Genomic DNA, 115,443 nt, shown 5'->3' with positions numbered 1-115,443 from the left:
TGTAAGCATGTTGTCATGAATAAAGCATTTTCGAACACGTTTTATAATGTTATTTTTTACATTCCTTGTCGGTTGTTTCAATGAGGAAATTGCCTGTTCCGAGTCTGTTCGCCATCAAACATGTCCCTAACAGTTTCATAAACATCATTTGTATGCAAAAGATATGCCTTCGTTCAGTATTGTAATCTCATCATCGAGGCAGTCAGGGTTACGGCCTAGAACTTCATATCGTGGCCACAAACATCCTTATCAAACTACCGTACTCCCTCTATTAGAAGACAGACCATCTATTACTTTCGCGAGAACCGTTGACTCGGCGTGTAATGGAGACCTGGCTTGTATTAGAGACCCAGCGTGTAATAGTGGAAATATCGATACGTTAAACAGTATGGGTGATCGATCGGCAGTCATTTTTTTATGAATCGATATGTAGGCTATCGATGTATTCCTACGCACGTTTCATGTGAAAAGAACTAATATATAACAAAAGTGTTTCCGTAGAAAAGGAAACTTGTTTTTAACCAATCAGAATCAAGCATTCTTCAATATCAAGGAAGAACGAACAAGCGAATCAGCATAAAGCAAAAAAAGTTATTCTCAGTGTGTTTGTTTTTTAACGCCGCACTCAGCAATATTCCAACTAATTGACAGCCGTCTGTAAATAATCGAGTCTGGACCAGACAATCCAGTGACTGAGATCATGAGCACCAATCTACGCAACTGGGATGCGATGACATGCATCAACCACGTCAGTGAGTCACCCAACGATAACTAGATTCTGGTACGACTCAACTCTGCACAGCGAAGGTAGTCGCTTTAGATTCCGGGCCGCCATGCCCTCATCTTTAATAAAAAATCTCCCGATTAAGCGACGGTCGGGTAGCCTAGTGGTTAAAGCGTTCGCTCGTCACGCCGAAGACCCGGGTTCGATTCATCACATTGGTACAATGGTGAAGCCCATTTCTGGTGTCCCCCGCCGTGATATTGCTGGAATAGTGCTAAAACAGACGCAACATTGCACAGTGAATCGCGGCGCCTTAGACGACTGGGCTACCCGTGGCCCCTTCAAGGATAAACTTTAGTGGTATATTGGTGACAACGTGGCTATTGTTTGTCCTGTGCTTTCTTTGCCATGTGGATGTTAATGACCTGACGCAGGTTTGGGGTTTTCCAGTGGTTGGGTAGGTTGTGTATGAGGCGCCAATAGCATGTTTACGTATCTCTCAAGCATTTCATCGCTTCGGAACCAGCTTTCATATGAGGATCGCTAAGCATCCCTGATTCCCGGCCTAGCCCATCTTGGGAGCATGACCACTGCCGCCACTGGAGTGAGTGAGTGAGTGAGTGAGTGAGTGAGTGAGTTTGGTTTTACGCCGCTTTTAGCAATATTCCAGCAATATCACGGCGGGGGACACCAGAAATGGGCTTCACACATTGTACCCATGTCGGGAATCGAACCCGGGTCTTCGGCGTGACGAGCGAACGGTCGCCACTTGATGAATATATATTATTATTATCACTGACTTTTGCTATCACCACTGTATTTTTGGTATTTGATACTGACCACTGCCTTCATATTTGCTGCCATTGAATAATGTACTACCACCCTATTGTGTACTGCCATTGTAATTGCTGTGCAGTAATTTGTATTGATTTGTAAACCTAAACTGGGTGGCAAAAGAAAGTTTAGGTCTAGTTCCATGATCGATAAAAAAATAACGAGAAGAGGTTTTGTTGTGAATTATAATATAATCTAGGGAGGGGTAACAAGTGATTGATCAACCACAGTTTGAATGAAATTGTGCAATCACAGGTAATGTAGGCTCAAGGTAAACAATGGTGGGGTAAGAAATTTCATTTTCAAAAGTTATCTGAAATGTCACCAAAACATTGTCAGACACACTACATGTTCATTGTCGACACAGTTGCCTTCAATAGCGTGTATGACGTCCAGCTGCCTCAATGCATGCTGTGATACGCCGCCTCATCGATGACGTCAGTCTTCTGATGACGTGGACTGGAATCCGTTGCCACTCGTCTCTCAGGGCCTGCTGCAATTCTTGTCTGTTGACGGGAGGTTGATGGCGTGCTCTAATCAAGATGGTCCCACAGATGTTCAATAGGATTCATATCGGATGAGTGGGCAGGCCAGGGCAAAACGTCAACGTTCTGCGGGTTTAGAAAGTTCCGAGTCAGTCTTGCAGTATGGGGCCTGGCATTGTCGTGTTGAAACAATGTCCCCTACTATTGGTTTTGTATGAAAGGGAGCACAACTGGCTGCAACACTTGGTCTCTGTACTGCACAACGTTCAGGTTTCCCTGTATAATCACCAAGTCAGTCTTCTGATCTCCGCAAATACCGCCCCACACCATGACACCTCCCCCGCCGAATGGATGGACCTCTCGAATACACGCCGGAGCCAAACGTTCCCCTCGGCGTCGATAAACTCGTTCTCTGCCGTCATTTGGAAACAAGACTTTCATAAGTAAACAGCACTCGACGCCAATTTCTCACTTGCCAGCGTCGAACCTGCCTCGCCCATCGCAGTCTCAGGCGTCGATGTTAAGCAGTCAGTACCATTCCTCGAAAAGGACGATACGCTCGGATTCCAGCAGCACGAAGTCGTCGTAGTACTGTGCGTTGGCTAATGGGATGTCCCAACGCTGTTGCTGCTGCCGCCGTTACGAATCTGTTTCGCAGGTGTCTGACTGTCTTCCAGTGGTGTTGTCACTCGGGGTCGTCCGGTTCTAGGCCTGCCCGGTGTCCTCCCTGTCTGCCTGTACCGTTCAATCTGCTTGGCTACTGTCAATGGTGTACAACCAAACCTTCTGGCAATTTGGACCTGTGTTGCGCCCATTTCGGCCATACCGATGGCTCTCTCTCTCTCTCTCTCTCTCTCTCTCTCTCTCTCTCTCTCTCTCTCTGTGACAGTCGTGGCATTTCTTTTGTGTGCTTTCATCACGTGTGGTTATACCCTGCAGACGAAACTGATGCAGGTCTTAGGCCTTTAAAAACCTGAGTGAAAACCACGTGCAGTGATCGGGTGGATGAATTACCAAGGTTCCTAATCAGGGCGAATCGGATTCGAACTCAGTTAGGATACTCGTAATATCATAGGAGTATAGGATAATTCAGTAAGAAATAATATAATGTACTAGTTATGAAATTATACAACAATGGTGTATATCTTGTTATACAGCATATAGTACAAACATATATATATTTAATGAGAGTGTTCTTTTAACATGATATAATTAGATTTTCGTTGTGTTCATGGAAATTCCTGCATTCTGATTAGCTGAATTGGTCACGTGTTATTGCATTTATTTCCAAATGAATGTGAAGAATTAAGCCACGCCCACCGCGGCGCACTACTTTTATTACTGCGGTATGTCGGGGAATCCCAATATTACAGTCGATGAAATTCCATTTCTGCTCACGTGTATCGTCATGCACGGGACATTTAGCGACTTTCATGCATATTCATTGTCCAAACAACCCTTTGAAACCGAAGGCCGAGAATGAATGAAACAGCAAACGTGCAGGCTCGCTCGCCTGTTTTTTTCCCGCTCGCCTCGGTTCAACTTTCATGTCTTCGGGTTTCATTTCTAACTAGCATTTCTCCAACTGTGTTTTACCGTAATCAGGAAAGTAATGTTTGAATCACGCAGTAAATGACCATGTTATTCGAAACAGCCGGACATATTTCTTCCGGTTCGTTACAGTCTGACTGTTGCAGTTCTTTTCGCCTCTTGCCTTAATTGACAGGTCCAATGAACATTGTTTTAATCCCACTCTCCGTTGATTGGCTACTGACTGTGTAGGCGTTTCAAGTTATGTGCATAAATTAAACGATCACCTGATTCAAGTCACGCCACTATATGTATTACTACACCTGGAATGTTTATCAATGTCGTCATTTTTGTCTGTTTTGATATCGAAAAACCGATGTTCGGATTCATACAGTTTGGACATCGGGTCTTCGATTCATACCTCAATGAACCGAAAAATATACACAGTCAATCCTTAAGTGAATAAACTTCAATCCATAAAAGCAGAATCGTTACATCGAAACATTGGCACAAGGATACTGGGAGTTAAAATGAGATCATTGTCATTGTTAAAACACATGTGTAGCAACAGATTGTAAGTCACTGCAAAGTCATAAATCACCGGGTGTTGAGTATTGAGTATGTCAACTTCACGAATCAATGCAGGCCACAACACGTCGCCGAACCGACAAACGCCTGATGACGTCGATGTCATGTAACGATGAGACATCGCTCCTGGTCCTGTGGGCTGACTGACTGACGGAACTGGTGGCTCTCTGACTTGCCTGTCAAAATGGTCCCAAAAATGTCCGAAGGGGTTCGTGTCAGTTGTATGTACAGGCAGGCTATGGCAAAACGTCAACATGTTGTAGAGGAAGTCCCGTGTCAGCCTTGTAGTATGGTGTCTAGCGTTATCACGCTGAAAGACTGTACCACGTGGCACGTGATAAATGGCAGGACAACGTAACCGGGTAGTGAATTGGTCTTCAGCAACCCATGCTTGCCGTGAGGGGTGTTCACCTTGACACTGTTTCCTATCGACGTCCAAACTAGCAATAGCAGTACACAATAGAGTAGACTCGTGAAGATCCGGGGTAGAATTGGTCTTCAGCAACCCATGCTTGCCGTAAAAGGTGACTATGCTTGTCGTTAAAGGCGACTAACGGGATCGGGTGGTCTGGCACGCTGTCTTGGTTGATGCATGTCATCGATCCCAATTGCGTGGATCGATGCTCATGATATTAATCACTGGATTGTCTGGTCCAGACTCGATTATTTACAGACCGCTGTCATATAGCTGGAATATTGCTGAGTGCGGCGTTAAACAAGAAACCAAAACACAATATAGTAGAAAAAAATACAATTGCAATGGTAATAGCAATAAAGTCTGTGATAAGTCATTGAAAGTCACCTAGCAGCATCAGTGGTCAAACTAGCAAAATAGGCCTAGGCTAGATAATCATGTTGAAAAGGCGATCTTCACACGAGCGCTGGTCTTGATGTAATGTTAGATGAGAGAGGCACGTTTTTGCCCACTGATATAGTCTAAATACCTTTAAGAAGGTGTCATACCATGCTCGATTAATCTACAGCTGTTCTAGAAGATTTCACATTAGACTTGATCGCAAACGCACCAACATATAGTAACTTCCACACCGCTGCATCTGTTAGATAGTGATACATTCCTGACAACTTATCATCGTTAAAATACAATGTTATGAACTTCCACTCAAACTTAACAGAAACAATGTAATACAAATAAATCATTGTTGCACAATAAATTACATTGATACATAGCAACACACGCTACCGACCCTCAGCTCGAAACTGGCAGTACCTGCTCTCATCAGAAAGGATTCGTCCCCAGTCTTGCATCTGCCAACGTTGAACCCGCCTGGCCCAAATCAACCTGTTATAAACGTGATGTAGCGTCAACGTCATTCCACGGCGGGCGGAATGTTCCCATAATCGCCGTGACACTGTCTGTCGACTGACACGATGTCCGTGTGTTGTCGATGCCGTTGCTGTCGCGGGGATGGAGCAGTTTCGGAGATGACGTCCACGCATGTGTGACGCGGTGTGACGCGGTTTCTCCTTGACCTGTCTGTTGTCTTTACCCTCGTCGCATCAACTACGTTACACGCTGCATGGCTCCCTCCTCTGCCACACCAACGGCTCTCCCTCTCTAGATTTGATCCGTTGAGTTTTTTGGCTTTTTCAACAGTATAAAGCCAAATTACATTTTTCAAGTCATTTCTCGGTCAAATTTGTTTTCGATAATGTTCGGTTTAGAGACCAGCGCCGACTGTTGCCATGTTTAGATGTGGTTCCCTCCCCTTTGCAGGAGAGCCCGGCCGTTATAGTAGACCACCAACTCTTTTAAATGAGACCCGTGGAGATCACGGTTAGAAGAGGTCTTCAGCAAACCATTTTTGCCGTAGAAGGCGACTATGTTTGTCGCAAGAAGCGACTAACGAGATCGTTTGGTCAGGATCGCTTACTTGGTGATGCTTATCATCGTATTCCAATTGCGTGGATCAATACTCATGATGCCAATCACCTGATGGTATTGTTCAGACTCGATTATTTACAGAACGCCGTCATATAGCTGGAATATTGCTGAGTGCGGCGTTAAACAACAAACAAACAAACAAACTCTGGATTGCTGTTACACCTTTGATTACCGTGGTGTCAGCAGCTTCTTGCACGAGTTTTGCACGTGCATTTCGTTCTACGAGTGCAGACGACCTTTCCGCAAAATGCACGTTTTTCAGTCAACTTTAAACCTCCCTCCTCACACTTTCATCGAATATAATTGGTTGTGTTTGTGCCACGTATTTCCCCACGATTTTCTTTTATGTTTTACTTTATGAAGTAATTACACAAAACACGAAAAACTTTGACAGGAGAGATTTTCGAAATTGTTTACGAACCTATTAGTGATCATTGATAATGACGCGTCAGATAGACACTACGGTAAATTTATAGTTACGACTACCGTCGTACCCGTAGTCGAGATGAAAGCACCGGTAACAGACATTTTTGGGGAAGGTTTCCGGAAGGTATCCGGGCCGGATTCAAAGTAGGAAGGTATCCGGAGGGTTTCCGTAAAATGGAAGCCTGCACCTTTTAGCTGTGGCTTTGATGTGCCCGTGTATCCGTCGTCGAGAAGAACGCCCGCTCTCTGCTGTACCCGGGAGACTGTACCAGCGGGAGGAGGCAAGGTAATGATTAGGGCCGGGAACTTGTGTTGGAGGCTAATTTCTCAGCACAACGTTACATTGACGAAGTGACACGACAACGCAAGATAACATACAGCACGTATCGTCCACCACTCTCTGCAGGTCAACAACATTAACGGTTTGCCTCGCCCCGCTTGCTCTCCGGACATGTTGCTAGTTGAACACCACTGGGACCAGCTTGATTGTCAGATTAAAACCCGGCCTAACCCGCCTTTAAACCGACGTGACAAAAATGATGTCCGAAGCCATTCCCTATTTTGACTTGTTTCATATATTTATATGCTTTTTTCAGGTGAACATTTGACTTGCCTTTGCGTGTGTTTATGACGGGTACCACTGGTGGGGCAGATATGCTCTCCTTTTCGCGAACATCTGGTATCATCACCGTCTGACAGTGATTCATAAACACATGCTCATGATATACTCGGATTCGTACAGTCGACTCTGCTTTATGCACAGCTTTCTGTTGGATGGGGAAAGGGTTGTTCGCTTTAATTATACTGGCACTCAGTGAAGAATGGCACCGAGTGACGTATTCCGACCTCCACCGAGCTCTGCGGGTGTGTCTAATAGCAAATAGGGGAATGCGGTCATCTCAATACCATCCATCAGAGAGACGTTTATCTCGACCATATGTTTTCGCTGCCAGTACGTTATAACTGTGTATCATTGCTGTCTGTTGGACATGTTATGATTGCAAACACTACAGAATATCATCTTGGGCTGTTTTTCTTTAGCCTGATATGTGGTGAGGCATTGTTTTCTTTTGGTCGTCAGTGTAGCTATATGCCGGATGATGACATACGGAGAACTATGATGATAAAAATTATGAAGATTACAAAGAACGTTTCTCGAAATGGCACGATACATGTACAGTGAGTGAGTGAGGGTGGGAGGGAGGTTTTACGCCGGCGGGGGACACCACAAATTGGCTTCACACGTTGTACCCATGTCGGGAATCGAACCCGGGTCTTCGGCGTGACGAGCGAACGCTTTAACCACTAGGCTACCCGACTGGCCCCGTAAAATGAAAAGAAAGCCCAACACATGAACAGAGAAAAGAAGGCCCGACACATGAACTGAGGAAAGAAGGCCCGAGACATGAACAGAGAAAAGAAGGTCCGATACATGAACAGTGAAAAGAAGGCCCGACACATGAACAGTGAAAAGAAGGCCAAAACATGAACAGTGAAAAGAAGGCCCGACACATGAACTGAGAAAGGAAGGCTCGACACATGAACTGAGAAAGGAAGGCTCGACACATTAACAGAGAAAAGAAGGCCAAAACATGAACAGAGAAAAGAAGGCCCGACACATGAACAGAGAAAAGAAGGCCCGACACATGAACTGAGGACAGAAGGCCCGACACATGGACTGAGGACAGAAGGCCCGACACATGAACTGAGGACAGAAGGCCCGACACATGAACTGAGAAAAGAAGGCCCGACACATGGACTGAGAAAAGAAGGTCCGACATATGAACAGAGAAAAGAAGGCCCGACACATGAACTGAGAAAAGAAGGCCCGACACATGAACTGAGAAAAGAAGGCCCGACACATGGACTGAGGACAGAAGGCCCGACACATGGACTGAGGACAGAAGGCCCGACACATGAACTGAGAAAAGAAGGCCAAAACATGAACAGTGAAAAGAAGGCCCGACACATGAACTGAGAAAGGAAGGCCCGACACATGAACTGAGAAAGGAAGGCTCGACACATGAACTGAGAAAGGAAGGCTCGACACATTAACAGAGAAAAGAAGGCCAAAACATGAACAGAGAAAAGAAGGTCCGACACATGAACAGAGAAAAGAAGGCCCGACACATGAACTGAGAAAAGAAGGTCCGATAGAAGGCCCGACACATGAACTGAGAAAAGAAGGCCCGACACATGGACTGAGGACAGAAGGCCCGACACATGGACTGAGAAAAGAAGGTCCGACACATGAACAGAGAAAAGAAGGCCGACACATGAACTGAGAAAAGAAGGCCCGACACATGGACTGAGGACAGAAGGCCCGACACATGAACTGAGGACAGAAGGCCCGACACATGAACTGAGAAAAGAAGGCCCGACACATGGACTGAGAAAAGAAGGTCCGACATATGAACAGAGAAAAGAAGGCCCGACACATGAACTGAGAAAAGAAGGCCCGACACATGAACTGAGAAAAGAAGGCCCGACACATGGACTGAGGACAGAAGGCCCGACACATGGACTGAGGACAGAAGGCCCGACACATGAACTGAGAAAAGAAGGCCTGACACATCAACTGAGGACAGAAGGCCCGACACATGGACTGAGAAAAGAAGGCCCGACACATGAACTGAGAAAAGAAGGCCCGACACATGGACTGAGGACAGAAGGCCCGACACATGGACTGAGGACAGAAGGCCCGACACATGAACAGTGAAAAGAAGGCCCGACACATGAACTGAGAAAGGAAGGCTCGACACATGAACAGAGAAAAGAAGGCCCGACACATGAACAGTGAAAAGAAGACCCGACACATGAACTGAGGACAGAAGGCCCGAAACATGGACTAAGGACAGAAGGCCCGACACATGAACAGTAAAAAGAAGGCCCGACACATGAACTGAGAAAGGAAGGTTCGACCGATGAACAGAGAAAAGAAGGTCCGACACATGAACAGTAAAAAGGAGGCCCGACACATTAACAGAGAAAAGAAGGCCCGACACATGAACTGGGGACAGAAGGCCCGACACATGGACTGAGAAAGGAAGGCTCGACCCATTAAGAGAGAAAAGAAGGCCGAAACATGAATTGAGAAAAGAATGTCCGACACATGTACAGCGAAGATATTGTGTGTAAGCTTAAGTCACGTAACTATGGTGCAATTACAAACAACTAATCATCGTATTTTGGACAGTTGAAGGTCAAGGCTGTAGGAGTACACACGTTGTGGGTAGTATATGGCGGCAACATATTTACGCCTGACCATTTATATATTGAAGTGTTTATGTATCAGCTGATGAATAAATAACCAGATTTACCATTTCTTCAATATGCCGTGCCCCAACATTTGTATTCGGACAATGGCATGAAGGTTGATAAAGGTCGCGACCACACTGCACGCCGGTGTTATTGACGACTAATTACTCTTGTGTGGTGTGAGAGGAAGGCGGCGGTCTCGCTATGGCGGATCGATGATATGGTGATATGTCGTACTTCCTTCACACGAGACTTTGATAAGGCCAACATACATCTTCTCACATCAGCCAATAATGGCTAATACGACACATCAATCATAACCTTTATGGAGGAGGGGGAACGTGACCACTAGCAGTATGGACAATTAGCAGGGACATAGTGTATGCCGAGTTCAACTGGTCGTATTCATTTATCACGACATGAGGCCAATACAAACTAATTGTTAGATTTTTATCTAAACAAACTATTCAAGACATCGGTGTCCATTCCTTGTCGACATTTGTGATTCTCGTGAAGCATGGATGTTTCGTTGGACTATGTAGAGTGTTACGCGTCGATTCAAAAATTGATACAATATGTTAACCCAGAAATCTGTACGCAAAACAACTTAGTGTGAAACCAAGAAAACAAGCAACAAATGTTATTCTGTCAACAAATGTATGACAAAATTCACTAAATTTACAAATCACTACAAATTACTGCACAGTAATAGAGTGGTAGTGATATTCAGTGACAATATATAATATACTGGCAGTGGTCAGTATCAAATGCACAAAAGGCAGTACTGTAGTGATAGCAAATGTCAGTGATAATAGTATATTCAAGATTCCGAGATGGGCAAGGTAAGGAATCAGGGATGATGAGCGATCCTCATATGAAAGTTGGTTCAGTTGTCATGAAAATGCGTGAGGGATACGTAAAGACGCTATTGTCCTCTTATATACAATATACTCAACCACTAGAAAGTTTCACACAGTGCCCTCACCAGGAATTTTAAAGAACTTTCCATAAAGACTAGATCTGCAGGCGGTGTACCGGACCGGAAGTTTACACACCAATCTAGCATCGAAATATAGTAACTTCCTGACGACTGATCACAGTCCAAATGCAATGAGCGTCTGCCGAATCTCAATAGAAACAATGCAACACAGCTAAAATACCTGTTAAACAATAAAATGCACTCAGTCTGCCATATATCGATAGCAAGTAATGAAATCAGGCAACCCCCGACGAGAAGATGTCTGCCTCAAGATTCTTGGGGCGGGAGAATGATGTGAACTGGTGTGTGTTTTAGTGGTAGTGGGGCCGGCAGGGATGAACATCTAATCATTAATTCGAAACAAATCGATGCTTGAATATATATGCATTAGGCCTTTTCCAAATAGCGATTTTACGCCTAACACTATCTGCGATAATAGCATATTTACTTGTTTACTATTTAAAGCTATATTCCAGCTTTATGACGACAGTCTGTAAATAATCGAATCCGGACCAAACAATGCAATGATTGACATCATGAGCATCCATCCACGCAGTTGGGATACGATGACATGCATCAATCAAGTCAGCGAGCCTGATCACCCGATCGCGTTACTCGCCTCTTACGAGAAGCATGGGCTGTTGTAGACCTATTCTTCACGGGTCTGTCTGCGATAAAGAATAGGAGTTACTCAAATCACTTTATGGAACGTGGGCCCTGCATATAGCAGCATGTCACCTGAACGAGGCGGTAGTAATTGTGCACAACGAATCTTCGTTAATCTGGATCAAGCCGTCCTTAGTACAATCGACCAGATTAACGAATTTCCCGATAAACAAATCAACGTTACTGAGATATGTACTTTACATATATACTTTTAATAAAAAGTAGGGGGTACTCAGAAATCACTTAAACTTCCCAAAATTGTAAATATTTCTAGTAATAGTTGTATGATAATAATGAACGAATTGGGGACACATTTCAACCGATAGTGAAGTATGCCAGAAGATGTTATGATCTTAAAGGACGCTAGGGGTAAGATGGGAAATTTAAAAATTTCAACGATTTTTTATCAGGATGGCGTAATGCCAGCACGATTTGTCAAATGTTCTTTCACTCGACGAGGCATACTGCGTATGGGTCTCCCAACGGAGTCCAAGGAGTCTCGCCCATTCCTCTTACAGCGCCTGGCCAAGTTCACCTGGCCGGCGGCCTATGACGTTAACGCACACGTCTCCCTATCAAGGAGGAAAGTTCGGGGCTCACTGCTGGCCATGACATTCTATGGTTGTTGTGCTGCTGGAGGTGGGCATTGATGATTCGTGCATTGGGAGAACGAGCGTTGTCGTCCTGAAAGACAAAACGTCGGCCCACACGCCTTAGAAATGAGAGAGCAAAGAGTCTCAGTATGTTGGTATCGTACTGCAGAGTGACCCTTCCTTCGACAACAAGTAGCGGGGTTTGCCACTGTACGCTGACTTCTGCCAGTTTCCAGCATGCCAACATTCCGCAGACGCTCGACACGTGAAGGTCCGGGGTCGAATAGGTCTTCAGCAACCCATGCTTGCCGTAAAAGGCGACTATGCTTGTCGTAAGAGGCGATTAACGGGATCGGGTGGTTGATGCATGTCATCGATCCCAATTGTGTGGATCGATGCTCATGATATCAATCACTGTATTTACTGGATTGTCGAGACTCGATTATTTACAGAACGCCGTCATATAGCTGGAATATTGCTCAGTGCGACGTTAACCAACCAACCAACCGCGCGTTGCAGACGCCGCATCGCTTGTTTTAAACACAAACAATGAATGCAATCAAGTTAATTACAACTGTAAGATAAACAGAATCAATAAGATTGACAGAAAGAATGGTTCACAGAGTTAACGCGAGCGTCCTTGAACGTGTCATATCTGGAATGACACAGGAAATACACACGAGTGTGGCGCTAGTGCGTGCGGCACGTGCAAACTATAGGATGTGTTTTGGTGTTATGTATTACAGAGATAAACGTTCTTGCATGTTTGTCGTCGACACTCATCTTTGTTCTAATACTTTTCGCTGGTCCTATCAGGTGGACGTGTGTTGAAGAATGATTTACCACAATCGAATTGAGCTACCATAAAGTTGTCTCGGCAATGTCGTTCTTCCCACGCCATCTATCGGTCAACACGCTACACAAGCCCAGCGCCTGGCACCAAGGGTGTTCACACAACGTCTCTATCCACTCAGCTGGTGCTTGACGTCTTCTCGGCTACTCCACAGCGTCGGCAAACACAACACTGGCGATATGGTCATCTCCGCAGTCATGAAACATGCATTGTTCTTTCCATGTGTGGAAATATATTGAAATATTAATGGAAAATCATGATATCTTTAGGAATGGTTTCAAGTTTTTGTTGGTGAGTATACTAATACGATTACCTGTATTGATTAATTTATTTTGACTTTATTATGCAAGTGCTTATTTTAGCTGATCGTATTTAATCGGCAAGAATTTCTGAAGGACTTAGAATTAAAAAAAAGTTCAAAGAATGCAGACCGCAAAATTTCGAAAAAGAATCTAGATTTTCTACGCAAAAACAAAAAGCGGACCAGCTAATCCATGCATATTTAAAACTCTGGTACAAGCATCGAGTGGGTTCAAAGCTTCATTGGTCATAAATATCGTTAATAAATTTTTTTCGTTATTGTTTGCAGAGAATGGCGAAAATTCATATACACTTTTAAAAGTCCTTCTCGATTTCAAAGCGTAGTTAATTTTAACAGAATACCTCCACAGCCGCGGGCAGTATTGCACATAACCATCCATGTTTAGTTAGAGACCAAATTGAAATGATAGATTTGTTAGGTCCATTTTTCTGTTTGTTTTATATGCATGTTTGTATCAAATCTTCTATATTCTCAATAGATTTCTTGTCTGTGTGTGTATCCAAGGGTGAGATAATATTCACATCAGCTCCATGTGGTTTCAAGATAGTCAAGGAAATTAATATGAATTTACTATTGTCATTCCATGCACTGTAAAATGGTTTCGGGTACATTTTACTGTCATGGTCATTCCAGTAATGAATCTACAAACGGTAAACAAAGTATCGCAAGTGTAATGAGTGAGTGAGTGGGTTGGGTTTTACGCCGCTTTTAACAGCATTCCAGTTATATCACGGCGTGTCAGCTTAATGTGGGAGAACAGCCCGAAGTGATGCAGGTCCTAGACGTTTACCACTTCGAACCCACAATCATAGGTTTCTGGCGTGCCCAAGGGACGCAACTCTGCACAGCAAAACCGCGGCGCCTTAGACGACTGGTCCACCCGTGCCCCCGCAAGTGTAGGGATGTAACCTGAGACAGTAAAGTCCATGGGCATACGAATCTCCAAGTTGGGCCAGTGAACTGACAGACTAGTTACATAATCGCGACCCGTGAAGGTCCGGGTTAGAATAGGTCTTCAGCAACCCATGCTTGCCGTAAAAGATGACTATGCTTGTTGTAAAAGGCGACTAACGGGATCGGGTGAGGCTCGCTGTCCTGGTTGATGCCCGTCATCGATCCCAATTGCGTGGATCAATGCTCATGATGTCAATCATTGGATTGTCTCGTCCAGACTCGATTATGTACAGGCCGCCGTCAGATAGCTGGAATATTGCTGAGTGCGGCGTTAAACAACAAACAAACAGACAACAACATAATCGCATAATTATGTATTCACCTACATTTTGGTTATAAACAAATGTCACGACACAGCAATACATTGTGTAGTATACACACATATGGCCATAGCTCTGCGTGTTCATACTTACATACCTACGGGGGCGGTCAGGTAGCCTCGTGGTTAAAGCATTTGCTCGTCACGCCGAAGAACCGGGTTCGATTCCCCACATGGGTACAATGTGTGAAGCCCACTTCTGGTGTCCCCCGCCGTGATATTGCTGGAATATTGCTAAAAGCTGCGTAAAACCAAACTCACTCACTACATACTTACGTATACTACTCAAAAGAAGTTAAAGAACACCAATTCTTTTGCTTTTCCATAGTCAATCTGTCATGGCACGACAGATTAACTGTAGTAGTATAAAAAAAATCGGGTGTTCTTTCACTTCTTTTGAGTAGTATATGTATTGTTAATGAGTTACATTGCTTTCCAGTAATACGTTTGGCGCTGGCCAAGCACTAAAGTTAACAGAGTATAGGTTTCACCGAGGAATATGCTTCTGGAATATAGGACAGTTGTATGTCTAATTCTTCTGAATTTATTGCAGATTCTCTTCTCGCCGATCGCCGTTTGTGGTACGTGTTGCAACACTGTTATATGCATAGACTAAACCTTTTATTGTCGATTGATAGCCTTCATTTATGAAAATAGATATTGAATATATGATATGAGTTGAAATGTTTTCTTAGTAGTTTGAAGACCCATGGTCTGTCAGCTCTTTGTGATCGATCAAAAAAGGTGATACATTTCCATTCCGGTGTAATTAATTTATTACAGTGGTATTTCCTAATTTCTAAATTTCCGAGAACGATGCTTACATTACCGTGCTATTCTTAGCGTCTCTGGTTTGTCCGCACACAAATCCTGACTGGCATTTACAAAACTGGTGCCGTGTGCAGAAAGGAATTCCAATGTGACGTTGATTGGTCACGTGTTACTTTAAGTCTTCCAGCCGTGTGGTAAAGCAGGGGCAACGCATGCATGTTTGGGGTTTTGATGGTTTGACAACACAGGACAATGTTTTCTTAAGCACATAGACATTTATATATTTCTAGTATATAGGATTAACACAAGGTGAGAATAATTCAGTAAAACAATTTTAAACACAACAACAAATATATTTGTCGTTTTCTTAACAAAAAAAACATAGTATGAGAAAACTGCCCTCATCTCAAAACGACATATATAAACTACATTTTATGCGTAAAATCCTTTGAACCAGATTCTCAAATAAGTGTTCAGATATAGAAGAAACGGTAAGAGTTAGATTCTATAGAGTCTTAGGAACAACGATTCGATGTGCCCAATAGAGTGATGAATAGATAAGTGACAAAATATTGGTTACCCAATGAAAAATGTAATAACCAAATTAAATAGAAACCTTCGAGTAAAAACTCAATTGCTCAAAAAGTTATTTGGAGCTCTAAATGGTTTCTCAGTACCATTCTATTGCTCCTGGCTTTTCCCTGGTCGTAAATATCTAAATCTGTATCACTTCGGATGTTCCCCCTAAGGCAATGATTTCATGTCACTCACTCACTCACTCACCCAAACAAAGGGCGTCCTGTGGTCCCGTGTACACGTCACCCACAAGGTAAGGTGAAGCACCGTTTCGTCGGGGAGAGTAGGTGGGTGGGCGACGGCGTACGGCAGCTTGACTCCTGGGAGTTTCTAGATTCAGCCCTGCCCCACACTGAACCACGTGTTGTACACGTGACAGTCCGGGATACCACGGTAATGTTATCTTCCTAGCAACCAAGCTTGGATTGTATACCCCTCAGGGAGCTGAGATTGAAAAGAAATCGAGTGAGCACTGATCCATTGACCGGAATAATTGTCATGTAAAGGCGCTATTTTATTATGATGATGATGTTGATGATTATTATTATTAGTAGTAGTAGTAGTAGTAGTAGTAGTAGTAATAGTAGTAGCAGTGGTAGTAGCAGTAGTAGCAATAGTAGTACTAGTAGTACTAGTAGTAGTATAATAATAAAACAGATGCTGTAATCGCCATGTGTGTTTGTGCAGTGTAAGGAGCAGTAGTAGTAGTAGTAGTAGTAGTAGTAGTAGTAGTAGTAGTAGTAGTAGTAGTAGCAATAGAAGTAGCAATAGTACTACTAGTGGTAGTATCAGCAGTAGTAGTAGCAGTAGTTGTAGTAGTAGTGGTAGTATTAGTATTAGTAGTAGGTGTAGTAGTACTACTACTAGTAGTAGTAGTAGTAGTAAAAGTAGCAGTGGTAATAGGAGTAGTAGCAATAGTAGCAGTAGTAGTAGTAGTAGAAGCAGTAGTAGTAGTAGTAATAGTACTAGCAGTGGTAGGAATAGTAGCAGTAGCAGTAGTAGCAGTAGTGGTAGCAGTAGTAGTAGCAGTAGCAGTAGTAGTAGCAGTAGTAATAGTAGTAGCAGTACTATTAGTAGTAGTAGTAGTAATTGTAGTAGTATTAGTAGCAGTAGTAATAGTAGCAGTAGCAGTAGTAGCAGTAGCAGCAATAGTAGTAGTAGCAGTAGCAGTAGTAGCAGTAGTAGTAGTAGTAGTAGTAGCAGTAGCAGTAGTAGTAGCAGTGGTAGTAGTAGTAATAGTAGTAGTAGTAGATGTTGTAATCGCCATGTGTGTTTGTGCAGGGTTATGCCGTGACACAGACGCCAGATGCTACCCCGCCGTGGGGGACCAGGGCTGGTACGCGGAGTGGTGCGACGGAACCCACTCCTTCGTCATCAACGGTTGTCCTTACATGTGTGCCCTATGCAGTGAGTCTTTGCCTTGACGTACATGATTGGCCGGTAATAGATATTTAATAGTAAAAAAAATCATTGTACTAGTCCGACTATAATGCCGATTTAAAAGTGCTAGCCCACTGATACCACGTCGCAGTTTAACATGAATACCCTACTCAGACACAGTATACTGACTCCAAGCCGACCAGTCCATGTCTAAGCCCCTTAATACCGAGAGTCAGGCAGGGTAACAACAAGTACCCTTTTTACGTCTGTTTGGTATAACACAACCGGGGATTGAACCCCGGACCTTCCTCTCTGTGGGCGGACGCTCTGCCACTAAACCACGGAGGCGATCTGTATCTTAAAGATAATATTGATATACATTCATGAGTTGCGTAAAATCTACATGCCAATCCCGCTTCCGATATATGTACGCACAAAAAACATCTTGTGCGGTTTCCAGGCTATATCTGAACTGCAGGTAACATAATTCCCCTGGGTGGCGAGGATGTAACTACTTTACCTGGTGTCCTTTTCCAGAGCACGAGCTGTACACAGAAGCTAATCTCTACTTCCCGTTCGATGAGATCAAGGCTGGAACAGTAAGTAACTGAGATCCTGTCATGCCTCTTGTGATTAGTCTGTTTCTGGTTTCCATTCACGTCATGTTCGGCCCTGACATGTAGTCACGGTAGAATACAGTATATATTAGTCACGGAAGCATGTTTAGTCACGGTAGAATACAGTATATATTAGTCACGGAAGCATGTTTAAGTCACGGTGGAATACACAATGTTTTCGTGACGGTAGCATGAAGTGAATTTTACTCACGGTAGCATACAATTTATTTTAGTCATGGTAGCATAACCGAACATTGAGAATAATTATGATTGTACGGTACTTGTTCCAGAAAGCTCTCTCAGCGCTAAGCAGATCTAACATAGGCCTATGACAGTCGTAGCGCTAAGGTAGCCATGGACTATAAAGTCTTACAGATTGACCACCCGTCAAGTCGGCAGTTCCAGGTGGCTTCACAAACTGGTGATGCCCATTGAACATGACACACTTTACGTGGCAAACAGCTGTATATCTCTCAGGGATGAGAATTACACTTATTGTACAAACACGGGGATTCGAACCCGGGCCTTCGGCAAGACGACCGAAAGCTTTAACCACGCGGCTACCCGACCACCTCTAAGCAGCTGAGGCGATATTCATTAAGTATAAGGGTATTGCTGCAGCCCATGACGGGGACTTTGTAATTGTGTGAATGAATTTAGTTTTCAGAGAGTCAAACAAAGGGCCTCCGGCAAACGGAAGTGGTCAGTGAGCACGTGACCGTTGACCCTAGTGGGCGGTCAGGCGGGATGCTGTCCATCAATTCTTCTGAATGCCTGGACATTGGCTCGTTCGCTGGTGAGACACTCCTTTATGTTAAAAAAATAAGATTATTTGTTTTTTGTTTTTTTTGTAAATCGGTTACATCGTACTTTCGTCAAGGAGTCACTGTTACCTCTTTAATCTGGACAGTCATCCCTCCCATTGAAGTCGTCCAGAATAACACATTAACCAACCACGGGTATTTTGTAAATCTTGTATATAAATGTGTTGCAACATTATCACCCAGAATGCAGGGTCCGGACTATCGGGGTTTGAAGGTACAGGGTAACCCGTTTTATCTTTGATTAGAGTGAGCATATTTCAGTAATATCATGGCGGAGGACACCAGAAATGGGCTTCACACATTGTACCCCTATCGGGAATCGAACCCGGGTCCTCGGCGTGACGAGCGAACGGTTAAACCACTAGGCTACCCGACCGCCCCTCTTTGATTAGACAGATGTTCCAAACAAAATTCGTCCGGACAGCTGGGGTTTCCCATCGTATTGGGTCCATAGTATCGAGGTTTCACTGTATATTGCAAACGTATTTTAAACTTTAATGTCTCATATACATGAAAAATTGACTTCTTGTATTCGTGGAAATACAAACTCTATGTTTTCCCTGGGAATAGATAAAATGTATCTAAAAAACATGTTATGTAGGGACCGACTGTCAGATATTCTGGCAAGTCAGGGCAGGGGTGTAGGGTGTGGTTAAGATGCGGTTTTTGTGAACAACTTTATTTGTTCCAGAAAAAAATGGAAAGAAAAAAACTGTTCTCAAGTGTTACCCCCAAACATACAAACATATATTGTTGGCAGGATAGACTTGCATCCTTTATATCTCCGGGACTCGCATTTCGGTAAATCTACTCTAAAACCTAGGTCCATTCCTTTACATCACATGATTTTTATCGACATTTTACCGACCAATCAACCGTCGAGATAGGGAACCATGTGAAGGAACGGGAGGAATTGCCACCGACGGCTTTAATGTCCAAGAAGTCATCCTTTCAATCAAACAGATTAATGAGGCCACCTTTTGCGTGTCTGTCAGTTATTCAATGTTGAATTACTCACAAACTGTATTTTAAGCAATAGGACTGGCCGCCATCTTGTTGATATTACCAACCCAACATTGAGGCTTGTTTGTAACTCGCATTCTGATTGGTCCTTTAGACATTGGCAGCTGAAAAGGGTGAATAATTTGAGAACCACGTGGGCTAGTGTTGGTTTACAGAAATGCGAGCTCTTGGGGTACAGAGGATAGGCAGACTGGATGTCATTAGAGAATCTGCACTCCTCTTAAGAAACAAATACACCCCACATCCACCCCGAATGGGTGCCTCATGCCTCATTGTTCTACAAGGGACGTGCGTGAGCGACCCAGGGCTCTGCTTATCAGGAGTGACGTATGGCTTCTTCTTCAACATGCTGCGCGCGCCGGACTCTGACATAACCATCCTTACTTCCGGTGAGTAACTGTTTTTTTCTTGAGAAAATGTAAAATATGTTAATTAAAGCATTGATATCGTGTCAGTAGGTATATGAGGTGAGGTGAGGTGAGGTGAGGTGAGGTGAGGTGAGGTGAGGTGAAATGGGGTTTAACTTCGCGTCCAGGATTATTGCACTCATATTGCACTCAGAGACGTGCATGCTCGTGTGTGGCTGCTTGTACTAGTCCAGACTGATGCCGATTTATAGTGCTAGCCCCTTGAGATACCATGTCGCAGTTTAACATGAATACCCCACTCAGACACAGTATACTGACTTCGAGCCGGCCAGTCCTTGTTTAAGCCCTTTAATGCCGAGCGCCAGACAGGGTAACAACAAGTACCATCTTTTAACCCCGGACCTTCCGCTCTCCAGGCGGACACTCTGCCACTAGACCACGGAGGCGGTCGTAGGTATAGGACAAAGAATGGGTTCCCGGTTGCCTTCATAGTTTTCACAGTGTCACACTGCCGAGTCCATGTTGTCGGACTTTCATTTTTGTGGAAGCCTCGGTGGCTGAGTGGGTTAGATGGCTGATTTTGCGTGCTGGCGACTAGGTGCCTCACTCTGGCAGTGTGGGTTCGAATCCCAGGTGGGACTTAACCTAAAAGTACTAGAATCTGTACTTTACTAAGAAAATGTTATTCCAAACATAATATTTGTTACATCTGACCTCTGTCAGTTTTGTCATTAACAGTGGAAACAGTACATACTTCTCTACATGTTTCCATGGTTCGCTTTCCTTGGGCGGTGGGTATATTTATGATACCAAGCCCTTGACATCCAAGCCCGGAAGTTGCTGTTCGTAGGTCAGGTCGCTCTTCTGTTTCGTTGACACCAGCAGATCCGTGATTGTAGGTGCGTCAGTTTCACCATTTAATGTTGAACTCTATCTTCATGTCAATCCAAGGGGCACATGGACCGTCTCGGGGGGTGTACTTCGGCTACAACGCGTCAAGCAGCGAGTTCCAGATGACGCTGAAGACTTCCACAGCCGTATACAGCGTACAGATTCCTGAACACAACATAAACCTTACCCGGACTCTGCTAGTGCACCTCGCTTTCACCTGGAGCCCATCTTCAGGTAGGTGGACATTCGCTGACCCTTACCTGGACACAGCAGATAGGTGGACATTCGCTGACCCTTACCTGGACACAGCAGATAGGTGGACATTCGCTGACCCTTACCTGGACACAGCAGATAGGTGGACATTCGTTGACCCTTACCTGGACACAGCAGATAGGTGGACATTTGCTGACCCTTACCTGGACACAGCAGAAAGGTGGACATTCGCTGACCCTTACCTGGACACAGCAGATAGGTGGACATTCGCTGACCCTTACCTGGACACAGCAGATAGGTGGACATTCGCTGACCTTCACCTGGACACTGCGGGTGCATCTCGTGTAGTTGAAATAATAATAGCAGAGGAAGTCCCTGCAGTTGAATTTGATTATTGCAATATATCTATTTGTCGAGTAATGAACAAACTATTCATTCTACTGTTTACCGGACGTGATCAATATTTTGTTCCTAGACTCCCAACACTTCTGCCTAAGAAGTAAGCGTAATTTGACTCTGTTTCAGATGTTAAGGTGTATGTTGATGGAGATGCTGTGAAGTTCGCCTCGGCAGTGAACCAGCCGACAATAAGCGACTCCTACAACAAGCTCATGATTGGCTGCAAGGAGTTAGGGTACAGCTTAGGAGTGAGTGAGTGAGTGATTGAATTGCGTTTAACGCCGCTTTTAACAGTATTCCAGTTATATCACGGCGTGTCAGCTTAATGTGGGAGGAAAGCCCGAAGTGATGCAGGTCTCGGAGGTTTATCACTTCGGTGAAACCCACGAGCACGGTCATGGTACTGACAAACCTGGAAACATAATCTGGGATTCGAACCCACAATCATAGGTTTCTGGCGTGCCCAAGGGACGCAACTCTGCACAGCGAATCGTGGCGCCTTAGACGACTTGGCCACCCGTGCCCCCTACAGATTAGGAACATGACTGACTACATACAGTATGGATCTCAGCAAATCAAAGCACAGCTGAAGGGTCTTGTAAAATACGATGTCATCATTTGATTATGTGTAGTACTTTTTTATATCGGACAATTACCACCCAATCATTCCTCGTTTATCCATTTTTATTTTACCTCCATTCCAGTAGGATAAGTACCCTGGGTAAAGTCCCCGAATATAAGGTCCCAAAGGTCGACTCTAGTTGGATAGGTTTTCACATACCTGACCCCCGGTCTGGATTCCGGCATCTTCCCGAGGCAGGGGGCGTTAACTGACTGTAAAACTCCAGTTTCCACCCTTGCCGAACTAGGCTGGAATTTCCAGACTCGATCGTAGCGCCACCAGTGGCTATTACGAGTTATGTCTCTTCTATGTACTTCCTTCTGACCAATCAGATTCCATCTCTCATATCACTTGCATTTGCTTTAAACAAAATGGCGGTGCCCAGTCAAGACGATCTGGTCGATAATCAAGATCTATATTGTATTAAAACGGGTCTTACCCACGAAATGCATTTAATCACTTGAGCACCTTGACTCAAAACGTGAATAAATTTGGAAAATATCTGTCGACGCCCAGTTGACTGTACACATGCTTTGCAAATCCTGCAGTCGACCGAAATAAGCACTTTGTAATGCATGTTGTTTACGAACCGGATGTCTAGTTCGTTACACGATTTTGATTGGACTTTGCACAGACTCGTTAGTCCAGCCAAATTGTAATTCCGGAATTCCAGCCTTGTTCGGCAAGGGTGGAAACTGGATTTTTATGGTCAGTTAACGCCCTTGCCTCGGGAAGATGGGATTCCGGGTACACTAGGTCTTCTAGCTTGTCACAAGTGCCGAAAGATGAGGATGGAATGGCTACAGTGTGTTACCTAGCTGAGTGAATTAACGCGACCCGACGGCGTGGCTTCTTGCTCACGCTTTCAGCCATCGGTTTGACTGGTCCAGATCTGATTGTCGATTGCGGCGTAAAACATCATTCACTTAATACCTCAAATTAGGAAGGCGGCTAGTCTTAAAAGGGGTCTACACTGCAACGGCTCACCCAGAGCGAAGTGCTATTTGCACTGTCACATCCCATACGCGCTATTGATGCATGTCATCGTATCCCAATTGCGTAGATCGATGCTCATGATGTCAGTCACTGGATCGTCTGGTCCAGACTCGATTATTTACAGATCGCCGTCATTTGGCTGGAATATTGCTGACTGCAGCGTTAAACAACAAACAAACAAATCATACGCGCTATCGGTAGATCGCATAGTAATTTCGTTCTCTTTGGCAGTAAGGTGGGAAAGTAAAACCATGGCCCATGTCGGCCGTCGTGTTGGGCGGAACTACAGGGATGATGGTTGGTGGTGATTTGTCTTCCAGTGACAAGTGGGGCGAGTACCTCAAGGTGGATGAGCTGGCGTTGTGGAGGCGGGAGCTGACTGCGATAGAGGTCCGCATGATCAGCCACCCAGGTACAGGGGTCAGAGGTCAGATCCGTCACACGGCATCTTGGACATCATACACTTACACATAAACATTGTCGTATAAGGAATGTCCCCTAACTTATTCCAGCCATTGAACTATGGCTGTCAAGGTAACCTGTAAATTAGGAACAATGAACGATTAGGGCAAAACACGACTAATCGTGCTTCAGGTTGCATGTGTTTTCTTTATTATGCAAATTGTGCGAGTGGCGGGTGCTACCGGTAGAGCAGGACATGCTTATCCTATTTGTCGTACACTTATTTTCAGTGATCCATTCATATAATTTTCACCTTTATTTTGCCTTTTACATCCAGTGGAAACTATTTCGTTAAATAATCGAGAATATTTGGCGGTGACTTTTTAAATTTAACATAATATATGGGTCGGTAGTACATACAAACATACGTTTAGTGTTTGATTAATATCATCATGCGTTCTACTTATTACGAGCTGAAGATAATAAGTGAATTTAGTTTGGTCTTAAAATTTATTTTTCTTTAAAATAAATGGAAACAATTGTTAATGTGGCTGTGTCATCCTCAGCGTGATTATGTCTAGTTTCAGATGTGGACACGAGTACCGGAAGTACGCCGCAGCCTACAACAATGGCCGCCAGTGTACGTAGAACATGTTACCTGTAGATTGCCGTGGAACAATTCCAGTGTCAATCCCTACCGTGCAGATCATTTACTCTCCCGTTTACGCGATATATTGATATATAGACAAGAACGATATTTAGTTAAAATATTTATATTTTAGTAAACGACTTCGACAAGTTTAAACATTGAACAGGATACGGCTCATTGTAACAAATATCCCCTTTAAGAAAGCCAAAGTTTTCCGTAACATTAAAACTTGACATTAATAGTGCCCTTTCTGACCAATATGTAGCATCACGTGACCACCGCCGTCGTGAACACCCCGGACACGTTGTCAGCGTTCCTGGCGTTCAGCAGCAGCGTCAAGGAAACGCTGAACAGTAGCAGCGTGGTGGACGTCAGCAACATCCTCGACAGTCTGTGCACAACGTCGCTCATAGGAACCCTCTCCAACGACGACACCGCACACCTGATCTCGGTAACACTAAGCATACATTTTAATCCTGTCCTACTTTTATTGAATAAATTGTCTGTCTGTCTGTAATCCTGTCCGCATTTACAGAAACCATTATTACGGAGTAAATGTCCTTTGTTTATATGTGAACTTTCCTACAATCCTCATGTAGGTGCATGTAAAGCTAATCATCTTTTAAATACTCTTCTATGCATCTTGAGTTTCATACACATTTAGAGGACATTGGTGGCCCAGTGGTCTAAGGTGTCGCACTTTGCTGTGCAGAGAAAACCTGTGATCGTGGGTTCGAATCCCAGTTCTCGCTGATTTTGCTTCTAGGTTTGCCATCACCATATCCGTACTCTCGGGTTTCACCAATGTGGTAAACGTCTGAGATCTGCATCACTTCGGGCTTTCCTCCCACATCAAACAGACACGCCGTGAAGTAACAGGGACACTGATCAAACACGTTAAACTCAACTCGGTTTTTTCGGAGTGATTATTGCAGGAATGTGTAGCATGTACCACTATTGTTATATTAATACGATAGATGATGAGGAACTTTACCTCCCCGAAATCCTCGACTTTCGCCAACATAATGTTAAAAGCGATCAGCCCTCAACTTCTCCTTTGGACCAGTAGTGCCGTCGTATTAGGTCTATTTTAACCTTAAAATTCCAAATCTCATTTAAATCAGATCTAATTTCTCGCTACCACTAAACAAATATCTGAAGACATCCCATTACAGTTCACATCAGAACGACAATTCGAAAACTTTGATGGACCAAAGACATGACTAACAAGAAGTCGACATTAGCCAATCAGAAATCAGCTTCACGGCACTAGATTTCAAACTGACGAGGGCACGGAAGGTGTCAAGCCGAGTGCGGCGTTGAACAACACACAAACATTTAAATTTACGAGCGCTTCAATCTGCTGAATAATCATCAAAAATAAAGTTACAATACAACTACTGTCACAGGATATACCGAACAATTTATATGTAAACGGCTATCTACAATTAAAGGTATATTGTGATGTACCCTTGATTCCTTATTACAGACCTTTATAAATCCGGGCGATTTTATTGAATTCCAAAATGTCTGCCTCAGAATACTTTCAATACAGACAATGCGCCATCCTCACCCAACACAATGTGCCTCAATACCAGGGTCTCCTTCCACTATACCTCTTTCTCCCATTTTAACAGGCTTAGGCTGAGATTTCTTTGCAGAATAACTCTCAGCATGACATACAATGAAACCTCGTCAATCCGGACGCTAAATGAATCACGTGAACAGAATCATGTTAATTGGTGATATATAAACTTTTCAATCAAGATTTCCGGAATTTGGGGGTTTCCGGATTAAAAGGGTCCGGTCAGACTGCTATGCAGAATAACACCCAGCATGATATACAATTAAACCTCGAGAATCCGGACGCTAAATGAATCATGTGAACAGAATCATGTTAATTGGTGATATATACACTTTTTTTTATCAAGATTGTCCGGAATGTGGGGTTTCCGGATTAACAGAGTCCGATCAAACGAGGTTCCACTGTATTGATATTCAAATGTCTTTGTCTATTGCAGAGCGTCAGCGACATTGTCGACACCCTTCTGCGGCCCGACAACCACGACATCTGGGAACATGTCTCAGAAACTGTATGTCCTTTACGCAATCTTACTATACCCTTTCTTCCCCAATACCCTTTATTCTTCTGGGGCGGTCGGGTAGCCAAGTGGTTAAAGCGTTCGCTCGTCACGCCGAAGACCCGGGTTCGATTCCCGACATGGGTACAATGTGTGAAGCCCATTTCTGGTGTCCCCCGCCGTGATATTGCCGGAATATTGCTAAAAGCGGCGTAAAACCATACTCACTCACTCACTTTATTCCTCTCCAAAGGGGCGGTGGGGTAGCCTAATGGTTAAAGTGTTCGCTCGTAAAGCCGAAGACCCGGATTTGATTCCCAACATGGGTACAATGTGTGAAGACCATTTCTGTGATATTGTTGATATATTGCGTTGGAATATAACAGCGGCGTAAAATAATACACATTCTCTGCTATTCAGCGAACGCCGCACGGAATAAAGGAAAAATGTTTCAGGAATACTTCAAAATATTATTGATCACTTAATATACCCGTGAATACGTACCTTGACAACATATATATATATATATATATATATATATATATATATATATATATATATATATATATATATATATATATATATATATATATATATATTAAATTAACATGATCTAAATATGTGTGTTTATGTGGTTAACAATGTTTTCAAGTATTTTCATTTTTATCAACTGAATGCGCATTATTTATTTCCTTCCGTCTGTCTTTTATCCTGATCCTTTGAAAATATTCAGGAAATGCTAATCTTTTGAAGATAAACACAAACATCTACACACGTTTCTTCATTGCCTCCTTTTCGTGAAATCAGTTATTGTTGAATTTGAAGAAGAATTACATCCGTAGATATATTCTAATGAAACTTTAATTACAATATCAACATATCAAAAAATTGTTTAAAATGTTTTATTTTGGTCTAGAAAATACGCCAATGTCAGCACGAATTAATACAGAAGCTTTGTTTCTGATTAATGTGGTACTTCAATCGTTTCCATACATTAGAAATAGTCGTTCATTCAGTTTGGCCCTCACTCTATGAAGGTTTATACGCCAATGAAATATACAGATGTTCCTCATAGAAATGTTCGGAAACGGAATTTCCGGAATAAGGAAGTTTAACTGTGTTTCTACTAAAAGGACCCCGGGGTGCTACCGTCTCTGGTGCAGTCTGTGGACAATGTCCTGGGGAAGATCACCGACCACCTCCTCGACGGGGACACCGACATCAACATCCAACACAGGAGAGACAACTTCGGTAAGCTTCCACTTGTCCACTATACCACAGTATCCTCTGTAACATGCAAGTTCTCGCTGCCGCTAAACAAAGATCAGAGGACATCCCATTACGGGTCACGTCAGAACGACGTTTCGCGAACTTTGACCGGCCACTGAAATGACTAACAAGAAGTCGACAACAGCCTATAGAAAGCATCTTTTTCTAGCTTTACGGCACTAGTTTCAACCTGGCAACTTCCAATTCAGACTATGCTTGAAAAATATGTTGACGCAGTTCTCGATCAAAATTGTGAAAACTGAACAAACGAACATTCCGGAATGTCTAATACATGGTTGCGATTGTAATTTTGACGGAATCTGTCGCACGGGCCGTAACTGTCGTTCGGAATACCCCGTGTTAACGTTTTCGAGGTTGCATGATTAGAAAACACATTCCGATTGTCACTTTCATGATCTGGTAAGTGACGCTTTGATTGGTCGAATGAAAGGTCGTTCTGACGTGACCCGTAAAGGGATGTCCACATAACCAGATCTTTGTTTCGAATGTTTAGCGATAGCGAGAACTAGGATCTGATTATACACAACTCGGGTCGTGGGATGGAATCCTAGATTCGCTTCCATGATGACCATGAGTGCAGCCGCACCCCCTTGGTCGCCCCCAATGTTCACACATGACGCTAGACACAAATATACACCGTGCATATACATCTGTTCACGTTCTGTTTAACGCCACCTGCTAATGGGCTATCGCGTCATTGGATTGTCTGGTCCATCACTGGATTGTCTGGTCAAGACTCGTTTGTTTGCAGCCGCCGTTGTTTTCGTTTATTTGTTTGTTGTTTAAGGCTGCACTCAGCAATATTCCAGCTATATGACGGCGGTATGTGATTAATAGAGTCTGGACCAGACTATCCAGTGATTGACATCATGAGCATCGATCCAGGAATTTGGGATACGCTGACATGCATCAACCAAGCGAGCCTGACCACCCGATCCCGTTAGTCGCCGCTGTTGTCGGAGTACTGCTGTGCTGTTATAGGAGTACTGCTGTGCTATAGTAGGAGTACTAATGTGCTGTTGTAGGAGTACTGCTGTGCTGTTGTAGGAGTACTGCTGTGCTGTTTTGGGAGTACTGCTGTGCTGATGTAGGAGTACTGCTGTGCTGTTGTAGGAGTACTGCTGTGCTGTTTGGAGTACGGCTGTGCTGTTGTAGGAGTACTGTTGTGCTGTTGTAGGAGTACTGCTGTGCTGTTGTAGGAGTACTACTGTGCTATGTAGGAGCACTGCTGTGCTGTTGTAGGAGCACTGCTGTGCTATTGTGGGAGTACTGCTGTGCTGTTGTGGGAGTACTTCTGTGCTGTTGTAGGAGCACTGCTGTGCTATTGTAGGAGTACTGCTATGCTGTTTTGCGGGTACTGCTGTGCTGTTGTAGGAGTACTGCTGTGCTGTTGTAGGAGCACTGCTGTGCTGTTGTCGGAGCACTGCTGTGCTGTTGTGGGAGTACTGCTGTGCTGTTTTGGGAATACTGCTGTGCTGTTGTGGGAGTACTGCTGTGCTTTTGTGGGAGTACTGCTGTGCTGTTGTAGGAGCACTGCTGTGCTGTTGTAGGAGTACTGCTGTGCTGTTGCAGGAGTACTGCTGTGCTGTTGTCGGAGTCCTGCTGAGCTGTTTTGGGAATACTGCTGTGCTGTTGTGGGAGCACTGCTGTGCTGTTTTGGGAGCACTGCTGTGCTGTTGTGGGAGTACTGCTGTGCTGTTGTAGGAGCACTGCTCTGCTATTGTAGGAGTACTGCAGTGCTGTTGTAGGAGTACTGCTGTGCTGTTGTGGGAATACTGCTGTGCTGTTGTGGGAGCACTGTTGTGCTGTTTTGGGAGTACTACTGTGCTGTTGTGGGAGTACTGTTGTGCTGTTGTAGGAGTACTGCTGTGCTGTTGTCGGAGTACTGCTGAGCTGTTGTGGGAGTACTGCTGTGCTGTTGTAGGAGTATTGCTGTGCTGTTGTGGGAGTACTTCTGTGCTGTTTTGGGAGTACTGCTGTGCGTTTGTCGGAGTACTGCTAGGCTGTTGTGGGAGTACTGCTGTGCTGTTGTGGGAGTACTGCTGTGCTGTTGTAGGAGTACTGCTGTGCTGTTGTGGGAGTACTTCTGTGCTGTTTTGGGAGTACTGCTGTGCTGTTGTGGGAGTACTGCTGTGCTGTGTTAAACACTTACTTTGTTTCTACAACTTGTGTGAGCGACGGTTGCAGCCGGCATGCCTGGACGTGTTTCTCTTTTCGCGATTACCGATGTTCAGTGATCCCTTTACGTTGGAGGTCGGGTAGTCTAGTGGTGAAAGCGTTCGCTCGTCACGCCGAAGACCAGAGTTCGATTCCCGACATGGGTACAATGCGTGAAGCCCATTTCTGGTGACCCCCGGGCGTGATATTGCTGGAATATTGCTAAAGATGGCATGACACCTTACTCACTCACTTCCCACTATCTTTTCACAACTAGTTTGTCTTTTACGCCTAATGGAAACTGTTTCGCCAGATAATCGTTGATGTTTTCATAAAACTTTTGTTCTAACGTCACTTGCCTTCCCCATCAATACTGGCCGCCGTCACGTGACTGTGATACTGGTCCAAACTCCACATCACTCGCTCACATGTCCCTTCACGTACTCATCCCAAATCTTGGTTTGATCCTGGAAGATGTAACAACGTGATAAAAAGTGCCACCCATGCATGTTGCTATGACAACCTGCAACATAGTGGAAAAAAACGGTAGTTAAAAGTCTGAGTATTTAGTTGACATTCTACAAATGTGAAATCCTATTAAAAACATATTTCATATTCGGAAAGCCTTTTATATATCAGCCATTTTATATAATTACAGTAAACTACGGTTAAAACGAACTCAAAGGGACGGCCAATTATAGTTTGTTATAACCGTAGTTCGTTATTAGCATATATATAGCAAATGGCCAGGACCAAAAATTAAATTCGTTATATCCATCGTTTCGTTTTAAGCGTGTTCGTTATAACCGTAGTTTACTGTATTATATACCTTGTCTATATATTCGAGTCGACGTAAATCAAAATAGGTTATGTTGCTTTTAGACAATACAACAAGTATGATTGACGGTTGAGATATAACTTTAGTGAAACATTTACAACAATCGTAGGTATCGGATAACTAAAAAATGACGAACAGCCCATAACACGATTCCTCGTAAGTGAGTGTGTTAACAGTTGACATCCAATGGGCAATGCCTCCGCATATAGCCCCGGTGTTGGCGTGCCTGTGAATTGAGCCCTATAACTTACCTTATGTATATGGCCTATCGACCAATGTACAGAAGTGACAGTTCAATCAGACGTATCGATCTTACAATAGAAGTGACAGTCAACTTAGTCCCATATTTCACCTATGTAAAATGGACTATCGACCACACTATATAAGTGACAGATTTATCGACCACTACATAAAATTGAAAATAACATCAACTGTATTTGAAGAAGTGACAGGAAAACCAACTCCACTGTCTTATCTATAGAAGTGACAGTAAAACCAAGTCCATTGTCTGATCTATAGAAGTGACAGTAAAACCAACTTCATTGTCTTGTCTATAGAAGTGACAGTAAAACCAACTCCACTGTCTGATCTATAGAAGTGACAGTAAAACCAAATCTAGTGTCTGATCTATAGAAGTGACCGTAAAACCAACTCTAGTGTCTGGTCTATAGAAGTGACAGTAAAACCAACTTCATTGTCTGGTCTATAGAAGTGACAGTAAAACCAAGTCCATTGTCTTATCTATAGAAGTGACAGAAAAAACAACTTCATTGTCTGGTCTATAGAAGTGACAGTAAAACCAAGTCCATTGTCTGATCTATAGAAGTGACAGTAAAACCAACTTCATTGTCTGGTCTATAGAAGTGACAGTAAAACCAACTCCACCGTCTGATCTATAGAAGTGACAGTAAAACCAACTCTAGTTTCTGGTCTATAGAAGTGACAGTAAAACCAACTGTAGTGTCTGTTCTATAGAAGTGACAGTAAAACCAACTTCATTGTCTGGTCTATAGAAGTGACAGTAAAACCAACTCCATTGTCTGATCTATAGAAGTGACAGTAAAATCAACTCCATTGTCTTGTCTATAGAAGTGACAGTTAAACCAACTTCATTGTCTGGTCTATAGAAGTGACAGTAAAACCAAGTCCATTGTCTGAACTATAGAAGTGACAGTAAAACCAACTCTAGTGTCTGATCTATAAAAGTGACAGTAAAACCAACTCTAGTGTCTGTTCTATAGAAGTGACAGTAAAACCAACTCTAGTTTCTGGTCTATAGAAGTGACAGTAAAACCAACTCCATTGTCTGATCTATAGAAGTGACAGTAAAACCAACTCCATTGTCTTGTCTATAGAAGTGACAGTTAAACCAACTCCACTGTCTGATCTATAGAAGTGACAGTAAAACCAACTCCACTGTCTGATCTATAGAAGTGACAGTAAAACCAACTCTAGTTTCTGGTCTATAGAAGTGACAGTAAAACCAACTTCATTGTCTGATCTATAGAAGTGACAGTAAAACCAACTCCATTGTCTGATCTATAGAAGTGACAGTAAAACCAACTTCATTGTCTGATCTATAGAAGTGACAGTAAAACCAACTCTATTGTCTTATCTATAGAAGTGACAGTAAAACCAACTTCATTGTCTTATCTATAGAAGTGACAGTAAAACCAACTCTAGTGTCTGATCTATAGACGTGACAGTAAAACCAACTCCATTGTCTGATCTATAGAAGTGACAGTAAAACCAACTCCACCGTCTGATCTATAGAAGTGACAGTAAAACCAACTCTAGTGTCTGATCTATAGAAGTGACCGTAAAACCAACTCTAGTGTCTGGTCTATAGAAGTGACAGTAAAACCAACTTCATTGTCTGGTCTATAGAAGTGACAGTAAAACCAACTCCATTGTCTGATCTATAGAAGTGACAGTAAAACCAACTTCATTGTCTGGTCTATAGAAGTGACAGTAAAACCAAGTCCATTGTCTGATCTATAGAAGTGACAGTAAAACCAACTCCATTGTCTGATCTACAGAAGTGACAGTAAAACCAACTCCACTGTCTGATCTACAGAAGTGACAGTAAAACCAACTCCATTGTCTCATCTATAGAAGTGACAGTAAAACCAACTCCACTGTCTGATCTATAGAAGTGACAGTAAAACCAACTCCATTGTCTCATCTATAGAAGTGACAGTAAAACCAACTGTAGTGTCTGTTCTATAGAAGTGACAGTAAAACCAACTCTAGTGTCTGGTCTATAGAAGTGACAGTAAAACCAACTCTATTGTCTGATCTATAGAAGTGACAGTAAAACCAACTTCATTGTCTTATCTATAGAAGTGACAGTAAAACCAACTCTAGTGTCTGATCTATAGACGTGACAGTAAAACCAACTCCATTGTCTGATCTATAGAAGTGACAGTAAAACCAACTTCATTGTCTTATCTATAGAAGTGACAGTAAAACCAACTCTAGTGTCTGATCTATAGACGTGACAGTAAAACCAACTCCATTGTCTGATCTATAGAAGTGACAGTAAAACCAACTCTATTGTCTGATCTATAGAAGTGACAGTAAAACCAACTCTAGTGTCTGATCTATAGACGTGACAGTAAAACCAACTCCATTGTCTGATCTATAGAAGTTACAGTAAAACCAACTCCATTGTCTGATCTATAGAAGTGACAGTATAACCAAGTCCATTGTCTTATCTATAGAAGTGACAGTAAAACCAACTCCATTGTCTGATCTATAGAAGTGACAGTAAAACCAAGTCCATTGTCTTGTCTATAGAAGTGACAGTAAAACCAACTCCACTGTCTGATCTACAGAAGTGACAGTAAAACCAACTCCATTGTCTGATCTATAGAAGTGACAGTAAAACCAACTCTATTGTCTTATCTATAGAAGTGACAGTAAAACCAACTCCATTGTCTTTTCTTTAGAAGTGACAGTTAAACCAACTTCATTGTCTGATCCATAGAAGTGACAGTAAAACCAAGTCCATTGTCTGATCTATAGAAGTGACAGTAAAACCAACTTCATTGTCTGATCTATAGAAGTGACAGTAAAACCAACTTCATTGTCTGATCTATAGAAGGGACAGTAAAACCAAGTCCATTGTCTGATCTATAGAAGTGACAGTAAAACCAACTCCATTGTGTGATCTATAGAAGTGACAGTAAAACCAACTCTAATGTCGTATTATAGAAGTGTTGGTTTTACTGTCACTTCTAAAGATCGGACAATGGAGTTGGTTCTACTGTCACTGCTATAGATAAGACAAACACACGGAGTGACAGTAAAACCAATCTATCGTCTTATTATAGAAGTGACAGTAAAACCAACTCCATTGTCTGATCTATAGAAGTGACAGTAAAACCAACTCCACTGTCTGATCTATAGAAGTGACAGTAAAACCAAGTCCATTGTCTGATCTATAGAAGTGACAGTAAAACCAACTTCATTGTCTGATCTATAGAAGTGACAGTAAAACCAACTCCACTGTCTGATCTATAGAAGTGACAGTAAAACCAAGTCCATTGTCTGATCTATAGAAGTGACAGTAAAACCAACTCCACCGTCTGATCTATAGAAGTGACAGTAAAACCAAGTCCATGGTCTGATCAATAGAAGTGACAGTAAAACCAACTCCACTGTCTGATCTATAGAAGTGACAGTAAAACCAAGTCCATTGTCTTATCTATAGAAGTGACAGTAAAACCAACTCCATTGTGTGATCTATAGAAGTGAGAGTAAAACCAAGTCCATTGTCTGATCTATAGAAGTGACAGTATTATGAACTATATCGTGTCTGTAGAAATTACAATAAAATCACCTCTATCGTGTTATCTATAGAAGTGCTAGTAAAATCATCTCTATTGTCTCACCCACAGAAGTGACCGTTAAGTCCGCCCTGCAGCCGGTCGAGCGCCTGACCTTCATGTCCGAGGGTTCCATGGTACTGTCCACCCAGGCAGACAGGAACGTCGCGCTCGTCAGCAACGTCTTCAGGGGCATCGGCGAGATCTTCCCCACCGACTTCAACGCTACCTGGGCGGAAAATACGTCAGGGTAGATATTTCTCAGATATGTTACCGATGTTTAGGATATTGCTATTGGCTGTATATTGGGGTACCCCTGGCAATATAATGGGGTGCCACTGGAAGCACAGTTGTGAAAACAGGTGACGAGCATATCGAATTCCCATCACAATTTGTACCCCGTTTTTGTATAGGTAGTTCAATGTGTAGGTCGAACCTACTTCAACGACGGCAAGATTGTTGCATTCCATGAGAGTGTGGCTAAAAATATGTGACGACGGGGCACGAATGGCCCAGTCGTCATTGGCCCCGCAATTCGCTGTGCGTCTCTTGGACACGCCGGAAACGAAATCTCTGTTCGCCTCGATTATGTTCCTTGGTTTGTCAGCATCATACCCGTGCTAGCGGGTTTTACTAAAGTGGTAAAATGTCAGAGACCTGCATCACTTCGGGCAAACACCCACAGTAGGCTGACACGCCGTGATATAACTGGAATAGCGGCGGCGTTAAACTCAACTCACTAACACACTAATAAGTGACGTAATCTAGCAGACAACACATATTTAATGTGTGACTTTCCCCACGGTCTACTGCTAATATCCATTCCAGCTCGAGACGTTGTAATTAGCGCCATGTGAGAAACATCTTCTTTGTGTGATCGGGGTAACCATTGATTGTAAATTCAATGTACTCATTTAACTGTGAGGTCGAATATGAACAAAATTGTGTTTGAAGACCATGAATCAAGTAAGCTGGGGCTGCCATCTTGTGTGAGCAGAGTTTCCCTTTAAAGGGTCACTAGACGATCTAATTGGCGGTTCTAACTCGTTGATTGAAGCCATTACAACACTTCGTAAACCTGGCATCACAAGGAATACTTCGACATTAATGATGGCTCTCAGACGAGCAGTCAACGATTGCTCCAGTTATGTCAAGGCAATGTCTCAAGAAGTCAGTGTCCAACAAGTTACTAGTGAGACTGCAGATAGGCACCAGACCACGGAGTCTTAAAGCCTTTAAGCTAACATGTCGTCAGGTAGCTGTATTTTCAAATCCTTCCCACAAACCTTCTTCGAGAGGCATTTAGAAGTTGATGTGACGTGTCGGTGTAGCTTCTTACAAATTGTTCACGTTGTTAGAATCTACACCGAAACATCTCTCCCAATTTTTATATAGAAATTGTTTATCCATATATCTTATCCTTACTTACTTCGTACCTTAGCTTCGATATTTAAACTTATCAGAGCTACAGATAAGCTGCGTATTTGCATAAAATACCCCCCAAAACTATTTAAAACCCAATTACTTTCAATTAACTTGCGTGCAGAAATGCATGCATTAAATGGAAAACGCAATTGTTTGAAAACGGCGCGCGTAAACACCCAGTGAACCTTTTTATCAGCATGCGTACAGATGAGCTAATTTCCGAAACACAATTACGAGCTAATTTGCTTTCCGAGTCAAGCCTATATTTAGAACCGTTACATTACATCTAAAACACTATTTCATTTTTTTAAATATCAAAATGCTTACTCATTTCGAGAAAAAATCCAATAGAGTGATGAATAGATGAGTGAAAAAAATATTGGTTACCTAGAGAAAAATGTAATAACCAAATTAAAATGGAAACCGAGTAAAAACTCAATTGCTCAAAAGGTTATCTGGAGCTCTGGACTTATCTAAAGTATATGCGTGTTGCACAGCAATAGCTGCGTACTTGACTGTGTCCTTCATTCAATGTTTTCTTCCGATTTCAGTGCCGAAATAAAAATTAGCAACCATATTGTGGGCGTGTCCTTGTATCCTAGCAACACGACAGACCAGAAACAGATCAACTTGACCTTCAGCTTGTCCCAACCACATAATTATACTGTCATCCCAAAATGTGTTTTCCTGGATTTTGGAGACAGGTTGTATATATTTCGTATTCCTTTAAAACAGCATATCATTACTGTTTTCATGTTTACAAATAAACATAAAACAGTATTGTTGACTATACTATAACAACTGGATTATTTGTTTCATAATATTATGATAGTGCAATATATTTTGTTAAATGGATCTTATATCGGTCTGTAATCGTTTAAACTCAAGACGTTAACGTTCATAATACTCACACGTGTGATAATGGCTTGAAGCGCATCGTCGATAGTATGATTTTTGACGTCAGAGTAGTGACGTCAGAATAATGACGTCACAGGACATCGGTATCCCGCTTACCTTATGAACCCGTGTCAGAATGTACACGTTTCCTAAAATCAGTACGGTACAATCAAATTCCTGTGATAATCTCGATAATCATATTTCCAGAGGCCAAGACGATTCCAGATGGTCAGACATTGGATGCAGCACAATTGTCATGGATACTGGAGTTATCTGCTCCTGCAATCATCTGACAAACTTTGCCATATTGATGCAGGTCGTTGCTGTCGAGGTGTGTATGTCGGACACCATGGTGTACTCGGCGTTGAGTGAGTAAGTGAGTTGGGTTTAACGCCGCTTTGATCAATGTTTCAGTTATATCACGGCGAGTCAGCTTGATGTGAGAGGAAAGGACGAAGTTATGCAGGTCTCGGTTGTTTACCACTTTCTGACCACCCGATCCCGTTAGTCGACTCTTAGGACAAGCATAGTCGTCTTTTACGGCAAGCATGGGTTGCTGAAGATCTATTCTACCCCGGATCTTCACGGGTCTAAATTATTGAGATAAAGATTGCGATTGTACGTACGAATATAACTAACACTGATAAAGTATACTACTCAAAGTAAGTTAAAGAACACGCGTTTTTTTCATATGACAAGTTAATCTGTCAGATTTACAATTGTCATGGAAAAAGTAGGCGTTCCTTACCTTATATTGAGGAGTATATAATTGATGTACACTTATACTGGAGGCAGTACATGTTTTAGAATAAATAAAAATAATGATATAAATAAACTGACGGATATTGTTTTTGTCGTTGCTTTTCTGGATCCATGAAGGACCCTTGAAAAGTAGTTTATTTTAAATAAACAATGATATATTTGTTTCTGTTTTGTTTGGTTGTTTATAGTCATATCAGATTGATTACGTTTGCCTATAAAAATTAGCGACAAAACCATTTCTATAATCAGTGTACGATTCCGACAAAACTAACAATCAGTAAAGTGTTTACACAGAGTGTCTTTATTATTAATACGATTTGCTGTCAAATATTTGATTACCAAACTTTACACGCTAATCCTGCACGAGACATATGGTGCATCTCCAGTCATCGGTCTATGACGTCACATGTGATGCGTTCATAAGCGTCGATTCACACTATATGACAAGATAGACACAATTTTTTATGGATAACAACTTCTTTAATACTGCAAAAAGCGACGTTTCGGTATAGATCCTTATACCGTTGTCAAGCAAGACTGATCTATACCGAAACGTCGCTTTTTGCAGTATTAAAGAAGTTGTTATCCATAAAAATTGTGTCTATCTTGTCATCCGCCAACTTCTAAGTAATGCCTCTCAAACAAGTTATGTCTTGCTTGACAACGGTATAAGGATCTATACCGAAACGTTGCTTTTTACAGTATTAAAGAAGTTGTTATCCATAAAAATTGTGTCTATCTTGTCATCCGCCAACTTCTAAGTAATGCCTATCAAACAAGATACCATATATGTTCGTTTGTACATCTAACCAATCTAATATCTCGAGTAATTCGTCATCTATTAACCAACATATATGGTATTATCGTTTCTTTTGTTGGTGAGTATATAAACCACCTTGTTGTTTCAGCTCTCCTCCGTCGACGAGCAGGCGCTGGAGGTGATCACGTTTGTGGGGTGCACGCTGTCACTGCTGGGTGCGATACTCACCGTCCTTACATTCCTGTTTCTCAAGTATGTGCCGCCCCGATGACAGTGGAGACACTCCTTGCCTCCTGACATTAGGCCCCGTCACTATTCCAAGATATCGCGTCAACCTGAAAGTCTCGCACTTACTTGGACATATCAAGCCTGGTTCTCTGCGTGTGCTGCGCTGGCGCTACACAGGAGCGGCAGCGCAGCATACCCAGGGAACCAGGCTGGCGAATAACAAGTAAAACTCGAGATATATTGCAATAACATCGAGAAGTCCGTTCACTGATAAATAACGGTAATTTCGATATAATTAAAGGTCAATTCAAAGTGTATTCACGAAGTGTTACTTACTTATTAGACCAAAAGCTACACTTCATGTTCAAATAAACATCCGTTAAACGAACGGAGCTGACATTGTTGAAACAATAACACACCAATATATGAAACACGCCGATCCCACTCATATGTTTGAGTGAGTGAGTGAGTTTGGTTTTACGCCGCTTTTAGCAGTATTCCAGCAATATCACGGCGGGGAACGCCATAAATGCCATGGGCTTCACACATTGTACCCACGTCGGGAATCGAACCCGGGTCTTCGGCGTGGCAAGCAAATGCTTTAATCACTAGGCTACCCGACCGCCCCCATTTACTATAGAGATACACGACATCACACATATCAATCTTTAAGTAAACGTCATACATCTTTATGACGTCATAGCACAATTGGGTCTCAGAGTCTTCCACTGTGCCCTTTATTGCAGGATCTACACAGACCGAGTTCTCATCCATCTGAATCTGGCAGTGTCCATCATCGGCGCCCAGATCCTGCTGCTGATGGAGGAGGCCATTGACCGGGGAACGGTGAGTCCGCGCACTACATCAGTGAGCCAGGCTGTACCGCCTTTAACGAAACCAATACAGCTGCGGGGGCGAACAATGGGTATTTTGCCAAAGCGTCCAATGCATAATCGCCTAAGTATCAGCATATTGAATATCATTCCTGAATGATTGTGTGGCCTGTCTGGCCAGGAACCATTGTTTACAGCCAAAGCTTCAAACTGACCACCCTTCAAAAAGATTATAAAAAACAATGTATTTTTTATGATGTTCAATTATTTATCCATAAAAAAGATCCAATTTTTTGCTTGTTTCTGTCTTGATTAACGCCGCACTCAGCAATATAGCTCTCCTGCTAAATGAGAGCGGCCTGTAAATAATCAAATCTGGGCCAGACAGTCCAGTGATTGATATTATGAGAACGATCCACGCCGTCGCGGTTCCCAATCCATAACAAAAATATTTCTTACTGGCATAGGTTGCTGGGTACCAGTACATACTGGATAAGGTAGTCTGACTGGCCTGGAAGCTTTGTCATTGCCGTGATACAGCTGGAATATTGCTGACTGCGGCTTAAAACAACATTTATCCTCTCATTTGCATTTATGAGAGTCGACCATTGAAGCAGACTGATGATTGCTGTTTCTGCGTCTGTGAGGGTGACGGTTTTACGTGGCGGCATGCGATCCTGTGCACAGCTCACAAATCAGGTGAAGTTAAGCAACGTCGGTCGTGGAGAGTCCTTTTATGGTTGACCCCGTATCGGCAGCTTGACTCCTGAGAGTTTCTAGGGCTTCGGTCCTGCCCCACACTGAAGCACATGACCCACATGTGGTGTCTCCTTGAGAAAGGGACTTTGTTCGAAATGGCCTCTGTTCACCCAGCAGTAAATGGGTACCCGGTAGGATGGTAATGTGTTTGTTAACCTTCTAGCGCCTCACAGGCGCTTGAGTGGACACTGATCCAGATGTTTCTGCCCCCAGTCTGCGTGTGTGGGGGTGACGGTTCTGCTCTACTACTTCAACATGGCGGTGTTCAGCTGGATGCTGGTGGAGGGGGTGCAGCTGTTCATGCAGATTGTCGTCGTCTTCACCGCCGAGAGCCGGATGAAGGTGTTCTACACTATAGGATGGGGTGTGTTCGCATAGTTCTGCTCACTGTAGCCACGAATCCATGTGTTATCAAGGTCACCAAAACGGGCAAAACTATTCCTCTTAACGACCGATCAAATTTAATCTGATGTTTTTTTAAAATATAAATATAAATCTATACACTGTAGTTGGGGGTGTTTTGGCTGCCACACAAGGACCGGTAGGGAGGCCTGGTGGTTGAAGGTTTCGCTCCTCTCGCCGAATGGTTCAATGTGTGAAGGCCATTTCGGGTGTGCCCCGCCGTGATATTGCTGGAATATTGCATAACGCGGCGTAAAACAACAACCACTCACTTTAATACCTACTCACACACTAATGTGTGGTCACACGTGTCATTCCGAGAAAAGTCGACGTTACGAAAAAGGGCGATAGGTAGCGAAAGACGATACTATTCCACCAGTCCAGACCATTTTACATTTGGCTGAATTCGTTTTATGAAATAAGTAATTTTGTTCGAAGTCAGATCATGTCTAATGAAATCCAAATAAATATTATGTCACGCTTATTGGCAAAAACATAATTCATGTTTTGGACAAAATAGAAGGGTGATTATCTCGAAATCCGTAGAATGACGGCTGGTCGAGAGGCATTAGTATGGAATACTGTAAGGGACATTCTTGCGATCTCGACTTTTGGAATCAAGCTCACTATGCCAAAGTGCCGGAATGCGAGTTGAGGAGAACTCGAGAATAGAAGAAAGAAACTCGACTACTTTTAGAACTAGTTTGGTTTTGTAATAGATGTTCAATCGTCAATACGTCTATAAACTATTAATTTGGGAGTTGAACATGACGCTCATTATTTCCTCCCAAGGGTTGCCGTTCCTGGCAGCCGGTGCGCTTCTCCCGGTGTTCCACGAGAATCTCGGACAGATGGGCGTGTAAGTGAATCGGAAGTTTGCTAAGTACATGTACGACTTACTATTTCACTGACACTATATGTGATAACAAAGTATATGAACATACTTCCCATGTTCTTATTAAGTAATGACACCAAAAAATATGCATTTTTGTTCTTGTCAATTTCCCTCGTAACAACTGTGCCATGCGAACACTTTAAAATTCTAATATGTATCCTTAAGTTTGATTCAGTTTGTTGTTTCCCGAGCAGAGAGGTTTCTAGTCAGAGTGTCCCTTATTCTATTACATGTAACGGCTGTTCGTCTGTGTGCCAGGTGTTGGTTGTCTCCCCTGGATAATTCGATCTGGGCATTCGCTGTGCCTGCAGTCCTTGTTGTCTGTGTAAGTAACTATGGGTGCCACAAAAAGTTCAAATGAATATGGGTGTTACAAAAAGCTAAAATGAAATGTGACATTGACACCAAAAAAAAAAACATAAAAATTAATTTTTCTGTCGAATTTCCTTGCCGTGAAGGGTTGACCTCGAAATCACAACAGTTAACAATATTCGGGATATCACTTGAGAGACATACTCGTTGACAGACAGTGAGTAATGTCACTGCGAAGTTTTCAAAGGAGTGAACTTTGGTATCAGAAGGATTCGCTCACTCAAAGCTCCGAATCTATCCCGACCGCCTCCGTGGTCTAGTGGTAGAGCGTCCGCCCGGAGAGCGGAAGGTCCGGGGTTCGATCCCCGGCCGCGTCATACCAAAAGACGTTGAAAGATGGTACTTGTTACATCATGTTATTCTGATCTCCCAAGGACCGCCTTCGTGGCCTAGTGGTAGAGCGTCCGCCCGGAGAGCGGAAGATTCGGGGTTCGATCACCTGCCGCGTCATACCAAAAGACGTTAAAGAAGGTCCATCATGTTACCCTGTCTGGCTCTCGGTATTAACGGGCTAAAACAAGGACTGGTCGGCTCGGAGTCAGTATACTGTGTCTGAGTCGGGTATTCATGTTAAACTGCGGCATGGTATCTCAGTGAGCTAGCACTATAAATTGGCATCAGTCCGGACTAGTACAAGCAGCCACACAAACACACACACGTACATGCACGTCGCTATATAAGTGCAATAATCTTGGACGCGACGTTAAACCCCATTTCACCTCACCTCACCGAATCTGTCCCGCACACGATGGCTTCAGGCCTATCGGGAAATAATGATGGACAGGGTGGCCCAGTAGTCTAAGGCGCCACAAGTCACTATGAGGTGCGTCCTGTTGGAATGGAAGGATCCCACGATCGTAGGTTCCAATCCAGATTCGCCTTGATTATTTTACAGATTGCAGCAACCTATACCCGTGGTCTGATGTCTGCTTTGCTTTAGGTTTAGTCACACGCTGAAAGATAACTGAAAGCCGGGTCAAACTCACTCATTCATTCATTCATTCATTCATTCATTCACTCACTCACTCACTCACTCACTCATGCCTGGGTCTGTCTGTTGCAGACCAACCTCATCATCCTGATGTTGGTGATGCGGGTCATCCTCAGCCTCAGTGTGGCCATGGAGGAGAACAAGATCCGCAGCATCAAGTAGGTGGGCTCGGAATCTTTCATGGCCCTGTGTGATACATGAAACTGATGCTTTTAGAGGTTTTGTAATTATAATAAATCCCCATTCCATAACTAGGCAGCCGTTTTTTGAATTGATCATTCCACGGGTGTTGTTACTGTTCGACAGAACATCATTGAAATAAATGTTTTGTTGGGAGCCAACAACCTCTGACATACTCACAGATTTGTGATAACACGTCCCGAGGTATAGGACTGTGGTCCTTGCTTTAAGAGGATGCAGAGTTAGGTCCCTTAGCTGTGTGCAAGGATCCGAATCCATTTTTACCTCAATTAGGAATCTAGGTGTGTTCTTTGGTTAAGCCAGAATGATAAGCACGTACGACATATTTCTCAATGTGCAATCCTCCAACAGTGGCGTTTTCTCATCTATTCCAGGACGGCGGTGAAGGCGTCATTGCTGTTGCTGCCGCTGCTGGGCTGCACATGGCTGTTCGGGGTGTTTACCTTCTCCGGGAAGACGGTGGTGTTCCAGTATCTGTTCGCGGCCACAAACTCCCTGCAGGGTCTGCTGCTGTTCATCTGTCACTGCATCTACAACAGTGAGGTAGGTCAAGGTCATATAGTGAGTGAGTGAGTTTTTACGCCGCTTTAAGCTCACCACCCAGGTCATATAGAGACAACAAGGTGTCGCCATAACCTGCGCGCATCACTGGGGCAGTAAAAATAGCCAAGCCATATCAAGGCGTGGGACACCAAAAATGGTCTTTTGGCACCCATATTGGGAATCAAACCCTTCCGTGTGATGAGCTAACACTTTAACCACAAGGCAGCCTCACCACCCTATGTCATTAAGAGACGGAATTATGTCGCCACGACCTGCGCCCATCACTTGGGCAGTGATTCACGGCGGTGACATCAACAATGGGCTTCATATATTGCACACATGTGGAGAGTCAAGTACAGGTCCTCGGCGTGACCAGACACCGCTTTAAAAACAAGACTACGATTCAAATTAAGGGTCGTAAGAAGGATGAACTTGAGATTTGAACCCACCGGATCGATGTAGCTAGACCCGTGAAGATCCGGGGTAGAATAGGTCTTCAGCAACCCATGCTTGCCGTAAAAGGCAACTATGCTTGTCGTAAGAGGCGACTAACGGGATAGGGTGGTCAGGCTTGCTGACTTGGTTGATGCATGTCATCGATCTCAATTGCGTGGATCGATGCTTTTGATGTCAATCACTGGATTGCCTGGTCCCGACTCGATTATTTACAGACCGCCGTCATATAGCTGGAATATTGCTGAGTGCGGCGTTAAACAACAAGCAAACCAAACGTTGTAGCTGACGTGCACGAACTGCGTTACTTTAAACCCTGGGTCAACCACACCCTTAAGGAACACCAGGGTTAGATTCCTCCTCCTGAATAATGTTTGAAGTAATTTTAAGCTCATCACACCGCGATATATCGCTGATATTTTAAAACCATATTCACTCACACAACATGTTATGCAGTTGTCAATCTCATTGTTGGTGGAAGGGTACCGGTGTTTATCATCCTCTTCGTGTCCACATGTTTAGGTCAGAGACGTATTCCTACGCCGCAAATCGTCCTGGGACCTGTCACGACAGTTGAAGACGCACAACAAAGTAGAGCCGATATCCGACATCAGACCATCTTCATTCAAAGCGAGGCCTGCAGTCCAAACAAGACAACCCGGGGACAGGGTCATCACTCCGCCAACGGGGTCATCTGTCGTAGGATCAAACCCGGAAAGTGACACATCAAAAAATGGGCGGAGAAAAAGTAGTCCCGCCCCGATAAGCGTTGAATCAGTCAGTAAATAAAGGTCGCTGTTTTTGAAGGGAGATATATATATGTACCCGATCTTGTACCAGTGAAACTAGTCTAATTATAAAAACACACTTAACGATACAATAACCATTGTGTGGTTTGTGTCTCAGTGCGTAGTCCCACAATGTGGTACTGAGGCAGTAGCTTGTCACGACGAATACATGGGTTCGAATCCCATGAGGGTACAATGTGTGAAAACATACGTGATGCCCTTGTCGTGACATGACTGAAAGCGGCGTAAAACAAAACTCACTGGATAGAGTCATTCGTGACCAACTCGTGTTATTCCGGGACAAACCGAATAGCGACTCGTGCCCTTCTCGTGGGCTTTTTGCGACTAGGTTCCGTCTAACCGCAAACGGGCATATCTAAAAGAATTGACAACTCGTTGCGTAATGATTCTCGTATATTTCCCCCATATGTCGTATATATTCCAGATGGTAATGAAACACAACGGAACTTACAGTATTATACAGTATGATTAAACACATTTAACTGTATCTTGGGTATGTTTATAGATGCAAGACATATGTAAAATCAAAAGTTATTCTTGAGGGATTCTTTGACCGAAGTACTTGAAGTCATACGCGCATTCTGATTTTTAGTCGTATTTTCGCACATAACATTCATCTATAGGGGGACGAGTCTTCTTGCAGGTTACGGGAAGGGGCGAGTGGTGACGAATGTGGATGGAGTGTTGATTACCACCGATGGCTGCCAGAAGTACCAGTCTTTAGCCCCGTTCCACAAATCAATCTGAGCGCAACGACTCTCGTAAACCAGTGTTAAAGTATGGTGGTTACGAACATCTTAGCGCTAAGATGGCTTTGTGGAACGGGGCCCTGGCCTGCTTGTCAGCTATAACTGAACCCTCACTACGTCACGGTGATGCACTGACGGGTCCAGAAGGTGGTGGTCACACTTTACATGTTGTCTTTAGATCAATATATTATGCATACTTTGCCAGGTGGAGATTACTGGTGTATTATTGATGTATTGATTGACACCGAATATACATGAACCTCGACGTTCAGTAATTAACAATTAGCGGGTAATTAACTTGATACATGTTAGAAATCACTTGTGCGTGTTATAATGATGATAATAAACATCACATATAAACATCGATCTCCGTGTCTATTGTGTCGAACTTATATTATATAACATGTCATTATATTGATTCACAGACGGTTCACCATGAGTAATTTTCACAAACATGGACAGGTTATTAATACGAACAGTGAGACGACGGACCGCCGCGTTTGTAGTAATATAATGAGTGAGAGAGGTTTTTTTTAATTTTTATTTTAGAGCCGCTTTCAGGAATAATCAATCAAGAAAATCTTAGACGTTTACTGTTAGTTGAAACCCACGAGCGCGGATATCATGATGAAAACTAAAAACAATCAGAACCAACCGGGATTCAAACTCACGGTCACAGGTTTCTGCCACACCAAAGGGACGCAACTCTGCATAACGAATGGTAGCGCCTCATACGACCGGGCCACGCATTCCCCAGTTGTAACAGAGTGCGTCCCTTTGTATGGGAGCGTTCACTAGCATATTCATGGCAGGGCCAGATGACGGTTTCCTGTAAATGAAGAGCAATTTCCGTGTGTCATCTAAAGCATGTTGGTGATGAGGGCTCATGCATCGCTCTGATCGGGACGCAGCTCGCTGGTCAGTCTTGAGGGTGGTTTATGTTCAGATCTCACCACGCCATCATGAATAATGTCCAACCGTACTCGTCTGTAGGTAACTCGAGTCGCCATGTGCATTTCATGAATCTCATCATGATGACCTATGGGATGGGGTTGTGCTGCATTCAGCAATGTTTCACAATATCGTTCCATTTTAATAAGAGAACTGGGATGTTATGAGTGCATGAACGTTGCTCCATCTCGTAGATGTAACAGCGTGAGTCGGAATGATTCTGACCTCAGGAAAGACTCGCCTCACCCCATTCACGTTCTGTCCGTTCCATCATATCTGTGACAAGGCAATCAGCTTCCATGGTCAATGACCTATAGGTTCACGAAAATAAACGCGTGAATATGGGGCAGGAACTTTACACTTGACTGGGGAGATCAGTCGAGCAGGAAATGTCTCCAGTTCGCAAACACCTGGTGTTATTGCCAATACTTTGCTTGTGGTGACTTACTGTTGTCGGAAGAACTTCACCATTCATTTATACTACTACTACTACTACTACTACTACTACTACTACTACTACTACTACCACTACTACTACTACTACTACTACTACTACTACTACCACTACTACTACTACTACTACTACTACTACTAATAATAATAATGATAATCGTCGGAAGAACTTCACCATTCATTTATACTACTACTACTAGTAATAATAATAATGATGATCAGAACAACAAAATCATCATCATCATCATCAAAGCACACCATCATACATCCGGTCAGTGGATCAGTGTGCACTCGAATTTCATTCTTAGTCCCTGTGAAGGTTAACAGTCATATTACCATCTCATCCTACCTGGTACCCATTCAGTGCTTGATGAACAGAGGCAGCATTGCGAACAAAAACGCTTGCAAAAGGAGACATCAAATGTTACATGTGCACATGTCAGTGTGGGGCAGGAATGAGGCTCCAGAAGCTCGGTGGTCAAGCTTGCCGAACACAGTCACCCATCCTGCTACTCGCCGCCACCAATGCTGCTTACCTTCGCCTGGTTAATGGTTATACAGAAAGAACAAAGTCAAACGGTCACCCATCCAGCTACTCGCCGCCACCAATGCTGCTTACCTTCGCCTGGTTAATGGTTATACAGAAAGAACAAAGTCAAACGGTCAGCCATCCAGCTACTCGCCGCCACCAATGCTGCTTACCTTCGCCGGGTTAATGGTTATACAGAAAAAACAAAGTCAAACGGTCCCCCATCCAGCTACTCGCCGCCACCAATGCTGCTTACCTTCGCCTGGTTAATGGTTACACAGAACCACCTCGGACGAAATACATAAACTCAGTTAATTGACCTAATATAAAGCCTGTGATTATTTTAATCTATAGATTAAACATATCAAACTATATTAGGTGCAATAACGTTAGGGGGGTTCCAACAAGCCGAGACATCTGATTGGCTGAGGTTTGGGGAATACCACTACTTGGGAATTCCTGTTCTATTTTTAGTAACACAAGTCAATACTGTAAATTATTTCGTTTTTTTTTTTTTGCATATGAGTCAATGTTTTACCAACATGGGTGTTTCTGGACCTCTTTTATCGTTTCTTTATTGATATGTATTGTTTATATATTGGTGTAATAGAAGGTAAAACAGGTGTTCAGTCACTTTGAGGTATCGGTCAAGTGAGGTGAAACCGGGTTCACCGTCTAACATTATTGCACTTATAATACGACGTGTATGAACGTGTGTGTGGCTGCTTGTACTAGTCCGGACTGATGCCGATTTTATAGTGCTAGCACACTGACATACCATGCCGCAGTTTAACATGAATACCCCACTCAGACACAGTATACTGACTCCGAGCCGACCAGTCCTTGTTTTAGCCCCTTAATACCGAAAGCCAGACAGGGTAACATGATGGACCATCTCTTAACGTCTTTTGGTATGACGCGGCCGGGAATCGAACCCCGGACCTTCCGCTCTCCGGGTGGACGCTCTACCACTAGGCCACGGAGGCGGTCCTTGGGAGATCGGAATAACATAATGTAGTCCTGTGGACGTGCTGTGCTTATGTGGATAGATATCAGGACCTCGTTCACGAATCTATCTTAGTCTCTGGGGCAGATTCGTAGCGCTAAGATCGTTGTTTTGAACAAGGTCCTTGAGGTGCTGTTGACGTGCTAGTTGAGTACGGGAAACCTTTAAACGATTGGTCCGTGTGACCTGATCATGAAATATCTGTCAGTACCACACCCCATGCTTTATGACCTTCGTCAAAACGTCTACAACGTCAACGATCTGCGCCACTTGAGGCTTTTCTACAACATTGATATGACTGGAACTGGAAACGGGTTTCAAATCCAACTCACTCACTTTCTGAATAATATTTTTATTGCGGATATACTCCCATTGTCAACTATTGTCATATTCACGAACTTTTCGATATATGAGTACAAAACCACAACATTTTCTGTCTCCAATGTCGTAAACAGAGGGCGTAAAGGGAAAATAGTGATGAAAATTATACGAAGGGATCACTGAAAATGACCACCAGGTGTTCGCGGCAAGGGTATTCTGCTCTGCTAGTAGCTCGCGACTCACTCAGTTTTCATTACAAATGTGGGCAAGGTGGTGTGGATGGATGTTATATACGATAAGGTCGTTTCAAGGTTTGGTTTGGTTAATTTAAAAGGATTATACCACAAATAAAGGATTTGATCAACAGGTGTTTTATGAAAATAAAAGATATCTGAAATGTCCACGCATAACTTTCATGCATTTTGAGTGTTTTGTGACATCTCTTCAATTTAAATATGCGACTGATGGTAAGTCACCATGTTACACGTATCGACACGCATGTTGCCATGGTAATGGCCTCTCAATGCCGACAAGACATTCTTGTGTTTAAAAACGCGCGGTCCATATACAATGCCACTGGTTCAATTGATATACAAATGCAAAATGTTTTGCAAAATGTTTGCAAAATCTATGAATATACTGTACTAGTGAGTGAAGATCTGGGTTAGAATTGATCTTCAGTAACCCATGCTTGCCGTAAGAGGCGTCTAACGAGATCGCCGTCATAGAGCTGGACTGTTGCTGAGTACGGCGTTACACAACAAACAAACAACCAAGTTAGAGTATGTCTTTGCACTTTAACCCCTTTGTGCACCAGTATCGTAAAGTGCACCACGGCTGCCTTTCACAAACATTACGGTTGGTTTGTTGGTTGGTTGTTTAACGCCGCACTCAGCTATATGACGGTGTTCTGTAAATAATCGAGTCTGGACCAGACAATCCAGTGATTGATATCATGAGCATCGATTCACGTAAGTGGGATCGATGACATGCATCAACCAAATCAGCAAGCCTGACCACCCGATCCCGTTAGTTGCCTCTTATGACAAGCATAGTCGCCTTTTACAGCAAGCATGGGTTGCCACAAACAATGCGATCTCATTATAACAAGACAGAACCACGGCGGTAGAATTACACGTGGCTATGGAGCCGTATAATATTATGCATAGACATGCGATCAGTGGTTCACATGGCATGTGCATTTCATAAATCGACAACATCCTGATAGTTTCACAGAAGGACCACAGTGTCTTTACGCTGCATTGCAACACAAAGTAACCTCTCCTCGCCTACGCGACACAAGAATCATCTGGAATTCTTCAAATCAATCATTTGGAACCCAAAAAACCAAACCGCTATGATATTGCGCACATTCCCAAAACCTGCATGTCCCTTACTTCACCTTGGAACAAAAATAACGGTCTTAGTTTGGCATTCACTTCCAGGAATAATCAAAGAGCGACTGACGCAAGCACCCAATCAGCATTCAAACAAATGATTGTTCGGGAGAGCCACATCCCCCTATGGCTCGGGGGGTAATTAACCCGAGATTACTTGGTTAGCGGGCAATCAGACGGCAGATGGGGGAGTTTGGAGAGGGATCCCAGAGACTTTCAGGATCAGGCGGAGATTCTACAACGATTCAAGATGCTGTAGAAGAGATGTGCGACAGTGGCAACATGAATGGGAACATTGGAGTTGTTTCGTCATTGCCATGACGCTGAGTACTCTGTATCCGACGCACACATGTACATGAATGTCTTGTATTAGTCTTATGGGGTCTTGTAATATATACATTGGTTTTGAAAAGAATTCTTTTAAGAAAATCAAGTGGTCAAGTAATTCTGAAGTTTATAAAATTATTGTGGATCGTCTTTTCCTGTTTTAGCAATAATTGCCACATTATAGCGTTTATTTAAATATTCCAACAGCTCCAACCTTTGATGCCATTTAAGGTGCAATCGAGAATGCTCTTTCTATGGAGATTTCAAACAGCGTCGTACGACTCTTGCTCAGTAATTGTTTGATCAGCACAACAATACTCAGATTTGTTTGTTTGTTTGTTGTTTGTTGTTTGACGCCGCACTCAGCAATATTCAGCTATAGCCTTAGAAAGGATTTCAAAAAGTTGTATAGTTTTTTGTGGAGGATGTGACAAAAATGACGTCCGATGCAATTTCCTATTTTGATTTGAACCATGTGGGTTTTTTCAGGTGAACATTTCACTTGCCTTTGCATGTATTTGTGATGGGTGTCACAGATGGGACACAATACGCTCACCTTTTCGCGAACACCTGGTATCATCACTATTTGATGGCCATTCATAAACACACACTTACCGTATTCGACGTAATAAGAGCCCACGGCGATATTTGTTAATATATTGGCTAGTGAACAATCCCAATTAGCACCCTTCCGATTGATCAATGTAAAAATTATATTCTGATAAAATATATATGTCGTGTATAATACGTACAGCCTTTTCTTTTGTATCATTTCAGGCTGTCAGCATAAATCACGAAATTTACGATCTTTCACCAAAATTAAATTCTTATAAGAGACCCCTATTTCTAATTTTGAAAGCGCCCTGGGCGCTTATTACGTGGAATTCGGTATTATAGAATCGCAATCGTACAATGGTCTTTGTTTTCAGCAGATATTTCTTCTGATCATGGATATGTTATTTGTCGCTTTTGTTTACATGCGCATAGTTTCGTGCACGCGCGTGCGTGCGTGCGTGCGTGCGTGCGTGCGTGCTTGCGTTCGTTCGTGTGTGTGTGTGTAAGGTCACTGCCACAACGTGATTGGTTTAAGCAACTTTCTACAGATGTTGGTTTGTCAGCTCCATGCCCTTGCTTGTGGCTTTCATTAAGGGGCCACACATCCAGGACCTGCGGCGTTGGGGCTTTGTCTGTTTCCTGCGATATCTCAGTAGGACTGCTGGGTGTGGGAGGAAAACCCTGAGTACAGATGACGGAGTGAAATGACAGCCATAGGATGCACTGAACTTTTAAGCGCACCTGAGAAGTTGTGTTTCCGGTTCCTTATATTATTTATTTTAATCTGTAAATTATTATTTTTATCATTATCAATGTAGAGCTAGGTTACCTGTAGATTTAACAGCGCTAAATTGAATTTGGAACGAAACGCGCAGCGTGAGGTTTCAAATGTTAAATTCAGCTCTCTGTTGTCTCCAAAACGTAAATACGTTCCCTTTGTAGATTTCTATCGTGTTTTCTGCACGAAATGTATTGCGTCCTTTGAATATTGTAGTAACCGCATATGTGCATTTTGTAACCTGTAATTGTAGATAAAATTATTTAAATATGCCTACCGACAATGACTGAAAAAAGTACTATTCTATGAATATTAGTTTCCGCGGTGATACGGCCGTCAAACCAGCTGTTTCAATCAGAGGGTGTGTATTGTGATTTAATAGCCTCTGATTGACCAATCAGAATCGAGTAAATTCCAAATTCATGGTAGAATATTATTTGTTATCTGGGACCTTGCCCCCTCTACACGCAGCCCGCACGGCGAATGGGACTTCGCCCAGGAAGCGCTACCTAGTCAAACCCTCCATGAACTTTTCGAAGAATGTGAAGACTCCCCAACACTGCAGCCTTCTGCATTACCCAGATTGGCAGAAGGGCTGTATTCCTGGCAGCAAACCCGGGTACTCTCCCAATGTCAGTCAACAGATTGGGAGGTACCAAACCTAAGGCACCATGAACAATAGGGAGTCGGACAACTTGGTACTTGGGATGCAAGCGTATTATTATTATTATTATTATTATTATTGTTGTTGTTGTTGTTGTTATTATTATTTGTATTATTACATATGCCATTTCTTGAAACTGATATAATTTATTCTATCTGAAACATTTCGTTAAATTAATCACAGAATAAGCAGACCAAGTTTTCTTGCTTAAAGCAGACAAAACATCTCTCAAGCCCTGCTTTGCACTCGTAAATATATGTGTCTGCAGTCAGGGAGAGGTTGGACATGTAAGTACATGATCCACCTACCATCATGGCCGAGAATATGAAAGGTGTTTTCATGGAATCCACGGCTTCTGTAAACACACGGCAGTAAGTGTACTTTTACAAATCAAATGCAGGTATGCCCACAACCAGTATCAAAGAAGATCATATTTAATTGATTGTAAACATTCCGATTTAGCTTTGTTAATGGATGGTGTGAGATTTCAAAATAAGAGAATAAAGATGCTAAATACGTCTTAAAACACAATCAGAGAAAAACGTGGTCCGACGAAGGATATCGTTCATTGGTAAATAGAAACAGATTTCTAAGACGCTTTTATCACAGATGGTATGTGTTTGATTGATCATCGTGAATTTAAATTGTTCCCCGAACCTTGTAGAAATCAGATAATCAGGAAGCGAGAGGTTGAGTGTTGACACATGTTCATTTTTTTCGTGCGATTAGATTGTTTGTCTTGTACCTAAATATGTAAGGAAACAGAAATAGTCTGTGTCGTGTAGGCCTTCGCCGCATACTGAACATACTTATTCCAGCGTTGAGTCAACCTTTCAACATTAGGTAAGGGAGAGATTTAAAGGTTCATCTGTGTGTGTGTGTGTGTGTGTGTGTGTGTGTGTGTGTGTGTGTGTGTGTGTATGTATGTATGTGTGTATGTGTGTGTATGTGTATGTGTGTGTGTCTGTGTGTGTATGTGTGTGATATAGTGTGTGTGTGTGTGTGTGCGTGCGTGCGTGTGTGCGTGTGTCTGTCTGTGTGTGTATGCGTGTGTATGTGTGTTTGTGTGTGTGTGTCTGTATGTGTATGTGTGTGTGTGTATGTCTGTGATATAGTGTGTGTGTGCGTGCGTGCGTGTGTCTGTGTGTGTGTGTCTGTGTATGTGTGTGTCTGTGTGTGTATGCGTTTGTGTGTGTGTGTGTGTGTGTGTGTGCAAGGAGGGGGGTTGGGGCGTGGGGTGTAACAGGTCTGCACGTTGTACGTTGTATTGGTGTTGTGGTTGCTGTTATTGATTGTGTTGGTATTGTTGATGTTGGTGTTGGTGTTGTTCGTATTGTTGGTGTTGTTGGTAGTGTTGGTTGTGTTGGTTGTGTTGGTAGTGTTGGTTGTGTTGGTAGTGTTGGTAGTGTTGGTAGTGATGATGCTGTTGGTAGTGTTGGTAGTGTTGATGTTGTTGGTTGTGTTGGTAGTGTTGGTAGTGTTGGTTGTGTTGGTAGTGTTGGTTGTGCTGGTAGTGTTGGTAGTGTTGGTTGTGTTGGTAGTGTTGGTTGTGTTGGTTGTGTTGGTAGTGTTGGTTGTGTTGGTAGTGTTGGTTGTGCTGGTAGTGTTGGTAGTGTTGGTTGTGTTGGTAGTGTTGGTTGTGCTGGTAGTGTTGGTAGTGTTGGTTGTGTTGGTAGTGTTGGTTGTGCTGGTAGTGTTGGTAGTGATGATGCTGTTGGTTGTGTTGGTAGTGTTGGTTGTGCTGGTAGTGTTGGTAGTGTTGGTTGTGTTGGTAGTGTTGGTTGTGTTGGTAGTGTTGGTAGTGTTGGTAGTGTTGGTTGTGTTGGTAGTGTTGGTTGTGCTGGTAGTGTTGGTAGTGTTGGTTGTGTTGGTAGTCTTGGTGTTGTTGGTAGTGTTGGTAGTGTTGGTATTGTTGGTAGTGTTGGTAGTGTTGGTAGTGTTGGTAGTGTTGGTTGTGTTGGTAGTGTTGGTAGTGATGATGCTGTTGGTTGTGTTGGTAGTGTTGGTGTTGTTGGTAGTGTTGGTTGTGTTGATAGTGATCATGCTGTTGGTTGTGTTGGTAGTGATAATGCTGTTGGTTGTGTTGGTAGTGTTGGTTGTGTTGGTAGTGTTGGTAGTGATGATGCTGTTGGTTTTGTTGGTAGTGATGATGCTGTTGGTTGTGTTGGTAGTGTTGGTGTTGTTGGTAGTGTTGGTTGTGTCGGTAGTGATGATGCTGTTGGTTGTGTTGGAAGTGATGATGCTGTTGGTTTTGTTGGTAGTGATGATGCTGTTGGTTGTGTTGGTAGTGTTGGTGTTGTTGGTTGTGTTGGAAGTGATGATGCTGTTGGTTTTGTTGGTAGTGATGATGCTGTTGGTTGTGTCGGTAGTGATGATGCTGTTGGTTGTGTTGGAAGTGATGATGCTGTTGGTTTTGTTGGTAGTGATGATGCTGTTGGTTGTGTTTGTAGTGTTGGTGTTGTTGGTTGTGTTGGTAGTGTTGGTAGTGATGATGCTGTTGGTTGTGTTGGTAGTGATAATGCTGTTGATTGTGCTGGTAGTGATGATACTGTTGGTTTTGTTGGTAGTGATGATGCTGTTGGTTGTGTTTGTAGTGTTGGTGTTGTTGGTTGTGTTGGTAGTGTTGGTGTTGTTGGTTGTGTTGGTAGTGTTGGTGTTGTTGGTAGTGTTGGTGTTGTTGGTAGTGTTGGTTGTGTTGGTTGTGTAGATGTTGTTGGTTGTGCCACCCCACCCCCGGATCAGAACAGGTGTCTTACAGGTGTGGCACAAGTTGCAAGTAATACTATGTTACACAATATGTTGGGCTGCTATAATTAGTTTACTCAAGGTGCAAATTGCCACCTCTCAGTTCTAGAGCGATGTGTTAGTTATTTAATATACGTCATGGGGTCGTACATAGGTGGTAATATATGTCCAAGTGTTAGATGTATTGTAAGCGGTTTGCAGGAAAACAAATCCAATTATCAACTAACCGTGTTGATAACAAATGTCAGAACACTACTTTGTTTTTATCTTGTTCACATATATTCTCTAAAACAATACGACAATAGCTAAATCTGTAAATACAACTTCTTACAACTCTCCTGTGTAAAAAACTGTGTTTAGAATGTAAACTCATACAAGACATGTTAAAATCTAAACATGTTTAGGAATGTGTTTAAATCCTAAACAGAATACATATTAGGTGTTTTCTATCTAAACACGTTTAGGGTCTAAACCCATGAAATTTGCTGTCCTCTCACAGCCTCAACACCAACTAAACACAACATCACTATTATTAAACATGTTCAGAATGTACACATTTTTCGTGTTTAAACATGTTTATTTTAAATAAAGTGCATACCATAGGACATTAAGCCCAAAATGGATAAGATGTGTAATATATCTTGAAATCAGATGGCCAATCAGATTCACGGGCACTCGCATAACGCATATACCACCAGGACTTGGTACAATATTGACATATAAATGTAGAAATAAACCAAGCTTAATTGATGGTGAGTAGGGAATTGATATTTGTGACGACAACAGTCTCCGTAGCAAAGATGGTAACATGCAGGACTCCAAATCAAGATGTTGCAGGTTTATATCCCGCCGAAGTTTTACAAGTGTTTTGTTCATTAACGTGTTGTGTCAGTATGAGAAATAGTATTTCTCTCATACAGGAAACGAAAGCTGACAATGAAATTACAACTGATCACTACGACCGAACCTGAACTGTTTTAGGACCCCCCCCCACCCCCACCCCCCTTACTTCTGTATTCCCATTAAATGCTAAAAAACCTATAGAAAGTGCCCCGTCTTAGATTTACCTACAATGAATTTAAAGGGGCGTATACTAGTCTTACCCAAATTTAGATCCTAAACGTGTTTAGCTGTTAAACACAATCCTAAACATGTTTAGACCTAAGCGCGTCATAATTATGGGACAATGAACCTGTCTAGGTTTGTGTTCAGGATCTAATCGCATTTTTTCAGAATTTTCATTGACCCTCTCTGTATAGTTCATCCCCGTTAATCCACACTGTCAATTCAGAATTCTCATCTATCTGATCAGTTCAGTCAGTCAACAAACAACACCACTTTTATTTAATTTAAACGGGTAATTGAATTAATATTATTTTTTTAGATTGGCCTGTCTGGATTAAGGAGGATCCGTTATATGCAGTAATTGATCAGTAAAACGCTCCCTGAGAGAACATACATGTAGCGTGTGAGTTACACGTCGCCCTGGGGGTAATGGGTCCGGTTGTATATATCTTCCTAAATTAGAATAAGTTTTCAAAAATTATCGGGAATAATTTCCAGGTGGTGTAGGTAATGAAATTAATTATACCAAGGACGTAAATTACGTTACGGAAAAATGTCGCAATGTATCATGTTTAATCCCGAATTTTCTCAAAACGTTTTATCGTGATTTTATCATCTTGTGTTTGAATCTAGCACAACACTGTAAAAATGTGTTCAGATACTAAACCAAATTTATAGAATTCAAAAACGTTTCTAGTCCAAATTTTGAAATGTTTACCCCTAAACTTGTTTTGAATTGTGTTTAACAGCTAATCGTGCTTAGGATCTAAATGCGGGAAAGACCAGAAAACACCCATTGATGCCTCCAGCAACATGTATGAACACGACGCGTTTAAAACCTCGGCGGGATACGAACCTGCGACCTCTACCTCCTCCACTCTACCACCTGTGCTACGGAGACTGTTGCCCTCACAGATGTCAGTTGTCTTAGTCACCTCACTAGGTATATTTGTACATTCGTAAGTTAATAGTATACCAAATTCGTTGTAAATTCTGGTGGTTTATGTGTTAAGCTAGTGCCTGTGAAAAGGATCTTCACATCTAATTTCATAAACATCTTATCCTTATTTGACTTATTGCAAAATGATATGCACTTTATTTTAACTTGTTTAAACTCTGAATGTTTTAAACGTGTTTAAATTCTAAACATGTTTAAGTTCTGAACGTGTTTAAATTCTAAACATGTTTAAAATACTAAGCATGTTTAGATTATGGTGATGTTTAGTTTAGGTGGTGTTTATGCTGTGAGACGAAAGTTCGTTTCAAGGGTTTAGATCCTAAGCGTGTTTAGAAAAACACACGAAATGTGTACTCCGTTTTGGATTTAAACACATTCCTAAACATCTTTTCATCGAAACATGTATGTGTTTACATTCTAAACTCGTTTTAACTGTACAGTAACACTGAAAATGCAGTTTGCAGTAACACTGAAAATGCAGTTGTGCAGTAACACTGAAAATGCAGTTTGCAGTAACACTGAAAATGCAGTTTTAAACTTTTAGAACTTTGGTTATTAAACATCTCTGATGAAGGTTGGGAATGTTGCGTTCTTAAGCCGTGTCTGGATCCAGAACCTAGGCTCACTCCGATTAGCATCCTTGGCTTGTAAACACCATGCCCCCTAGTCGTTGGTCTTGTCACCAAGGTAACAACCCTACATGATTTGCTTCAAAATGGGCCTTACAACCACATTAAGCTGCCAAAAAGTCGAATTGAAACCCTGTTTAAGCGTATTAGCCCGAACTCTCTCTCATTCTTACATGCTCAGAGTGAGAGAAGAACGACATTTTCACATATTTAGATCATTAATGATGACGGGAGTTGGGGGGATAAATATATGGGGTTTATTTGGAATGATCTATTTAAGAAAACCAAACCAAGGGAAAATAAAATAAGATATAGCAAACATAGACTCAGTGACATGACTTGCCTGTTGACAACTAGTATTTAAGACAATCGCAGTGTTTTTTCTTCATTATCATCTACTTTAGCAAATGCCTATGACATCTTTCATTTGCTCTGAAATTTCATAATTATCATACCATATCATTTCTATTAAAAGTGGATTTCACAGAGAAAACAGACATGTCTGACTAATTTTCTATTTCTCTTCAACTTCTATCATCGTAACCCCAGAAAGAGTTCCTGTTGAAACACCCCTTCATTTAAACCTTCTCGTCCCACTTGATATGTGATTTTGTGTCTTCGCCCCTCTTCATTTCAGACGTCATTAAGATATATTTGCCGCATCAGGCGTAGGCGATCACGTTGCAGCCCTACGACGCTAAAACGAAGATGAAATAACTGAATCGTATTACATCGGTCACACAGAAGTATCCATGGTGTGGGTGGTGATAGCATAATGATAAAACAGAGGGACAGATGAAATAGCCCCTATTACCATACATCGATAACTCCAGTAAATGTAGCAACCCATCCCGTACGCTTCTGGTAGGGCGGGATCATGTAATATGAAGACGCCAAATCTCATTGGACAAATATTGTGTCACGTGGCCCAAGCATGTGATCAGTGGAGCGTGAGAAATCGCGGCGCGTCATTGAGATAGTGTGTTCTGTTTAACGGTGATTTGTATTCAAAGCAAACTGATGAAATTCTATTGAATGGCAATCTGAGGGAGCAACCCCTTGTTGTAACGTAGGGAACAAAACGCTGACGAGCAGCTCACGGCATTGACGTCACACGCCACCCCCTGGCTTGTTCACAGTCTTGCAGAAATTATAATTTCATGAAAGGTGTATAAATACATAGCACAGCGTCGCTAATTATATTAGCACTCTCGCGGTAGTTTGGTGGTGTTTATAAGCTACAGGTAGCCAACAAAGGTTACCTGCTTCTCTTTACCTGTGAGCTCTCAGTCCAACCGCAACCACGGGGAATTGTGTGGAAATCTGCAAAGTGGCTCTGAAGAGGACCCCTATGTTAGGGCCGCGCCCAATGGACATACGCAAACCGCCGCCCCTCACCCACTACCACGAGGAGAGGGACTTTCCGCCAGAGAAAAGGGATTTATGCAAAAGTGAACTGTATAGAAAAAGACGATGTCAAAATATAATCCCTCCCTCCGACAGCCAGATACGAGCACTCGAGGTAAGTTAAAGTTTGCACTTGTTGGTTGTGATAGGTGTTGTAAGTACTGTTTCTAGAAAATATCAAAACTGTGAAATTATTACGTCTGTTTGCTTCTTGAAACAGACACAATAAATGACGGATCCTCAGTCCTAAAGAAAGTATACACCCATGTTTGATGGTGGCTAAAAATGACACAAACAGGAAATAGTTATTCGATGGTGATGTAATTGATACAAGTGTCGTAGTTGTGTTTTGGAGCTGAACACTGCAGTGTTTCGGCGACTGTTTTCGGCCTAGTAACGTTTTGATAACGTTTGCAATTATTTTATTTTTAATTGTATGCTTTCGTTTGCCCTGCAGTTTAGCAGAGCAGCTATGCTTCGCCGATCATTTGATATCCTGAGGATATCTGGTTTTGCAGTTGTAGCTGAGAACATATCTAATTTCCACGCCAAAGTCACTTTATATATAACTATATATAAATAATTATTCAAATCGCCTACCCAATTAACAAACATGTGTGATTTAAAAGTACCCAATCACTATGTAACTCCTTGAAATTTTATTAAGAAGTAAATGTGAAAGTATTATCCTGACAGCTATGAACGATAATGAGTGGTTGTGGTGAAGTGTTTGACATTAAGTTCATGGATACTATGTTGGGCCAATATTACAACTATAAGCGACAAGAACCGTGTCCTTAATCATAAGAAATCCCTGCTAAAATCAGAGTCAACTGTACGATGCAGGCTATATAATGAACAAGTGTGTGTGAATTACTATCAAATAGTGATGATATGTTCGAAAAGGTGAGCGTAGTCTGACCCACCAGTGGCATCCGTCACAAACACATGCAAAGGCAAATCAATTAATCACCTGAAAAAACAACAACACTGGAAAAAGTCGAAATAGGGAATTGCATTGGACATAATGCGTCAATGATGCGACAAATTTGCAAATATCCTATATATATATGTCTACCAAAGCACGTTCTGAAACCTTTGCTGAGATCTTGGCTGTTTAGTAACCTGATCCAAAAAAAAAACGCTCTTCGAAATCTTCGTCGTTAGGGCATGCTCGATTGTTGCTCAAACGTTTTTTTTTAAAATATAGACACCAAAGTTGGAGCTGCTGGAATATAGCTGGACTTGAAGGGAAAGTTGATTATTGTTAAGTTGACGTCATCCCTCTTGTCATACAGTCCTCAGCATATTTTTGTCACTCTCAATCTTATTGCATAAATCGACATATGAAACTGATGAGGCGGCTTTAATGGTCTCTTTTCCGTCTAGCTCTGGTGGGTGAATGAGTGGACGGGACGTGGCTAGTTGACCGTTATTGAACCAAATCAGATCACCGATATGCCTGAAGCTTAAGTTAGTCTTCTTGGCCACATTGCCTTGTTTTCATTTTGCCAAACCGAGCAGAAATTCCTATTTATATGCATAAAGAAACAGATCAGCTATAAGAGAAGCACAACTGGTGCCCATGGGGATACCTACTTCTTGCCTGATTGCCTTATCCCTAGATTTCGCATAGATGCTGTCAATGAGGAAGCCTAGCATTTCACATATTTAATTGTTGACAAATTGACCTGAACCTGGAGATAGAGATGTAACTATATCTGTGGTCACCACGTTTAGTAACGAAAGCCCAATCGAAAGAAAGTTTTTCCTAAACTTTGTCGGGACAGTGCTGTGCAAAGTTAAAAATCAGTGTTTTTGCCAGAATTGAACTTAATTGTTAAGTATATCGCAAAGAGAACTCCTTGAGTGTTAGCGAACATCAGGAAATAGTGAGTTATGCGTTGTTCGAGGGGAACGCAGGAATGTGTCGATATATACGAGTGTTGGAGCCCTACAGTTTCTTCGTCTTAAACGATAGATCAGGTTAATGGGGTTCGAGTTAACTGGTGTTGCTGAACCATGCTTCAATGTAATAACGTTCAACTAGAATGATGCACTGACAAAACTGAATTTTGTTTCATTAGAGATAATGAAGCCGTTTGATAAATATTTTATCTTACAGGGTTATGCGGGGCTTCGATATGCTCCCGTGTGATATATCCGTAGTCAGTACATGTGACAGCGACAGTATATGTAGCGACCACATTACAAACTACTTATGATACACATTTTTTAAAAGGGAATAAGACATCAAAACCAAACTGTTAATGGGTTATTTTGTCTTTTATAATAATGTATTGTTTTAATAAAATTCCCTAATTTAAAGTTTAAACGTTTTCGGAACTTCATACGATCTACGACACCGTCTTATGAAAGATAATTCAGATATGCTTAAGAAATATTTTCGTATTCTATATTTATTAATTTATTCATTTTAAATGTGTGTTTCTTTTTTTTCTACCCACAGGACAGTCTCCGCAACCTTGATGGCATCAGTAGCCCTTCAGGTATTGGCACGACAACTTCCGTTGTATTTTCTCTGCGCAACCAAATCGGACATCTAGCAAGCGCCCTCCGAATATTCCAGGTAAACTTTCTATGAATGTTATTTTAGTCTTTAAATCAATTTTCTTTCAATACTACCTTTGTTTTGTTCTATCTCTTATGTATTTAAATACAATACAATACTTGCATCATCTTTGTCTATATACTAGTATTATATTCGCGTTAAATATGCTTCACTATCAAAACTGATTTATCTTAATTTCTTGTATCTTTTAGCATTTTGGGTGATACAGTTCTACCAAGTTTAAAAATATTTGTCCACAAGTAGTATTTTGTTGGAATATACAGAATTATTTGTTGGAGAAGAGCTTCGCATCTGAAACGATAGTGAAACTCATCTCCTACTGAAAGTGAATCACAAAGTTGACAAAGTCTATCTTCTCTTGGTATATTCTGTTATCGGCCAGTCTCAACGGGCAAGTCGTGATTTAAATTACGAAATTTTGATATCGGTGTATATATATATATATATACTCCATACTTTCCCTCCACTTTTGTATAAACTGATCCTTAAGTGCATGTTCGACCTTTGAGACTAGCCAATTTTTAGAGCATATGGACAGTTTATGAAATATTTCACTTCGTCCAACATCATTTGGTATCATTTTAACACACACGCATGTGACACAGGTGCTCAACGGGCTGCACATGGGTTGAGCACACGTTGTCCACGCGTGTGCAACGGGTGAGCAGCGCGTTGAAAACGGGTGTGCAACGAGTGACCAACGCGTGCGTCATGAGTGTAACACGGGACCGGGTTTCAGTTGAATAAGACAAATCAATCAAATGAATAGTCAAATAAAACAAAACGATGAGATGTGGATCTTGAGTTAATGAGTGGCCATTGACCTGTGTTCACCAGACCATAAACACATGGCCGGCCGTCTTAATTAGTGTTCGGCTGCTCCACTTGACTGCGGGAACCATTCCACTGGGGTTCAGTCCGGCCATTGTGACTTGCCGACAGTAGTGAATCTAGAACACGCGTTCATTCCTACGGGAACCCCCATATTGTAACAATTGTCGTGGGTTGGTAAATATTCGCAAATAATCAAGTGATTGTGTTTGTGGATTGCGGTTATTTTCGTTTTAATTTTTTGTCAACATGAGTCATTCCAAGTGATCGCAAATATAACGATGTTCGTTCGCCAAATGTATGCTTTAGATGTCATAATTATGATAGCGCAGGGGCGGTTGGGTAGCCTAGTGGTTAAAGCGTTCGCTCCTCACGCCGAAGACCCGGGCTCGTTTCTCCACGTGGGTACAACGTGTGAAGAAAATTTATGGTGTACCCCGCCGTGATATTGCTGGAATATTGCTAAAAGCGGCGTAAAACTATACTCACTATGATAGAGCACTCACCAGTACTGATGCCCTATTGGTACATGCGATTATATGCCCCATTGCCCAGCACCCAACTTTTTGTTTTGTTTCTATAAGAATTTATAAGAGGACGTTTTGTAGGGGGATCTAACATTTACCATTAATTGTAAAAGGATATTGGAATTGAATACAAACTGCTTAGTTGTCTGACTGTAATTTGTGATTTTAACAATCACCGGGTTTGACCATGTAGACAGATTGAGGATCGTGATTTTTACAATTGCCCAATGCGCATACTGAGTATCGCAACTTTGGGAATACCAAAGGTAACAGTGTCTTGTGTCTTATTAGAGGAAATTAGTTGTGAATACGTCTTACCATGAAGATAATATATCTTTAGGATTCTTTGTCCTTTCGTTGTTCTGTTGGTAAATCCGCTCACACTGATGGAAGGAAGTCACTCAACCAGGTCATAGTTCTATATCGGGGTCTTCTCTCCTGCTGATTGGGAGACAGAAAGCAGGAGTCGTCTCTATACTTTACATTTCCACAAAACCATCATGTCATATATACTGGACAATGTCATAAAAATGGTTATGCGCAAGGTTCTGGGTCGTGATGCGACTATTTAATAGAAATGTTGGCGCTTGATGGACACACGACCCACGACATTTCCACTGTATACAGCATGCAGTGATTATGTTTTTAGGCTCGACAGCATCATGCTCGCGGATTTCAGTGATAGGTGAGGCATTGAGTTAAAAAAGATTCGCTTGTTCATTTCATGGAGTAACAAATAGGCAGCAATATAATGAAATAAAAAAAGTCTTTGCATGGGATCGTACCGGGATTTACGTCATGTTGGTATGGGTTTTAAGCCACGAGTGTTTGGCTACAATTGTTCGTCGGAAATATTAGAACCATAGAGGGACGTCATAAGAATTATTTATGTCGGAATATAAAGACTAAGTGGTGAAATAACTGAAACTGAACTGAAATTGAGGTCTTGAATATTAACAACAAAAAAGGACAAATATTTTTCTAAATGCCATTTTGTACCATCGATTATACGAAACACAGTCTATTTTGTATGTTTTGTTTTAAACATATTTATTTCACAACTTGTGAACTGGATTGGTAAACAAGCAAAAACTTATTTGAATACCGCTCCAGAATTAGAATACAATATAATATGACAAAAGTACAGTCAAGGAATACAATTATATACATATTCTTATTATAGAAACTACGTTGTCGGCGCCGTCAGGTCTCATGTTTAGTAGTAATAGTGTACTGCAATATACGGCAAGGAATAGTATTATAAATTTAAGATATTTTTTGTATCGCTTTCAATTCCAGGTGTGATATGCTACAATCGTTTGAATTAATCTAAATGTTACCGTGTAAAAACGTGTTGAAATTTTGTACCTAGTCAAACGTATAGAGATTTATCTTTACACTCAGCGCCTTATGTGTTAATATTCATATATGTTGATGTTGATATGTTGCATAGCGCTTGTAGAAGAAACAAATTAGCCAGAAAAAATAATTAAGCATTAAGAAACCTGACACAGACTTATGATGTTCAATCCGTAATATGTAGGTCTGTTGACTTAACACCCTAATGCACAAGTTCGGGGTTAGAATAGGTCTTCAGCAACCCATGCTTGCCGTAAAAGGCGACTATGCTTATCATAGGAAGCGACTAAAGGGATCGAGTGGTCAGGCTCGCTGACATGGTTGAAGCATGTCATCGTATCCCAATTGCGTGGATCGATGCTCATGATGTCAACCACTGGATTGTCTGGTCCAGACTCGATTATTTTACAGACCGCTGTCATATAGCTAGAACATAGCTGAGTACAGCGTTAAACAACAAACAAACTAAACTAACTATTCTAATCTGTTTAATCTTACCATACTGCAGTAAGCCCCTCCAGACATCAATGATCACATCTAACTTAATAAGCCAATCGTTGATTAAATAATTATCCCCCAAAAAGAGAAAACGCCAAATGAGAACCACGGATAGCTATATATAGCAGAATCTATCGTACGAAAACATGTATTATAGGCAAGGATTGAGGGCTGATACCACGAGTTACCTACACCTAGCAAAAGCAATACACCGATGGCCAGGGCTTACTTGCACCAAGCGATCTTAGCGCTAAGATGATCGTAACTCCCATACTTTAACATAGGCTTACAATATTTGTAGCGCTAAGATCGCTATGTGCAAGTGGGCCCAGGAGTATAACGACACCCACAGGTGAAAGGGTTACACAGCTGAAAGGGTTACACAGGTGAAGGGGATAATGACGGCATCAACCTATTACATAAGTACTTGGTGCACAATGTGTAATTAGGATCCCTGAAAAAAAGGGTAATTTATGTTTTGAGCACATGCAGACGTATTTGCTTTTTACTGAAGGACGGGCACTGTACATTAACATTTTCTTTGACCATTGTGTTTTAGCTTTTTAGTCAACAGTATTTACACGAAGCCACTATAGGATGTCATTTTTAAGGCCTCGTAGGAGTAAAACATCATGAATTTGTTTGAACAACTGTATCACCACCGAAGACATAAACCTTGATTTTAAAGTTTCAGTGGATCAATTTGAAAAACTGTATGATAATAAACCCTGAACGAGATTGTTTGTCTGGAGGATGGTCTGATTGAGATTACATGCCGTGGCTTAAATAAAATATAAAACGTCAACGCCAGAGAATACTCAATCACTATACTATACTATACTATACTATACTATACTATACTATACTATACTATACTATACTATACTATACTATACTATATACACCGCACCGCACCGCACCGCACCGCATCGCACCGCATCGCATCGCATCGCATCGCATCGCATCGCATCGCACCACACCGCATCGCATCGCATCGCTTCGAATCCCATCGCATCGCATCGCATTTACATCACATTTACATCACATTTCATGTGTTGCATGTCATGTGTGTTATGTGTGTTCAACGCGTTGCACACCGGTGTCACGGGCGTGGCGGACGGGTTCCACACGAGTGACCAACAACGTGCACACGGGTTGAGTCACTCGTGGCCCTGCATGCAACAGTAGTGAACGTGATTTACTAAGTTTAAGAAATGAGTAGGCCTTGAGGAAATCGTTATGAAAATTATCAGATGTGTTCATACAAACGAGACTTTGCTCACGCTAAGGCGTGCATGTTTCGAACTTATGCCAACACTGAATATAAAGGCAAGCTGGGATGTGTCAGAACTGAATTTGGAGGTTTTCAAGAAGCGGTTTTCTACTGACTGAACATGTGCACGCCTTCCATCGAAACTGATTCTTTTAGGAGAGATAACAGAGACATGTGGTAAAAAGTCAAACCTCGGCACGGATTTGCTCATAATTAGATTTTTTATTTATTTGAGTAATACCTATGTAATTGACCACGTCAGGCGCCCATATCTTGTAAGTGCAAAGGAAACAACGGTAGTTATCAACCATTTGAACATATCCGATTATTGTCATACCAATACTTGAAAGTCATTTTGGGTCCCAACTACCTCCTCGTGCACCACTGCCTGTTTACCTCGCCATTAATAGTATAAACAAAGATGACCGTCATCTACATCATCTTCACTGTCGTTTTCACTGTCGTCAGGAGAACAATATCAACGTGGTGCACATCGAGTCCCGGAAGTCGCGGCGCGCAGACGCAGAGTACGACATCTACGTGGACCTGGAGACGGACACGATCCGACTGGAGGAACTGGTAAACCGTCTCAAGAGGGAGGTAGCCAACATCACCTTCAACGAGCTCAACATCCCCATGTCGCCCCCACCCAACGCCACCGCACCGTGTAAGTCGGAGTTTGTTGTTTCTAAGTCGTTATTTATCATCTATCATTTATCAACATTTCAATTTGTGTTTATTTTTTTTATCTTATTTCATTTATACTTCTATATTTCTTTACCCACAGTAAAAACAACAACCTTGGATTATTTTCATGTTTGAATGACTTTCAAGACTTTGAATGAACAAAACAACTCTGGGATCTATATTTGAATGATATTTATGTAGTATATTATTTTTTAATTATTTAATTTTTTTATCAAATAATTTTTTTTTTTTTTTTTTAGTTTGATATAACAAACATAACTATAATACAACATTAACGTAACCAGCTGGAAAATTGTATAGGAATGTACTTAAACATGTAACAAGAATAATTGTATTCTAATTGTTCAAAAAAATATATGTACATATTTTCAAAACAACAATGTGCTATTTTACCAACCATTTCTACAAAACGACCAATCAAGATTGGAATCTTTTGTCTGGGATGTTCCTGAAGCAGCTATATTTGTACGTGTAGCTTCTTCCTTTCATGGTGCGCTCAAAGATCTTGACAAACTCTCTTGAATATGCGCAAACAGTTAGATTTACTTGAATCACCAGTCTCCCGTATCTCAACACAGTCAGATCGATCGGCAAACACAGCATGGAACATTAGTCGTCTTCTTAACTTGATATTATTCTGGAGGATTGTTCTGAGATTTTCATCAGACCATACTATCAGTGGCTGGGTAATTAAGTCTTTGTCTCTGGCTGACCGGTGCTTGGTTTCAAGTAGTGCCTGTATGACAACCATCTGGAAGGGTCAACGACTGGAAATATGATATAGTGACGTGTCATTTTAGGCTGTATTTATAAAGAGGGTGTTTGTCCTTAGCTGAGTATTTTAGGTGACATTTGTTGCTTGAGTACAAGACCTGTCACCAGAACACCATACAGACACTAAAGATTTGTAGGGGGCACGGGTGGCCCAGTCGTCTAAGGCGCCGCGATTCGCTGTGCAGAGTTGCGTCACTTGGGCACACCAGAAACCTATGATAGTGGGTTCGAATCCCGATTCGCCTCAATTATGTTTCTAGGTTTGTCAGCACCATACCCGTGCTCGTGGGTTTCACCGAAATGGTAAACGTCTGAGACCTGCATCACTTTGGGCTTCCCTTCCATATAAAGCTGACACGCCGTGATGTAACTGGAATACTGTTCCCGAAATATGAAATGGACAAAATACTTCACTAGATGGAACTAGAACTATATAGGACAACTGTTCCTTAACATCATCAGCATTTTCCTCCCCGCAGCCAGGACGAATTGTTCCTGTACACGGTACATTTGTGCTGTTCGTATTTCTTCGCCCGCCTCCGTGGTGAAATGGACACAGCGTCTGCCATAAGAGCGGAAATTCGGTGATTCGTTCTCCGGCCGCGTCATTCCAAACGAAGTTAAAAGATGGTAGTTGTTGTTACCCTGGCGCTCGTCTGCCACACACGCACGCTCGCACGCACGCACACACACCTGTCTTGAATTTAAAATGTAAGTCAATCGGCAGTATTTCAATCATATCGTGCAACACAAATAGAAGTGAGCTGCGAAACGTGACTCCTATGGCTGTACAATAGGATGGAACACGTACAATAAATGTAGGTGACGATGGATCATCAACGGTGAAGTGTAGGTATCCCACGTTGTGACGTCACAGCGTGAAGTATTGAATATACATGTTCTGGTCTGACTGTTCCAGGTGATATGGATCAGGTGCCATGGTTTCCCCGGGCAATCGGCGACCTGGATATGTGCGCTCACCGGGTGCTGATGTACGGGCTGGAGCTTGATGCCGACCACCCGGTAAGTGAGTGAGTGAGTGAGTGAGTGAGAGAGTGAGTGAGTGTGTATGGTTTTACGCCGCTTTTAGCAATATTCCAGCAATATCACGGCGGGGGACACCAGAAATGGACTTCACACACTGTACCCATGTCGGACTATCGAGATCTGATCTCACTTCAGGGGGCACAAGTGGCCCAGTCGTCTAAGGCGCCACGATTCGCTGTTCAGAGTTGCGTCCCTCGGGCACACCAGAAACCTATGATTGTGGGTTCGAATCCCGGTTCGCCCCAATTATGTTTCTAGGTTTGTCAGCACCATACCCGTGCTAGTGGGATTCACCGAAGTGGTAAACGTCTGAGACCTGCATCACATCGGGCTTTCCCCCACATTAAGCTGACACGCCGCGATATAACTGGAATACTGTTAAAAGTGGCGTTAAACCCAACTCACTCACTCTATCACTTCAGCTGGGAATCTGAATTTCGTTTCAATGAATATTTACTGAGATAAGACGTCAGACACTGCGTACGTTATCTGAAATTGAAGTTATCCTGACGTCATACATCACACTCTCATTTCGCAGGGATTCAAAGATGAAGTGTATCGGAAGAGAAGAATCCTTTTCGCCGAACTCGCGATGCAATACAGCCAGTAAGTTGAAATCAATACTTTGTCTCAAATCTCCACATTACTTTCAGCAAGATAAAACAATGCAAAGAAACTTTTTGTTACGAAGGAGCTTCATCTAACGCCGAAACGATCCCACGCCACAATGGTTATAAAACATGTGTTTGGTTCGTTTTTACGTCCGCCCTGTTGAATGTCATCTTGCATTTAGACATCACAGCAGTGACAACAGCGCTGTTCAGAGGCCATATTTGACGTGGATGTTGAAAGATCATGAATACCATCCTACAGTTCTACAGACAGGGGTGTTTCAAATGGTCGGCCATGACAGTGTGGATTGTAGGGAAATGCTAACACGACTTGGAACATAATTGCCCTTTTCATCCGTCCTGTCATCTATTGGAAACTCTCTCCTCCAACAAAGTTGAGAAGGTCGAAAAGATGGATCTGTTTCCACACAGGCGCCATAGTGATGAGGTCAAACTCCGACACCGCACATGGCGCCGGGATGTACCCGTCAAAATCAATGGCGGGACAGACGACTCATTAAAAGCAATGAATATGTATAGCAGACATCAAGGGGGGCTTAGGTGGCCGTTTGTTCAGGAAATGGTGAAAGTGTTATGTAACATTTATCGATGTTATTTATGTGTAATTAACGCTGGTTGGGCCTTGCTTCGGACGTGACATTGAAGGGGAAGGTCACGTGTTAGATTAGTTACACGTCACTAGGTGGCGCTTGATCGAAAAAGTGTGAAACACTGCTCCATGGGAATGTCGCGGTGCTGATTAGCACTGCAAAGTGTTAATAGCATTGTTGGTGTCATACCTCTAACCATAGACAGCTGCAAGTCTGTTAATTAACGTCAAAGGTAGAACGTGTTCATGTCGCGCTGCCTTCTTCAACATAGCTAAATCTGGCTTTCAGTCCAGGTACTTTTTGAGAATAGTCTTTTTTTACGGGAATTGAGTAAATATTGTTATTAGTCAGTCAGTATTGTTTATTCACAAAAAGTGTTAGGCCGTAGGCCTATTACACAGAACTATTTACAGAGAGAGGGAGAAAAAAGAATTACCACTATTTTACATATATATCCATATCCATACACATTCATACACATACACATGCATATATACAAATAAATATTTAGACGGTATGCAATGAACGAAGTCGAAAAGCTTTGTAAACGTAGACTGCTAGATTTCGTATGATTTTAAAGTTAGTGGATGACATAAGAGCATCAAATTTATTTTTAGAAGGGGTTGTAAAATATTTAGAAGGAATATATTCAGCTCTTAAATCACTATAAGCATTGCATATAAGCACAAAATTATATTCGTTATTGTTAGTAAAAATTGTTAGTAATGACCCCTACCCTATCCCCCGAATGTGCTGCCTATTTCGTCTTCTTGAGGGAGATTTTTTTATGACCTGATTCAGAAATCACTAACAATGATAATCTCCATTATTAAAAAAAGTGATACATGGCGTTTTTTTAGTTAAGAAATAAAGAATAATCGCCCCGTCGTTAATGATTAGGCATGTATACCATAACGTTGTTGTAACGTGCTGCGATTCATATGTAGTGGAGTAAAACACAGTTTTAATGGGTTTGCGCTTTTCAATTCCAGTAAATTTAACACAAACTTTCAGACAAAAAGCATGAACTACAAAGTACATACATATATAGCCCTCAGAGTTGCACAATCTGACTTTTTTAGCGTCAGTCACTATTTCTTGAAAAAAGTATATAATAACAAAAGGGATAATTATGTAATATGACCATTTTCTTCCTGTGTCCAGTGGCAACCCTATCCCAAGAGTGGACTATACAGACGAAGAGATCCAGACATGGTAAGTTGTCCCTGCCACAGTGGAACTTCGTGAATCCGGACCTTGTTAATCCGAACACCTCTTAAGGCTCAGTGTACAAACCCGTTAAACCGTCCCAATGATGAATTAAACCTTATGTGAGTGAGTGAGTTGGGTTTAACGTCGCTTTTAACAGTATTCCAGTTATATCACGTTAATGTGGGAGGAAAGCCCGAAGTGATGTAGGTCTCGGACGTTTTAGGTTTCTGTCGTGCCTAAGGGACGCAACTCTGCACAGCGAATTGCCGCGCCTGAGACGACTGGACCACCCGTGCCCCCTTCAATCCTTATGTGGGTTATTGAGAAGTCCGGATACACGGGGTTCTTTGTATCAAGGATGTATGTTTGTCTTCCCATAGTTAATCAGCACTGAATAATGAAGCGTATGACCTCCATGCTGACCCATCTCAAACCCCTCAGTATAACTAATAAATGCAATACGAGTGTCGGTTTCACCCTTATTCGCCTAGTTGGGCGGTCGGGTAGCCTAGTGGTTAAAGCGTTCGCTCGTCACGCCGAAGACCCGGGTTCGATTCCCGACATGGGTACAATGTGTGAAGCCCATTTCTGGTGTCCCCCGCCGTGATATTGCTGGAATATTGCTAAAAGCGGCATAAAACCATACTCACTCACTCACTATTCGCCTAGTGTCGATCCCCGCCCTTAAATGCGCCCGATAGGATTACCCCGCCTTAATGTTTTGAGCATGGTGGGGCATTTATATAACACCCCCTGCTCATGTTCGGACCGGCCATATATCCCTAGTTTTACGTGTCATGTAAAGACATAAATGTAAACTGATACACGCGCGTGATATTCTACTTACATTTTCCCGACGTCTCCCGTCTATGAAAGAACAAGAATACAGCCCTCCCGTAATCCATGCAACGTTTCTGAGACCTCAACATCATTAATGATTTATGTATGTCTTTTATTCGATTCTTTCGCAATGTATGGCATTGTATAATCTGCTTCACCAAATGTATGGTATTTTGGGCGACCCAATTTTAGGGCAATTTATAGCCACCCTCTCAAAGTGTATGACATTTATTGGCTATATTCCCTAAATGTATAACGATTATGATAGAACCCCTCTTAAAATACACGTCATTTAATGACCCTGCACAAATTATGACATTAATAGAGACCCACCAAAATTATGACATTTAATAGAGATCCCCTAAAAGATCGTTCCTAAATGTGGGGCGGTTGGGTAGCCTAGTGGTTAAAGCGTTCGCTCGTTGCGCCGAAGACCCTGTTCGGTCCCCGACATGGGTACAATACCCATTTCTGGTGTCCCCCGCCGTGATATTACTTGAATATTGCGTAAAACCACCCACTCATTCCTAAATGTGTTTAGTTTTTCACGATTCTCCCAAAGGAATGGTACTGTTCGGGAATTCTCCTTTGGTGAATGACACAACTGACTGGCGCCATCTTTTCTCAATCCCAGGGGAACTGTGTTCTCGGAGCTGATGAAGTTGTACCCCACCCACGCCTGCCGGGAGTACCTCAGCAACATCCCTCTTCTCGTTGAGCATTGTGGGTACCGGGAGGACAACGTGCCACAACTCGCAGACGTGTCCAGATTTCTCAAAGGTAGGGGGAGACTGTTTAGTCATTCTATAAATGTACCCCAATCATGCTGTGACGGGGCGCTGGGGTAGTCTAGTGGTTAAAGCGTTCGCTCGTCACACCAAAGACGCGAGTTCGATTCTCACATGGGTTCAATGCGTGAAGCCCATTTCTGGCGTCCCCCGCCGTGATATCACTGGAATATAGCTTAAAGCGGCGTAAAACCATACACACTCACTCATGCTGTGAAGCAATGAGAAAGTAGCGGTAAACTGATTTACAGCGTTTGACTGGTATTATGTTTGGAGTTGTAGAAGGTTACTAAAACAAGCAAAACGTATCAAAGTTAATGAAAGCGATAATGTCCCTTCTAGCACTCCATCACTGTTGGATGAGCGTCGGATTTTGTCAGTCGTGGTCACATTTATCGTTAAATCTGTTTTTCATTTCATGGTCACCAAATTATTCGAAAGTCTTGTTTTGAGGGGTTTTTTTTTAATATAATATAAACTTAACTTAAAGTTCAAGTGAAGTATGTCTCGCACGTTGTCCTTCGTCTTCTCGTCCGTCAGTCTGTCGAAAACGTTGGCAATTTCGACATCACCTCAAAAACCACAATTACGAGGCGTATAATAATGTTCGGTGTATTATGAACCCAGATCGAGACCCAGTGCTGATCCAGGGGCATAATTAGACCGAATGAAACCATACTTGCCAAAAGCCTATTAAACTGACTGATTGTGTCGCCGACAGGGTAGATCGTTGTTCATGCTGTCAACCACTCGTTGTTCTGGCCCAAATTTGATTACACTTGGGTTGCCGATGACTGTAACGCTGACTCTCGCGTAAAACATTATTCACTCACTAGTCATAAAATTGTGCTTGTTTACGCACTAACACAATGCGGACGAATGGACAATGTCATGGTAACTATTTAAAAAGAATCGTGAGACTATTTCGTAAGGAACTATTTTCACGTCTTCTATCTACCCTCCTGACCCTCCCTTTACTACCGGGACTACCCGGGGACAGAATGTCACGTTACCTGTCACTGCAAACGCGGTGAGAGTGGACGGTGGTGGACAGTGGGCAGTGGGGTACATACGACCATTCACCTTTCATATCAGTAAACATCACCGTAGAGCCCAACGCCGACAAGAGAGAGTAAGGGTTGAAATAGAGAGGGGGGGGGGGGGGGGGGGGGGAGAGGGTATTCATATGTTTCCTTCACGTGCGTGGGACGCGGAGGAGACTCGGATCTCGGGCATTGATTTTGGTCTTATCGAAGACTTCATCAAATCATGAAAATTCATGCAGACAATGGTTAACTCTCAGAATATTCCGGGCTCCATCTTGAAGGGATGGTGTCAGAAACGGATTCGTTGTCGTGAGGAAGAAATACACTTACATCAGCAGAATAATTGCATTTGTGATTTGGAAAATATTATTGCTCAGAAAATGGGATTCATTGTTATGGAACTGATGTATATTTAGTTCTGGAGTTCACTTCAATGGATGATATTGGTTTGTGCTGTGACATCTGTTGTGAAAAAGGGTCACCAAGTTTTTGATCGAGTTTTTTAATGATTACTGCCCTGAAATAAATTGGCTAATTTCGCATCAGGTTACCCATCTTAATGTCATACATTCAATGGCATAGTTCACCCGATTGATCTGCAACTTGACAAGCCCGTCTGAAGTTGAAACGTTTAGAGTAAGTGGGTTGGGCTTAGCGCTGCTTTGAGCGGTATAATTAAGCACATGCAAGTTTTATACAATTGACACTTTGGTGAAACCCACGAGCACGGGTATGATGACGAATGATCTGGGATTCGAACCCATGATCATATGTTAGTGGTACGCCCAAGGTCATAGGTTAGTGGTACGTCCAAGGTCATAGGTTGGTGGCACACGCAATATCATAGGTTAGTGACACGCTTCAGGAACGCAACTCTGTACAGTGAAATAGGCGACACTTCGTGATATAACTAAAATGTTTTTCAAAAGTGAGTGAGTGAGTTGGTTTTAACGCCACTTTTAACAGTATTCAAGTTATATCACGGCGTGTCAGCTTTATGTGGGAGGAAATCCACTTCGGGCATGGTGCTGACCAACCTAGAAACATAATCGGGGCGAACCGGGATTCGAACCCACAATCAGAGGTTTCTGGCGTGCCAAAGGGACGCAACTCTGCACAGCGAATCGCGGCGCCTCAGACGCCTGGGCCACCCGTGCCCCCCATTTCAAAAGAGATGTTAAATCAAACATTCTCACATTAATCATCATATATATGGTCTCTGTTTTTCGTATTCGGGAAAATATCCAACTTTCAATAAATAGTTTTTGTCATTTTTTTTTAAGGCAGCACTTCATAACATACTCAAAATATATTGAATTGAGGAGCATTAAACATTTTTTTATAGAATTCAAATGATCAGCTTCTTATGTTTATGCAATTGTGGTCAATCACAACATACGCGTTTTACCGTGCGTGTAACCCATATATATGATTAAAAGTGTGCAAACCAGAATGTTATTATCCCCCGCCCCAACGAAGTTGGCGGGGGATATAGAAATGGGTTCCGTTCGTGTGTGCGTGTGTGCGTGTGTGCGTGCGTGTGTGCGTGCGTGTGTGCGTGTGTGCGTCCCGAAATCGTTTCCGGAGCATAACTCAGAAACCGTTAAATATTTCTCTACGAAACTTTGCATGTCTATCAGACACATACTGAACTCGTGCCATTTGCTATTTAGGAGTTTTATAATTTTTTATGTTTTACGTTTCCATGGCAACAAGTTGGACTTAGGTTCTATAAGGGTGCTGTTCGTTTCCGGAGCATAACTCAAAAACTGTTAAATAATTTCTTACAAAACTTTGCATGTCTACTAGGCACATACTGAACTGGTGCCTTTTGCTATTTAGGAATTTTATAAATTTTTATTTTTTTACGTTTCCATTGCAACAAGTTGGACTTGTTATTGTTAAAGTAATAACATGACCCATTACAAATACAACAGTGTAACTGATCTTAAACCTACACAACTGTATAAACACTGCCTCCTATCCTGTATATATTCTTGTCAACAATAATCTGTACTTGCTTGATAACGGTGTTAGAACCAACACCGAAACGTCGATCCTAATTGTAATAAAGAAGTTGTTCGTCCATATGTCTCATCCTTACTCATTACAAATACAGTTACGTATTCTATCATAAACTGCAGATGGCAAAACACCAGTAATAACTTTCTTTAGTGCTCCAATTAGGCCCTTTACAAAAAGGTCCAGTGAACATAGTTCACAGGAGCTAATGCATTGCACACAACCGGACATGTCATATTGGCGGGGGATAAGAGTATTTCATGCTTGTTTTATTTCGTGGTGTACCGCTTCTTTAGACAATCTGGGAATTGTTTCAGCACGGACAGGCTTCCAGCTTCGACCAGTGGCTGGCTATCTCTCGTCACGTGACTTCCTGGCTGGCCTGGCGTTCCGAATGTTCCACTGCACCCAGTACATCCGGCATAGCTCCGACCCCTTCTACACGCCAGAACCGTACGTCTATATAACCATGTTGACACACTGACCAGGTAGCTGTGAAGCCATCTTCACGAGGCAAGGGCGTTAACTGACATTTAAAGTCCGGTTTCCACCCTTGCCAAACTAGGCTGGAATTCCTGGGCTCGATCGTAGCGCCACCAGTGGCTGTTACGAGTTATGTCCCTTCAATACCTCTCTGGACCAATCAGATTCCACCTCTCGTACACTTGCATTTGCTTCAAACAAAATGGCGGCGCCCCGTCAAGACGATCTGATCGACAATCAAGATCTATATTGTTATATAATGGGTCTTAAATCGCGAAGTGCATCAAATAACGTGAGCACCTTGATTAAAAACATGGAAAGATTTGGAAAAATATCTGTTGACAACGAGTTGGCGGTGCTCATGAATGTGTTTTCTAATCATGCAACCCTGAAAAGGTTAACTCGGGGTATTACGAATGATAGTTACGGCCTGTTCGACTGATTCCGTCAAAAGTCATTGTCAATAGCTCGCTTCCATGGAATAAATATTTCGAAAGGAAAAGACTTTCCATAGCCCGTGGAAAGTACTGTCATACAACCTCCATCATCTATCCGACATTCCAGAATTATCTTTTCTCAAACTATGAATCAAGAACTTTGTCAAAAAAAAATTCAAATGGTAGTCTGGAATGGAAGTCGCTAGTTTGAAACTTATGTCGTGAAGCTCGAGGACGCTGCTTTCTAACGGCTTCTGCCGACTACTTGTTAATCAATCCATTGGTCGGTCAAAGTTCGTGAAAGGTCGTTCTGACGTGATCTCTAATTGGATGTCCTCTCTTTGTTTAGCGATTGTGAGCAAAATTTGATACAGGCCTTAAGACCAAATCTCAACGCCCCACCACCATCCAACATAATAAATGACCGGTCCCTTAAATATTAGAAATATTACGAATGATAAGTTCAATATGTGTACATAACAGTACTGAGCGCAGAAAAAGTTGTAAGTTTAAGTCTGTGCATCAGTTCCTCGTGTTTGGCAGCTCGTATACCATGGTGGGTGACGATAACACCGAATCTTGTATTTAACTAAGACAAGCAAGAGTCGAGTAGCTTCCAACACACAAGGGGGCAGTGGGTAGCCTAGTGGTTAAAGCGTTCGCTCGTCACGCCGAAAACTCTGGTTCGATTCCCCACATGGGTACAATGTGGGAAGCCTATGTCTGTGTCCCCCGCCGTGATATTGCTGTAATATTGTTAAAAGCGGCATAAAACCAAACTCACTCACTCACTACAACACACAAGACAGTTGATGTACGCTTTTCACACTTTTTATTGATTTTTAAAAGTTACTATAAGAACTGTTTGCCAATTTCTGTCACTTGGCGCCCTTTGACTTATTTCCCTGCCCCACAGGGACTGTTGCCACGAGCTGATGGGCCACATGCCCCTCCTGGCTGACCCCAGTTTCGCCCAGTTCTCCCAGGAGATCGGACTCGCCTCCCTCGGGGCATCAGATGAGGAGGTGTCCAAACTAGCAACAGTGAGTATATCACGTCACATTCGTGACCACTCGTGTCTTTCCGGTTCAAACCGAAGGACTACTCGTGCCCCTCTCGGTTCCGTCTTCGCGGACACACACAAAAACAATAGTTAATTTTTACCACATCCGCCTTGTAGGTTTACATGGATAGTTCCTAAATGGAACACGGTTGTCATTTACAATCCCATGTTATGCAGTCAGGTGAAACGAGTGTTACTTAGGTACAAACTCTTATACCTATTAACAAGACCCGTGAACATCCAGGTTAGAAGAGGTCTTCAGCAACCTATGTTTGTGGTAAAATTCAACTAACGGGATCGGATAAGCTCGCTGACTTGGTTGATGTATGTCATCGCATCCTAATTTCGGTTGATCGATGCTAATGATGTCAGTCACTGGATTGTCTTGTCCAGACTCGATTATTTACAGACTGCCGTCATATAGCTGGAATATTGCTGAGCGCGGCGTTAAACAACAAGCAAACACACCTTTTGACACGATATATTGTGGAGGGAATCCCGGATTCTTTGACCAAAGTAGTCATGGTAATGCACGCATTCTGAATGGTTTGTCGTGTTTTCGTACCTTACATTGATCGATAGGGGGACGAGTCTTCTTGTAGATTACGGAAACGCGCGAGTTGTGACGAATGTTCATTCAGGTTACGGACAGGCGCGAAAGGGGACGAATGTTCTTGTGGATGTGACAATACGTGACTGTGCTAGAAAAAAAATGAAATGTCTCTTTGAAGCCACTTTGCCTTCACGCACCGAATGAGACATTTTTGCTGATTTATCACAGTGTTCAATGAATTCAGTAACAGGAAAACGGGAAACTCACCAGTTTATAAGAAACCATGAGATCAGATGTTATACGAGTTAAAACAGCACAGTGATTTAAGGTGTCAGATCGCACACTGAATTTATAGTCTGTCTTACAGACCCTGATACAAATATATATCATCTACAGACCATGCAAGTCTAAAATGTTTGGCAAGTCTAGATTACTGCAGTATCTGAAAATGAAGAGAGTCACTGGGCTCCCTTTTATTATATTTTTATTAAGATAACTGAACAACTGTTTTTTCTGTACGATGTGTTCATTTCAGAGACTAGATGTTAGTCTAACTGAATTTAGTACAGGGCCTACTTGCACAAAGCGATCTTAGCGCTACACTTGTGCCTGTGTTAAAGTATGGGAGTTACGATCCACCTACCGCTAAGATCGTTTTGTGCAAGTGGGCCCAGGTCATAAAGCGAATTCAGGGGTTGGATCCTACAATGTATTCAGGCATCACAAACGATTTAAGATGTCAGATCATGTAGTGCTTTCAGAGGTCAGACTCAACAAAGAAAGAGTTCCCAGTGGTGTCCATGGCCCGAGATCCACGCACTGTGTAAGCCTACCATTGTCTTCTATTCTTTACAGTGTTACTTCTTCACTATCGAGTTCGGTCTATGCAAACAGGACGGCGAGTTGAGGGCGTACGGAGCTGGACTGTTGTCCTCCATAGGCGAACTGAGGGTGAGTTTTCATAGGGAGTGAGTGAGTTTGGTTTTACGCCGCTTTTAGCCATATCCCAGTAATATGACGGCGGGGAACACCAGATAGGGGCTTCACAAATTGTACCCATGTGGGAATAGAACTCGGGTCTTCGGCGTGACGAGTGAACGCTTTAACCACTAAGCTACCCCACCGCCCCTTTTATAGGGAAATAAAATGGTAAGTGTCACACTATATTACACAGTTTCTGACATTTAAAGGCAACGATTCTTTCGACTAGGCGTCTCGTGTGATGCTGTTCCAAAGTGAAGAGGTAGAAACTATTTGGGGCCTGGTCATTTTTACGAAACAAAATCTTTTCTAAAAAATTTTGGATAATTAATTTTGCCAGAAGCAAGTGCTGAAAAATAATGTCAACATCAGTTATCGTCAGTGATATTTTCCAAACGTTTGTAAATTTGGAAACTCGGAGTAATAAAAAGGCAGATATCAATCTCTTAGGTTTTTTTAACATGAAACAGAGGCTATGGTCTAAACCGCCGCAAGTCTCTTTGTAGAGTTACCTCCCTTAGCCATGTCTGGATCTGCTGAACGTTGGTTGGTCTGGTGGTCTTGGTCTTTCAGCACAATATCAGGCGTGTGCATGCATCAAAGCCGTCAACATCTATGACCTGCGTGATATGTGGTTGTCTCTTACCAACACGTCAAGCCATGAAATAATGAGATACTGTTCACTGGAACCACGGCGGAATATCGTGGTATTAATGATGTGAACTACGTCTGTGTTTTGCAGCACGCGTTGACGGACAAGGCGGAGAAGATCGCCTTCGAGCCAGTGCGGACCAGCACCCAGGAGTGCCTCATCACCACCTTCCAAGACGTCTACTTCTACACCGACAGCTTCGAGGAGGCCAAGGAGAGGATGAGGTTCGTCCAGTTACCATAGAAACGCATTGCATTTTATTACCAAATACTATGACGCATTGAATATTCCTCTGTTCATCCAGCAGTGCATGGGTACCCGATAGGAAGAGATTGCAATGTGGTCGTTAATCTTCTAGCGCCTCACAACCAGCTTGAGTTGTATACTCCCTAGGGAGCTGAGAATGATTGTTGGTCCATTGTAATAACAATGTAGCGGTGTGAGCACGCCCCTGTGGTGTGGCTATAGGGCTATGCAAATAGGTGTACAATTATTATGATTATCATTATTACAGTACTGTATCTACTGTACGCAACTGCCTATCTTGTTTTCTCTGTCTTCGCCTGTACTCTGCTATCCGTCCTGCTGTCCGTCAAGTTCGCTTGTCATTCGCTATGTTATTCTCTATCCCACAAGCTCGCATGTACATCACCATCACTCTTGTTTGTGCGGTAAAAATTCAAAGTAAAATCAAATCCTTATTTCTTTAGAATCCTTCACGGGGACTAATAGGACGTCTATTCGAGAGCGAGATAAATGAGATAGTATTATTACACGGTTCCTGGATCTGAGTGGTCTAATGTGACGCAATTCGCTGTGCAGAGTTGCGTCCCTTAACTGTGATAGGATCCGCTGATTGTCGATTTGAGTCCCAGAATTTCACTGATAATTATCCTCGGGTTGTTGTATCAGTGCATGTGAAGTTGTTACGTCGTGATGTAAGTTAAATATTTTTAAAGCGGCGATACCCAACATTGTAAAAATTGGGAGTTGAAATTTACCACTTTAATATACATACCCTTCGTTGCCTGTGTGACATAATTCATAAGGTGATGGCGACACCTTATACAAACATCACCTTCCTAAACCAAAAACCCTCAACATAAAGCGCATCCAAGAATGTTCAAGGCCTAAAATAGTGAAGGGTGAAATCATAAAAGAATTATAACATCAGAACATTAAAAACTATTGTGACAACTAAAAATAAAATTTGCGCCCCTAATCCGACAATCTGACTTAGATACCATGTCAACAATGACATAACCCACAATTATCCGTTGACGAGAAGACGCCAAAGCCAGATCGAACTGTAATATTTCTGAAGTGTTTAATTGATAAACCGCGTTATTAAATTACGTCAAATGACGTGTCTACCTGCCATTGAACACGTCTGAAGAGGGGAAATTATTTTCACCCATTATCAATGTTTACAGGCAGTTCGCCAGCACCATCAAAAGGCCCTTCGCCGTGCGTTACAATCCATACACACACAGCGTCGACGTCCTCAACAGTACTCGCTGCATCGCAACCGTAGTGAGCGAGCTGAAGGGAGATCTGTGCATCGTCAGCGACGCCCTCCGACGTCTGCAGATACTGGAGAAACTTAAACAGGAGGAAGAGAGGAAGGAAACAGAAATCTGAAGACGGGGAGAGGAAGGGCTGGGGGACAGTATTTATTTAGGTAGTTAGGAGAGGAGAGGAAGAGGTTGTGGGAGGGGGAACTGTATTTATTTGAGGGTGATGACATAGGGAGAAGATTAGATGAAGATGGAAGTACGAACATTCGTGAGAGGAAGAAGGCGTATATACTGTGTGTTATTGTTCAGACTGACAGATTAACTGGGCTTTTATGACCGCTTCAAGCTAATGTTTAGTTCCCACTCGGAGCTGATATTGCTTAATTATGGTTGGGCGATGGGAGTGGAAGCGTGAAAAACCATTGAGGAAGTAGGCGTGTTAATCATTAGATTGGTTGGTGGATTAACTATTGCTTTTACGAGCGCTTCCAGCTAACGCTTAGTTCCGCTCGGAGCGGAGTTGATACCGTTTGAGGATGCTGACTTGCTGAAGAAATAAAATGGGCGGGAGATGTACTTGAGTGAGAGAAATAAAAGCTGTTATCCAACAGCATAATGGACTATTTTTTAGAATGATGTCAGGTTGGATGTTTGACATAAGGTGTATTTGTTACATAGTAAAGGTTGGTATTCGGTGAAATGGAATGTTATATTGATGTATTTATTATATTGATGAAGGTTCGAAGTAACGGATTTGGGTGAGGCGGAGAGAAACGGGTATGATATCCTCGGTCCCACGTGATATTAGTAACAGTTATCATAAGACTGTTTGTATAGAAGAACGTGGGATACCGATGTCACGTTATATGTTTTCGAATGGTGGCATGCATGCATGCGCTAAGCGGGCTATTGCAAATCGTGTAAACATAGTGACTTGCTTGGATCACTGAGAGATATGTCAGAATACAGAGCGACAGTAAGGCCATGAACAGTTTAGAAAGGTTGTTGCTCTTCCCATTGCGGCTCCTGTCATCTTAAGGATTTTCTAGGGTAAATGGTCCGCTTTAAATATTAATTCTAAGAATGTCAAGAATGCCTTGATTTTACCAGAGACGTTGGCGCTTGCTAATGAGTTTTCATCCTAATTAGAAGAAAATTGTTATTTTTGAAAATCAACTTTGGATGAGAAGCATTTTCTTCTTAGTATAATGCGATGTCCAGCACTGGTCTAAAGCAATTCCCCGGGACTGGTTGTTGCCTTTGTTATTGTTTTTTTTCCCGTGAGTACCCGGATGATACGCAACGCAAATGAGCGTGACAAGAGACTGGGCTACCGTCTGCAAGGACAGCAAAATAAACTTGGAGGCAATATGTTTTACCCATTTTTGAACACTGATTGGTTAACCGTGATCTATAAAGATTTCGACAAAGGGCGCATGTTAATTAATTTCTTCAGCCTAAACAAACAGACAAAAAGAACGGCGGAGCTCATCGGTTGTCGTCATTTGGAAATACCCCTGATGGTTATAGTTTAAAAAGTAAAAGTATCAATGCAGTGAAAGCATTTTCGGATTTCGGATTGCGTCGATTATACGATTACTACTCCATTGTTGTCATCCAAGTTTTCTGGTAAAACCCTACACTTGTGTATTTGTCGTCATTCACTTGATGCTCAGTTAATGAATTTATTACAGGTATAATTAGTGGTAGCACCAATTTGGCATTTATTGTGTCTGAGGTAATTATTCAATCTAAATCTAGGTTTGAAGTGAGGTGAAATGTGTGTTATGTAATATGCACGTGGCAGCCCAGCAAGAGATGGATGATCAGTTGATTTACTTTTTTTTGTAAATCAGCGGATCGTTCGTAGTCATCAAAGGATTAACAGAAAATACATTGATTGATTAATCACTGTTATCTTTCACGGTGGATATGTCAAAAGTGAGTGTTTATATGTCTAGGTTTACTAAGACAAAGAGAATGCACTCATATCATGGCGTGAAGTGCCGATGTAAAACAACGTCTTATGTTCAAAGGATTGACCGATATTTTTTAGGAACCGTGGACGTTATGAAAATAGTTGTCACGTGGGCTTTCTCGGCCGACTTTTGAGACTTGACACCTGTGTGAAACACCTGAAACAATCTAAGTGATCAGTTCAGAAACGAACACGGGTTATAATATTCCGAAACGATATATATATTTTAAAAGATTTGATTGTTACAGAGACACGTGACATCGAATACGTTTCTTTGCACAGCTGCAGACGTTTGGTATATTGTTCCTTTGTGTGGATATTCACGGATACATTCCTTGAACAAGGAAGCTGCGTAAAATTATACACATAAATTTGGTAGGTTGTAATTATGATATTCGAATTTTGTTTTCCTTCATTTGCAGTAGCATTGGACAGATTCATTCTTGTTCCTCTACGTCTTGGTTGGGAAATTCTTCGATGCGCAATAGACGTTGTTTTCACTAGTCTTTTCCTTTATAAGCTTGTATATATTACAGTCAATTTGTAAAATGTGATTCTCTCAGGCAATTATTAAAATGTGTAAATATTTCAGTCATTTTGACTGAAAAATCTGTCCATTTCTTTAACAGATTGACCAAAATTGATTAAGACGATCAATAGGGCCTAAAAACATCACAATAGATTATTATGTAGGATTAGAAGCCAAACAATATAGAAATTTACTTTTCATCGTAACATTTTCAGTCTCTTGGTGATGATATTAAATATAAAAATGTTTGGAATTCGTTGTCATAATAATACAGATGGACATATTTTTCAGTCAATTTGTAAAATAACTGAATATTCAGGCGTTTAATAAATTTCCAAAGTGAAAATTTTGCACATTTTTTACTGTAAAAATATAAACACGATAAAATAAGCAATGCTCAGGAGAAATATTTACTTTGTGTTACAAGTCAAAATAGTGTAAACGAAAATCGCACAATTGCCAAGCAAGTGACTAATCAAAAACTTCGTCACCATTACCGATGCTACCCACAAAGATACCTACATTTCCTTATTATTTCCAAAACTGTATTTCATTTTGTTGATCAATGTGACCATACGCCCTTATACTATCAATAAAAGTGACAAATGCGCTTACGAATTGCGCAGCACAGGTTGCGAACTAGTCTAGGTTTCTGCTATATCATCCGGGTACTCACGTGAAAAAAACAATAACAAAGGCAACAACCAGTCCCGGGGAATTGCTTTAGATCAGTGCCCCTTTAACGGAAACCATCGTGCAACACCCATAGCCTGGAAGCCCTAAAGTATTGTTTTCAAAATTTGAATTTTGAGGCAAGTTTAAAAAACATTAAACCAAGTACTATTTCTGCTGCCAATCCTACATGTAGCATAGATGACATATATATGCTTTATATTTGTAGATTGTGTGTTCAAATGTATCCTGTACAAATACAAATACTGAGTTTATATTAAACACCCAGTGTTTGTTGTCGGGAGCGTTGTTGCACGAGGATACTTGACAGGTGCTACAGGTATCGGTATACAGGCAAGCTTAGATTACAGGTATTGTAGTGTCATAGAGTTCGGTGTTATATTTTAAACGTGTGTACATTTGTAAAAATGATTACTCAAGAACGGTATTATTATGATAAATACGGCGAATCCCCTTGAATAACCCCGACTAACAATATCCGGATAAACGAGTCATGGTATTCACTTTAGTCATAAAGAGACGTCATCATATTAATGGCCGGATGTAGAGGTTTCCGGGCTCACGCGGTTCCACTGCGTATGGGATAAGAATTAGATGTCAAGTAGATACAGTGTTATACATTAGTTTCAAAAGTAATAAAATACCAGATATTCTCTCTCTTTTCTTTGGTTTGTTTTTAAAATCGTGTCGTTTGTTGACTAGTTGAGTGAGTGAGTATGGTTTTACGCCGCTTTTAGCAATATTCCAGCAATATCACGGCGGGGGACACCAGAAATTGGCTTCACACATTGTACCCATGTGGGAATCGAACCCGGGTCTTCGGCGTGACGGGCGAACGCTTTAACCACTAGACCATCCACTGACCCGTTGAATGGTTGATTCAATGGTTGATTCAACGAGGGTGTTTCCTGGTATGATCAAGAGGTGTGACCTGAATGTTGAAGATGTGATACTCGCCTCCGTCTTGGGATTCCAGACTGTGTCGTGAAACTTACTGGCGAGGATCAGGCGATGGCAACGTATAGCTGATTTGGAGTCATGGCGCAACTACGGCATGATCATGCTCATGCTGTTAACCATTGGTTTGCCTGGTCTCCACGTGATTTATTCACGCCTGTGTGATCTATCTGGAATATTGCTGACTGCGGCAAAAAATACAACTCAATCATGAGTAACGCGGAGTAAATTTCTTTCTGACCGTCCCTGTAGCAGGATGAAGGAAGTTTGTCGTTCTTTAACGCCGAACTCAGCAGTAATCCAGCTAGGTGACGGCGATCTGTAAATAAATCGAGTCTGGACCAGACAATCAAGTGATTGACATCATGAGCATCGATCCACACAATTGGGATACGATGACATGCATCAACCAAGTCAGCGAGCCTGAACACCCGATCCCGTGAGTCGCCTCTTACCAGCATAGTCACCTTTTACGGCAAGCATGGGTTGCTGAAGACCTATTCCAGCCCGGATTTTCACGGGTCGTGCTCGATTTTGAGTGAGTGATGTTTTAGGGACGATCACGGGTTATCACGGTAGTAGGGTGACAATGTGTGACCAAGTTTATTCTGTGTTATCGTATCCCCACGCCGTTGACGCCACTTGCCTGCCTAAAACCAGACTCGAATATTTGGAATACCATCTTCCCGAGGCAAGAGAGTTAACTGACTTAAAAGTCCAGTTTCCACAATGCCGAACTAGGCTGGAATTCCTGGGCTTGATCGTAGCGCCAACACCGGTTATTACGAGTTATGACCCTTCTAAACCTTTCCTAGATTGGGTAGTTAGATTATATCAGATTCCACCTTTCGTATCACTTGCATTTGATTCAAATAAAATGGCAGCGCACGGTCAAGATGATCTGATCGATAATCAAGATCTATATTGTGATAAAACGAGTCTTACATCGTGAAGTGCATCAACTCACGTGACCACCTTGATTAAAATCATGAAAAGATTTGGAAAATATCTGTTGACAACGAGTTTAAGGTGCACATGCTTTGCAAATCCTGCAAGGACCGAAATCAGCAAGACAGTTTACGAACCGGATTTCGATTTCGTTGCGCGATTTTGATTGGACTATGCATAGACTCGTTAGTCCAGCCAAAATGTAACTCCATAATACCAGCCTAGTTCGGCAAGGGTGGAAACTGGACTTTTATAATCAGTTAACTCCCTTGCTTCAGGAAGATGTTGGAATACTGATCGATGGTGAAGTAAAATACATGTACATTCACTCCGTTATACACATTCGGGGCACAAGAGGGGATTTTATGAGCACTTCGGGCAATTGCGTCCGCTGGCACACGGGGCAGTTCGGTCATCTTAATGTACGTCTGTGTGTCTGGCTATCTTTCATCTTCTGCCCGTGAGAGGGGCAGGTTCACACCCCTTGATGAAGCGTGTGGAGTCCTCCCTGCTGCGACTTCACACACCACGTAAGAGTTTATGTCATCCGGTCTCCACTGAATGTCCTCTTGAAAACATGAAAACACTCCCGACGTGATGCTCCATAAAGGTTTTTACAGTGCCGAGGAGCAATATTCAGATATGTCTCCGCAGACTGTTCCAAATACCTCGTTATAACGCTTACCGCCCCGCTCTCAAGTGTGAGCAAACTCAAGAAAACAATCCCGACGTGATGCTCCATGAAGGGTTTTACAGTACCGAGTAGCATGTTCATATATGTCTCCTCAGAATGTCCCAAATACCTCGTTATAACGCTTACTACACCCCCCCACCCCTACCCATTCAAGTGTGCGCGAACTCAGGAAAACACTACAGACGTGATGCTCCATAAAGGTTTTCACAGTGCCGAGAAGCGTGTTCCGATATACCTCACTGTTTCCATAGAAACGGAGTAATTCATAATAAAATATCAATGTCAGCTGGCAAGATAGTGCTGTTTGTTGTTTGACGTCACAGTCAGCGATATTCAAGCGATATACTGGAAGTCTGAAAATAATCTAGTCTTTACCTGACAAACCCATTTTACTATCCTATTTTGAAGATTTCTTTGCAAAATGTTCTCACTTAGTGATTGCAACCGGCTCTGTTGGGTAGAGACTGGGAAAGCATCATCTACATGCAAAGTGGTTGTCAGCGTCTGATAGCAACTTGAAACTACTGTCAGTTATACCACAGGGTGAGTGAGTGAGTGGATGGGATGGGTGGGTGGGTGAATATAACGACGAGAAAGTAGTAAACATTCAAAACATTCTCAGTAAAACAGTAACGTAAATGTCCCCATTCAATAAATTCACTTCAAAGTAAAATCTTGTCAAATCTATGAACTATATAGTACTCAACCTTTGATAGGGATTATGAGATACGTCATTCTATTGAAGAATATCGTCAATAGTGGAGTAGAGCACAATAAACATGATAGTGAGTGAGTGAGTTGGGTTTAACGCCGCTTTTAACAGTATTCCAGTTATATCACGGCGTGTCAGCTTAATGTGGGAGGAAAGCCCGAAGTGATGCAGGTTTCAGACGTTTACCACTTCGGTGAAACCCACGACCACGGGTATGGTGCTGACAAACCTAGAAACATAATCGGGGTGAACCGGGATTCGAACCCACAATCATAGGTTTCTGGCGTGTCCTGGGGACGCAACTCTACACAGCGAATCGCGGCGCCTTTGACGACTGGGCCACCCGTGCTCACAATAAACATGATAAAAGCATGGTTTCAACATCCATTCCGAATGTATAATACAGACCAAATTCCTTAAGATAGAGTCCGCTTAGATACCGCTTATACGGGTAAACAAGTCGTTCAGATGTGCTGTTTTATAATAAGAATGATTTGCGGTGTCCACGAAGTCGCACAAACTCATTGTTTGTTTGTTGTTCAACGCCGCACTCAGCAATATTCAAGCTATATGACGGCGGCCTGTAACTAATCGAGTCTGGACCAGACAATCGAGTGATTCACATCATGAGCATCGATCCACGCAATTAGGATACGATGACATGCATCAACCAAGTCAGCGAGCCTGACCACCCGATCCCGTTAGTCGCCTCTTACGACAAGCGACCGCCTCCGTGGTCCAGTGGTAGAGCGTCCGCGCGGAAAGCGGAAGGTCCGGGGTTCGATCCTCGGCCGCGTCAAAAGTTGTTAAAAGATGGTACTTGTTGTTACCCTGTTACCCTGAACGAGGACTGGTCGGCTCGGAGTCAGTATACTGTGTCTGAGTAGGGTATTTATGTTAAACTGCGGCATGGTATCTCAGTGAGCTAGCACTATAAATCGGCATCAGGCCGGACTAGTACAAGCAGCCACACACATACACACAGATACACGTGCATGCAAGTCGCTATATAAGTGCAATAATCTTGGACGCGACGTTAAACCCCATTTCACCTCACCTCTTACGACAAGTATAGTCGCCTTTCAATCTCATTGTGACCAGCTCGTAGAGGTGTACAGCTATTAACCAACCCTTGATGTTGACAGATCAACATGCCTTTTTAACAAGTACCCAATTTGAAGAAAGTTTTATGTCGTCTAATGATAAGGATAATGTTAGTTTTATACTCTCATACCCTGAAAAAGTTCAATTTAACTGCCCAAACTGCCACATTATCTTGGGAAAAAACGTGGTTCCAATTTGTATATTCCTACGTAATATATATTTTATTGTAATTGTTTACGGTTTTATCTAATGCCCTTAGTTTATAGTTTGTTTAATTTTTATGCGTAAAAGTTTCTTGTAATTCCGCATTGAATGGCTCATCTGTTTTTAAGAATGTATATGTATAATTTTGTGTATCCAATGTTGAGGTGAGACTCTAAAAAAATACCTGTCTGTTTGTCTGTCGGCTAACGAGGGCAGATCATTGATTGCTGGATTTACTTAAAACATTAATCTGACTTGAATCGTGACACACGTCAGTCCAGGTGAGCTAGGCAGGCCCTGGACAGACACTGCGTTGTCCAGGTAGTAGAAGCAGGATCCGGATCGATACACAAGGAGCGTGATTAGGGTCTGAAGGCATTAATGTTTTATGGGAAACAAATTCTTTATTGTTCGTCACGAGGTTTCAGAGGAGAGAAGTGGCCTTAAAATGACGTTACAAACAAAATGAAGTTGTCCGTTAAACCTTCCTCCGGACATGATCTTATGACATCCTAAAAATGCCTTTATCTAAGTTGGCCAAACGTAAATGTTCCGTCTTTATCAATTTCTCTTCCGGAATGTGTGCATTCATCTCCTTTTTGTTTTTGTTTTGTTTGTTTGTTTGTTTGTTGTTTAATGCCACACTCAGCAATATTCCAGCTATATGACGGCGGTCTGTAAAAAATCGAGTCTGGTCCAGACAATCCAGTGATTGACATTATGAGCATCGATCCACGCAATTGGGATCGATGACATGCTTCAACCAAGTCAGCGAGCCTGACCATCCGATCCCGTTTGTCGCCTCTTACGACAAGCACAGTCGCCTCTTACGACAAGCACAGTCGCCCTATACGACAAGCACAGTCGCCTCTTACGACAAGCACAGTCGCCTTATACGACAAGCACAGTCGCCTCTTACGACAAGCACAGTCGCCTTATACGACAAGGCAATGATCTCCTGGTAGTCTTGATATTTCAAATGTACTTATGTATTCCGCTCCCTACCTTTCAGTATTTAGGAGAAAGTATTATATGTTTTTAGTGTCCATGGGATATGAATAATTAAAAAAAATAGCAAAACTTTATAATCATTCAATATACATGTCTATAAAGAATTGACTTCAATATTTGTTGACGTCTATAGGGGTATAAACGTAAAAGCGGTAAGGCAGTGTGTTAATGGATTATACCTCCATAAACGCCAAAACATATATTGTCTAAAATGTGTTCACAAGTCTGTTTTAGTTGTCAGGAAGCGTTTATCTGATTACAGTGCTCGACTTGGGAGCATATAAAAAACCTCTAAGGTATCTACCAAACACTAATAAGGTCAAAACTTGATTATGGAGCGCAGGTGTTCCACAATCTTTCTAAAAAGCAAAGTCAAACACTAAACTCAATACAATACCAAGCTCTCAAAATAGCACTCGGTATTACTATAATGTATACGGGCACTCCCCTTGTGTCCCTCCCACCAATGGGAGAGCTCCCCCTCGAGCTCCGAAGGGACCAACTCTCACTAAATTACTGGTCCAGCGCCGTCCACAAAAACCTAATGCGACAACTACTGAATAATGCTTCAAACCTAAAACAACATATAAAAAACTAATCCCAGTAAGCAAAAGGCCAACAACCAAGTGTTAGCGACATTCTTTATAAAATAACTAGGGCTTGGCCACATCAAAACGGAAACTCCGGTCGCAGCACTTTACACCCCGACTTCCAACTCCAACCCTAAGTACAAAGCTAAACTACTACACTAGCAAAGACGGACTTCAAGCTTTAAATCAGGCCATCTCCCTCCAATACATAAACCAAACATGGTGAGACTGGCCCCAAATCTCCACGGATGGGTCCAAAATCAAGCTAGCGGTCAAGTAGACTTAGGAACCCACTCCCTAAACCCTAAAACTACAAACAAGGAGTACAGACTCCCCGATCAATCTTCACTGCAGTTGATGGCCATCTATACCGTGCTGTACAATACTCTAAAAGCAAACAACCCAAAACTGTAATACTTATCGATTCAATAAGTGGCTTACAAGCGCTCCAAAATAAATGCACTAAACACAGGGGTAAGCTCATAGGTATTTCTCGGTATGATTCAAACATACTCTTTTTGGATTAAAAGAAGACAGGGTTTTCCATCGGCTTGGGTCTCAGCCCAGATCGGAATATTCGGAAACGAAGAAGCCGACAAAGCTGCCAAATCAGGGGCCAAACTTAAGCACAGTAAACTCAGACCTCGGCCACAGTAAGGACGAAGTCCAATCAATTATTCTAAGCAGACTCAGGGCTAAATGGACACCTAAATACCAAAACGCAACTACAGCAAAACACCTCAAACAAATAGCAAGAAGACCTCAACACAAAGTCTCAACATACCAGACAGGTATAAAACTATACTCCACACTGGTCACACAAACCTGAACAGGCAAAAGCACAACATTGAAAAGCATCGTTCAGGCCACTGCCCTCACTGTCCTACAGTGGAGGACATTAACCACGTCATTTTCCAATGTAACACTACAACATATACCGCAACAAACTCTTAAGTGAAATAGGCACACACATCAACACAATTCAGCAACTGATCACTAGTTGTCGATGTATATTTTTAAATAAGATGGCTTTATTACAGGGACTAAACGTCAGCCTACGAGAGTGTAAATAGATGACTTGATATGTAAATATATATACCTTAGAAACCTAGAAACATAGACAAATATGATCATTAAACATGTAGCAGAGATGATGTAACAGCCAGGATATAATCCTACGTCATCAGCAAAAATGAAGTCCTCCTGCAATACACAGATGCCTTGAATTGCAAACAGAGCAAACCACACGTACAATCCCCACAAGGACGCTGCATGAACTAGCAGAGCGCTGGAGAAAGCCTCTCTCTCCCCTGATAGGACAATCACTGAGCGGGAGTGCTTGGCGTTAAGGAAGATCTGGTGCCCTTTGGGTCTTGGTGTAGATTTTCAAATGAAATTGTGAATTAAGTATCTGTCTCTTATAAACGAGGAACCTAGGTGCCGCCCCGCTCAATTCAATTGCCATGTAAAGATGTTAGGGCTGGGACGGGTAACTCGGGTACTCGGGTCGGTCGGGTACTGAGCAGGACCCGGGTACCCACAGGACTACCCGGACCCGAGGTTAATCACGGAATACATTGTTTAATGACAAAACGTATCTTAAACTCAATGGTCACACTACAAGTCACTGATGTTCCCATTTTTTCTGACTATGCACGCATTCCTTCTGTCTTTTATATGTTTGAAAAAAAGATAAAACTTCATGCAGTCAACTTCAGTGTATGCATGACCAGTTCGTTTTACACGTGTATCTAAATACATTTTGCCAGGACTACGGTAAAACTTTACCAATCGGACAGTCTCGAGACCTACAGCGGGTACCCGGGTAGGGTCGGGTAGGGTCGGGTAATAGCGGGGTGGCCGGGTAGTAAATGTGGACTCGTCCCAGCCCTAATTAAAGTACAGATGATAAACCTTTGGACATGCTAACGACTACACGTTGTGTTTGATATCATATGACGATTGTGTTTCTACAGGATGAGGAACCTTTGGACATGCTAACGACTATACGTTGTGTTTGATATCATATGACGATTGTGTTTCTACAGGATGAGGAACCTTTGGACATGCTAACGACTACACGTTGTGTTTGATATCATATGACGATTGTGTTTCTACAGGATGAGGAACCTTTGGACATGCTAACGACTATACGTTGTGTTTGATATCATATGACGATTGTGTTTCTACAGGATGAGGAACCTTTGGACATGCTAACGACTACACGTTGTGTTTGATATCATATGACGATTGTGTTTCTACAGGATGAGGAAGCTTGCGGCTACAGGGACACGTGGATGGGGCTGACGAGTGATGAAGGAGGTTCGAATCCCGGAGTCCACCCAGTAACGATGGTGACCCACTCCGCTTCACATACCCGTGATCGATGGTTTCACAGATAACTGCCCGGGACCTTTGTAAATTTAGGTGTTCCACAAACATAGCCTCTCTGCAGTGTAACTAACCCCTGGATATGATCTACTGGTGGGATGGTTTCAAACCTACGAAGATGTTCCCCTCTTACGGGATTGTTTTACTCAAGTTATCATCTTAGGGATTGTTTCACCCAAGATACTCTCTTAGGAGGTTGTTTTAGTCAAGATATTCTCTTTGGGGATTGTTTTAGTCAAGATATTCTCTTTGGGGATTGTTTTAGTCAAGATATTCTCTTTGGGGATTGTTTTAGTCAAGATACTCTCTTTGGGGATTGTTTTACTCAAGATACTCTCTTAGGAGGTTGTTTTACTCAAGATACTCTCTTAGGGGGTTGTTTTAGTCAAGATATTCTCTTTGGGGATTGTTTTACTCAAGATACTCTCTTAGGGGGTTGTTTTAGTCAAGATATTCTCTTTGGGGATTGTTTTACTCAAGATACTCTCTTAGGGGGTTGTTTTACTCAAGATACTCTCTTAGGGGATTGTTTTACTCAAGATACTCTCTTAGGGGGTTGTTTTACTCAAGATACTCTCTTAGGGGGTTGTTTTACTCAAGATATTCTCTTTGGGGATTGTTTTACTCAAGATACTCTCTTAGGGGGTTGTTTTACTCAAGATACTCTCTTAGGGGATTGTTTTACTCAAGATACTCTCTTAGGGGGTTGTTTTACTCAAGATACTCTCTTAGGGGGTTGTTTTACTCAAGATACTCTCTTAGGGGGTTGTTTTACTCAAGATACTCTCTTAGGGGGTTGTTTTACTCAAGATACACACTTAGGGGATAGTTTTACTCAAGATGCTCTCTTCGGGGATTGTTTTACTCAAGATACACACTTAGGGGATAGTTTTACTCAAGATGCTCTCTTCGGGGATTGTTTTACTCAAGATACTCTCTGAGGAGATAGTTTTACTCAAGATACTTTCTTCGGGGATTGTTTTACTCAAGATACTTTCTTCGGAGATATTTGTACTCAAGATACTTTCTTCGGGGATTGTTTTACTCAAGATACTTTCTTCGGGGATTGTTTTACTCAAGATACTCTTTTCGGGGATAGTTTTACTCAAGATACTTTCTTCGGGGATTGTTTTACTCAAGCTACGCTCTTAAGGGATTGTTTTACTCAAGATACACACTTAGGGGATAGTTTTACTCAAGTTACTCTCTTCGCGGATTGTTTTACTCAAGATACTTTCTTCGGGGATAGTTTTACTCAAGTTACTCTCTTCGCGGATTGTTTTACTCAAGATACTTTCTTCGGGGATAGTTTTACTCAAGATACTTTCTTCGGGGATTGTTTTACTCAAGCTACGCTCTAAAGGGATTGTTTTACTCAAGATACACACTTAGGAGATAGTTTTACTCAAGTTACTCTCTTTGGGGATTGTTTTACTCAAGATACTTTCTTCGGGGATAGTTTTACTCAAGAAACTTTCTTCGGGGATTGATTTACTCAAGATACTTTCTTCGAGGATATTTGTACTCAAGATACTCTCCTCGGGGATTGTTTTACTAAAGATACTTTCCTCGTGGATTGTTTTACTCAAGCTACGCTCTTAAGGGATTGTTTTACTCAAAATACTCTCTTAAGGGATTGTTTTACTCAAGACACTCTCTTTGGGGATTGTTTTACTCAAAATACTCTCTTAAGGGATTGTTTTACTCAAGATACTCTCTTCAGGGATTGTTTTACTCAAGATACTTTCTTCGGGGATAGTTTTACTCAAGTTACTCTCTTCGGGGATTGTTTTGCTCAAGATACTTTCTTCGGGGATAGTTTTACTCAAGATACGCTCTTAAGGGATTGTTTTACTCAAGATATTCTCTTTGGGGATTGTTTTACTCAAGGTACGCTCTTAAGGGATTGATTTACTCAAGATATTCTGTTTGGGTATAGTTTTACTCAAGATACTCTCTTCGGGGATTGTTTTACTCAAGCTACGCACTTAAGGTATTGTTTTACTCAAGATACTCTCTTCTGGGATTGGTTTACTCCAAATACACTCTTAAGGGATTGTTTTACTCAAGATACTCTCATCGGGGATTGTTTTACTCAAGAAAGTCTCATCGGGGATTGTTTTACTCAAGATACTCTCTTCGGGGATTGTTTTACTCAAGAAAGTCTCATCGGGGATTGCTCTTGGCCTTTACCTTGATCCGGTGCAAATATTATATCTCGAAAACCAAGCAGGATATTTATGTGTGTGCGTGCGTGAGCACGCGTGTGTGTGTGCAAAGAATGATGTACACGCCCGAATAATGTATATCTATATTTACATACACAAAGCATTTCATGTGTACAAACATTGATCCCAAGTGAGTGAGTGAGTGAGTGACTGAGTGAGTGAGTTGGGTGTACAGCGCCTCTTTGAACATTGTTCCAGTTATATCACGGCGTGTCAGCTTAATGTGGGAGGAAAGCCCGAAGTGATGCAGGTCTCAAGACTTTAATTTATACCAAGAATGATGGCGGAACGACTCTTTCGGTTACATCTTTATCCAAATACATGTTTAAATGGCCTCTGGAATGCAATGAAATATTAACCCTTCTTACTTTTGAACTCCCTGATTTGAAACGAATGTCATCGCACCCATTGGCTGACTTTGGTCAGTGACGCACACATAGAGCAATACAACACCAGTTAATCAACGAGACCTTAAACACACTGTAAATCCGAGCCCTATGAGCTTCTGAAAATCCATTATCGTCCAAGTCGATTGATCCAATAATCTGTTTCCATCAATATATATGTATTATATTTCGTCTACTTTAATGTATTGTGGCATGATGTGATATCACATCAACGTTTATAATAACCTCAGGATAGCATGCTTTTCTCCCATCTCGAATGTCAGGCGTCTCATGTCAGCATCACGATGAACCAGAATAATCCGATTGGTTCTTGGATAAGACAAGTGTAAATGTCATCTGCATATTGTTCACCTGGCAATATCTCCGTGCAATGTCTGACATGTGTCTCCCAATGACGTTTATTAAGATGTATGTGTGGACACAGCCTTGGTTAAACAATGCATTAAATATCCATTTTACCAGGATAAATGCCGTGGACTCATTTGCTACCAACGCCTCGGTTTGAGCTCGTTTTGGAAGGTACAAGGCTAATAGAGTATTCCAATGTAATATCTCTCACGAGCGAAAGGAATGCTGTGCTAAAAAGGAGACAGGGTCGGTAGAAATGATTATGTCAGATTCCAATCGAAGGTATGGTGGCGAATGAGTCCCAGGCATTAATCAGAATGGGGATACAATGCCTAGGATAACAAAGGATGGCGTAAAGACACACCATCAACAGATCTGGAGACTTTTATAACGGATACTACATGATGCCCTGGGCCATCAACAGATCTGGAGATGTATACAGTTTATAACGGACACTACATGATGCCCTGGGCCATTAACAGATCTGGAGATGTATACAGTTTATAACGGACACTACATGATGTCTTGGGCCATCAACAGATCTGGAAATGTATACAGTTTATAACGGACACTACATGATGCCCTGGGCCATTAACAGATCTGGAGATGTATACAGTTTATAACGGACACTACATGATGCCCTGGGCCATCAACAGATCTGGAGATGTATACAGTTTATAACGGACACTACATGATGCCCTGGGCCATTAACAGATCTGGAGATGTATACAGTTTATAACGGACACTACATGATGCCCTGGGCCATCAACAGATCTGGAGATGTATACAGTTTATAACGGACACTACATGATGTCTTGGGCCATCAACAGATCTGGAGATGTATACAGTTTATAACGGACACTACATGATGTCTTGGGCCACTAACAGATCTTGAGATGTATACAGTTTATAACGGACACTACATGATGCCCTGGACCATCAACAGATCTGGAGATGTATACAGTTTATAACGGACACTACATGATGCCCTGGACCATCAACAGATCTGGAGATGTATACAGTTTATAACGGACACTACATGATGCCCTGGACCATCAACAGATCTGGAGATGTATACAGTTTATAACGGACACTACATGATGCCCTGGGCCATCAACAGATCTGGAGATGTATACAGTTTATAACGGACACTACATGATGTCTTGGGCCATCAACAGATCTGGAGATGTTTACAGTTTATAACGGACACTACATGATGCCCTGGGCCATCAACAGATCTGGAGATGTATACAGTTTATAACAGAGACTACATGATGTCTTGGGCCATCAACAGATCAGGAGATGTATACAGTTTATAACGGACACTACATGATGTCTTGGGCCATCAACAGATCAGGAGATGTATACAGTTTATAACGGACACTACATGATGTCTTGGGCCATCAACAGATCTGGAGATGTATACAGTTTATAACGGACACTACATAATGTCTTGGGCCATCAACAGATCTGGAGATATATACAGTTTATAACGGATACTACATAATGCCTTGGGCCATCAACAGATCTGGAGATATATACAGTTTATAACAGACACTACATAATGCCTTGGGCCATCAACAGATCTGGAGATATATACAGTTTATAACGCACACCACATGAATCCCACAGTATTACCAGTCACTGATTTACGGAGCTCAAGACACATTATCACGGATAATACATCTAGTGTATCTGCAATCAAACCTGTCTCAGATACACGTCAGTTAGCGCGGCCTTCCTTGTTGCACGTAGATATGACGATCGATTTCGTTGGCTATAACTGTGATATAGACATTGGATGATATTCCTGCCGCTCATTGGAAGATACTGCGCGATCACTTCGTGAGATCAGGATTATTTTTTCCTGCAGTAATATTTGTTATTTCGCTCTTGCTGCCGTGTTTGAAGAGAGATTTGAGGAGTGTGTCTCGTGGGGCCTCAGCTACAGGAGGAGTATCGTGAATGGGTCGGGAATAACGGTGCTGGGTGGCTAGAGTGGACATGATCGTACTTGTGGACAATCGATGGATGGACTCGCCCGGTGATGGAGGAGGGCTAATGCGGCTGTCACTTTTGCTAAATTATTAACTATAGAAATGTAATGCTCTGATGTGGTTGAGAGCAACTTTGATCTTAATGTCTTAAACATTAAACGTACGATGTGTTCAGTTGGCAAGTGTATGCACACACAGACACAGACACACAGACACACACACAGACACACACACACACACACACACACACACACACACACACACACACACACACACACACACATACACACTGAGACGCACATATAGACACAGACGTACACATATATATATATACAGGCAAACACGCACGCACGCACGCACGCACGCACGCGCGCAAGCACGCACATACAAACATGTACGTTTTTCTCATTGTATTGATCTGGCTACATAGGGTTATTCAAAAGTTACTTCAATGCATTAATGTAAAACGTCTTTATAGAATTCATTTGATCATTTTAACTATAGTCCTTCTGTTGGTGTGCGTAGGTGTGTTTGTGTGTTTGTGTGTTGGCGTGTTTATGTGTTTGTTTGTTTATGTGTTTGTTTGTTTTTGTGTTTATGTGTTTGTGTGTTTATGTGTTTGTGTGTTGGCGTGTTTATGTGTTTGTGTGTTTATGTGTTTATGTGCTTGTGTGTTTATGTGCTTGATGTGTTGGTGTAATGTTACAGGGGTCGTTTCTCTGCGATGCTGCTTACAACTAGTGACAAGTGACGTGCGTCAAGCTAAGGGGAATTACTAGTAGCTCTTGGGGAAAGATGGATAACATTGGCATCACTGTTTCTGAACAGTATTCAAAACACAAGATATGAACAACAAATAATACAGACATACATGAGGTGAGCAGAGATCCGGCTCAGACATATATGAGGTGAGCGTAAATCCGGCTCAGACATACATGAGTTGAGCAGAGTTCCAGCTCAGAAATACATGAGGTGAGCAGAGTTCCAGCTCAGAAATACATGAGGTGAGCAGAGTTCCAGCTCAGACATACATGAGTTGAGCAGAGTTCCAGCTCAGAAATACATGAGGTGAGTAGAGATCCGGCTCAGACATACATGAGTTGAGCAGAGTTCCAGCTCAGAAATACATGAGGTGAGCAGAGTTCCAGCTCAGAAATACATGAGGTGAGCAGAGTTCCAGCTCAGACATACATGAGTTGAGCAGAGTTCCAGCTCAGACATACATGAGGTGAGTAGAGATCCGGCTCAGACACACATGAGATGAGCAGAGTTCCGGCTCAGACATACATGAGTTAAGCAGAGCTCCGGCTCAGACACACATGAGGTGAGCAGAGTTCCAGCTCAGACATACATGAGTTAAGCAGAGCTCCGGCTCAGACATACATGAGGTGATCAGAGATCCGGCTCAGACATACATGAGTTGAGCAGAGTTCCAGCTCAGACATACATGAGGTGAGTAGAGATCCGGCTCAGACATACATGAGGTGAGCAGAGCTCCAGCTCAGACATACATGAGGTGAGCAGAGTTCCGGCTCAGACATACATGAGGTGAGCGGAATTTCGGCTCAGACATACATGAGGTGAGCAGAGTTCCGGCTCAGACATACATGAGGTCAGCAGAGCTCCAGCTCAGACATACATGAGGTGAGCGGAATTCCGGCTCGGACATACATGAGGTGAGCGGAATTCCGGCTCAGACATACATGAGGCATGCAAAGCTTCAGCTCAACCTCCGGGGTGTCCTCTTGGCGGGACATGTGCACGCGGTCGGCGGACACAAGCATTCGGAATACAGGACTACCTGAATATGAACATGAAGCTGGAGAGTTTATACACACGCAGAAACGCAGGCATATACGTAACAGTTAATCTTTTAACGGGTGTGGATTAAGGAGATATTAGACGGAATTAAGCACAGCACCGCGGGGAGGCGACCTATTGAGCTTTAAGCTGTTATAACGTAAGGCGTGAGTGACAAGGAAAGTCAGCCATATAACAGATTATAGTTGAAGCGAGTGAGTGAGCGAGTTGGGTTTTGAATGTGTCCAGCTTATGGTCATCTCAGCCAAAGTTACATAAAATCTAAATTTTACATCTTTCCAAATATTCTGAAGTTTAACACACTACTGTCACCGCAAGACCCTATTATCAATATGAACACAGCAAAGTTCTTGTTTTATGCCAATGCTGTAAGAACACAAATACTCCAACATGTACAATGTGCAGTTATGTTAAAACTCCTTTTGTTAAAAAACAAAGAAATGTGTATTATATCATATACTGTTTGCACCTTAATTGTATTTCGTCTGTACAAAAAGGCCTGGAAATAAAGTAAAGCAACGGGTGAGCGAGTTGGGTTTAACGCCGGTAAAATGTCGGAAGAAAGCACGAAGTGAGGCAGGCCTCATGCGGTTACCACTTTGGTTGAAGCCAGTATACTGTATAAATATATCACGCCAGGAGAATAGTTTAAGAAAAGGTATAAGGGTCGTCCCTGGTTATGACACTTGGTCTGTCAGCACCGCGACATCCCTTGGGATCCGTAAACATAAGGGTTAGAATTGGTCTTCAGCATCCTATGCTTGTCATAAGAGGCGACTAACAGGATCGGGTGGTAAGGCTCACTGACTTTGTTGATGTATGTCATCGTATCCCGATTGCGTAGATCGATGCTCATGATATCAGTCACTGGATTGTCTGGTCCAGATTCGATTATTTAGAGACCGCCTTCATATTTCTTGACTGCGGCGTTAAACAACAAACAAACAAACAAACACCCTATGTGTCACGTGGTACCCTGGTCTGTTAGCACCATAACATCCTGTGGTATCACGTGGTACACGTGACCCTTGGTCTGTCAGCACCATTACATCCTGTGCTGTCACGTGGTACGCATGACCCTTTGTCTGTAAGCACCATTACATCCTGTGGTGTCACGTGGTACACGTGACCCTTGGACTGTCAGTACCATTACATCCTGTGGCGTCACGTGGTACACGTAACCCTTTCTCTGTAAGCACCATTATATCCTGTCGTGTCACGTGGTACACGTAACCCTTGGTCTGTCAGTACCATTACATCCTGTGGTGTCATGTGGTACACGTAACCCTTGGTCTGTCAGTACCATTACATCCTGTGGCGTCATGTGGTACACGTAACCCTTGGTCTGTCAGTACCATTATATCCTGTCGTGTCACGTGGTACACGTGACCCTTGGTCTGTCAGTACCATTATATCCTGTCGTGTCACGTGGTACACGTGACCCTTGGTCTGTCAGTACCATTACATCCTGTGGCGTCACGTGGTACACGTAACCCTTTCTCTGTAAGCACCATTATATCCTGTCGTGTCACGTGGTACACGTAACCCTTGGTCTGTCAGTACCATTACATCCTGTGGCGTCATGTGATACACGTAACCCTTGGTCTGTCAGTACCATTATATCCTGTCGTGTCACGTGGTACACGTGACCCTTGGTCTGTCAGTACCATTACATCCTGTGATGTCATGTGATACACGTAACCCTTGGTCTGTCAGTACCATTACATCCTGTGGTGCCACGTGGTACACGTAACCCTTGGTCTGTCAGTACCATTACATCCTGTGATGTCATGTGATACACGTAACCCTTGGTCTGTCAGTACCATTATATCCTGTGGTGCCACGTGGTACACGTGTTCTTTCCTAACTGAAATACTTTACAAAGCGACGTTAAGCCAATCTCACTCACTTTGACAAAAATACTTTACAAAGCAACTGACTCGCGTTGCCTCCAAGTTAGTAAATTTGCGATATTAAAATCAATTCACCATGAGTGAGTGAGTGGTGATAGTTTCCTGTTTTCTCAGCAATGCCTCCATGTTTGGAGTAGGTGCCCTCTGAGCTGAATGAATTGACTGAAGAAGCTGTGAGATTGATTCACTGACGGAGTACTTACTGTAATAAACCCATCGCTCATACAAGACAGGTTCCCAAATTGTTTAAAGCTTTCTGTCTCACTTATATGTGGTGATTGAAGCTGTTTTATTCCCCCGTGAAGTCTCTGTATAAATAAAACTTAAAATAATCGATAATCTCGAGCTTGTAAAAAAAATGAAGTCGAAAATATAAAAAAATGACTTTAACATGATCAAAATGTTTGCGGTTTCTGTCAATCTTAATAAAGCGTTGCTTGGTATTATTTGTTTGTTTTTGAACAGAGGTATATGCCAAACATATGCTTCATGTGTCCTTGATTCTTTCCATTAGTGTGTGATAGGTTTCCGTACGTCTCTCTTATAAAACAATTTACACACAAGATTTCAATTTAACCGTTGCTTCAGGTTAGCATGTAACAAGTCCTTTGTAAACATAAAAAGTAAAGCATATCAAACAGAGGAAATACACGACAGAGCACAATTTGTCGCGTGATTAAAACAGGAAAAAATAAAGTCAACGCACGTCTAATTAAACAAACTAGACGATCTTTACATTATGAAAAATATGTGATATTTAACCAAGATTACCAATCTCTGTATCAGTTCTCTGACATGTTTACAGGGCTGACGTGAATATATAACCTGTTAGATGAACAAATATTAATCACCCTCCTACCCATCTCCGTCAAGATGAAAGCTCGGCGCTTTTTAAGCAATGAATGCAAGCTGGGATTGAAGCAAGGCACTCTAAGTTTGCGGGTCTCAGCAGCGCCGAATGAGCCATGCTTTATGAGATCATACTCACAACGTTACTATGTTTAGCCAAAGAAATCAATATGAAAGCCTGTTGAGATTTCCCCGATGGGAGCAGTCAGGGCTGCTGAGGCGAGGGCAGCTATGGATGTATAAATGTATATCTATCACGCGTTTACATACATGTTGACGTGGGTAAACCCGGCTGACAATCGATAACAGATAAATATTTCATCACAGTGGCTTGTGGTGCATCACAGAGATGGCATTCGGTTTATGTGGGACGATTTGTAGTGAAATGCTTGCAGAGTGACTGGAGATCTGGTGCAGGGTTAAGCATCACGGATCGCGCCGCGGGCATGTTTGAGGACTTCTGTATTAGATTTAATCTGGAAATATTGGGGTTTTTCGATCCGGTGCAGTTTTAAATGGATTTATTTCGTTTAAACTGTGAGGTAACACACTTTAGTAAAAATCAATTTCATGTGAGTAAATGTAACATTTCTTTCGTTTACGAATTATTCCCGGAATGATGGTCTTGCGGACCGTACAATTATCCACACAGAGTACATATTGAGCCTATTTCTCGGGCCATGTATTTTTACAATTGTGAAATAGTGAGTGGATATGGTTTTACGCCGCTTTTAGCAATATTCCAGCAATATCACGGCGGAAGACACCAGAAATGGGCTTCACGCATTGTACCCATGTCGGGTACTGTAGAAGGCCTTTATGCATTGTTTAAAGAAGTGTAATGGTTGGTGAGATACATTGTGTCATTGATGTATTACAATATAGGAGTGATGTGTTACATTGTGTCATTGCTACATTGTGTCAGTCGTCTAAGGCGCCGCGAATCGCTGTGCAGTGTTGCGTCACTTGGGCACCTATGATTGTGGGTTCGAATCCCGGTTCGCCCCGATTATGTTTCTAAGTTTGTCAGCACCATACCCGTGCTCGTGGGTTTCACCAAAGTGGTACACGTCTGAGACCTGCATCACTTCGGGCTTTCCTCCCACATTAAGCTGACTAGCCGTGATATAACTGGAATACTGGTAAAAAGCGGCGTTAAACCCAACTCACTCACTCACTCATTATAGGAATGATGTGTTACATTGTGCGATTGACGTCATACATTATAGAAGTGATGTGGTACATTGTGTTATTGACGTCATACATTTTAGAAGTGATGTGTTACATTGTGTCATCGACGTCATACATTATAGAAGTGATGTGGTACATTGTGTGATTGACGTCATACATTATAGAAGTGATGTGTTACATTGTGTGATTGACGTCATACAATATAGAAATGATTAGTTATATTGTGTGATTGACGTCATACATTTTAGAAGTGATGTGTTACATTGTGACATCGACGTTATATATTATAGAAGTGATGTGGTACATTGTGTTCTTGATGTAATACACAACAGGAGTGATGGTGTTCTATAGAAAATAGTTGGAACTGAAATATGACGTCAGAAGACAAACCCCGCCCTGTGGGAGAACGCTTAATGTTTCGTAATCACGGACTTATCTGTTTGAGGTAGCCTAGTGGTTAAAGCGTTCGTTCGGCACGCCGAAGACCCGGGTTCGATTTTCTACATGGGTACAATGTGAGAAGCCCATTTTTTGTGCCCCCCGCCTTGATATTGCTTGAATATTGACAAAAGCGGCGTAAAACCATACTCACTCACTCTTATCTTTTTGAAGCCGCCATTGACAGACAATACAGAAATATCAGCAAGAAACACTTATTCTGAACAACGGACCTGAGAGAACACTGAGAGACAGCGTCTGTGAATGTGGAATTGACTGTTTGAATGCTTCTACCTGCTCTGAAACAAGCAACGGTCGTTGTAATCAAAACGAGGCATTATAGCTGCACACACGGGTGATATTTTATTGGAGCTAGAGAAGAATACCAGATATTGACATATTAATGTATATTGTTCTAAGAATGCATTTGGGTCACTCTTTACGTTTAAAACATTAAGGAAGGCGGGGTAGCCTAGCGGCTATAGCGTTCGCTCGCCACGCCGTAGGCCCGGGTTTGATTCCCACATGGGTACAATGTGTGAAGCCCATTTCTGGTGTCCCCCGCCGTGATATTGCCGGAATATTGCTAAAAGCGGCGTAAAACCATGCTCACTCACTCACTTTAATACATGACGTAATGGTATCACCACTAACTGAGAGTGATTCATAGACACATGGTTATGATAAAGTCAGAATCGTACAGAAGAAACGGACACTGCTTTTAGCTGAGATTTTTTTTCGGATGATGGAAAAGGTTTTGTCGCTTTTATTGACTGAATAAGGTCCAGCCAGCACTTCACATGGACGAAGCTTGTCAACACTGTTAAAGGTTTCCAGGAATAATAATGGATTTCCATATAGTTTATCACGTTGATAACCAGGTCAAGGTGATTTTATATTGAAACGAATCTTAATACTATACTGATTTATAATAATCCGATATTTATACGAGTATAAATTTGGGGCAGAGTCAAACAGACTTAAAACCTTATACTCCATTTAATATTGACAAAACATGGTGTGTATAACACTGGCATTATCACGCTGCTATGTTTCTCTATTGCATTTCACATTAACGTGACGTGAGTGCAATAAGTATTTAACATATTGATATTAGACCCTGTACGCTCTTCCCGACACTGTCCTTATCAATACAGAGCCTGAGTGGAGAAACGAAGTGTTGTGCGAATGTTGGAGTCAAGGTATTGATTGCTATGGAACTACTGCGGATCGGAGAGCTGACTCGCGGCTTGAAACATGTGTAAACGTTTCATCACAGAATGCCTTTCCTTGTGAAAGATTAGCGTGAGATAAAACACCAACAAAGATTCTGTGTGAAGTGTTTACGTGATTCACTCATGCGAGTCGCGACATGAACATCAAACACCAAGCACCAGATAGATCAACTAGGTGTCGGATGTGTCGGAAATATGGACATTGTGAAGGTAAAGTGATCGACAAAAGATTTAGACAAAGGGAAAGGTGAAATGCGGCTTAACGTCGAGTTCAAGGTTATTGCACCTATATAACGTCCCTCTTTATCACCTTAATCCCGAGCGCCAGGCTCGTAACAACAAGTGCCATATTTTAACGCATTTTGACCAGGGGATCGAACCACTCTAACTCTCCGGGCACGCGTCCTGTCTACTAGACCACGGAGGCGGTCTACTGGAGAAAGCATCATACAGATGCAAGTATTGGTGGATATATGCAGTGACATATCGTAACTCGAACTCCGTTAACTCGATATGTTGTTTAAGATGCTACGTATGATCCCGGCAGATGTCGTATAGGCTCTTTGGTCGAATAAGACATTCCGTTTATCTCGAATAATGGGTATGTGGATATTTTTCTATGTGGCCAAGATTTAGCACTAATATTCTTCAGGTGTATATAAGTTCCATGGCCAGCTTTACCCATTATAGTGACACCACTTTGAGGTCAAGTAAAGAGCACGTCGCCATTTGTATTTGTTTGTTGTTTAACGACGCACTCAGCAATATTTCATCTATATGACGGCGGTCTGTAAATAATCGAGTCTGGACAAGACAATCCAGTGACTGACATTATGAGCATAGATCTACGCAATTGGGATTTGATCACATGCATCAACCAAGTCAGCGACCCCGTTTGTCACCTCTCACGACACGCTTGGGTTGATATTGCTATTCAGACTCGGATCTTCACGGGTCCCTTTGATAAGTGGAGTGGGTGATATGAGATGGTATGGGGACGGGTAGCTCCTAGCCATGTTGTCAGTATGGTGATTGTGTCTCGGTGCTATTTACAATCTTATGATAATATGAGCACCAGTATCTAAACTTCCATTTCAGAATATGTCCAAAGTAGCAAAGAATGTTGCAAGAGCACGTTATTGAGGATCGGGTAGTTACAATGTGTGACTTCGCCTATCGTTGCTCATGGTATCAACCACATGCTAGCCAGGCCCAAACTCGAGTATCTGCACGTAGTATTGATCTCATAGGGAACAATCACTCACTCACTCACTCACTCACTCACTGTATACCTCCTGAAAAAAATCACGTCGTGATTTCCGACAGAGCCCCGTTTATCTAGTCATGTGACATGCTCAGCGTGTAGATAGAGCAGGTAATGTGCTGTGTTTTGCATTCGTCCCATCCTTGATTATTCATTCATTCATTCATTCATTCATTCATTCATTCATTCATTCATTCAAACGAGGGTTGATTGGTAGGTTCTGAGCCTCACATCGAAAGACTTGATCCAACAACATAAAAATGATTTGTGTGTCAACATAATCCCCTCTCACATTGACAGACTCATCGAATGGTATTGGAAGGATATTATCAGTTTCGTGGGCGTACGGGTGGCCCAGTGGTATAAGGCGCCGCAATTCGCTGTGCAGAGTTGGGGCCCTTGGGCACGCTAGGTTTGTCAACACCATACCCGTGCTTGTTGGTTTCAGCAAAGTGGTAACTGTCTAAGACCTGCATCACTTCCTCCCACATTAAGCTGGCTAGCCGTGATGTAACTGGATTACTGTTAAGAGCGGCGTTAAATCCAACTCACTCACTCACAGTTTCGTAGATGTCCTTCTCTAGGTTGTCCAAAAAGCTCGCCACAGCTGCCGTGACGTCATCGTTTGAGAGTCGAAATGGGTTCCGGCTAGCCCTTTCTTCATGTTTGGGAACAGTTGGAAGTCTGGCGGAGCCAGATCAGGAGAATAAGGTGCTTGTTAAAAGAGTTCAAAGCCACACTCGAATCGTAGCCATGACAATGGCTGACTTGTGCACTGGCGCGTTGCCTTGATGAAAGAACACATCCCACATCTCTTAATTTTAATTTCATCCCGTAACTGCCTCAAAAGTTCAGCATAATATGCTCTGTTATTGTCTGGCCTTTTGGAAGATAGTCCCCCATGATGACACCGTGCGCATCCCAGAAGACGGATGCCATGATCTTTCCAGTAGGTGGGCCATTCCTTGCCTTCTTTGGTGGTGGTGATGTCAATAATTCCATTGCTTTGATTGTTGTTGGAATCCAGGATGCATCCATAGACTCAAATCGTTGCAAGAACCATTCTGAATCAGCTTCCAACAGAGCTAGATAATCACATGTTGTGCTAGGTTGTATTTTTATCAGATGTCGGAAGCCAGCGATCTGATACTTACTTTATTGCCTAGAATTCTGTGATTATGGAATGTATTCTGTCTTAAGTAAAAGCGACAAAACCCTTTCCATATTCATAAGAAATCTCTGCCGATTGTACGATTCCGACTGTATCATGAGCATTTGTTTATGAATCACTATCAAATAGTGATGATACCAGATGTTCGGGAAAAGTGAGCGTATCCTTCCCCACCAGTGACACCCATCACAAACACATGCAATGGCAAGTCAATTGTTTATCTGTAAAACACGAGAACATATGGTACAAATGAAAATAAGGAATTGCATCGGACATCAATTTTGTCACTGAAGCGTCAAATTTGGGAAAGTCTTCCAAATGTCCAATCTTTTGAAAGCTTTACTGGGTCTCCGAATGATGTAACCTTGATCTCACATCTTGTGAGCATGAGTCGTGTGTCGCTCTTTGCAATCTTGGTCGACAGGGCACGTTCGATTGTACCTCAGTTGTTGAAGTGTAGACACCAAGGGCTGGAGCCGCGGGAATATAGCTCCCCATGAAGGGAAAGTAGAAGTCATTGTATTACAGTCTTGCGGAGAGCGTTTGTCACTCTGAATCTCTATGCATAGATCTACATATGAAATAGATGAGGCGGTCTCACTGGTCTCTATCATTTCTTGTTCAGGTAGATAAATCAGTAGATGAATACCAGATCAGATCTGAACTATATGAGAACGATATCATCAGCAATTGCATGATAAGAAAAATGCCCACTGAACTAGCAATATGACACTCAGTCATTCGCCGGTTGATCACGGTGGATTCTCGGACTCATTTCTGGAGTTGACGACGTCACAGGCCTTCCAGGTCGGGGGTCGTCTTCAAGGCTGTCCCTATCACGCCGCTTTTAGCAATATTCCAGCAATATCACGGCGGGGGACACCAGAAATGGGCTTCACACATTGTACCCACGTCGGGAATCGAACCGGGTCTTCGGCGTGACGAGGGAACACTTTAACCACCAGGCAACCCGACCGACACTTTTATTGGAAAGTAGATAATATATATTTCATTGTCTGAGCAGTTTTACGTCTGTTTAATGCTCGTGGCTATAAAGAAAACTCCTAAAGTTAATCTACACTAGTGTCAAAGTGTGTTTTCTGTATGAGGATATATAAAATACCTTATGCAATTATTCACATGTTAACCGGAAGAAAACATCCCCATAAATTTGGATTTAATCACGTCCCTCGCGAGCATCGTTTGTTTGCCAGAGGGATATTTATTGCACGAGAAAACACAACATGGCCTGAACGAGCGGTGGGCAGATCAAAGGCAACTTTGCACAACAGAAAACCGTTGAGTCTACTTCAAAACTGCGCCTTGCAACTCAAAACTATAATTTATTTTGCTTGAGAAAACTGAAGAGAAAAAACCAGGAGATATGACTCACGTGACAGATATGTCACAGTGACCTGGACTTGCATGGAAGTGGAAAGCGTACACACAGCGTTCGTCCATGGTTTACTGTGTTTGTATCAGGTTTTGAGATCAGTGCAATCGCATAGCCTAAATCGTCGGTTTATGGACGCTACACATGAAGTTGAATTTTAATCATTCGAAAAGGTTTGACTAGTGAAGCAAGTTTAAGGAAATAGTCATACTGTAATCATGCTAATGTTAAATTTAAATTGTGTGTATTTGTATTTTCATGAAACATAAAATTCTTATATGCAAGGACGATGTTGCATATATATTTAACATCAGTCTATATTCCTTTATAATAATTGCATTTCAAATAACATCAAAAATCAATATACACATAATGATGAAATATATGGAAATATGTACGGATCAAACACTATATCATATAACATTATCTTATCCGACCGATCTGCCCGGGCACGCGGTTGTTGGTCTAGAGTGAGTGAGTATGGTTTTACGCCGCTTTTAGCAATATTCCAGCAATATCACGGCGCGGGACACCAGAAATGGGCTTCACACATTGTACCCATGTCGGGAATCGCGGTCTGACTAGAAGATCAAGTCCAGCTATGTCGGCCATGCAAGATGCTGGTACAGTTTGTTGTTTCCAGTTTACATTATATTTGAGCGAATAATATGGTGGTTTCATGGTCTCCAGTTTAATTAGTACACTGAAGTTCCTCCATCTTACATGACACAATAGTGTTACCTTACACGCGAGTTCCTCCATCTTACATGACACAATAGTGTTACCTTACACGTGAGTTCCTCCATCTTACATGACACAATAGTGTTACCTTACACGTGAGTTCCCCCATCTTACATGACACAATAGTGTTACCTTACACGTGAGTTCATCAACCTTACACTACACAATAGTGTTACCTTACACGTGAGTTCATCCATCTTACACCACACAACAATGTTACCTTACACGTGAGTTCATCGATCATATACTACACAATAGTGTTACCTTACACGCGAGTTCATCGATCATATACTACACAATAGTGTTACCTTACACATGAGTTAACCGATCTTACACTACACAATAGTGTTACCTTGCACGTGAGATCATCGATCTTACACTACAGAACAATGTTACCTTACACGTGAGTTCATCCATCTTACATGACACAATAGTGTTACCTTACACGTGAGTTCATCCATCTTACACCACACAACAATGTTACCTTACACGTGAGTTCATCGATCTTACACTACACAATAGTGTTACCTTACACGCGAGTTCATCGATCATATACTACACAATAGTGTTACCTTACACGTGAGTTAACCGATCTTACACTACACAATAGTGTTACCTTGCACGTGAGATCATCGATCTTACACTACAGAACAATGTTACCTTACACGTGAGTTCATCCATCTTACGGGGCGGTCGGGTAGCCTAGTGGTTAAAGCGTTAACTCGTCACGCCGAAGACCCGGGTTCGATTCCCGACATGGGTACAATGTGTGAAGCCCATTTCTGGTGTCCCCGTGATATTGCTGGAATATTGCTAAAAGTGGCGTAAAACCATACTCACTCACTCACTCATCCATCTTACATGACACAACAGTGTTACCTTACACTGGAGTTCATCCATCTTACACTACACAACAGTGTTACCTTACACTGGAGTTCATCCACCTTACACTACACAATAGCGTTACCTTACACTGGAGTTCATCCACCTTACACTACACAACAGTGTTACCTTACACTGGAGTTCATCCACCTTACACTACACAACAGTGTTACCTTACACTGGAGTTCATCCACCTTACACTACACAACAGTGTTACCTTACACGCGAGTTCATCCATCTTACATGACACAATAGTGTTACCTTACACTGGAGTTCATCCACCTTACATGACACAATAGTGTTACCTTACACTGGAGTTCATCCATCTTACACTACACAACAGTGTTACCTTACACTGGAGTTCATCCACCTTACACTACACAATAGCGTTACCTTACACTGGAGTTCATCCACCTTACACTACACAACAGTGTTACCTTACACTGGAGTTCATCCACCTTACACTACACAATAGTGTTACCCTACACTGGAGTTCATCCATCTTACACTACACAATAGTGTTACCTTACACGTGAGTTCATCCACCTTACACTACACAATAGTGTTACCTTACACGTGAGTTCATCCACCTTACATGACACAACAGTGTTACCTTACACTGGAGTTCATCCATCTTACACTACACAACAGTGTTACCTTACACTGGAGTTCATCCATCTTACACTACACAATAGCGTTACCTTACACTGGAGTTCATCCACCTTACACTACACAATAGTGTTACCGTACACGTGAGTTCATCCACCTTACATGACACAACAGTGTTACCTTACACTGGAGTTCATCCACCTTACATGACACAATAGTGTTACCTTACACTGGAGTTCATCCATCTTACACTACACAACAGTGTTACCTTACACTGGAGTTCATCCACCTTACACTACACAATAGCGTTACCTTACACTGGAGTTCATCCACCTTACACTACACAACAGTGTTACCTTACACTGGAGTTCATCCACCATACACTACACAATAGTGTTACCCTACACTGGAGTTCATCCATCTTACACTACACAATAGTGTTACCTTACACGTGAGTTCATCCATCTTACACTACACAACAGTGTTACCTTACACTGGAGTTCACCCATCTTACACCACACAACAATGTTACCTTACACGTGAGTTCATCGATCTTACACTACACAATAGCGTTACCTTACACTGGAGTTCATCCATCTTACATGACACAATAGTGTTACCTTACACTGGAGTTCATCCACCTTACACTACACAATAGCGTTACCTTACACTGGAGTTCATCCACCTTACACTACACAACAATGTTACCTTACACTGGAGTTCATCCACCTTACATGACACAATAGTGTTACCTTACACGTGAGTTCATCCATCTTACACTACACAACAGTGTTACCTTACACTGGAGTTCACCCATCTTACACCACACAACAATGTTACCTTACACGTGAGTTCATCGATCTTACACTACACAATAGTGTTACCTTACACTGGAGTTCATCCATCTTACACTACATAATAGTGTTACCTTACACTGGAGTTCACCCATCTTACACTACACAACAGTGTTACCTTACACTGGAGTTCACCCATCTTACATGACACAATAGCGTTACCTTACACTGGAGTTCCTCCACCTTACATGACACAATAGTGTTACCTTACACTGGAGTTCATCCACCTTACATGACACAATAGCGTTACCTTACACTGGAGTTCATCCACCTTACATGACACAATAGCGTTACCTTACACTGGAGTTCCTCCATCTTACATGACACAATAGCGTTACCTTACACTGGAGTTCATCCACCTTACACTACACAATAGCGTTACCTTACACGTGAGTTCATCCACCTTACACTACACAATAGTGTTACCTTACACGTGAGTTCATCCACCTTACATGACACAATAGTGTTACCTTACACGTGAGTTCATCCATCTTACACCACACAATAGCGTTACCTTACACTGGAGTTCATCCATCTTACACTACACAATAGCGTTACCTTACACTGGAGTTCATCCACCTTACACTACACAATAGCCTTACCTCACACGTGAGTTCATCCACCTTACACTACACAATAGTGTTACCTTACACGTGAGTTCATCCACCTTACATGACACAATAGCGTTACCTTATACTGGAGTTCATCCATCTTACACTACACAATAGTGTTACCTTACACGTGAGTTCATCCACCTTACACTACACAATAGTGTTACCTTACACGTGAGTTCATCCACCTTACATGACACAATAGTGTTACCGTACACGTGAGTTCATCCACCTTACATGACACAACAGTGTTACCTTACACTGGAGTTCATCCACCTTACATGACACAATAGTGTTACCTTACACTGGAGTTCATCCATCTTACACTACACAACAGTGTTACCTTACACTGGAGTTCATCCACCTTACACTACACAATAGTGTTACCGTACACGTGAGTTCATCCACCTTACATGACACAACAGTGTTACCTTACACTGGAGTTCATCCACCTTACATGACACAATAGTGTTACCTTACACTGGAGTTCATCCATCTTACATGACACAATAGCGTTACCTTACACGTGAGTTCATCCATCTTACACTACACAATAGTGTTACCTCACACGTGAGTTCATCCACCTTACATGACACAATATTGTTACCTTACACTGGAGTTCATCCATCTTACATGACACAATATTGTTACCTTACACTGGAGTTCATCCATCTTACACTACACAACAATGTTACCTTACACTGGAGTTCATCCACCTTACATGACACAATAGCGTTACCTTACAATGGAGTTCATCCACCTTACACTACACAATAGTGTTACCTTACACGTGAGTTCATCCACCTTACATGACACAATAGCGTTACCTTACACTGGAGTTCATCCACCTTACACTACACAATAGCGTTACCTTACACTGGAGTTCATCCACCTTACACTACACAATAGTGTTACCTTACACTGGAGTTCATCCACCTTACACTACACAATAGCGTTACCTTACACTGGAGTTCATCCACCTTACATGACACAATAGTGTTACCTTACACGTGAGTTCATCCACCTTACATGACACAACAGTGTTACCTTACACTGGAGTTCATCCATCTTACACTACACAATAGCGTTACCTTACACTGGAGTTCATCCACCTTACATGACACAATAGTGTTACCTTACACTGGAGTTCATCCACCTTACATGACACAATAGTGTTACCTTACACTGGAGTTCATCCACCTTACACTACACAATAGCGTTACCTTACACTGGAGTTCATCCACCTTACACTACACAATAGCGTTACCTTACACTGGAGTTCATCCACCTTACATGACACAATAGTGTTACCTTACACTGGAGTTCATCCACCTTACATGACACAATAGTGTTACCTTACACTGGAGTTCATCCACCTTACACTACACAATAGCGTTACCTTACACTGGAGTTCATCCACCTTACACTACACAATAGTGTTACCTTACACTGGAGTTCATCCACCTTACACTACACAATAGCGTTACCTTACACTGGAGTTCATCCACCTTACACTACACAATAGTGTTACCTTACACTGGAGTTCATCCACCTTACATGACACAATAGCGTTACCTTACACTGGAGTTCATCCACCTTACACTACACAATAGCGTTACCTTACACTGGAGTTCATCCACCTTACACTACACAATAGCGTTACCTTACACTGGAGTTCATCCACCTTACATGACACAATAGCGTTACCCTACACGTGAGTTCATCCACCTTACATGACACAATAGCGTTACCTTATACTGGAGTTCATCCACCTTACATGACACAATAGCGTTACCCTACACGTGAGTTCATCCACCTTACATGACACAATAGCGTTACCTTATACTGGAGTTCATCCACCTTACACTACACAATAGCGTTACCTTACACTGGAGTTCATCCACCTTACACTACACAATAGCGTTACCTTACACTGGAGTTCATCCACCTTACATGACACAATAGCGTTACCCTACACGTGAGTTCATCCACCTTACATGACACAATAGCGTTACCTTATACTGGAGTT

At 42.2% G+C, this 115,443-nt stretch overlaps 3 protein-coding genes across 3 annotated transcripts; 2 read left to right on the top strand and 1 right to left on the bottom strand.

Annotated features, from left to right (window-relative positions):
* The first annotated feature begins 13,043 nt into the window (after positions 1 to 13,043).
* On the top strand, positions 13,044 to 44,671 carry LOC139473628 (adhesion G-protein coupled receptor D1-like). Its single transcript, XM_071256302.1, has 24 exons — positions 13,044 to 13,130; positions 14,988 to 15,015; positions 17,063 to 17,188; positions 17,699 to 17,760; positions 18,439 to 18,574; positions 19,910 to 20,014; positions 20,945 to 21,118; positions 21,623 to 21,731; positions 23,435 to 23,526; positions 24,098 to 24,156; positions 24,431 to 24,616; positions 26,187 to 26,258; positions 27,380 to 27,497; positions 34,434 to 34,611; positions 36,338 to 36,490; positions 36,891 to 37,014; positions 38,354 to 38,457; positions 39,180 to 39,279; positions 40,239 to 40,389; positions 41,220 to 41,286; positions 41,581 to 41,647; positions 42,758 to 42,843; positions 43,261 to 43,429; positions 44,405 to 44,671. The coding sequence occupies exons 1-24, from the start codon at positions 13,044 to 13,046 to the stop codon at positions 44,669 to 44,671; spliced, it is 2,820 nt and encodes a 939-aa protein (XP_071112403.1).
* Positions 44,672 to 50,258: 5,587 nt separating this feature from the next.
* LOC139474174 (GATA zinc finger domain-containing protein 14-like) lies at positions 50,259 to 58,018 on the bottom strand. The gene is made up of 4 exons (XM_071257070.1): positions 57,992 to 58,018; positions 53,683 to 55,172; positions 52,730 to 52,776; positions 50,259 to 50,332 (listed from the first exon to the last, which is right to left on the bottom strand). Exons 1-4 carry the CDS (start codon positions 58,016 to 58,018, stop codon positions 50,259 to 50,261), a joined length of 1,638 nt encoding a protein of 545 aa, XP_071113171.1.
* A 1,086-nt stretch (positions 58,019 to 59,104) lies between these two features.
* On the top strand, positions 59,105 to 83,692 carry LOC139473972 (tryptophan 5-hydroxylase 1-like). Its single transcript, XM_071256838.1, has 12 exons — positions 59,105 to 59,340; positions 61,696 to 61,815; positions 66,775 to 66,973; positions 68,708 to 68,811; positions 69,374 to 69,441; positions 71,222 to 71,272; positions 72,744 to 72,889; positions 76,283 to 76,418; positions 77,802 to 77,928; positions 79,357 to 79,452; positions 80,225 to 80,358; positions 81,568 to 83,692. Exons 1-12 carry the CDS (start codon positions 59,170 to 59,172, stop codon positions 81,773 to 81,775), a joined length of 1,560 nt encoding a protein of 519 aa, XP_071112939.1. The 5' UTR covers positions 59,105 to 59,169; the 3' UTR covers positions 81,776 to 83,692.
* The last annotated feature ends 31,751 nt before the right edge of the window (positions 83,693 to 115,443 follow it).

This window comes from Haliotis cracherodii, unplaced genomic scaffold (assembly GCF_022045235.1).
Source record: "Haliotis cracherodii isolate W230 unplaced genomic scaffold, xgHalCrac1.p SCAF_3, whole genome shotgun sequence".
NCBI classification, from domain to species: Eukaryota; Metazoa; Mollusca; class Gastropoda; order Lepetellida; family Haliotidae; genus Haliotis; species Haliotis cracherodii.
This window is presented reverse-complemented; position numbering and strand designations above follow the sequence as displayed.

Coding starts and splice junctions, on each gene's coding strand:
- LOC139474174 (XM_071257070.1), bottom strand. CDS start 58,018: ATGTCGTTCTTCTCTCACTCTGAGCAT. Junction 55,173..57,991: donor TCTTCTCTCACTCTGAGCAT/GTAAGAATGAGA, acceptor CACACCTGTAAG/ACACCTGTTCTGATCCGGGG. Junction 50,333..52,729: donor TCATATTCTCGGCCATGATG/GTAGGTGGATCA, acceptor GAATCGTTGTAG/AATCTCCGCCTGATCCTGAA.
- LOC139473628 (XM_071256302.1), top strand. CDS start 13,044: ATGCATTGTTCTTTCCATGTGTGGAAATATATTGAAATATTAATGGAA. Junction 20,015..20,944: donor CATAACCATCCTTACTTCCG/GTGAGTAACTGT, acceptor TGTCAATCCAAG/GGGCACATGGACCGTCTCGG. Junction 34,612..36,337: donor TGGGCGGAAAATACGTCAGG/GTAGATATTTCT, acceptor TTCCGATTTCAG/TGCCGAAATAAAAATTAGCA.
- LOC139473972 (XM_071256838.1), top strand. CDS start 59,170: ATGTTAGGGCCGCGCCCAATGGACATACGCAAACCGCCGCCCCTCACC. Junction 66,974..68,707: donor ACCCAACGCCACCGCACCGT/GTAAGTCGGAGT, acceptor TGACTGTTCCAG/GTGATATGGATCAGGTGCCA. Junction 71,273..72,743: donor GACGAAGAGATCCAGACATG/GTAAGTTGTCCC, acceptor TCTCAATCCCAG/GGGAACTGTGTTCTCGGAGC.